This window comes from Macaca nemestrina, chromosome 2 (assembly GCF_043159975.1).
Source record: "Macaca nemestrina isolate mMacNem1 chromosome 2, mMacNem.hap1, whole genome shotgun sequence".
In the NCBI taxonomy this organism is placed as follows: Eukaryota; Metazoa; Chordata; class Mammalia; order Primates; family Cercopithecidae; genus Macaca; species Macaca nemestrina.
The window spans coordinates 184,670,272-184,792,167 of NC_092126.1; the positions used below are offsets into that span (position 1 = coordinate 184,670,272).

General features: G+C 37.4%; 1 long non-coding RNA gene and 2 other non-coding genes across 4 annotated transcripts; 1 reads left to right on the forward strand and 2 right to left on the reverse strand.

The window, feature by feature from the left end:
• Nucleotides 1-38,798: 38,798 nt before the first annotated feature.
• On the reverse strand, nt 38,799-38,863 carry LOC112425891 (U7 small nuclear RNA). The gene has a single exon (XR_003017076.1). It is a non-coding gene; the product is annotated as a U7 small nuclear RNA (small nuclear RNA).
• A 957-nt stretch (nt 38,864-39,820) lies between these two features.
• LOC105477464 (uncharacterized) lies at nt 39,821-115,099 on the forward strand. 2 transcript variants are annotated; one of them, XR_003017022.2, is made up of 7 exons: nt 39,821-39,956; nt 40,465-40,576; nt 104,197-104,281; nt 107,469-107,533; nt 110,574-110,695; nt 112,571-112,763; nt 114,611-115,089. It is a non-coding gene; the product is annotated as an uncharacterized lncRNA (long non-coding RNA). The 2 variants fall into 2 exon arrangements; XR_003017021.2 differs by having other exon boundaries at nt 107,469-110,695; nt 114,611-115,099.
• Nucleotides 115,100-119,764: 4,665 nt separating this feature from the next.
• On the reverse strand, nt 119,765-119,870 carry LOC112425883 (U6 spliceosomal RNA). The gene has a single exon (XR_003017070.1). It is a non-coding gene; the product is annotated as a U6 spliceosomal RNA (small nuclear RNA).
• Nucleotides 119,871-121,896: the final 2,026 nt, after the last annotated feature.

Sequence of the window (121,896 nt, forward strand, 5' to 3'; positions counted from 1 at the left end):
AAGGATCAAATAGAGGGCAAATCTTTTTCTTACCAACATTGCCCTGCTCTGCTTCTCATGTCCTCTCTACGATACCAAAATATGAGCTCAGCTGGCTAAATTATAAAGCATTTTACTGACTTAGAAGACATTATTACTATCTCCCATACATGCTTTCCTAGATGTAGAAGGGCATTTAGAATTAGGTTTGTCTGATCTTACACCTGTTAAAATGGCCATTATCAAAAAGACAAGGAAGAAAAAGGAACTCTGGCGCACTGCTGGTGGGATTTTAAATTAGCACAGCCATTATGAAAAACAACATAACGACTCCTCAACAAACTAAAAATAGAACTGCCATATTATCCAGCAATCCCATTTCTGGGTACATATTCCAATGAATTGAAATCAGTATGTTGAAGTGATATTTGCACTCACAAGTTTATTGCAGTATTATTCATAATAGCCAAAACAAGCAATCAGTTTAAGTGTCCATCAACTGATGAATGTGTAAAGAAAATGTGGTATACATACACAATGATATGCCATTCAGCCTTAAAAAAGGAGGAAATCCTGTCATTTGCTACAACATGGATGAACCTAGAGGACATTATGCTATGTGAAATAAGCTTGATACAGAAAGACAAATACACATGGTCTAATTTATATGTGGAATCTAGAGAGACCAAATTTATAAAACTAGAGAGTAAAATGGTGGGTATCAAAGGCTAGATATGGGGTGATGGAAGGGGAGGGGAATGATTAAGTGTTAGTCAAAGGGCACAAAATTGTAGTTATGAGAAATAATTTTTAGGACCTATTGCACAGCATGATGACCACAGTTAATAATAATGTATTGTGTATTTCAAAATGACTTTTAAAAAATAGTTTTTAAGTGTTCTCAGTACAAAAAAAGGATATGTGAATTAGCTTAATACAATCATTCCACAATGTACACATATATCCAAATATCACATTGTACCCCACAAATATATATGATTATTTATCAATTACAAATAAAAATAAAACAAAAGGAGGCAAAACAGAACGAGGATTATCACATAGCCACACAGATACCTTAAACAACTGTCGTTATCCTGATGATATAGGGTCATGTAAAGACCAGGTCAAACAAAATAACTTGATATGGCAAATCCAGAAGCACAGGTATGCATCTGAGGTAGATAGAGAGCCTGCCAACATTTTTTGAGTACACTAACTGCTCTTTAATTTTTCTGCGAGAGAGAGTGATGTGAGAGGTAGATTATCTGGTAACAAAGTGAGTAGAAAAACATAGATTATTCTGACTTGTAGCTTAGAGGCTTGTCTCTTCTCATTATATTTCACATTTGGTTGTAATCTTCCTGAGGTTAGAATTGTATATACTAAAACTTTAACACAGTGTCTTATATATAGTATATAAATTGCTGAATTCAATCTTCTGCACATTAACTTACGATATTAAAATAATGGACTAAGGATAGCATAATTTTATGAGGATTAAAAAGAGAATATCTGAGAAAGACACACTAACCTGAATAAAAACATTGTAAATACTAATTTTAAGTAAAATCTTATTTCTTGTTGGCCAATAATGTTGTAGGAGACAAACATAAGTACAGAAATATTCAGGAGAAAATATGTGGAAAATAATTTGGTATGATATGGCTTCAGATGTCCAGATGCCAGGGCTCAGGAAATAAGGATGCCTTCAAAATCTTTTAAACAATTAAGCCAATGCAATCATCTAGAGATCATTCAAAGTTAATAAGATGAGATCTATCCATTGATATTTCTGGTAGAATAGAATGTGAAAAGCATTTGAGAGAGAAAGAAAGGATAGTGAATAGTAATAACAATATTTAGTCCCAAACATGTTGATATAAGGAGTTTTCCCAAAATCCTATAGAAAACCTCTTGTGATACAGTAGAAATTATTTTTCAGTTCTTTTCACTGATTAAATCAGCAAGAGGCCAAATAACTTCCTAATTCACTCAGCTACCACATGGCACATACAGGACTCTACTCAATATCTTTAACTACAAATTCTCATCTCTTCTGTATACTTCCTATTTACTTTGGAAGGGCACCACAGAGGGCCTAACCAGACTGAAGACATGGTCAAATATTGATTTTGAATCTGTTGGATGAGCAATAGAAGTACTGAATAAAGTCAATAAAATAATCTCTGGTTATGTGATTACTTATCACTTTCCAGTCTCACTGTTTAATCCTCGGTTATAGAATTAATTATCCTGGAATCACAGAACTAATGTGTGGTAGCTGAAAACTGAGATGGAAATTTGCATGCAACGGGCAATTGAGCTGGATTTGAAACTTTGAGAAATACAGCCACCTGTTGGACATAGTCTGGTATCACACTCTGTTCACCGTTTGTTTTTTAATGTTCTTTGAATGCAAAAAACTTTTTTTAATAACCAAAACATAAAAAAAAATAAAAGCATAATTTGTCACTATTAGAAAACATAGATGATTAAAAACAGTTGAATGTCTTATTTTGTCTGTTTAAAGAATAAATCTACTAATAATGTGCTTTCCAAGATATAGTCTGAATAAGCTGAAAAGCTTTCATCATAAGAAGAACCAATTAATAAATAATTTTTTTAAAAAAAGTTATTTCCCCTCAAAATAGTAAAAGCAGGAATTTGTTATTTGTTCATTCCACTCCAGCACTGGCCTCTAGAGCAGCAGCTGGCAAATATTTTTGTAATGTTTTTCAGATAGTAAATAGTTCGGGCCTTGAAGGCCATAAGCTTCTTTCTCCTTTCCCTTTTATCCTTTTCTTTTGGAAAGTTAAGCATCTTTGTTTTACTTAATAAAAATTGCATATATTTAAGGTGTACAACATGGTGTTCTGATATACATATACTTAGTGAACTAATTAATACTGTCAAGCTAATTAACATATCCATCTCCACATATTTACCTTTTTGTGTTTGTAGTGAGAACACTGAAGATCTACTCTCTCAGTAAATTTCAAGTATACAGTACAGTATTATTAACCATAGTCCCAACGTTGTACATTGGATCTCTAGAATTTATTCATCCTACGTAACTGAAATATTGTACCTTTTAAGCAGTATCTTCCCATTTCCCCACCTCCCCAACAACACATAACCCCACCCCATTCCTTCCCCTGGTAACTACCATCTACTCTCTGCTTCTAAGAATTTGATTTTTTTTTTAGATTCCACATGTAAGTAAAATCATGTAGTATTTGTGTTTCTGTTCCTGTCTTATTTCACTTAGCATAATGTCCTCCAGGTTTCATCCATGCAGTCACAGATGGCAGGATTTCACTTTTTTTAAGGTTGAATAATATTCCATTTTATATATACACCACAATTGTTTTTATCCATTGATCCTTGACAGACACTTAGGTTGTTTTCACATCTTGGCTATGGTGGATATGAGTTTCTACTGCAAATATTCAACTCTGCTGATTTAGCACAAAAGAAACCATATGCAAAGGGAAACAAATGTGCATAGCTTCAAGGAGAACTACAAACCACTGCTCAGTGAAATAAAACAGGACACAAACAAATGGAAGAACATACCATGCTCATGGATAGGAAGGATCAATATCGTGAAAATGGCCACGCTGCCCAAGGTAATTTATAGATTCAATGCCATCCCCATCAAGCTACCAATGAGTTTCTTCACAGAATTGGAAAAAACTGCTTTAAAGTTCATATGGAACCAAAAAAGAGCCTGCATTGCCAAGACAATCATAAGTCAAAAGAACAAAGCTGGAGGCATCACGCTACCTGACTTCAAACTATACTACAAGGCTACAGTAACCAAAACAGCATGGTACTGGTACCAAAACAGAGATATAGGCCAATGGAACAGAACAGAGTCCTCAGAAATAATACCACACATCTACAGCCATCTGATCTTTGACAAATCTGAGAAAAACAAGAAATGGGGAAAGGATTCCCTATTTAATAAATGGTGCTGGGAAAATTGGCTAGCCATAAGTAGAAAGCTGAAACTGGATCCTTTCCTTACTCTTTATATGAAAATTAATTCAAGATGGATTAGAGACTTAAATGTTAGACCTAATACCATAAAAACCCTAGAAGAAAACCTAGGTAATACCTTTCAGGACATAGGCATGGGCAAGGACTTCATGTCTGAAACACCAAAAGCAATGGCAACAAAAGCCAAAATTGACAAATGGGATCTAATTAAACTAAAGAGCTTCTGCACAGCAAAAGAAACTACCATCAGAATGAACAGGCAACCTACAGAATGGGAGAAAATTTTTGCAATTTACTCATCTGACAAAGGGCTAATATCCAGAACCTACAAAGAACTCAAACAAATTTACAAGAAAAAAACAAACAACCCCATCAAAAAGTGGGCAAAGGATATGAACAGACATTTCTCAAACGAAGACATTCATACAGCCAACAGACACATGAAAAAATGCTCATCATCACTGGCCATCAGAGAAATGCAAATCAAAACCACAATGAGACACCGTCTCACACCAGTTAGAATGGCAATCATTAAAAAGTCAGGAAACAACAGGTACTGGAGAGGATGTAGAGAAATAGGAACACTTTTACACTGTTGGTGAGATTGTAAACTAGTTCAACCATTATGGAAAACAGTATGGCGATTCCTCAAGGATCTAGAACTAGAAGTACCATATGACCCAGCCATCCCATTACTGGGTATATACCCAAAGGATTACAAATCATGCTGCTATAAAGACACATGCACACGTATGTTCATTGTGGCACTTTTCACAATAGCAAAGACTTGGAATCAACCCAAATGTCCATCAGTGACAGACTGAATTAAGAAAATGTGGCACATATACACCATGGAATACTATGCAGCCATAAAAAAAGGATGAGTTTGTGTCCTTTGTAGGGACATGGATGCAGCTGGAAACCATCATTCTCAGCAAACTATCGCAAGAACAGAAAACCAAACTCCGCATGTTCTCACTCATAGGTGGGAGCTGAACAATGAGATCACTTGGACTCGGGAAGGGGAATATCACACACCGGGGCCTATCACGGGGAGGGGGGAGGGGGGAGGGATTGCATTGGGAGTTATACCTGATGTAAATGATGAGTTGATGGGTGCTGACGAGTTGATGGGTGCAGCACACCAACATGGCACAAGTATACATATGTAACAAACCTGCACATTATGCACATGTACCCTAGAACTTAAAGTATAATAATAAAACAAAAAACAAAAAAAATCTTTCCTGACAAAAACAGTTGATAGGCCAGATACAGCCCACAGACTGTAGTTTTCTTATACCCACTTGTGATGGTTAATATTGAGTGTCAACTTGATTGGATTGAAGGATGCAAAGTATTGATCCTGGGTGTGTCTGTGAGGGTGTTGCCAAAGGAGATTAACATTTGAGTCAGTGAACTGGGAGAGGCAGACTCACCCTCAGTCCGGCTGGGCACCATCTAATCAGCTGCCAGCACAGCTAGAATAAAGCAGGCAGAAAAGGGTGGAAAGAGCAGACTTGCTGAGTCTTCTTGTCTCCATCTTTGTCCCATGCTGGATGCTTCCTGCCCTCGAACATCGGACTCCAAGTTCTTCAGCTTTTGAACTCTTGGACCCTATACCAGTGCCAAGGGCTCTCAGGCCTTTGGCCACAGACTGAAGGCTGCACTATCAGCCTCCCTACTTTTGAGGTTTTCGTACTCAGGCTGACTTCCTTGCTCCTCAGCTTGCAGATGGCGCATTGTGGGACTTCACTTTGTGATCATGTGTCAATACTCCTTTATAAGCTCCCCTTCATATATACACCTATCCTATTAGTTCTGTCCCTCTAGAGAACTCTGACTAATACACTGCTCTAAAGGCCTTTGCATTGGCTATTCCCTCTGCCTGAATCACTCTTCCCTCAAGAATTCACACAGCTTACTCACTCACTTCCACAAATCCTTGTTTAAATTATCTCCTTTCCAATGAAGCCTACCCTAACTACTCCACTTAAAATTGCAATCTGCAGCCCTGCACCCCGTCGCAAGGCTGAGAAACAACCTCACAGGCCACTCCCAATGGAAATGCTTCCAGGCCAGCTGAGCAACTGTGCATCCACGCTCCTGGCCAGAGTAATAACCCCAGGACCCCAACCCCAGAGATCCAGACCCCAAGTCAGCTGACCCACCATGTGCACCTGTCCTGAGAAACCTGGTGAGTCCATCAGCAGCAGAGCCACATGCCTGCTGCCACAAGCCCTTGCAGCCCAGGCTACTGAGAAACTCCCATATATCATTAGTGTGAATTATAGCTAAAAAACTGATATACAGACTATACTATTGCATCTACCTAGAACCAGAGGCAATGCACCCCATTTAACTGACACCACCAAGTCCCATCCATATGAATAAGTGTTTCTCTACAAAACCTACTCCATAAAATTGGAAGAGGTGACTATTTCACCAGATGCATTGAAATCAAACTAGAAATACATAAACATGAAAAAGCCAGGAAACATGATGCCTCCAAAAGAACACAGTAATTCTCCAGTAACAGTCCCCAATGATAAAGAAACATACAAAATGCCAGAAAAGTAGTTCAAAATAATAATCTCAAGGAATATCAGTAAGATCCAAATGAATACAGATAGACAATTCGACAAAATAAAATTGCAACCCTCTACTTCTCTTGCTTTATTTTTTTTCATAACAGTTAACTCATTTTAATGTATTACATTATGTTCATTGGAGGCTATCTCTCCCAACCAGAATGTAAGCTCCATGGCCAACACTTACAGCAGTGCCTGGCATGTAATAGATACTCAAGAAATATTTGATGAACCAAAAGATAATTTGTTCACATTTGCTCCAAAAACAATTAACAACACTAATTTTGTTTAAGGATGTGACTCCTGGCCAGACGTGGTGGTTCATGCCCATAATCCCAGCACTTTGGGAGGCTGAGGTGAGCACATCACCTGAGGTCAGGAGTTCGAGACTGGCCTGGTTAACATGTTGAAACCCCATCTCTACTAAAAATACAAAATTAGTTGGGCATAGTGGCACATGCCTGTAACCCCAGCTGCTTGGGAGGCTGAGGCAAGAGAATCACTTGAACCCGGGAGGCTGAGGTTGCAGTAAGCCAGGATCACGCCACTGTACTCCAGCCAGGCTTGCATATAATTTTAAAAGTTTTATAAATCTCTTTGCTTTACTCATGAAAGTAATAGAAGTGTCATTTTTTAAATCAGTGATAATATCAATGAATATATGGCCCATTGTAGCCCCCAAAACTATGTATCATTTTATTTAAACCTTACAATATTCTTATTACACAGACAATATTATCACCACTTCATAGATGACAAAACTAATTCTAAAAAATGTCAATAACTTGCTCATAGTCACAAGGTAGTAACAGAATGGCCTAGGATCCATGTATCTTGATTTTAAAGCCAGTTTTCTTTTCCTGACAATGCAACTGTCAGCCAACTTTGCCTCATTCCAAGCCTCTTGAGGACTCCTTTCTCTATAGCTGAATTAGCTTCAGCAACGTCTCAATTCCTAGGACAAATCTGACTTCAGGTTAAAAGGATTTAATAAGCTTTGACCCAAATTTGTAGAAGTCAACATCATTCACTTTGCATTCAAGACACTTACTTATTTTCCTCAGTTTTGATAACTTGACTTCTTATTTGGCTCAACTACTAGATTCCCACTTCTAATTACTGGTTCTGAATACCTTATAAACTCCTGTACACTCAGTTCCTTGCCTTTGTCTGGAGACAGTACTGGCTCTTAATAGTCTCTCCAAAGATCTACATTCCCACCCACAGGCTGAGGCTCTGCTTTCTGATAACCAGTTTCCTAAGTGCTGACTGTTTCCTACACCAGATTTCCAAATATCACTCACTCTAACCTTATGCTCTGTTCATGAGCAGGACAATCTCAGTTCTTTGGAGAACCTTTCCCCCAACTATATTTACCAATTCCTTTCCTGTATTTCTTCTGTATACAGTCTGTAGCCTCTATCATCTTGATATCATGCTCTCTTTTTGTTCAAGTTTAGGTGCCTCCAAAGTACCTCTACCAAAACAGAATTTGGCATATGAGACATAAAAGCCATATTCTGCTTTCTGCTGAGGAGTATTAGCTAAAATGCGGCCAAAGGCTCTTCTGTGGTTAAGGGCTTTTCTGTGAGGTAAGACTCCCAAGTGGCAATAATGCTGAACATGCTTCCTGCCACACTGTCTCCTGACTTATTACTAAAGAAGACAAGTTCAACATAGATTGATAGCAATGACGATTGAGTGAAACAGTAAAGCTGAGCTGTAACATGGAGGAAGAAATAATGAGGCTTGATAAAAAACTGGAGAAGTCAGAAAAAAATTAACAGAAAATTAGAATGGTTCTATAAAATCTCCAGCCTATGTGATTAGAGGAATAGTGGTTCCCCTGCATAGAGAAAAGTAGTTGGAAAGTAGAATCAATGTTGGAGTAAAGATAAATTCACTTAACAGATGGAGATTATGTTAGAATATAAATATATACATATATCAAATTGAATGTAAAGATTAGTGTCTTCCACCACATAGCATTCTAGAATTTCAAAACTTGTTTTCGCATTTATTTAGTGTCACACAATGCAATCTGAGATGAATAAATTTCAACATATTTATCCTTTGACAAGTGAAATTGAGGCCCAACGAAGAAAATAACTAAAATTCCACAGACCTTGTGTATGAACCCAATACTTGGGACACCTTATGCTTTCTATTTGATCGTTTGGCCTTTCAGGCCAACTATAACAATTGATAACTTTATCTGAATATAATTCAGCCAAAGTCGTTTAGTCAATAAAATATAGAGGGAATTGGACCAAGTGGCTTGTTAAGAACAAAACTGATAGTTTATAATAAAATCCAAGGGTTATAAACTCAAAGTTTAAAAGCTCTGATATTTTCTTTTATGAACGAGAGAATAAAATAGATGGGATAAAATACAAAGTAAAAATATTCCAGGGGTAATTTGGCCAATCTGTCCTTCTCCAAACATCCACAAATTTCTATTAACTTTATTAAACTCCATGACCAAAAAGCCAGACTCTGTACTTTCCCATCACAAACAACCAAAAAATTCATTTTACATGATTATTTTATTTTGGATGTCAGTGATATGAATTATTATTTTTAAAATGGTCCAGTTAGTTACATTTTAAGCCAATATTTGCTTGTACTTTTGTTTAATTTCCAAAACAACGAAAGTATTTTGCCCTCTGGAATGTTTCTAATAAAGATAATGGTATTTTAGAAATAAATCAATGCTTGGTACTTACATAAAAGTTTTCACCTGAGAAGTGCAGCATGTCTTGGTGTTACATTTTTATTTCACTGACCTCTGCTTATTTTGGCTAATGGGAGACACTGTTCTCACTTTACCATAAGAGAAACCAAAGTCCAGGACCTGTGTAATGAAACAATGAATTAATGACAGTTTTTGGAAGAGAAATCAATACGTTTGATTTCCAAGGTTTAAACAGATTTGTGATGCCAGGATATAATCCCTGTTCAACAAGAAAGGTTGCCTTCCCACCCCAGGGGCCAAAGACACAGGAGAAGTTGGCATTCTTATGACATTTTCTTAAGAAGTGTTTCTTTTACATTATATGATCCCAAGTGTTTACAATTCCAAAGAAAATGATTTCAAGGTACTTCGGATAAGGAAGAAACTCCCATGGCTTGGAAAAGTTTTCACAAAAATTATTTTCTAACCAGAATTTAGTAGATGTTCACTGACAATAATTTTCTGTTTTCACCAGAGTTTAAGATTAGGAGAATGCTACCACAGATAGTAAAAGAAGAAAGGGTTAGTTTGGGGAGAAAGATAATAAACCTTGATTTGAACAAAGCCTCTCCTGATCAAGCCCTCTTTATTCCATTTGAAGTCTCTTCAAAAATCTTTTTTTCCTCTATCATCTTCCTTACCCTTTCTGAAAATAAGGAGTTCAAGGGTATTTGCTGAACTGAGCAAGGCAGGTGTCCATGCCAGAGAGTGGGGAGCAAAGTGGACCTGAGTGTGCAAAAAGGGCATCCATGCAGGGTGTCAACCCATTAGGAGCTATGAGATCCCAAGCAGGATCAAAAGAGCATCTGTGTAGCTGCAGGGAGCCAGGCTGACCTAGGGTCTCAGGTTCCAAGTTGGGATTAAAGGGGCTATTTGTGCAGAATATCAGAGCTTGAGAGAAGTGACAAGGGTGTCCATGTGGGGATTGACCCAGAACGAGGTGTCAGAGCCCAAGCAAGGTGAGAAGGTCATCTTGGCTGGAAGACAGACTAGCTCAGGTTATCATCAAACAGCATGAGGAGCGTTTCCAGGCTGGGGTCCCTCAGCATGGGGTGTAAAGCTTGGGCAGAGAGAGAAGGGTGTCTATGCAGAACAGGGGATATCAGAGCCCAGCATATAGGTGAGCCCAGCACAAGGGTGAGGAAGTCAGGCACATCTGGGTTGGGGCATCATTGGTGACAGTGCCAATGAGAGATTGCACACCTAGGAGATTTCACACACACACACACACACACACACACACACACACTTCGAAGAGGGAGCCAGGTTTCTCGTTGTCAAAAAAGGGAAGGACAAATGTGGAAAGAAAACTAGAATAAAGTCCTGTGTCATTGGATTAGAACTGAAGATGATAGATGGGTAAATAGATACATTAATAAAACATTTTACTTGGCATTTTATAAGCTTCCAGTAATTTGTGTTCCCAAATTCATGTAGACTTTTTTGATCACTGAATGTTTAGGTTGTGAGAACAATGTGCTTAGTAAAGAGAGTATGGTTTTTAGATTCAGGCTCAAATAATATCCTGGGTTCAAAATTTATCTCAACCATTGGGTGATTTTATATAATCATGGTGAAACCTGTGGGACAGAAAATAAACAAACTGCAAAATATCTTTAAGTTTTTCTAAGACAGTAGTTCTCAACCAAGGGTGATTTTGCCAGTACTGTGATCTCAGGGACATTTGACAGTGTCTAGAGATATTTTTGTTTGCTGCAACTGGGGGTTGCTAATGGTATCCAGTGGGTGAAGGTGAGGGATGCTGCTGAACATCTTGCAGTGCACAGGACAGCCCCTGCAACAAAGAATTATTGTTACAGGCTGAATTGCATCCCCTCAAACTTCATGTGTTGAAGCCAAAACTTTAGTGCCTCAGAATGTGACTGTATTTGGAAATAGAGCCTTTGGAAAATGGTTAAGTTAAAATGAGGTCATTTGGGGGAGAGGATCCTAATCCAATCTCATTGATGTCCTTATAAGAAGAGGAAATTTGCACACAGAGACACCCGAAATGTGCTTGCATAGAGGAAAGACATGTGAGGACACAATGAGAAGGTGACTACCTGCAAACCAAAAAGAGAGGCCTCAGAAGAAACCAAACCTGCGGACACCTTTAAACCTCTAGAACTCTTAGAAAATATATTCCTGTCATTTAAGCCACCCGGTCTGTGATATTTGGTAATGGCAGCCCTAGCAAACTAATACAATTATTCAGCCCAAAATGCCAAAGCACTGAGGTTGAGAAACTCTGGTTTAATATATACAGAAATAGTCCTGACAAGGACATTCATGTGGGGGTGATATAGTTTAAATATGTGTCCCAGCCCAAATCTCATGTGGAATTGTAATCCCCAGTGTTGGAGGTGGGGCCCGGTGGGAGGTGACTGGACCATGGGGGCCGTTTCTCCTGAAGGGTTTAACACCATCTACTGGTGCTGTCCTCACAATAGTGAGTGAGTTCTCCCAAAATCTGGTCGTTGACAAGTGGGTAGCACCTCCCCTGCTTGCTTTCTTGCTCCTGCTTTCACCATATGATGTGTCTGCTCTCCCTTCACCTTCTGCCATGACTGTAAGTTTTCTGAGGTCTCCCCAGAAGCCAAGCAGATCCAGTACCTTGCTTCCTGTACAGCCTATGGAACCATGATTCGATTAAACCTCTTTCTGTATCATTACCCCACATCAGGCATTTCTTTATAGCAATGAGAGAACAGACTAATACAGTGGGAAAGACAATCTGGCTAATATTCATCATTAAAATGGCAAACAGAAGGAAAGAGATAAAACAGTTTTGCCTCCACAAAAAATAGAAAAAGAAATAGTGAAAAAAAATCATTCCCCAGGACTTTATGTGAAAGATGGGCCAGTGCAGTTAACATTCTCTTTTTAGACTGTAAAATTATTAAAATGGCAATTAAAAATACATAATCAGTCTGATTTCATGGTAAGTACATTTTTACTTATTTGACTTTTTTACAATAAAACTAAATTTGGAACACTCAAGAATTTGATTCCTACATGCATTTTCTCAAAATATTTTCACCCAAAAGACTAAGGAAACCCAATCTTGGCTTAATTCCAAAGTTACTTTCCCTTGGTTTACAAAGAAGAATAAATTCCTTGATACCACATATTTATTAGAGCTTTCATAAAAGTTCAAATGCGTGATACAATCTAATTTCTTCTTTGACAGCACAAAAGTAAACCCTCGAAATATTATAAATAAGTACCCAAAAGCTAAAACTATAAAATGTCTAGAAAAACATATAGAAAAAGTCACTGTGACTTTCAGTTAGGCAAAAATTCTTACTCAGACACAAAAAGCACCACTTTTATAAGTGGTGCTTATAAGAAAGCAATGATTAGCTCAACTCTGAGAAATTTTTATATTTTTGTTTTTTGAAAGACTGTATTGAGAAAATTGAAAGATGAGACACTTGAGATTGGGAGAAAATATTCTTAATACATATGTCTGACAAAGGACTTGCAGCCAGAACATAAAAGCACCCTTATAATTCAATAAGGAAAAGCAAACAGCTTCACTAACATGTCCAAAATGTTTGAACACAACAAAGAAGATGTATTAATGATAAACACATAAAAAATTACCCACATCACTAGTTATCAACACAACGAAAATTAAAACTATAGCAAGACACCACTACATACCCATTCAAATAGTTAAAATTTAAAAGACTGATATTACTGGCTGGGTGCAGTGGCTTACGCCTGTAATCCCAGCATTTTGGGAGGCCGAGGCAGGTGGATCACTTGAGGTCAGGAGTTTGAGACCACCCTGGCCAACATGATGAAACTCCGTCTCTACAAAAAAAAACAAAAAAAAATTAGCCGGGCATGATGGTTCACCCCTGTAATCCCAGCTACTCGGGAGGCTGAAACAGGAGAATTGCTTGAACCCAGGAAGCAGAGGTTGCAGTGAGCCAAGATCGTGCCATTGCATTTCAGCCTGGGTGACAGAACAAGACTTCATCTCAAAAACAAACAAACAAAGACTGATATTACCAAGTCTCACTGAGTGTGAAGAAACTGAAATTCATACATTGCTGGTAGATGAATAAACTGATAATGCCATTTGGGAGAAGAGTATGGTACTTTCTCATGAAGTTAACATCTCATACGACCAGTACTTCTACTTTTCGGTATTTAGCCAAGAGAAATGAAAACACAGGCCCACAAAAACACTTGTATATATGTATTTCTGGCCACTTCACTTAAGATAGCAAAATCTTGACACAACCCAAAACTTTGTCAACAGAAAACGACATAAACACACATAGTTTATTCATACAATTAAATATGAATTCAGCCATAAGAAGGAATTATCTACTGATTAGTGCAATAACATGAATAAATCTCTGGGACATTATGCTGAGCCAAGAAGGCCAGATACAAGAGTATATACCATATGATTCTGTTATTATAAAACTTTAGAACTCATTAAACCAACTCATGTGATAGAAATCAGATCAGTATCTGCCTGAGGTCAGGTTGGAAGGAATGACTAGAAAGGAACATGAGCTTTCTGGGGTGATGGAAATGTACTCTATCTTGATTTGGGAGGTAATTGCAAGCTTGTTTTCGTTTATCAAAACTGAGTTAACTGTATACCTAAAATGGGTGAATCTTATGGTATATAAATTATACTTCAATAAATTTTATTTTAAAAATATAGAGAAGTAACTATATTTATATGTGACCACTGAAAAGACCTGCAAACAGCAACACCCCAAATCAATGAGCACACCTAGTACCCAAACTTCAGTGTTTAAATATAATTCTCCTGTAAAGGAACCAGGAATTCTTAGGAAAATGGCTGGTTTCAAGGTTGAGGAAAACACAAAATGAACCTAGAATATCTTGTTGTGATAGAAACTCAAGAATTACTCAAAAAATAATGGACAGTGTCAAAAACGACAAAGAAGCCAACTCTAAGGGACTCCTGCTGGCCAACTCTGAGAGAATCTGAGTATCAAAATGTATAAGGATAGTAACAGGTTATTACCCATTAAATTAAACAGGGAACCTAAATAAGAAATAAATGAATGACTAAATTGAATGTGATGAAGAAAGAGATATTTATTTGGATTTTAAAAGTATCTTCCCTCAAAATACTTTTTAAGTACAAAGGAAAAGGATGTAATGCTAAAGTGAAGAAGCATGGCAGACACCATTTCAATCAAAGGATCAAAGTAAACATAATTAATAATGCAAAAAAATGAAACTGCCACCCAATAGGGCATATGAGGAGACTGCATCAGTTTTGTGACTTTCCTATTAAAGATACATAACCTGAATCTATTTCGAGAGATGTTACCATACGCATCATGCCAACTCTAACTTATAGAAATGCAGCAAAAATCTCAAGTGTTTCCTTCCAGGTCAGCAGATACCCTATACGCGATTCATAGCATTGATAACTCTTCTCATTGTTCCACTCACCCCTTCCTGCCTTAGAGATATCTCTGCTCCATCACCTTAATCTATTTGCTATTATTATGTTTTTAGATATACAGCACATTTTTCTAATTAGAGCACTTCTACTTCCTCAGCATTTGGATAAAAACAGATAGCAACATGAATATCTCTAGAAGATTTTATCTGGAGACAAATCTCATATCTTTTAAAATACCAGATCTCTGTCAAGGACAAAGCCTCCACGGAACAGTAGATTATAAACATCTGGCACCCAATGGCCAGTGATTCAGTTACTGGCTGACATTTCAACCCTGAACTCATCTAGCTAGTGGTATCTAAATTATAATTTCTGCTAAGCCTATAAATAAGGAGACAGGAGGCAGCACCTGGAGACTCCGAAAGCATAAGCTGGGGTCTTTTGTCATGCTTGGTATAGCACAGAAGCTTTGTAGAAAACTTAGTCACCTGGAGGTCAGTGAAAAATGACAGTGGCAGCTGCAATCACTCAAGTACAGAGAGGAAAAAATGTTTCTTTGCTGGACTGCATGGTCGGCTGGGCACTAGCCACTTGTGACGAGAGGAGAATTCAATTCATAACCTCACTGTGTTCCTTGGGCGGCACACGCATACTTCCTGACTTCTGTAAGGGTTACTGGTAGCTCAGCTTCTCAGCTCTTTGTCCTTATTTGAGCATAGAACACTAAATCCCACTTTTAACACCACTGGTAAGAGAACATTAAATCTCCAGTCTCTGGGGCACTCAACAAGCCCGATCTCAACCTGGGAAAGAATAGTTCTCACCTGATGGCGCAAAGGCTGTCATAGAAACAAATACACCATTTGATTTGTAAACTCCAAAATGCGCTTAAATTTTTAAACATTCCATCTCTGCTAATCTATTTAAGAAATGGAGTGATGGAAGTGAATACCTGAGACTGAGATGAGTCTTCTGCCCCAGAGCCAAGCTAACTCACTACTTTAGGAGCAAGGGCTCATGCTTTGTTGTAAATCTAAGAATTCCTTGCAACATTTTTCCATTGTTCATTCAATGAAATGTATACCACTTAATTATTATTCATGTGACAGAATATTTTTATCATAATCATATTTCAACTTAGGCTCATTTCAGAGCTAGAAAACTGGTTAAACAGAAACCCTAATACCTTCAGAATTATTGGGAAGAGAGCCCTGACTATGTAGTCACGCTGCTTCATTCTCTTGTCCCCTTCTGGCGAGACTTCAAAAATGTACCTTCCATTGATCCATTCTCCTCTCCTGATAAGTATGCATATTTAACAACTGAATTCATTATCATCAATGGCCCCTAATATACAAAGGACAGTAGAAATCTTTAAAAACAGGAAAATTGGTGAAATCACGGAAAAGGAAATATAACTGGCCAAAAACACATTAAAAGTGCTAAACCTAACTGATGATTAAGGAAATAAAAATTGAAGAAATTATATTATTAGAATGGCAAAAAAAATTATTCAGTGATAACATCCATTGGTAAAGATGTGAGAAACTAGATAGTTGATGTGAAGCTGATAAAATCTCCTTAGGGAGCAATTTGGCATTATCTTTTAAAATGTAAAACTCATATTCCCTTTGAGCTAGCTCTTCCATTTTCAGAAAGTTATGTTATAAACTCTCACATACACACACTAGTATATATACACATATGTATATATGTGTATAAATACACATGCTAATTGCCATTTTAATTTTTTAATTAAAAGCAACCTAAATGCTCACTCATAAGAAATATGTTAAATATAATATACAGGCAAATATACACACACACATTACAATGTATTGGCATATTTATACATTAAAAAGCTGTGACATCATGAAGACACCAAAGCAATTCTAAATGGAACTGTTTCTCAGGTACACCAAAACAATAAACATATTTTGGTAAAAATTAGAGATGTAAATATATGTCTTATACAACTACATAAGCTTACATAAGCATACAATGTTTTTGGAAAGATCCGCAAGAAACTCTTTACAGTGGTTGGTTCTGGCAAAGAACACAAAGGGTCCAAAATGGAAGGACAGCTTATTTCTGTCATCATGTACCATTTTAAACTATTTGAATTTTGTTCATGTGAACAACTTTGTTCAACAAAAGAAATGTGTTACATATAATATTTATATATATTTATTTGACCTACAAAAATAGATGTTATATGTAACATGTTTCTAGTTTGGGAATAACCTCATTAAAGTTCTGTGAATATTCTTGTGCAATTTGCTTTGTGGACATATGCACTACTTTTGGCACATCCCAAATATAATATACTCAAAGCTATCTGTATTAACTTCTCCCCTTCATCTTACATCTTCAATTCATTTTCCTGTTCACCAGGATGACAAAAAATTTTTTTAAAAAATATTCAATCCCTAGGATTTTTTTGATTCTTCTCTGCTCTTCACTTTCTGTGCAAAATGACTCTTCAAAGATTATTTCTCTTATAGTTCATATTGGCATATGACAGACTACTCAAAAATGAGTAATGTAAAACAACCACCATTTTATTTTTCTTATAATTATGTGGGTTAGGAATTACAATTGGTTCAACTGGGTAGTTTTCCCTTAGGGCCTCCAATATATTTGCAATCAAACATCAGCTCATACCTCAGTTATCTGAAGGATTAATTAACCTTGACATCCAAGACAGCTCACTCACATTAGCTGACAGCTGGTGATGGTTGATATAGTTTGGATGTTTATCACTTCCAAAACTCATGTTAAAGTATAATCCTCCATGTTGGAGGTGGGGCCTAGTGGGAGGCAACTCCCTCATGGCTTGGTGCTGTCGTGGGGATAGTGAGTGCATTCATGTGAGATCTGGTTGTTTAAATGTGTGTGGCATCTTCCTCCTCTCTTTCTTGCTCCTGCTCTTGCCGTGTGACACACCTGCTCCCCCTTTTCCTTCTGCCATAATTGGAAGATTCCTGAGACCCTCACAAGAAGCAGATGCTAGCACCATGCTTGTATGGTCTGAAGAACTATGAGCCAATTGAACCTCTCTTATTTACCCAGCTGTAGGTATTCCTTTATAGCAATGCAATAAGGGTCTAATACAGAAAATTGATACCAAGGAGTGAGGTCTTTCTATAAGGATACCTAAAATTGTGAAAGCAGCTTTGGAACTGGGTAACAGGCAGAGCTTAGAGGGCTCAGAAGAAGACAGGAAGATGAGGAAATGTTTAGAACTTATTTCAGAGACTGGTTAAATGGTTGTGATCAAGATGCTGATAGTGATATGGACAACGAAGGCCAGATGGATGAGGTCTCAGAAGGAAATTAGGAGCTTATTGGGAACTGGAGTAAAAGTTATCCTTGTTTTGCCTTAGGAAAAAAACTTGACTGCGTTATGTTCATGTCCTAGGGATCCATGAAAGCTTGAACTTAAGAGTGATGATTTAGTATATATGATGGAATAAATTTCTAAGCAACAAATGTTTAAGGTATGACCTGTTTCTAACAACCTACACTTTGAAGAAATGACTTAAAGTTAGAACTTACGTTAAAAGGAAAACAGTGGAAACATGTGCAAAATTTGCAGCCTAGCCATATGGTAGAAAAGAAAAGCCCATTTTCAGGAAATGATTGTATTTTGCAATATGAGAAGGGCATGGTATTTGAAGGGTCAGGGGCAGAATGATATAATTTGGATGTTTGTACCCTCCCGATCTCATGTTGAAATGTAATTCCCAATGTTGGAAGTGGGGCCTGATTGGAAGTGTTTGGGTCATAGGGACAGATCCCTCATGAATGGCTTGGTGCCATTCTCATGACAGTGAGCGAATTATCATGATCTCTGGTGGTTTAAAAGTGTGTGGCACCTCCTAGACTCCTCTCTTGCTCCCACTCTCACTATGTGATATGCCTGCTCCCCTTAGCTTCACCATAATTGGAATCTTCCTGAGGCCTCCTGATGGAGGAGGCCTCTGAAGTAGATGCCAGTGCCATGCTTGTTAGCCTGCAGAACCATGAGCCAATGGGATATTCCTTTCCAGCAATTCAAGAAGAATCTAATATAGTAGCTCTACCATATTAGAGAACCTACATGTGTCCTCTTCAGAACGGTAGATTCAAGGTAGTAAGATTTCATAGATGGTGGCAGATTTCCTCCAGGGCAGGCAGGCATTCCAAAAATACCAGGGGGAACTATGCAGTCCTTCTAAACCTAGCCTAAATTGTTAGCCAATTGTTAAACATTGATCAAAACATCACTTAGTTCTTCCTGCTTTGCTTTCTATCTTTGTGAACATGTTGAAAAGCACTTTAGAAAACTATGAAGTGTTTCACAAAAGTTAGAAAACCAATAAAAAATGATTATAGAAAAAAATGGATCTTATGTCTATGACAAGACAGATTGCTGAAATATCAACTAATGTTTTGATCTCATTATATTTTTTACCTTGGATTTTCAAGCAAGGTCATTAGTCTTCTTGTTCTTTTATTCAGGGACATTTATAGGACCAAAGCAAAATTTCATAACAACTTCCCTCCTGTATCTCCTTTTCAAAAGACTAGACTTACTGAAGATTTTGCTAGAGGAAGGCAAGAAAAAAGTCAAGTGCCTTTTGAAGGGAGAGTAGGTGAACAGAGAAGAGAGGGATACTAATAGAAAAATCTTCCTTCTCATTCTCTTAGAGGTTTCCAAGGGGGATTACTGCCAGGACATTATAGCATATATCAGGAGTTCACAAACTACAGCCTGCAGGTTGACACCAAGTTTTGTAAATAAAGATTTTTTCGAAGATGACAGATTAGAGGCTTTTAGCATGCCTCAGACACTTGTAAATAGCAAGATAGTACATAAAGATCATCTCTGTGAGTTTTAATTCAAGTAGGAAAATTGGAATCCACCAAAATCCTGGGGATGAGAGCATGGGCAAACAGCCCCTGTGACAGCATCTGGCTAATCAAAAGATCCTAGTGTAGGGTGGGTTCTCTCCTCTCTACACCCAGGCAGATCACCAGACATTTGGAGCACCTGATCACCTGAATACGCAGCCCTGAGCCAGCCACTCCTTCCTATACAAAGACTGTGGTGAAGTGGGGTCCTCTTTGCTCCATGCTCAGGCAAATCTCCAGGTATTTGGAGCTCCACTCTCTCACATTAGGAGTTCAGGCTGACTTTCCTCCCCATGGAGAGAACTTGGGGCCAGGGAGGAGGTTTCCCAGTTCCTTGCCTAGGCACACCTCTGGGAACCTAGTGGTCACCCATGGGATTCTCCCTCAGCACTAGTGTTTGTGCCTGCCAATTCATATTGCCCCCATCTCCACCCCGTGGAGCTGAACAGGGAACTCAGACTACTGAGCATTCCACAGATCAACCCATTGTCTGATGCAACAGGGAGTTTCTCCCAGTAAAAAAGGATCAAGTATACACCCAGTTGCACTGGCCACATCTGGGTCTTATCCATAAGTGCCACTTACAGGTTGAACTGAACAGCCCAATATAAAACCTGCTGACAGAGGTGCATAGGGCTACAGAAATGAAGCCAAAAGACCTTATGCATATTCTCTACAGTCACATCCCCTAGAGAGGGGGAGAAAGGGAAAAGCAAATGAAAAAAAAAACAACAATAATATTATAAGGAAGGAAAGAAAAAGAAAAAATTCCACCCCCACAAAAAAATTACAAAAATTAGAAATTCCAACATCTTCAAATAATAAGAACCAGCATAAAAATTCTGGCACCATGAAAAATATTAAGGTAGTGACACCACCAAAGGATCTAACTAGCTCTCCAACAATGATTCCTAACCAAAATGAAAATTCAGAAATGACAGATAAAGAATTTAAAGTATGGATTTCAATGAAGCTTAACAAGATCCAAGACAAGGTTGGAAATCAATACAAAGAAACTTCTAAAGCAATCCAGGAAATGAAGTAAAAGATAAACATCTTTAAAGGAAATCAACCAGAGCTTCCAAAATTGAAACACTCACTAGAACAATTTCAAAATACAATTAGAAGTTTTATCAATAGACTGGACTAAGTGAAAAACAGAATTTCAGAGCATGAAGACTAGTCTTTAAGCTAACCACGTCAGACAAAAAAATAATAATAATTTAAAAAATGAACAAAGTCTTCAAGAAATATGGAATTATGTAAAACCACCAAAACTCCAAGTTATTGGCATTCCTGAGAGGGAAAGATAAAATGTAAACAACCAGGAAAACATATTTCAGGGAGTAATTCAAATAAATTTTCCTTATCTTGCTAGAGAGGTAGACACAGACACAAGAAATCCAGAGAACATGTAGGAGATACTATATAATACAAATATCATCAAGGCATATGGTTACCAGACTTTCCAAGGTCAATGCTAAAGAAAAAAATATTAACATCAGCTAGAGAAAAAGATCAGATCATGTACAAAGGGAAACTCATCAGGCTAACACAGGCCTTTCAGTAGAAGCCTTGCTAGCCAAGAGAGATTGAGGACCTATTTTCAGTATCATTAAAGAAAAGAAATTCCCATCAAGGATTTTATATCCCGGTTAACTAAGCTTCATGAGTGAAGGAGAAATCAAATATTTTTCAGACAGGCAAGTTAAAGGAATTTGCTAGCACTAGACCAGCCTTACAAGAGATCCTTAAAAGGGAGTTCTAAACATGCAAACAAAAGAAAAATACCTGCTACCACAAAAACACACTTAAGCACACAGCCCACAGGTCCTATAAGGCAACCACGCAGCAGCAACAACACAGTAGCAACCACACAGTAGAAGCTGCAAAGAAACCAGCCTACAATTTCATGATAGGATGAAAACCTCAGATATAGATATTAGCTTTCAGTGTCAAGGATCTAAATCCCCCCACTTAAATGGCATAGAGTAGTAAGTTGGATAAAGAAGCAAGACCCAACTGTGTACTACCTTCAAGAGACCCATCTCACAAGTGATGACACGCAAAGGCTCAAAGTAAAAGATCGGAGAAAGATTTATCATGCAAATAGAAAATGAAAAAGAGCATGGGTCACTATTCTTGTATCAGATAAAACAGACTTTAGGCCAAAAACAGGAAAAAAAAAAAATGGATAAAAAAGGGTAGTATATGATGACAAAGGATTCAATCCAACAAGAAGACTTAAGTATTCTAATTATATGTGCACCCAACATTGGAGCACCCAGATTCATAAAACAAGTACTTCTAGACCTACAAAAAGCCAAAGACGATGAAACAATAATTCAGGAGGATTTCAATACCCAAGTGACAGCATTAGACAGATCATCAAGGCAGAAAACAAAGAAATTCTGGGCTAAATTTGACACGTGACCAATTTAACCTAATAGATATCTACAGACTACTTCATCCACCAACCACAGAACATATATTCTTCTCATCTGCACACAGAACCTACTGAAAGATCAACCACATGCTCTGCCATTAAGCAAGTATCAATAAATTCAAAAAATTGAAATTATACCAATCATACTATTGAACCACAGTGGTATAAAAATAGAAATCAGTACCAAGAAAATATTTCCAAACCACACAAATACATGGAAAATAAACAACTTGCTCCTGAAAGAACATGTTTGGGTAAACAACAAAATCAAGGCAGAAATGTTAAAAGTTCTTTCAAATAAATGAAGACAGAGACACAACATACCAAAATCTCTGGGGTACGGCAAAAGCAGTGTTACAAGGAAAGTTGATAGTACTAAAGTTAGGAACCTCTCAAATTAATGTTATAACAAAAACACCTAGAAAAATTAGAAAATCTAAAACAAACTAACCCTAAAGCTAGCAGAAAAAAGATAACTAAAATTAGAGCAGAACTGAGCAAAATTGAGAACGAAGTATCCATGCATTTTAGCTCAACAAAACCAAATGTTGGCTCTTTAAAATGATGAACAAGATCTATAGACTGCTAGCTAGATTAATAAGGACAAAAAGAGAGGTGATTCAGATAAGCACAATCAGAAATGACAAAGGTAACATTACTACTGATCCCATAAAAATACAAAAGATCCTCAGAGACTATTATAAACACCTTTATGCATACAAACTAAAAAATCTAGAGGAAATGAGTAAATTCCTGGAAACACACAGCTTTCCAAGAATGAATCAGGAAGAAATCGAAACCCTGAACAGACCAGTATCATGCACAGAATTTACTCAGTAATAAAAAACCTAAAAACCAAAAAAAAACTTCTGGACTAGATGAATTCACCGTCAAATTCTACCAGTTATAAAAGGAAGAACTGGTACTAATTCTACTGAAACTATTTCAAAAAATTGAGGAGGAGAGACTCCTACCTAACTGATATGGTTTGGCTCTGTGCCCCCTCCCAAATCTCATCTTATAGCTCCCGTTTATAACTCCCGCATGTTGTGGGAGGTACCCAGTAGGAGATGATTGGATAATGGGGGTGGGCCTTTCCCATGCTGTTCTCATGATAGTGAATGGGTCTCACGTGATCTGATGGTTTTTTAAACAATGGGAGTTTGTCTGCGCAAGTTCTTCTCTTGTCTGTTGGTGTGTGAGACATATCTTTAACCTTCCGCTATGATTGTGAGGATTCCCTAGCCACATGGAACTATAAATTCAATAAGCCTCTTTCTTCTGTAAATTGCCCCGTCTTGAGTATGTCTTTATCAGCAGCATGAAAACAGACTAATACAGTAAATTGGTACCAGTAGAGTGGGGCATTGCTGAAAAGATACCCAAAAATGTGGCAGCGACTTTGGAACTGGGTAACAGGCAAAGTTTGGAACAGTTTGGAGGGCTCAGAAGAAGACAGAAAAATGTGGGAAAGTTTGGAACTTCCTAGAGACTTGTTGAATGGCTTTAACCAAAAGCCTGATAGTGATAAGAACAATAAGGTCCAGGCTGAAGTGGTCTCAAATGTAGATGAGAAACTTGTTAGGAACTGGAGCAAAGGTGGCTCTTGTTATGTTTTAGCAAAGAGACAGGTGGCATTTTGTCCCTTCCCTAGAGATTTGTGGAACTTTGAACTTGAGAGAGATGATTTAGGTTATCTGGCAGCAAAGCATTCAAGAGGTAACTTGGGTGGTGTTAAAGGCATTCAGTTTCCAAGCAACAAAGTATTAAAGAGGTGACTTGGGTGCTGTTAATTGCATTCAGTTTTATAAGGAAAGCAAAGCAGAAAAGTTTGGAAAATTTGCAGCCTGACAACGTGATGGAAAAGAAAATCCCATTTTCTGAGGAGAAATTCAAGCCAGCTGCAAAAATTTGCATAAATAACAAGGAACCAAATGTTAATCACCAACACAATGGGGAAAATGTCTCCAGAACATGTCAGAAGTCTTCACAGCAGCCTCTCTCATCACAGACCTGGAGGCCTAGGAGAAAAAAAAGTGGTTTCGTGGGCTGGGCCCAGGGTCCCTGTGCTGTGTACAGCCTAGGGACTTGGCGCCTCTCATCCCAGCTCCTCCAACCATGGCTGAAAGAGGCCGGCATAGAGCTCAGGCTGTGGCTTCAGAGGGTGCAAGGCCTCCAGCCTTGGCAGCTTTCACGTGATGTTGAATCCACAAGTGCACAGAAGTCAAGAATTGGGGTTTGGAAACCTCCACCTATATTTCAGAAGATGTATGAAGACACTTGGATGCCCAGGCAAAAGTCTGCCACAGGGGAGGGGCCCTCAAGGAAAACCTCTGCTAGGGTGGTACAGAAGGGGAATGTAGGGTAGGAGCCCCCACACAGAATCCCTACTGGGGTGCCACCTAGTGGAGCTGTGAGAATATGGTCACTGTGCTCCAGACCCCAGAATGGGTAGGTCCACTGACAGCTTGCAGTGTACACCCGGAAAAGCTGCACACACTCAATGTCAGCCCGTGAAGGCAGCCAGGAGGGAACCTATACCCTGTAGAGCCACAGGGGTGGAGCGGCCCAAGAATGGGAACCCACCTCTTGCATCAGCATGTCCTGGATGTGAGACATGGAGTCAAAAGAGATTATTTTTGGAGCTGTAAGATTGGACGGCCCTGAGGGATTTCGGACTTGAATGCAGCCTGTAGCCCTTTTGTTTCAGCCAATCTCTCCCATTTGGAATGGCTATACTTACCCAATGCCTATACCCCCATTGTATTTAGGACATAACTAACTTGCTTTTGATTTTACAGGCTCATGGGCAGTAGGGATGGGCAGTCTCAGATAAGACATTGGACCATGGATTTTTTAGTTGATGCTGAAATGAGTTGAGACTTTGGCGGACTGTTGGGAAGCGGTGACTCATTTTGAAATGTAAAGATAGGAGATTTGGGAGGGGCCGGAGTGGAGTGATATGATTTGGCTCTGTGTCCGCACCCAAATCTCATCTTGTAGCTCCCACAGTTCCACGTGTTGTGGGAGGTATCTGGTGGGAGATGACTGAGTCATGGGGGCAGGTCTTTCCCGTTCTGTTCTCATGATAGTGAATGGGTCTCATGAGATCTGATGGCTTTAAAAAATGGGAGTTTCTCTGCACAATCTCTTTTTTATTGCCTGCTGCCATCCACTAGATGTGACTTGCTTCTCCTTGCCTTCTGCCGTGATTGTGAAGCCTCCCCAGCCATGTGAAACTGTAAGTCCAATTAAACCTCTTTCTTTTGTATATTGCCCAGTCTCAGGTATGTCTTTATCAGCAGCATGAAAATGGACTAATACACGAACTGATCCTATGAGGCCAGCATCACCCTGATACCAAAACCTGACAGACACAACAGCAATATATATATATATACACACACACATACACACACACACACACATACACACTGATATCCCTGATGAACATGGACATGAAAATCCTCAACAAAACACTAGCAAACTGAATCCAGCAGCACATCAAAAAGCTAACTCACCACAATCAAGTAAGCTTCATTCCTGGGATACAAAGTTGATTCAACATATGTAAATCAATAAATGTGGTTCACAACATAAACAGATTTAAAAATGAAACCCATATGATCATCTCAAAAGACGCAGAAAATGGTTTTGATAAAATCCAATATTCTTTCATAATAAAAGCCCTCAACAAATTAGGGATCAAAGGAACATACCTCAAAACAATAAGAGTCATCTTTGACAAACCCACAGCCAACATCACCCTAAATGGGCAAAAACTGGAAGCAGCTGCCTTGAGAACTGAAACATGACACGGATGCCACTCTCACCACTCCTATTCAACATAATACTAAGAGTCCTAGCCAGAGCAGTCAGGCAAGAGGAAGAAGTAAAAGGCATCAAATAGGAAAAGAAGAAGTCAAACTATCTCTCTTTACTGATGACATGAACCTATACCTAGAAAACCCTGACAACTCTGCTAAAAGGTTCCTGGAACTGATAAATAACTTTGGTGAAATTTCAGGACACAAAATCTATGTACAACAATCAGCAGCATTTCTGTATACAAGCATCCCAGCTAAGAGCCAAATCAAGAATGCAATCACATTAACAATGGCCACCACACGCATACAAACAAGGAACACATCTAACCAAGGAGGTGAAAGGTTTCTACAAGGAGAACCACAAAGCACTGCTAGAAGAAATTATAGATGACACAAACAAAGGGAAAAACATTCCATGATTATGGATGAGAAGAATCAATATCATTAAAATGGCCATACTGCCCAAAGCAATCTGCAGATTCAATGCTATTACTATCAAATGACCAATTTAATTTTTTACAGAATTAGAAAAAACTATTCAAAAATTCATATGGAAATGAAAAAGAGTTTGAATAATCAGAGCAATCCCAAGCAAAAAGAACAAAGTCAGAGGCATCACATTATCCAACTTCAAACTATATCATGAGCCTACAGTAGCCAAAGTAGCATAGGACTGGTACAAAAAGAGACACATAGACTAATGGAACATAATAAAAGGAATAAAGCAACAGACCCACAGCCATGTGATCTTTCAAAAAGTTGACAAAGATAAGCAATGAGGAAGGATTCCCCATTCATTATATTGTGCTGGGATAGCTGGCTAGCCATATGCAGACAAATAAAACTGGACCATCAGCCTATCATAATACTAGGAGAAAACCTAGGAAACACTATTCTAGACATCAGCCTTGAGAAGAAATGTATGACTAAGTCCTCAAAAGCAATCTCTACAAAAATAAAAATTGACAATTGGGAAGTAATTAAACTAAAGAGCTTCTGCACAGCAAAAGAGACAATCAACATAGTAAACAAACAGTCCAGAGAATGGGAGAAGATATTTGTAAGCTCTGTATCTAATGAAGGTCAATATCCAGAATCTATATGGAACTTAAACAATTCAACAAGAAAAAAAAGCAAATAACTATGTTAAAAAGTGGGCAAAACACATGCACAAAGACATTTCTCAAAGGAAGACATATAAGCAGCCAACAAACATATGAAAAAAAGATCAACATAGCTAAACATCAAGAGACATGCAAATCAAAACCACAATGAGATAGCCTCTCACAGTGGTCAGAATGGTTATGATTAAAAGGTCAAAAAACAACAGACGCTGGCAAGGTTGTAGAGAATAGGAAACACCTATATATTGTTGGTGGGAATATAAATTAGTTCAGCCACTGTGAGAGTACTTTAGAGATTTCTCAAAGAACCTAAAACAAAAGTACCATTTGACCCAACAATCCCATTACTGAGTATATATCCAAAAGAAAATAAATTGTTCTACCAAAAAGACATGGGCACTCATATGTTTACTTCAGCCCTACTTACATTAGTAAAGACATGGAATCAACACGGAATACTACGCAGCCATATAAAGGAATGAAAATGTGTTCTTTGTAGCAACATTGATGTAGCAGGGGGCCATTATCCTAAGAAAATTAATGCGGAAACAGAAAACCAAATACTACATGTTCACATTTATAAGTGGGAGCTAAACACTGGGTATTCATGGACATAACAATGGCAACAATAAACACTGGAAACTAATAGAGGTGGGAGGAAGGGGCCAAGGTTTGAAAAACTAACCATTTCATATCATGCTCACTACCTGGGTGACAGAACCAATCATACCCCAAACTTAAGCATCATGCAATATAGCCATGTAACAAACCTGTACATGTACCTTCTGAATCTAAAATAAAACTTGAAATTATTTTTAAAATTATAAATCAAAGCCAGATAAAAAATTTTTTAAAATATGTTTGGAACACAGTCAATTCTATTCATTAAGATATTGTGTATGGCTGCTTTTGAGCTACAGTAGTACAGTTTACTAGTTGTGGCATATTTACTATCCACAAAGTTTTGACCATACTCTATGTGAATGGCACCATCTAGAGCTGAGTACTACAAAACTTCCACAATCATGCAGCATCCCCAAAACTACAGATCCCTGGCAAAAATTATCATCCCTACTGTGTCAGGAAAGTGACTTCAAATGACATGTGAGGTTCAATGGGGGCCACGTTAGTGGGACTGTAACAGGATACATTTTAGAAGAGGATAAAATCACAACTGCAAAGATATATTTAACATGTCAAGAGTTTTATTTAACTAAATAATCGAGAGAATCAATAATATATAACAACCAGTTCAAATGAAGATTTGACTTAAAGAGATTTACAGTTTCTATCTCATCAAAGAACACCAGAGCTATACAGTTAAAGGGGTGTATTAGTCCATTTTCACACCGCTGATAAAGATATACGTGAGACTGGGTAATTTATATATAAAGAAAATGAGGTTTAACAGACTCACCATTCCACGTGGCTGGGGAGGCTTCACAATTTATGGCAGAAGGTGAAAGGCATGTCTTACATAGTGGCAAAAAAAAGAGAATCAGAATCAAGTGAAAGTGGAAACCCTTTATAAAATCATCAGATCTCATGAGACTTATTATTCACTACTACAAGAACAGTATGGGGGAAACTGCTGCCATGATTCAATTATGAGAATTATGGGAGCTACAATTCAAGATGAGATTTGGATGGGAACACAGTCAAACCATACCAACGGGCAAAAGCAGATTTTAATCAGGAACTATTGCAATATGGGAAAAGAGACCTCAATATAGAACTGTAATCAATTCTAAATACAACACGGACAACTTGTGGATTTATAGCCAAGGAGCAAGGTCAGGGTTAGTGGATCAAAATTACTAAAAGGAAGATTTAAGTGTAAGGGGGGACTTCTAGCTAAATGGATCCAATAGGATTCTTATTGAAAGCTTGCCAGGATGAATGGATGTCACCTGGGGGACTCGGGGGACTGATAAATTAAATCACATATCAAGGGTAGGGGTTCTGGTTAAACCAAATTAGCAAGACCATTGCTATGGTTGTGTAATGCATGTCTGATGAGAATAGACACTAAGGTCACAGCCTAGAGGGCTTATAGGCAACTGGCTAGGGTTTGGTCAAGGAGACAGTTTTTGTCCGTTTCTCCTCATGTTTAAGGAAGGAAGAAACATTGTTCTTGAGTAATAAAAGTCCATTACACATTAGTTTGCCTTTTATTCATTAAAGACCAGCTGGGAACTAATAGAGGTGGGAACTAATAGAGGCTGAACCATCTGTTGAGACTTGGTAGTAGAGGATATCTGCTGGATGGTGTAAGTAATCAGGTATTGAAGGAGCAGAGTTTTTAGGAAAACAAAGTAAGACAAAAATTAATGGTTGAAGCAAACTGAAAACCCAGTTTCTGAGTCCAGAGTATAGCCAGTTGACAAGAGTTTATGTTGGGTTCGAAACATTTTCAGATGGTGGAGTGAGGATGGCAGTGGAGAGCTGACAGATTTCCTGGTTTGCAGTTTGAATGTCTTTGGTGATGATACATGCATCAGTGCTGCAGTTTTGGTTATTTCTCAGAAGAGAGCATGGAAACATCTAGCTTCAAACACAGGGCTTCTTTAGATAGTCCCAAGAAGAACACGGGCAATCAAGTTTTAGTCCTCAGTAATGCCAAGTCAGGAGTGTGGGAGAAAAACTAGAAATGTTCATTTGGAGATATGTAGCCAGATTTCAGGGGAAACTAGAAAAATTGAGCAGGATCCAGTCTAGTTTACAGACAGATAATAAAGCAGAAAGTAAAATGGAGTTACCAGGAGGTGAAAAATAGCAGCTCTAAGACAATGAACACTCAGAAAGGTAGGCTATATAGCTTTCCATGAAAATACAAAATTTCTCGCTACAATCACCCTCATTTTGATTAAAGATAACTAAAGTAAGGTTATTCTTGTCTTCAGAATAAGTCTGGTCTCATTAGATCTGGCATGATTGTTCACCTAGGTGCAGCAAGACTATAATTGACCACAAAGACCTTAAAAGTTTGCTTTGCTAAAACTTTTCATAAGGAATCTCGGATTAGACTTCTAAAATCCTCTCAAGACTAGGAAACCAAGCCAAGACCTTGCCACCAGATTTTACCTTCAATACCTATCAATTTGGGTGAATCCCTCTCTCCTTGAAGTCTCCAAAATACTCTAAGTTTCCTAGCCCTGCCTGAATAAAAACTGCATTACTCACATGTAATGCTGCAAACACTATAAGTTAGCTCCCAGGCCATTTTTTTCTAGACGGGCTTTTTAAGCATTGATTCCATAAAGTCAACCTTAATTCCTTAAAACTGTCTGGTCATATCTGATTCTATGCCTATTATTCTTAAATATAACATTCCATTCAAAGTCTTGGTTAATATAACCAATGTTTCCAGTTATGTCCTAGTAGAATAAAAAAGGTAGATTCTTATTGAACTTATGTAAATATATTGCCATGAAAATAAGAATATTCAATAAGAGCTTTGGAATTCTGAAGGGATCAGGAAGGGGAAAAGATAAATGTTTCATTGCGGTTTGTAAAAGTATAATATACTAAATCATTGTAATTTATGGATAGTTTATGAGAAAAAAGAAAGGGGTTTCTTATATCCAAAAAATAGAGCATTAAAGAACCAACAATGTTCCAAAGAAAAACTATAATCTTCTTTCGCCAGTTCATTTATTCCCATGTTAGTAGTTCTTATTCTACTCAGTCTTGAGTTAATAGTTTCATGAACTCATCAGCTTTTTAACAAAACCCTTGGGACTCCCATATGATTCCAATGAAGATGGGTAATGAGTGAGACTAAATTTTCTGCTAAACAGGTGGCTGGGTCTCAGATTCAGAATATATTTGATTTAAAGAAACTAAAGTATGTTGATATGTTTTGTATCTCTGAGTATATGAAGGAAAGTTCGTATCTGTTGTATTCAAGTTTCTTGAGGACAGAGGCTTTGTCTTACTTCTATTTTCTTAAAGCTGGTGCTGGATAAGTGATTCAAAAATATCTGTTAAATGGAATTGAAAGAAAAAGTCGATGAACAGAATAAATATAAACTAAGAAACAAAGAAAATTGGATATTTTACATAGTTAAATAAAACTTCATTGGGGGGAAGACTTCTGACTATGGATCATCTCACATGTGAAGTATCCAAATTCTTATCTAACTTCACTGTAGCATGTATGAGAGAAATAACAAGAAGAATCTAATCTAGAAACTTAGGAGCTGCAGAGACAGCCTTACATCTGCCTGTTTTTCTAAGAACACTGACTGAGGAAAGAGGATCAAACAGAAAATTATTTTCTTCTGCAGGAGAAAAATTACACTGGAAGTTTACACTTTAGAGGACACCTTAAGGATTATCTGATTCAACTATTTTATTCTCTTTAAGCTAGTTTGCAACTCTGTAAATTGAAGATAAGTGGGAACACCACAAAATAATTTTTGCCTATTGACATGCAAATTCCATTCTGTTCAATAAAGGTCCAATTGATTTCCCTTCCCTTCCTGTGGAAAAACCAATTTGGCCTCCATTTGCACATTCATTTTAATATTTCCGATTTATAAATGTGTCTGCTCTTCAGATTCTCTTCTGAGCCAGCTATAACATCTCCCTGGTTCCCTCACTGGTAAATGAGTAGAATAAAATATTTACCATCTGTTCATTTTTGTTTCTATGACAGTCATGAGTTTCACCTTTTTTGAAAATTAGTTTTTAAGACTCCCCAAAATAGTATTAGTTTTATGAGAAAGTAAATATTCAATTCAAAAAACCCACATAGATAAAAACAAAATCAAAAAGAGGACATTAGAGCTGTCAAAATAAATTGGGAGCTAAGCTTGGAATAATTATTAGTGTGTTTTTAAGGGTACAGGTAATATTTATGTTCATAATACATCACCTAAGCCCATAGCAGTAGCAATAGCATTCAGGTCATACTCTAAAAGCCATCTATAAATACATTGTTTTAATTATTTACCCCATTGCCTTCATCAAAATGTAGAGATGAATCAAATCCCAAAGCCAATTTCCTTTTTCTCCCTGTATTTACATTTGTTCCTTTCTCTGTTTGCTAAATATCCATGCAAAAATCACACTAGTGTTAAAATGTGTATGTGTTATATGGCTCAGTTATCCTCTTTGAGTCTGTTACAAAATCTCCTCTAGGCTATTTCCAGGTAAGGGACTATGACAGTCAAGTTCCTCCAGAACTGTCTGAGTTAACCTTCCTCAGAAGACAGAATTTTGTGGAATAGCTTCAGGTTACAAAAATCACAAGATCTTATTATGTCAATTGAATTTGATGCGAGACACCTATCATTTCCAAACTCTATGGAATACAATCACACCATTAATTCTCTGGAGAGACAAAGAGGAGAGTTCAGGGATAAGCATTAAAAGAGGTTCCCTTCTAAATTATAATTAATTGGGCTCTGAGGAACGTAAACCACAAGCTGAGAGAGAGATGCTCATTTGATGAAATAAATGCAGTCTCTCCCAGACACCAGAGCATTGTTTGGGAAAGGATATTTTAGAATTGAATATGTGAAAAAATAAGAAGAGGTAACACATCATTTCCACTGCGGTTTGTTAGATTCTAAAAACTACACATTACGTGCAAGAGAACACCAAATGATTCCCCCAGAATACGGACTCAAATGACAATCCTGGTTGATTACTTCTTTTAAAGCTACATTAACTGGGGATAAAAAAAGTTACAGGCTTTCACCAGCAGAGGGAAATACTGTCCTAAGGAAAAACATGGAATCTCACGCCCATTTTTTCCATCTTAATTCTTCCGAGGTATAAGCAGGAAATGAATGCTTCTCCCTTGTTCTTCTCGTTTTATGGCATGTTGAACAGCAGAGAATTTGCTACTCGATGCCTAGAGCATAATTTTTTGAGGAAGGATGAAGGAGAATGCAGGAAGCTGTGAGATCAGAGAAGAGTCAACTGAGAGCTGTCAGGCTTTAGGAGACACATGAGGCTGAATTATAAAATAGTTCCATGTGCAAAGGAAATAAGAGCTTTCCTTATATATTCATAACTCACTCCTCCCTCAAACCTTCAAATCCAAAGCTTATTCTGGAATATTGGTGAGTCCTCATTGGCTCCTTTCTATGGGAGACTATTAGCCATCCTCAACCAACAGGAACCTCTAATGTGTAGGCATTCAGCATGTGTCCTTCAGGCACTATATATTTTTAAATGTCTAGCTGTTTTCCACTTAATATCACCATAACCTTACTACTTTATTTTCCAAGGTCCCCAATACTGCCAACAATTAAGCTGATTTCATGAAGGGAAGCTACATCCTGCAGTTGAATTACACAGCAAGTGTCACAGTCCTGAACGAATGGGAGGATCTACGTTCTTGTGATACAGCAGTCCTAAGCAGCCTCCTTCCAAACCAACTTTAAAGCCCCTCCTAGGGTCACAGCAAGCAGAGGTCACTACATATCACAAGAAAAGAAGGAAGAGCATCTTCAGCAGAACACTAGGGTGGCACCCTTGGGTTAGAGAGAGATGATGCAGTGCCACATTATACAGTTGTCTTCAGAGAAGAAAGAAAGAAAATGGGAGCAAGGAAGGCAGGCAGGCAAAATGGTACAGGTCACTGCATAAGACACTTTGGCAATTTCTTTAAAACCTAAACATACTCTTACCACAAGATCCAGTGATAATGCTCCTTGGTATATATCCGTAAGTTTAAAACTTTTGTCTATGCAAAAAATGCACATAAATATTTATAGCAGTTTTATTCCTAATTTCCCAAACTTGGAAACAACCAAGATGTCCTTCAATAGGTGAATAGATAAAGAAACTGTGGTACGCATGGAATACTATGCAGTCATAAAACAGAATGAAATCATGTCCTTTGTGGAAGCATAGATGGAGGTGGAAGCCATTATCCAAAGCAAATTAATGCAGGAACAGAAAACCAAATACCACATGTTCTGTCTTGTAAGTGGGAGCTAAACGTTGAGTACAGATGGACACAAAGAAGGGAACAATAGATTGAGGGATGAAATAATCTGTATATCAAACCCCCACAACATGCAATTTACCTATATAACAAACCTGCACATGTACCACTGAACCTAAAATAAAAGGTGGAAGTAAAAAAAAAAAATAAGCTATGGTACAACTAGATAATGATGAATTATTTAGCAATAAAAAGAAATGAGGCATGAAGACATGAAAATGCATGGAAGAACCTTAAACATATATTGCTAAGTAAAAGATGTCAATCTGAAAAGGCTATATTCTGTATCAATATAACCATATGACATTCTGGGAAAGGCAAAACTGAAGATAGTACAAAGATCAGTGGTTGTCAGGGGTTCAGGAGGTCAGAAGGAGGGAAAAAATTTTTAGGGCAGTTAAACTATTCTGTATGATACAGCAATGCCAGATACATTGCATTATACATTTGAAAAAACACACAATGTACAACTGGGTGTAAACTATAGACTTTATTTAATAGTAATGCATTAACATTGGCTTATCAATTCTAACAGATGTGCCACACTAATGAAAGATGTTAATAACAGAGGAAACCGAAGGGAGAGGGCAAGGGTCCTATTGAAACTATCTGTATTTTCTGCTCATTTTTCTGTTCATTTTTCTGTAAGCCTAACTACCAAAAAAAGTTAAGTCTATTATGAATGAAACAAACAAATGAAGAATAACAAGAAAGAGCTATTGGGTTGGAAACTCCTAGTAAAAAAGAAATGGTCTGACACCAGAATCTATTGAATATCTTCTCTATTTTATTGTATATATTTATCATAGAGATGTTCAGGTCCAATCAGGAGTCAGAAATCATATAGTGATTTAAATTGGGGAAGTTTAATATACAGAGTTATTAAACTATGGTCAAAGTGTAGCTATTAAACATTTTTAAGGTTAAATGTGCTCCCTAGGACTGAGGAGAGCACTAAAGAAAGGCCAGATTTGGAACGTGTAACTTCTCCCCAAGTCTGGGTTGAAAAAGTAAAATTGCAGTCCAGCGGACAGCAGAGGGTTCGCTCTTTGCCTGGACCCGACCTTCTGCAGTCACTGAGCAAGCAGGAAACGACCCTCTGGGGCTCAAGCTTTCTACAGCCAGTGGTCAGCATGCTGGCAGGCAGAGTCAACCTTCCAAGCACGGTGAGAGTATACGTGAGCTTCAGAAAGTGGTTAGAGACATAGGAGTAATAAGAACAAATACCCTGAGGACAAGAGGCCTGGAGTGCACAGTGTCTCCTAGTGTCTCTGTCAAGAAGGATGCAGGAAATTGATCACCAGGTCAGGCAGGAGCTGCAAGGTTGTGTATTGGGGTCATATATTCTGGGCTCTTGGCTGGGACACAGCACAACCCTGTCTTCATCATCACACCACTAACTGACCCTACAATCACTGGAAATAGCATAAGATCCCCTTTTGCCCACTATGTCCTTCTAGTGCCCTCTACTGAAGATGTTGAACATCATCCTCACTATGAAGGAGATGCTTACAAGAATTCCATCCTTTATCACAGACCAAGTATTGGAGAGTAAATTTGGAGCTAAGGGGCAATAAATTGATAACTGTCATATATGAATAAACTGTATGTAATTAAATACAGAATGTGAGTGCAATGATTCTCAAAAAAATTTTTTGTGTTCCTAAAGTTCTAAGATTAAGAACCTTTCCAGGTATTTGTTAAATAAATTCTTCTTAGACTGGATTGACCCTAACTGCCCATTAAAATTAAGATTCTGGAGGTCATGCCATTGCACTCTAGCCTAGGCAAGAAGAGTGAAACTCCATCTAAAAAAAAAAAAATTAAGATTCTAGAGTCTAGAGTGTGAAGTAAGCCTCATCACATAAATCTAAATGGGTGAGTTACGTTGTGCCTTCACAGTATCTAATGTTATAACAACACTGTGCTGAAGTTGTTGAAATCCAAGTCTATTGAGATCAGGGAAAGTTAAGTCCATGGTGATAGGTCTAGAAAATGTCTCAAACAGGAGAAGTTCAAAGATTTCAAAGATTCTTTTGGCATTTATTTCAGGTTTGTTATAAGAATTGAATACTTTCTAAACATGAAGGGATAAAATGATTCGGGACTAAAGGCATCAATAAAATAATTTACTAAGGGAAAGTCTTGTAAGGTGAGAATAGTACCATGAGTGGTTAAGCAAGGTTTTGGAACCAGACTGCTTGGATTAAAATCAGGGCTCTGCCACTTATTAGTGATACAAGGTACTTAACCTCTCTGTAAGTCAATTTCCTCATTTTTAGGATGGAGATGGTAATCATTAAGGTGGCTCTTAGAGACATTGTGAGGTTAGATGAGTAGATACATGTGAAGCATTCAGAACAGTGCCTGGCACAGAGTCCAGGCTATATAAGCATGGCTATTCTTATTATTAAACTTGTACAGGTACTGTATAAGTAGCAGGTAAAATTGAGGGAGGAATTTTAAAGAGTAAAATGAATACCATATAAAAAGATTGGAAAGAAGACCATGAAACATGAAAAAAAATTAGAAATCCCACATCTCTAGATGCTGTGAAGCATGAGACTCCTCCCATAAAAGGTAAGTGCAGATTTTTCAAGGGAGTCATGGCATCCCATACGTCCCACAAAATAAGAAAGGGCTCTAGTAGTTACGAAGAGTCTGTTATTCCCTCCGGAAGATAAGGGTAGACATGGTAGTAGGTGGTTACTGAAGGGCATATCTTTGCTGGGAAAAGTAGTCATCTGCAGTTCTTACCAAATAACCCACCCCTTTCTCAACCTCAGTGATTGTATTATTTATACTCACTTCTGCTTAATACATGGATAACTTATATTCAGATGTTTTCCATCTAGAATTTAGATAATTTATGGTAAATGCACTCATTTCTGAATACTTTCATTCAGTTTAACAAACCAGTTGTTTCGACTGGAAATTTCTTGGTGTATTCCCGACCATAATAAAATACTTTCCTACTTTGAACTTCTATTGAATGATAGCACAATTGCAAATGCCGCTTGCAAAAAATAATTGGAGTTGGTCATGCTTTCTTTCTTAGGCAGCCTAATTTTCTAGGCTGCAAATGGATGAAATACAGGTTCTGGCCTTAATTTTCTCACTCATGCATGCTTGAAATGATTTCATTGTCTCATGCTCCACTAGGACAATTCTGCCAACTATTTTATTTCTTAATCTGTAAGAATATTACAGTATAGTATTTATGTCTAGTGTATGCCTGTGCATCTATTTTTGTTCACTTGTGTTTTGCAGTTTTCCGTTAAAATCCCATCCTCTTAAACTTTTAAAAATTCTGTCCACTTATTTTATATCCTAAGAAGATTACATAATTAATAAAATAATAAATATTATACATGTTAAATTAATCTGATTTCTTTCCGCATTGTGAGAAAAATCAACTTGGTTTCATTAAGACTGCTTGCCTCAGGAATCATTCCACTGAGTCATTGCAGGATAATACATATATATATGGCTCCTGATAAATACATCATAGATTCCAGTAAGAAACCTGAATCCAAGCCCCTACTATACATGGATGCAACTGCCCTTTTTTCACCAAAATGGCAAGTTGCAATAAATGGCACCCATTATTATTCCACAGACTCAAATTTTGGCCAAAGACGGAGCTGGGATGGATGCTCAGACAGAAAGCGCAGTGTGTTAGTTCATTCTCACACTGCTATAAAGAAATACCTGAGACCGGGCAATTTATTAAGAAAAGAGGTTTAATTGGCTCATGGGTCTGCAGGCAGTACATGAAGCATAGTGGCTTCTGCTTCTGGGGAGGCCTCAAGAAGCTTCCAATCATAGCAAAAGGCAAAGGGACAGCAAGGCATCTATCAAGGTGGGAGCAGTGGCGGCATCAGGAGGAAGGAACAACACACTTTTAAACAATCAGGTCTCTGAGAATTCTATCACAAGAACAACACCAAGGAGATGGTGCTAAACCATTTATGAAGGATCTGACCCCATGATTCAATCACCTCCCACCAGGCTCCATCTCCAATGTTGGGGATTACATTTCAACATGAGATTAGGGCAGGGACATAGATTCAAACCGTGTCGCACAGTTTCACTCCCTGGTCACATTCTGTATTAAGAGGGCATTTGTAAAGAAAATATGTTAGCATGATGGTTAACACCATGATGAGAGGCATAAGAAGAAGGCAAGTGAAGGCAGAACTCTAAATAAGTAGAAGAGGAAGTCAAATTGTTGGGTTCGCTTTTTTGAGGTGGTGGGCATTGTTTGGTTATGTTTATTGTTGTCATTAGAAGCTTGCTGCCCATCCATCCGCCAATAAATGAAGGCTGTGATTTCCCTCCCATCCCCTCAGCCAAGGCTCCTAGGGAACCACATTATAACACTGCCTCCAAACTGTCTTGCCTAAAGTCTCACAACAACTATGTGTCAAAACAGGATTGGAACCCAATTGCCCTTGGCTTCAATATTCACAGATTGACCTTCAGGTCTTTTACATAAACCCCCAATGTGTGGCTAGCCTGGAAAACACAATGTAAACCCCACTACAATCCCTTATCTGAAATTCCAGATCCAAAATGCTCTGAAAACTGCAAGGTTTTTCTAAGTTTATGGTAAACACAGTTGGTGATAAATCTGACCTGAACTGACAGGAAGATATTTACAGTCTTTATGTACTCCATTTAGTGTGAATATCCAAACATTTTCCTAGAAAAGTGTTAATGTGTTTGAATACTGTCCTCAGACCTTGCTGTGGGTATACATATATTTTATTTATTTGTTTTCTTTTTCCTTTCTTTTTATTCACTTTTTTGTGGGGGGTGGGGAGGCAGATTCCTGGTGAAAACTGGAAAACATGCTAGACAAATTCTAAAAGATTGGTAACACTGTGGGTATATATTGAGATAGTATGTAAACAACAGGGCAGTCACACAGGGCCCCACACTTAACAAAGACCCTGCACTTGGCTAAAAGCTCTGCTGTGGCATCATGAAATCCTTAATAATTTTGTAACAAGACGCCTTGCTTTCCCCACCCCCACCACAGAGCCCTGTAAATTATGTAGCTAGTCCTGAGTATAAGCACAGTAGTACTTTTCTAAAATCAGAAGAGTTATGAGCTCTGAAACACATCTGACCTAGGGCTTTGGCTAAGGGACCTATGTTACTACACTACCAGTATTACTTCTGTTTTTACTAACACCATGGGTTGAGTGCCTCCTGCAGGCAAATGATTTCCTAAGGACTTTACACATGTTAGCTATAACCCTGTGAGGTACATATTATGTTATTCTTTTTTTTTTTTAATTTAGTAAAGTGAGGTTCTAAAAGTTACCCTAAAGTTTTAAGATCACCCAGCTAGTAAATGGCAGAGTTGGAATTCAAACTAAGGTCTGCCTTACCCTAGAACTTGTTTAATATTCTAGGAGATAGGTGCTTTGGAAGTATTAGGACAAACCATGAGATTGCCAATATCCAATCATTTTACACAGAAACAAATGGCTATTTCATGTGGCTCAACTTAACACGAATGACTACTTATAAAATACAAGCTCCCTCTATTTCATTTATGGGTGTTTTTTCAGTTTGAAACGATGACCAAACTAATCGTTTTGCTAAAATGTAAATAAAAGGTTGTAGTGAAGTCAGAAGAAAAATTTATGTAGTTCAATTTAAAACAAGTTGCATGTCTCATCCTGTCTCGCTAGAGATGACATCACTGCTCCTAAATAGGGAGGATGGATCACATGGGATAACTTGTTTTTATTGTGATCAGCTGCAGGCGATCAGCAAGATGACCTCATCTGCAGCTGAGGGGATTTGACCTTTGCCCCTTTAGGTATGTGAAGCAGAAAAAAAATCCTTCACAGACTGAGGAATGCAAAGCAGACAAGCATCTTCAGCCAGCAGAGTTTATCAAGCATGTGTTCAGTGCAAATGCTCAGACTTGGACATGATGCAAAAGCAATTAAGAGAAAGAACAGTGAGTAGCCTGGGAGTTGGGTGGGTCCTTTGGTGTTTCTCAGTAACACTAGAAAAATATATTTTTCATTTTCGAATAATAAAAGATTAGAAATGGGCCTTTGAAATAAAAAATGCTTCTTGTACTAAGTTACTAGAAGCAGATGATAGAACTTAAGTTCTTATCATAATCAGTTTCCTGTGAGAATATCTTAGATGTAATCAAGTAAGATCTGACAACTGATCAATTTAACTGGTTAGTTTTAAAAACAAACTCTAAATAAAACATGTTCTTCGGCTATATTTTTAAATTGATGCAGTGAAAGTGACAGTTCAACAATAAAAGTCCGGCTTATACACTCACACACGTCTAGGAATGTGTGGAAAATTAACGAGATAAGTTGCTTATTGTGTATTCTTTCCTCATCCTGTTTATATCTACTTAACTCTCAGACTGAAAAGCTTACAGTGTTACAGATTCCCTTCTGTTCAAAAACTCCTTATTAACCAGAAATTGCTTCATATTTTAGGGCTTTGACATGTATTATTTGATGTAGCACTCATGGGCACCATGATGAGGAGCTCTTAAATCAGCTTAACAAGGGTGAACTAGGAAGATCAAAAGAGTGTTCCTGTTTCCTGGTGAGTAATTGTTAATCAATATCTTCCACATCAAACACCCTGCAAGAAGCAGAGTTTTTGTATTTTACTAGCAACTAATTGGAGAGATGGAAGCCCTCCAAAAGAGTTCTTGAATGCTGAAATATGAAACGTAAAAAAGATTTCATCCAGGTTAAAAAGGCAGTTTATTATTGTGATTTTCAGCTGCACAGTTACCCAACTTAACAAGCCAAGTCTTTTCACATTTCCTGAGTGATTTTTATCTTACTTACTGCTTCCCACTTCCCAAGTGGGAAGAAATCTCATTCCCTCAAACTGAGAATCTGAGAAGACCAATTGCTTTTAAAAATGTAAGAAAAATGGCTGATGATTCAGGCAGTTAGTAGTATAATTATTTCTTATTTTTTATTCTTTTTGTGATACTAGAAGTAGTCATTTTCATGTTTATCCAATATCTTTCTCTTTGAGGTCCAAAGTGAGGTGTCAAATTTCACAAAAACTACATTTCAGCAATATTTTTGGTGGATAGATTTTCAAAGAGTTTTGCTTGGTTATCACTCAGTGCACTCAGAAAAAATAGTCATTTACAAAAGTAAACATCAAGAGATAGTGAAAAACTTTACGAAAGAAAAAGTATTATATCCTAAGTGTCTACTACTAGGTGAATGGATAAATACATTGGGGTTTATCCACACAACAGAATTCTACTGAGTATAAAAATAACTCAACTATTGATACACTCAGCCACAGGAATACATCTTGAAATAATTATACTGAGTGAAAAAAATTCCCTAAGACATTTTGTATGACTCTTCCAGTTTATAAAATTCTTTTAAAATGCAAACTAATCTATAGTGACAGAAGGCAAATGAGTGGTTGCTTGAGAACAAGGAGAGGAGGCAGGGAGGGACAAGTGGAAGGTATTACAAAGGGGCAAGTGAAGGTTTCGCAGGTGATGAATATGTTCTCTATCTTCATTGTAGGTAATGAATATGTTTGCTATCTTCATTGCGGTGAAGTTTTTTAGTGTATACATATATCCAAACGTATTCAATTGTACACTTTGTGTAATTTATTGTATGTCAGTTATATCGCAATACAGTTTTCAAATCTTTAAATAAAATTAGGCATGAAAAAAAGGTATTGTAATTTGCCTTAAGTCACAGGAGGAACAAGGACTTGTAATTAGCTGTCTGAAACTAAAGCCAGCAAGGAGGAAGAAAAGATCATTCTTCCAAACAATATGTTTGCCAGTTAGAGAGGACTCCTTGACTAAGGAGGTTGCCTACTGATTATGTGAAAGTCAAGAATGTTCCAAGAGGGAAGGCTTTTAGAGGAGTGTTACTAGTTTGGATGATTTAATGTGAGGACCAGTTTTACATTTTGACCAATTTTCTTTGCAGAGCATCTAAAAACATGATGACCTTGATTAATCAGAGAAAAATAAATATGATTTCATATTTATTTTGATACTGGCTTTCCTCAACCAGCTTGTGGGTACTTAGTAAGTCTTCAAGGATTATAAAATAAATAGGTACTTAGAATATCTTGAAAAATTCTGGAGAATTCTTCACATTCTTCCCAGCTACTTGAAAAACAAAATACACCAGGATGATGATTCCTTAGACCAGGGTTTTTCATCTGCAGCATTATTGACATTTGGAGTTGGATACTTCTTTGTTGTGAGTGACACCCTATCCATTATAGGATGTTTAGCAGCACTCTTGTCCTCTAACCACTAAATGCCCAGAACACAGTCCTCTTAGTTCTGACAACCAAAAATGTCTCCAGACATTGCCAGAATGTCCCTTGGAGTACAAAACTACCCCAATTGAAAACTACTGCATCAGAATCACTGTCATGTTAGAGAAAAATTCAGAAATTTTAAATAAGCAAAAAACTAATTTAGAGAAGAAGGGTTGATATCATTACTAATAAAAGAGCTCTTACAAGCCAGTGAAAAACTATACTGCTAGAGAGAGAAGCATAAAACAAATAATAACTTCTAATATTTCAAATTAGCTTACCACTGGTAAAGAGCTTTAAAATTTACATTACTTCTAAGCTGGGTCCTCTTTGCTGCTTGGGTTTGGCAAATATTCTCTAATTTTATTGCCTACCTTATATAGCATTTCAGCCTGTAGTTTCAGCTGATCATTTCTCAGCCGATATACATCTGGTAGCATTGGATCTTTCCTTAGCTTTCAAACAACAGTAGCCATTGTCTTTAAACAATGGTTATGGCCCATTATGAAGTGGCTGGTTGTAATAAATGTATCTTAAACGTTAGTACAGAAAAAGTGTATCACACTTGAAATCATCTTGTTTCCATTAATCAAATAAACTCAGGTTTCTGTTAATTAAATGAGATGCCATTCTGATTTAAACTAGACAGCAAAAAACCCAGAATTAAAAGAAAAGCTCAATGATATAATCAAGCTATTTGAATGAATGGTTGTAATAATTATTCTCATTTTGTGATTATAACATTATATTTAAATATAAAGATTTATTGTGTACATGTATACAATGTACATCACATTAAAACATTTGGGAGAGAATATAAGGGTGTAAATAATGAATAAATTAATTGATTCATGATCTTTTTTCTTAAAATGACTATAGGTAGAAGTTCTGATCCCAAGAAAAAGACACAATGCAAATGTTTGGAGAAGGCCTCTAAATCTGGATTCTTCAAAGTAATATTTGTATTCAAGGGCATTGATAAAAGATACATTGTATATGTGATAATTTCAGACCCTTCCACAATGCAGAGAAAGGGTTTATTTGCATGCTAATGTATGCCAAGGGATAAGTAATTCCTCCCCTTCTTCTCCTGCTAAATACTGGTCACAAAGCTTAGATTCAATGTCAAATAAATCTGAAAGCTGGTACTCGAAGTCACTGCTGGGGAAGAGAAAAGCTTTATGCCTGTAGCTGGGCCTATGGACAAAGCCAAGGATTCAGTAAAGTACTGAGGCTTACATTCCAGCTGTGTAATCATCTCCCTCTGTGACCTCGGACAAATGATTATGCTTCCACATTCTTATTTCTTCATCTGTAAAAAATGACAAGAAAAGTTTGGAAGGGGAGATCTCAGTGTTCATACTCAAACTATAGATCAAATTGTTATAATTAAAACCACAACATAACCCAGTTCTACAAACCTATAGCAGATGCCGTAATATTATATCATGTGTCAGTAAAAATCTGCTTATATTCCATCTGATACAGATACAAAGGTGATGTATTCCTTAACAGGCGAAATAAATCCCTGTAGAGCACACTACTGGCATTGTTCCTTCCTTGCATTCAGCTCGTTAAAAACAGAATGATCATGTGGGAACCTTGAAAAACATGACAGAATATACTAAGTGAAGCACTTCTTTAAGAGAACATAATTTTAATTTTAATCAAAATCCCAATTTTATTTTTAATATTAGCCTTCATCAAGAATGTGAAAAAACAAAACCAAAAAAATTTACTTTTTTTATTCCGTTAGTTTAATAAGAGCAAACTGTTTCTAGTCTTAGTTCTATGAACAACAAGGTATATGACTTGGACAGATATGGCTAATTTATAGAAAAGAATATTGTATGTAATCATTATGCATTTATATTTAAGAGCCTTTACAGTAACATTGAAGGTAACTATAACATCAAGTAAGAAATTATTTAGAAGAGTTTTTACATTTTTAATCACTTAGAAAAGTGTTCAGAGAATACTAAGTGAACAGACAAAAAAGAAGTAAAACACATACCTATAGTACAATATCAACTACCAAAAAACGCCAGGGGTAGTAGAAAAATCTACCAAAATGTTAGCAATAGTGGTCTTATTTAATGTGGTGAAATTGTAAATGGTATTTTTCTCTTCTTTCAACTTTTATCTTCATTATAATCTCTAACACCTATATATTATTTTATAATCAGAAAATAATAAACTATTCATGAAAGAAAATATAACTCCCAGGCAATGAGGACTTCAGCTTCCATCTGTTAATTTCTGCAAACAGTAGTACCCATTATTACTGAGAATGCTCAGATGCTCTTACACACCAATGACGTTTCAGAATCAAAGGATTAGTTATATCCCATGCCATACAAAAAACAAAAAAATTGATTCCCAGGTATTACTTACTTCCTCTGCTTATTACTGCAGCCAGAGATCAGGGTTCCCTCACTGAGGGAAGAGATGACAATGTGAAGGAGTAACGCAGCTGGGGAATACCTTATTGATGAAGCCACAAAATAGCTTTCTAAATGACCAGAAGTCATGCCTAGCAAATGTATCAGCAAATCTCTGTGGCTTCATTATCCAAACTTCTTCCTCTAGGAAACCACCTACTTCTCCCACAGAGGAGTCATGAGCAGTTAGTGTCAGCTCAGGAGCAGCCGCAACTGCCCACATACTTCCAAGAGCTTCTAGTGTCTTTCTAAAATATACACACAGCTCTCTCTGAGTATAAGTGTGACTCATTTCTTCATTTATTCAAGTATGTGTCAAGCCCTGGAGACAAAAATATCTCCTCATTTAAAACAGGTAATTCAAGCATCTTGAGGTTATAATTTGAAGTTTGCCTCAAGGTATTACAGAAAAAGTTTGCATTTTAGAGTAAGGTAGACTTGCGCTTGAACCCCAACAGGAAAATAATATTTACGGTTGGAATTGGATAATTTACTTGGCCTTTCTGAACTTTTATTAATATGCTATAATGGGGCTTGCCATATTGATATTATTTTAAATATCTGGTACATAATTGTGATTCTCAATAAATAATTTTACTTCGTTAGTAACATATATTTATTAACAATTAAACATAAGAGAGGCATATTCTGGGAAAAATCATTACTACTTAAGAAGCATACAGAAAAATAGAATAATCAATACTTATAATCAGAGCAGTATGTCCCTGAGGAACTTTGATGGAGAATAGCCCATTAGTCCCTCAATAATTTGAAATAAACTGAAATCCTTCTCGACATTTTAAATATTTTATCTATTTCTGACAGAAGCACTAATTTTGACATAGAATCTCTTCAAGTAAGTTACTAACTGTAAAGTACCCTATTAAAACCATCTCTTTCTGATCTACCCAAACTAAGGAAAATAGAGAGAGGAACATACTGTTAAATGTTGGCTAAAGCCAAAGTCAAATGCTTCAGAAAAAAGGTAACCAGCTCCTCTACTTGGACCAGAATCATCAAGAAAACAAATTAGAAAAGTCACTTTGTATCCTCATTCATTATTTTCTAGGTAGTGGGAAACAACAAAAGTGTTCCTGAATGAAAATAGAAGGGAAAAGTTCTGAACAAGAGTGCCCAGGGGCAATCAAATGTTATTTTGTTTTGCTGAGAGGGAGGATATGTAGAGGAATCATGTGGGAACGGGGCTGAGGGAAAAGTAGGATGGCATTTGGAGAGGTTGTAGATTCCAACCTGAAGTATTGGTATTTATGTCCTCATTTCATTTAAAATCCATAACATCTGCATGAACTAAGCATTTTTGAGATGAGGAAACCAATTCCCATTAAGAGATTTGGCCAAGGTCACACAGCAAGAAAGGGGAAGACAGGATTGAAACCCAATTTCCTGATTCCTAGGTCAAAGTTGACTGCATGCTTCCTAATAGACTCCTTAACAATGACTTAAATTCAAAATCTGGAAGACTGGAATAAGGACATCTGCTAATATTGGTTACGTTGTTTTATAACCGTATCCCATAGCATGTAAAATGACAAATTTGTTTTGGTAGCATCCTTAGAATTCATGTAAACAATAGGTGTCAAGAAAGTATCATAATGAAATAGAGACAGAAATCACATATGGGTACTAATTATTAAAAAATCACTTAGGAGGTAAGCAAATCATCAAGATTTTCCTTTCTAAAGAAATGATCTAATAGAGGAAAAACATGTTTGTCTTTCCTCGGATGGCTTCCCACAATTTCAAAAGGATTGTTTTGCTTTTGACATATTTTCTCCCATGACATTCTTTGATCTTCAGATTAACTAAAATGTGTGAAGTATCTGTTTGCTGAGAGCAAAAGAGAACTACAACTGTCCATAGCCCTTCACCTGCTCTCTTCAAGCTATAAGAGGATTCAGAGGAAGGAAATATCTGCCAAGACCTGAAAATGCCATCTCTATGTTCTTGCCTATGCTGTTCCAGAAGAGGCAGGTCCTTATTCCTCCTGACCTCTACAACCTTCCTTTCCCCATAAATAGAATTACTGGATCCCCATTTGCAAACTCCATCCCTTATCCCCCATCTCTAAGACCAATTCTGACATTTGGCAGAAAAGATGTAAATCACGTTGATTCTCTATTCTAGCATTCATCATCCTGTGACTCTTGCTCCTAGACAGGTCTTAAACTTGTATCCCAGTCTCTAATTGTGAGCAATTAAAGGACAGCAACTATATCTTATTTTATTTTATGCCCCAGAACCTAATATATTGGTGGCATACACATAGTCAATAAATGTTTGCTGACTGACTGACTGGTGAAATGGAGCTTCTGCCCTGTTGGTGAAACCCAGTCGCCACCTGTTTGGTAACTGGACCCCTGTTCTACTCTCTGTGTTTAAGTTCTTGCTTTGGTTACCTTCTTAGTAGTCTAGCCCATCTGGGATGTAGGACCATGTCTTACACCTGGAAATGTACTTCACAGGATATGGTTCCTTTCCCTGAGCTCCTACTGATAAATTTTTGATAATGATAGAATTTACCTTGCTTCTTGAATCTCCACACATCATTTCTCCCCAGCTTCACCACAGCCCTGACATACTGACTTGCTGTAACACTGCATCACTCTGGGTAGGTTGGGTTTGTTTAGGCTATCACATTGGTGAGTATAATATATACTACTGGATGTCTTCTGCTAATCTATTTTTCTGGTGGTACATGGATCACTTGTTTTTATAAAAAGTAATTCACATCTTACCACAGACTTACTTCATTAATCTATAAAATCTGTTACTATCCAAATTATATCACGGTTCCATGACATAATCTGTCAATTGCCAAAAAAAGAGAGATGAGATAGGTAAAATAAATAAATTTATTGACCCACACAAAATAATTGTCACTTTGAAACTCCTCATTGTCCTTAACAAAATAGGATGTGTATATTTGTATGTGTTTGTGTGTCTATGTGTGTGTATATTTAATTTTTGTTTGAGTAAGTTAAATAACTGTCTCTGACCTCGGTTTTCCTTCTATTGAAACAATAGGTCTGTAAACACATTACTGCAGATTGAAAGTTTTCATCTTAAGCTCCTGCTTCATCTTATTTCTTTTTTTTTTTTAACCTCCTTTTTTTTTAATTTATTTTTTATTATTATTATACTTTAAGTTCTAGGGTACATGTGCATAACATGCAGGTTTGTTACATATGTATACTTGTGCCATGTTGCTGTGCTGCACCCATCAACTCGTCAGCACCCATCAACTCGTCATTTACATCAGGTATAACTCCCAATGCAATCCCTCCCCCATCCCCCCTCCCCATGATAGGCCCTGGTGTGTGATGTTCCCCTTCCCGAGTCCAAGTGATCTCATTGTTCAGTTCCCACCTATGAGTGAGAACATGCGGTGTTTGGTTTTCTGTTCTTGTGATAGTTTGCTAAGAATGATGGCTTCCAGCTGCATCCATGTCCCTACAAAGGACACAAACTCATCCTTTTTTATGGCTGCATAGTATTCCATGGTGTATATGTGCCACATTTTCTTAATCCAGTCTGTCACTGATGGACATTTGGGTTGATTCCAAGTCTTTGCTATTGTGAATAGTGCCACAATAAACATACGTGTGCATAAAATGCTCATCATCACTGGCCACCAGAGAAATGCAAATCAAAACCACAATGAGATACCATCTCACACCAGTTAGAATGGTGATCATTAAAAAGTCAGGAAACAACAGGTGCTGGAGAGGATGTGGAGAAATAGGAACACTTTTACACTGTTGGTGGGATTGTAAACTAGTTCAACCATTATGGAAAACAGTATGGCGATTCCTCAAGGATCTAGAACTAGATGTACCATATGACCCAGCCATCCCATTACTGGGTATATACCCAAAGGATTATAAATCATGCTTCTATAAAGACACATGCTTCATCTTATTTCTAAAAGAGTTGAACAACCTAACAAGCTGAAGCAAATCACACTCTGGAGAGCTACATTATTTTAATTCACTAATGATTCCATTTTAAGGCATCTGGAGACCCAAGAGTCTTGTCCATGACAATTAAAACCTCACATCCAAGACAACACCCCAACCAAAAAAAAAACCAACCCTCTGCCAGCTTTATGGTCTGAAAAAAACCACAAACACTTAGAAAAGACCCCTCAAATTTGGAAAAATCAAAGGAGTTTGTTGTCTTCACAAAATAATTGATGGCACTGTTATCAGTTTTTCAAAATTATTTCTGAGCCACTAAGCAATGAGTTGTTTAAGAGCATTTTCACTTTCTAAGAGGAAGGATGAGTCATGGTTTCAAAGACAACTTGGTGCCAAGTTGAGGCAGGGTGGTGATCCTATTTTATCTACCTCAATGCACTTAAACCTTAAACCGATTGTTTAAACAATATGCTTAATTTTTCACAAAGATTCACATTAGCAGAGGGATCATGAGGTCATGTTTGTCCATCTAACACCACATCCTGCCTCCAGTAATGGCTAGAGAATTCCTCAGAGGAAAGAGTGATGTTTATTTCATAATATTTCTCGTTAGCAATGAGATGAAACACTCAAGTGAAAGTATTTTCTTTTAATATTTCTTCACTACATGAGAAAATACAAGATACTAAATTTAATGTTTAAGGACAAAAAGATATTAGGTCGATTTTCTTCAGTCCAACTCCAAGATCTAATTAGGTCACTAAATGTTAGAACTGAGTACTTTTAATAATGACTGATTTAAAGTTCACATAAAGTAAACTTTTAAGTTCATACGCAATTATGGTAGAATACGGTAATTATATTCAAATTGATCTCCATAGCTGATTTCTATAGAAAGTCACAGGAAGAATCAGGGAGAAGGGATGTAAGACCCCGGAAGCATGCCAACATATAAAACCCCAAGTCAAACCATGCACTTGACTCTCAATTCACCCACTTGGCCCTCTTCCTTCACTTCCTTTCATTCCTGCTCTAAAGCTTTTAAATAAATGTTCACTCCTGCTCTGAGAAAATCATAAGAGGAGAAAGGTGAGTCCTATGAACTGAATATCTGTGTCCCCCGACCAAAACTCATGTTGAACCCCTATCCCCCAGTGTGATAATATTAGGAGGTGAGGCCTTTGGAAGGTAATTAGGTTTAGATGAGGTCTTGAAGGTGAGGCCCACATGATGAGATTATTGTCCTTATAGGAAGAGAGAGGGACCACAGCTCATTCTATCTCTGCCATGTGAGGACACAGAAAGAAGGCAACCATCTGCATGCTAGGAAGTGGTCCTCACCAGAACCCAATCACTTGGGTACCCTGATCTCAGACATCCAGCCTCCAGAACTATGAGAAAGTGTTCTTGTTTAAGACACTAGTCTATGGTATTTTGTTATGGCAGCCCAGGATGACTAAAACAGTGGGTATAGTTCAGTAATCAGTTGTCTACTTATAATTCCCATAAGCCTTCCTTCTGGAGTAGATCAGACCTTTTTCTCAGAGGTGGGGAAGGGAAAAAGCCCATTTTGTTTTTTGTCTGTGAGTGCGAAGTGTCCATCCCTGGACTGAGTTTAGGAAATATTCTGAAACACTTAGTTGTGGCTGCCTATGACCCACAACGCACAGGAACTAAACAACCACAATGTATAATGCTTTGCCTCTGCACAGATTTTTCAACAGTGTTGTATTATTATATATTTTTAAATACCTCATATTGGTCATTCAGAGCAGCAGAATTTTTTTTTAAGTTCTGGAGTACATGTGCAGGATGTGCAGGTTTGCTACATAGATAAATATGTGCCATGGTGGTTTGCTGCACCTATGAACCCATCACTTAGGTATTAAGCCCAACATGCATTAGCTATTTTTCCTAATGCACTCCTTCCCCTGATTCCACCCTCCCAACAGGCCCCAGTGTGTGTTGTTCCCCTCCCTGTGTCCACGTGTTCTCGTTGTTCAGCTCCCACTTATAAGTGAGATTAAATGGTGTTTGGTTTTCTGCTCCTGCATTAGTTTGCTAAGGATAATGGATTCCAGCTCCATCCATGTCCCTGCAAAGAACATGATCTCATTCCCTTTTATGGCTGCATAGTATTCCGTGGTGTATATGTACCACATTTTCTTTATCCAGTCTATCATTGATGGGCATTTGAGTTGATTCCACATCTTTGCTATTGTGAATAGTCCTGCAGTGAACATAAGTGTGCATGTATCTTTGTAATCGAATGATTTCTATTCCTTTAGGTATATACCCAGCAATTGGATTGCTGGGTCAAATGGTATTTCTGGTTCTAGATCTTTGAGGAATCACCACACCATCTTCCACAATGATTGAACTAATTTACACTCCCACCAACCATGTAAAAGTGTTCCTATTTCTCCACAGCCTCACCAGCATCTGTGGTTTCTTGACTTTTTAATAATCACCATTCTGACTGGTGTGAGATGGTATCTCATTGTGGTTTTAATTTGCATTTCTCTAATGATAGTGATGTTGAACTTTTTTTCATATGTTTGTCAGGAACATGAATGTCTTCTTTTGAGAAGTGCCTGTTTCATGTCCTTTGCCCACTTTTTAATGGGGTTGGGTTTTTTTCTTGTAAATTTGTTTAAGTTCCTTATAGATTCTGGATATTAGACCTTTGTCAGATGGACAGAATGCAAAAATCTTCTCCCACTCTGTAGGTTGCCTGTTCCCTCTGATGATAGTTTCTTCTGCTGTGCAGAGAAGTTCTTTAGTTTATTTAGAACCCATTTGTCAATTTTTGCTTTGGTTGCAATTGCTTTTGGCAATGTCATCATGATATCTTTGCCCGTGCCTATGTCCTTAATGGTATTGCCTAGACTTTCTTCTAGGGTTTTTATAGTTTTGGGTTTTACATGTAAGTCTTTAATCCATCTTGAGTTAATATTTGTATAAGGTGTAAGGAAGGGGTCCAGTTTCAATTTTCTGCAAATGGCTAGCCAGTTCTCCCAGAACCATTTATTAAATAGAAAATCCTTTCCTCATTGCTTGTTTTTAGCAGAATTTTAAAATTATATTTAATGTGATTGATTCTTTCCCTTTGCCTTTGAAAACTGAGCTAACATGTACACTGGCTTCCTGTTTGTAATTATGAGATCAGAGGCAACTCACTAACAAATAGTTGGTAGTCCAGTCCCTCTCCAAAGAAAACGGTTTAAAGTGCTGAACAAACATGACACCAATATCTCTCAACTTCTGTGGGAACAGGAAATGACTGGGTGCCTAAAGGTTAGTTCTCTAAGGACAGATGCAAAAAGGTGGGTCAGGGACTTGATTTTTTTCTGTATCACACACCCTTTTATTTATTTTTCCAAAAGAAAAGACCTGTTACAAACGGTAGAACAAATTAGGATAAGAGATTATTAAGGCTGAACTTAAAAAAATGGATTTTTGAGAAAATAAAAGCACTAGTTTAATGACAGCACAATAGTCATATGTATTGAGAAGGGGAATATAAATCGAAAAAAGAAAAATATCATGCATAAGATATAACAAAAAAGGATGAGATTTATCCGTAGTAATAGTTAAATTAGTATACTTTGCTACATGCCGTTTAAGTACTGCCATTTGAAATCCTCAGAATAACCTCCAGAGGTAGATGCTATGGTTTAAGTGTGTTTCCTCCAAAATTCAGGTGTTGCCAAAGTGACAGTATTAGAAGGTGGAGCCTAAACCTTAAACAGGTGCTTTAAGATTAGGCCACGAGGGCTCCTTCCTTGTGAATGGGATTAGGTTCCCTTATAAAACGGTCTGACTTGGAGAGTTCATCCTTCTATTAGCCTTCTGCCTTTCTTCATGTGAAGACACAGCAAGAAGGCTCTCATCAAATGCCAGCACCTTGATCTTGGACTTCCCAGCTTCTAAAACTGAGAAATACATTTCTGTTCTTATCAATTAACCAGTTCTTGACCAGATCTTGGGCAAGTTACATAACCTCTCTGTGCCTCATCTTTCTCCATGGTAAAATAAAGATGTCAGTAATTTCTATACCAAGGGATTATTTTGAGGATTAAGTGAGCTACTTTTCCTAAAGTGTTTAAAATGGTGACTAGTCCATAATAAGTATTAAAATGTTTTAGTTAATTAAATTGTAAAAATTCACATAGGTTAAGGCAAAAAAGTTTAAAACTTCAGTATTAATTGACTACTTACTGCTTTATAGTCAATATTGACATTACATGTAGCCCATATTTGCTCTCTGCTAATTATTTTGTAAAAAAATCAATCTCATCCTTAAAAAAAAAAAAAAAAACTGTTCTGTGAAAGAAATTAAATATGGCCCTTAGCACTCAGTCTTTTTCTTCGCCTCAACAGTACTTCCTTCTTTTCTGTCTCTATTTTCAGCCTGGTTCTGCCCGTGTGGTGGTTCCCAGTACCTGCAGGCCTCCTTCATCATCCTATAGCTAAAAATCGCAGTGAAAAAGATACTTATTACCTTCATGTAGAACTAAGTTTCAGAACGAATTCTCATTGGCCTAAATTAGGTCACATGATAATCCCTGAACCAATCACTGTGACCAGTGGATAGGATGTGTTGATTGGTCAGGCTCACACAGCCAAGGAGGAAGGAGAGTTTGCCCCAGCAATACCACATAAACTGTGAAAGATTATATCTTAAGGAAAATGAAGGTGCTGTTATGAGAAGACAGAGTAACCAAGTCTAGAGAAACAAGACAATAAATCTTTGCTATAGTGCCCAATAATATTTTTGTGTCACAAAAAAAAAAAATTTAACTGGGAAATAGAAAACTTCAGCTTCATACTTTGAAAAGTTATGACAAACTCTCATTCCAAGGTTACAAAACGCTAATAATTTTGTTTCTATGGAATTTTCCTTCTGCTAAACTATGCATTATAGTTTTCTTTCCTGTTAAGAAAAGATTCTTTTCATAAACAGAACAAATTTAATGTGTATTTTTTAAATTTTTGTTTTGTTAACCATTTGCAGATCTTATTGGAAATTCCATTAACTTTGTTCCTTTTAGTTCTCTCATAAAGAAAAGTGAAATAACACATACTGAAGGAAACAGAGAATGACGGACTTGCTGAAAGTGCAGTGAAACCAGCCTCTGTGTGTGTGTGTGTGTGTGTGTGTGTGTGTGTGTGTGCGTGTGTGTGTGTAATTTTTCCATGATGACTCCTGGGAAAGAACCTCTGGGATTTATATTCCCTTCTAATCCTTCCCTCCCCCAGAGTGAGATCATAGCTCATTCGGTCCTTTTGTATTTTCTTTACATTGCATTTCAAAACACATTTAATAATGCATCCCGAAAAACTAAAATTAGGGTAACTAGATGAAGAAAATTTAATGTCAAAATTCATATTGGAGAACCGCTGCTTTTTATCTTCTTAAAGTCAGAAAGAACAATGATCAAAAACCAGTTTTAGTTTAATTTCTTAAAATCTTAGTACATATACTTAATCAGAAGCCCAAGATAAAAGTGGTGTCTGGAAACTCCCGATATTCTATTCTGTGGTTAATTTTGTCATGCTATGTTATCTAGGAATTTTTCTGTGCTCGTATAAAGTGCCACTCATCACATTTTAAAGTGTTTATCTTTTGTGGTTGCTTACTTCATCCTTTTCCTAATTTGCTGAAATGATTTTTCTAAAGAATTACTTTAGATAAAATTTGGCATTTGCCTTACTCAAAAAAATGTAGGCCATTGTATAAGCCATGGTGAATTCTTCACAGCACAAAACTGACATTACATATTAGCTCTGTGTAACGTTACCTCAGGGACCATGAAGTGTACTAAATATTAATTTGCCCATATTTCCCTGACTACCTACTGAGCATGAATTCCCCCATGTGCACACTCGTTGGGCTGTCCTTCTGCTGACTCCCTCTACGTCTTATTCTCAAGTGAGATGTAAGAATTTTTTAGCTCAGAGGTGCCAGTGCCAGTCCCCTGACTCTGACATGTGTGTGTTGTAACCCCTGCCATACATCGTTCCACAGACAGGGTATAACAAACTGATATTTCTATGAATAGAGGGGAAAAAAACCTCATATACAAAGTCCCCAAACCTCATTCAATTATGTGGGTGATTCAACCAAGCCCAACCTCCAAGTTCACATCTTGCAAAAAAAGGCCCATTATCTTTCTTTATGTTAGAGGACATTATGACTAAACATCATGCTTATCAATGATTATGCTCCTCTGATATGTCAAGAACCTCTGTCTCATAACCATTAGGAAATGTCTCATCTAGTAAATCACCCTAACTTTCTGGGGAGATGAAAGGATCAAAGTAGGAATAATAGTTTGTATGATTCATCGGCATACAATTTAGAGAAGGTGTATTGTTAGGATAATCATTTTTAGTGTTTTGGAAATCTTGCCTCACTTCTTCAAATTTCTTATTCTGAAATTGAAGTCCTTAGATCACTGGTAAGTTCTTCAACAGTGCCTTAAAAATAATGGTGACATTTTCAAAAATTCTATTGCCATGTTCTCAAAGCACTTTTATTTGCAATAGAGGGCTAAAATAAGAAACGTCATTCTAATGTATTCTTTTTTAAAATGAAGCATCAATGGAGATTTGATTTTTTTTTTTTTTTTTTTTTTTTTTTTTTTTTTTTTGAGATGGAGTCTCACTCTGTCACCCAGGCTGGAGGGCAGTGGTGTGATCTCAGCTCACTGCAACCTCTGCCTCCCAGGTTCAAACTATTCTTCTGCCTCAGCCTCCCCCATAGCTGGGACTACAGAGGCCCACCACCACGCCCGGCTAATTTTTGTATTTTTAGTAGAGACAGGGTTTCACCATATTGGCCAGGCTGGTCTAGAACTCCTGACCTCATGATCCGCCTGCCTCAGCCTCCCAAAGTGCTGGGATTACAGGCGTAAGCCACCATGCCTGGCCGAGATTTGACTTTATCACCATACAATTAATAACTTGGATGCTACTATGAAAACAAGCAATGTCTTTGAGTGTGCTAATAAATCTCAGTAATGTTTTACGCAAAGGCAACTAAAAAAGTGGGAGTGTATGAATGCTGTAGGAAGTGAAGGAGAAAGAAATAGAGGAAAATGAAGGGAAGGGAAAGGAGGAAATGGCAGTAAGAAGATGTAGGTGTAGCCTACATAAAATATCCTTGACAGGTTAAATAAGCAACTGTTCACAAAGGGAGTAAGTGCCTGACCCATCTACACAGAAAATGTGACAGAGTTCTCAGACCTCTGGATAAATGTGAGGAGCATTTTTCAGTTTAGACTAAAGGCAGGGGTTTCTCTAGTCCAAATCTAAGTATTATAAAATCTTCCCATTGCCATAATTCAAAACAAAAAACAGTCATACCTACTTGCCTTCCTTCCTGAATAACTCAATTCAAAAACCATTATGTGGGGTCTTAGTGAGCTACTAGTCCATATGGGGTACGAGGGAAGATAGACTACAGTGGCCTACTACTGAGTAAGAGCCCCAGTGAAGGCATAGCAGTAGCTGAGCATAGGACCAGGAGACTGATTAAGAATACAGGTTAAGGCCGGGTGAGGTGGCTAATACCTGTAATCCCAGCACTTTGAGAGGCTGAGATAGGTGGATCACAAGGTCAGGAGATCGAGACCATCCTGGCTAACATGGTGAAACCCTGTCTCTACCAAAAATACAAAAAATCAACCAGGCGTGGTGGCAGGCACCTGTAGTCCCAGCTACTTGGGAGGCTGAGGCAGGAGAATGATGTGAACCCAGGAGGCGGAGCTTGCAGTGAACTGAGATTGCACCACTGCACTCCAGCCTGGTTGGCAGAGCGAGACTCCATCTCAAAATAAATAAATAAATAAATAAATAAATAAATAAATAAATACAGGTTGAGCACCCCAAATCCAAAAGTAAGAAATCTAAAATGCTCCAGAATTCTAAAGTTTTCAGTGCCAACATGATGCTCAAAAGAAATGCTCATTAGAGGAGTTCAGATTTTGAATTTTCAGACTTCAGACGCTCACCTAGTAAGTATAATGCAAATATTTCACAATCCCAAAAAATCTGAAATCTGAAACACTTCTGGTCCCAGGCATTTTGAATAAGAGATATTCAACCTGTATATGAGCATAATGGGAACCAGCTTTGTCATTGTCATGAAAAAAGAAAAACCTGCAATGAACCTGTGGTGTTGGATTGGATTTCAAGGTATTGATATGAACTCATAGTTTTTATCAATTGATAGATAAGTGCATAGATAGAATGATATCAAAATAGAGATAAAGAAATAAATATAGATATTGTGGTAGCCTGTCTCTAAAATGGTCCCCAATTTTTCTTGCCTCAACGTATTCATACATCTGTGTAGACACCTCCCATATTAACCAGGGTTGACCTGTGTAAGCAATAGTATACTGTGAAAATGACAAAGTGAGACTTCGAGACCAGGTCATAAAAGACATCTGGCTTCTTCCTGGCTATCCCTCTGGGAGAAACCAGACACCATGTTATGAGACACTCAAGCAGCTCTATGGAGAGGTAATGACATGAGGAAATGAGGCCTCTAACCAATAACCAGCCCTAACTCTTCGGACATGTGAGTGAGCCACCTTGAAAGTGGATCCCCCAGCCTCAGTGAAGCCTTAGGCCACATCTTGACTGAAACTTTATGATAGTCATGGAGCCAGAACCATGCCCCCTAAATTCTGGATAAAACTATGAAGTAATTAATGTCCATTGTTTTAAGCACCACTAAGTTTTGAGGTAGTTCTTTATCTTCCAATAGATAGTTAATGTACTGGTGAATATATGCCTGTATCTAAAACACATGCCTATATATATTACCTAGCTCTATCCATTGACAGACTCTGGATACAATAACACTTCAAAACCAGTGAGCATACCGGTGCCAGATCTTGATTTCTAAAAACAATTCTTTACTAAAAGGAACCACTGCTCCTCAGAGAAATGGCTAACTTCAGGGTGACAGCAGGAAAAATGAAAGATGAGTCTGAATGTTTTATCTAATATATAAAAGAAATGGTGGCCGGGCGCGGTGGCTCAAGCCTGTAATCCCAGCACTTTGGGAGGCCGAGACGGGCGGATCACGAGGTCAGGAGATCGAGACCATCCTGGCTAACCCGGTGAAACCCCGTCTCTACTAAAAAATACAAAAAACTAGCCGGGCGAGGTGGCGGGCGCCTGTAGTCCCAGCTACTCGGGAGGCTGAGGCAGGAGAATGGCGTAAACCCGGGAGGCGGAGCTTGCAGTGAGCTGAGATCCGGCCACTGCACTCCAGCCTGGGCGACAGAGCGAGACTCCGTCTAAAAAATAAATAAATAAATAAATAAATAAATAAATAAATAAATAAATAAAAGAAATGGTCAAACAATTATGAAAGCCAGTTTGGAATGGCTCCCACTGGTGAATCTGGGACAATCCAAGCATCAGAATGAATAATAACCTACTGAATAAAACAGGAATTTATACCTCCACACTGATATGAATAAATAAGTGAAAAAATAAATTGGAAAGAATAAATTATTGCAGTAGAATGCCAACTAATAAATGCAGAAGAAATGGTTACATTATAAGATAACTAGCTGGCAACCATCATAGTAATAATTAATTCAGCCAAAAGTGTCAACAGATACTAAAATTATCAAATGTAAGTTTGATGAGAAATGAAATATTGCACAGGCTCAACTATTCACAAAATGCTTATTAAATATAAGGAAGAAAAGAGTGACTGTACAGTGGAGAAATCTGGCAGACACCACCTAAACAAATTATTAAAGTTAACATCATCAGTAATGGGACAAATTGAAAGCATGTGCCATCTAATTGGATGCAATAAGAAGAACACAAAATCATTACTGTGGTATTCCAGCCCTAGGAGAAGCACAACTTGAATCTAATAATAAGGAAACATTAGATAAATCAGATTTGGTGACTAATGTGATAAAAAGTCCAGGTCGTGAAAGTAAAAAGAGACTGAGGACTGTTCCTGATAAAGAAGACAATAGAAACACAACAGCTGACTGTAACACGTGATCTTGGACTAAATTCTTTTTAAGGAAATTATTGGGATAATTGGCAAAATGTTGAATGATATTTGTGATTTAGGTCATAATAATGAATCCTTCTTAATTTCCTGATTTGATAATGTTACTGTGGTTATACAGAAAACTACTTATTTGTATAAAATACTTACTAAGGTATTTGAAGTTGTGGGGCTTCCTATTAACAGCTTAGCTCAAATAGTTCAGAATCAAAAAGCTCTCAACTCTAGCTTTGCTAATTCTTTGTAGGTTTTTTATTATTTTAAAATAAAAGGAAAAAAGAAACACATGACAAATGTGAAAATTACAGCGCTCATTTGGCAGAGAACATAAAGGCGGAGAACACAAAGACACATAATGCTAAATAGAAAAAATACACAGAAAAGGCATGCATAGCAGACATCATATACCCATAAAGTGCCAACAACAACAGCAACAATAAAAGACAAAGTAGGAACATGGAGAGTAGATCCAAACAGAGACATCCACTGAATTACCATCCCAAGAGAAAACAGATGGTGTAGTTCAAAATAGAATAATTTCATGAGGGTTTATTTACAAGGAGACTATTTGCAAATATGTGGATTATGGGAACCATACATCTAAGGATTAGTAATGGCCTAATAGCTAAGCTATTAAGAGGGGCAGACATGGTACGGGAATCCACAGTCATGTGTGCTGTCTTACGGGAATCAATATTCTTTTGGAGAGACACAGCCAGCAGGAAGAGACCTTGCAGCAGGGGTGCCAGGGCCTCACTCCCCTTCCCTCCAATCTACTGCCAGGGCTCCCCACTGGCAAACTGGCCAAACTCAGTAGGAAAGAAAAGGGTGTGGGAACCTGTGATGTGGTCCATGTGAGTCAGCCTGTCTGGCAGAAAACAAGATATAGAAGAATTGAGAATGATTGAGGAGGCAAAAGAAGTGATCTGACCTATCCGCCTTGAATTATATGAAATTAAGAACAGCAATGCTTAGTTCTTTAAAAATAACCATACACAAGAACTCTATTTAACATGTTTGAGAAAATTTTGTAAAGACCGAAAATTCCTTGAAATTGCCAAAAAAAAAAAAAAAAAAAAGAAAAGCAAACCAAATCAAAACAACAAAAACCCATTTGGTACACTGGTGGGTCATCAACAGCAAGGATCACAAAACTCATTGGATGATTCAAAATGGTACAACAAAAGAGAAGAGAACCAGGAAAGCAATAAGAAGTAACTATTAGTCACAGTTCTTTCAAGCATACCTGTCTATAAGTTTTGCCAGTTCCCTAGTCAGAAGAATTGAAAGTAAATATCAACATTATTGGTAAACATGATTTCGCTTGTTATCTGTTTAAACAGATTCAATCCTTTCCATTTTATCTTTTTGTTGCTCTATAAAGTTCAAAAGCTGAAATCTCTCTGGATTGAGTAAATTCTATATTTAAATTTCAGTCAATATGTTTTTTACCCCAAATTGGCAGGTAAAAGTCTGTTCTTAAAAAATGTTGCCTTAATCAACCGTCTTCCTAGATGATTGTGCTTAAACTCCTGTACAGAGCAGACAAGTGTAGAGAACCAACGCAGTTTGAAATCAGATAAGTCTGTCTCACGGGTTTCCTCAAATTCAAAAGCACTTAATAAAAACAAGCAGAAATTATAGAAAAAAAAAGTATTCTATCTAACAGTACCTCTGGTGTTTATGGTGATATTAAAAGAGCCATTACAACCATCATATTTTATCTTCACTATATTTTTATTTTCATAACAACACTGTGAAAGATCCAGCATCTATTAGCCCCATTTTGCAGATGAATAAATTAACTAAATTTCCACAGCTAGTAAGTAGCAGAGATAGAATTTAAACCTAGATTTCCTGAATTCAAGCCTAGTGAATTTTCCATTATAATTCTATCTATAATTAAATCCAAATGTACAATCAAGCCACTTCATATTTCCTAAGAATAATATGCATTGTGCTGTTATCATAATGAAGAAATAATTTTCCTTCCAAAAAAAAGGAAGGAAGGATAATATTGAGGGAAGAAGGAGAGGAGATAGAAAATGAGAAAGAAAGAGAAGTAATGAATGGGTTTGTATTTGAAGGACATTCTGCTAAAATTCACTTGCAGACAGAAATGATGCTTTGAAAGTAAGGTTAAGAGGAGCCATGGGTGGCCCTGCTCATATTCTTCATTATAGCTCCAGGTTGTGCATAGCTACTGCCTTGAATTCTATCCAGGGAACTATTCGAAAATTTGTTTATATTGCTTGGAAACATCGTTGCTAATAAGAGATACCAAGGTACACAAGAGAAATAGTAAAGCAAGTAGAGGAGTCACTTAAAAATCCCTTCAACAGTCATTTGTTGAGTCCCTAGTATTAAAGAAACAAAGATGAAAACATGTAATATCAGTGACAGTGGAATTAAATCTATTTTGCTGATAAACAGCCATGTACATGCCAGAGACTTGAAACTGGAATTTATTTCACATTCTCACTACATGTCTGTGTGATTTGGCTGAGTTTCTGCTTCCTGTCATGCTCACTTATGTCCCCAGGCTAATGCAGCAACCTCTATGTGGAACACCACTGGTCATTGAGGCAGATGGAAAGATAGTACTCAACAAATTGCTTAGGGAGTCCACCTGGAAGAAATACATTTCATTCTGTTCACATTTCATTGCCCAAAGTAATGAATGACCTAAGCACACGACCAATCCATCTCCAGAAAATAGAGAAGTACAACATGCTGGGGAAAAGAGCTGGAAATGTTTGTTGAACATAACTAATTACTACCTGATACTTTTCTTCCAGGATATTCCTGGCTAATGCCTAGTCTTCCTCTTACATCTTTGTATTCCCACGGTAGGTTCCAGGGACAGAGACAGGACTTACCCACTATTTCATATGCTCCCTGTGTTTCCCAACCTCTCTTGCAATTAGGTTACAGCCCAGTGACTAGTTAAGGCAAATAGTCCATGAATAGAAAAGATATTTATTTATAACTCCAGGAGTTGGAAATTAACGTGTAACCTCATCCTTCCCTTCCTGTGCCAGGGAGACCTCAAATGCCAAGTGTTCCCAGTGGTGTAGCTCCATTAGCCTGGTTTCCTGAGTAACTGCGTGGATCATCATGTCCACCAACTCCTCTGAGCATGCAATGTGAACGAGATCAAAGCTTTGTTGTATAAGCACTCAGATTTCAGAATGTCTGTTGTGGCAGATAGCATTAATTATCCTAATAAGAAAACTAGTACCTGAATGTGAGGTGTTGGTATAAAAACAACATAAAACATAAGAATTTGCTTAGTGGGTAATGAGCAGCAAGGAAACTGATATCAGCAGCTGAAATGACAATGAGATGTGTTTTGCAGGGGTGAAATATTTGACAAAACCATCACATGCAGTGACTTGGAAGTCAGCTCATATGGGTATTGAGCCAGGAGTTTAGAGACAAGGGTAGAAAATAGAACTTTAGTACTGTGCATTGGTGGCTCTTAAATAAACTCAGAAAGAACTGACCGTGGGAAAGCAGACTGGAAGAGAATTTGTAGGGAAAGACCAGAAATTCAGGGACTTTCAAGTTGGAAAGTCAACTGCTTTTATACCTCAAAAGTAAGAAACAGGACTAAAAAGGCTTTGAGTGACAAATACCCAAGAAAAACTTTTAGTTCATTCAAGTGCTTCTAGGCAAATTCAGATTAAGGGTATAATCCCGTTTAAGCTCAGTAGCCCCAAGATAGCCTCAAGAAAGCAAGGCACGTGTATGAAGAAGCACAGAAAAAGCAGATCTGAAAATCCTATTTTCAAAGGAGCTTTAGAGCTTTTACTGGTACATAAAATTTATTTGCGATATACAGATCAGAAAGCCTACTCTTGATAGATTGCATTGCCAAAGATACGGAACGTTGACCAGAAAAGCATTTGATTGAAAATAAGACTTGAACCTCCAAGCTGTTTTCATGTGAATGGTCCAAGAAAGTTATTCAGCACCCAAGGAAGGCATATACTTCCAATATCCACTTCAGATTCACTGAAGGAGAAAGAGAAAAATGATATATCCTGTAAATATCTATAGAAAAAGAGATGCCTACTATAAACAGAATCACAGCCTAAAGAATTAAGGAAGCTGTCTCATTCCAGAGTCTACTGCCAATGTCTACTCAGTTGGATTTCAAAACTTCCACAGCCTAATGACCACTGGCTGTCTCCCTTCTCCCTCTCCCCCTCCCCAAATCAGAGTGGGTACTGCTGTTATCCTGTCCTTTTTGTTCATCATTGTCTATTGGGGAGTGGGGATACTGGGAGAAAACCTGTCTGGTTAAGTGTCTCAATAAGGGAAGCCACATCTGGACCTAATGGGCAGACTACATGAGGATGTATGCACACTCTGGGTCACAGATGAGGTAATATAAAGGAAGAGAAAAAGTCTCTTCATATTTTAGATGATTTGAACTCTTTTGCTATTAGAATTTAAAGCTTTCATTTTTAGATTTTTAATAATTTTGCTGGATTTTGAGAGGAAATTTAGAGATGGTAGAGAACCAACGTGAATTATTCCTAACTTTGCATCACCAATGACTAGTGAGGGAAATTTTTGCATAGCATAAAAGCTGATATTTCAGATCCCAGACTACTGCTAGATGCCTGCTCCCCTGCATTATTATACCCTTAGGTAAGGGGTAATTCTATTAGTTAAGATTCCTTTGGTTGCATATGACCACAACCCAACAAAAATTAACGGAAAGGAAAAGAGAAATGAGTTGACTCATATGGTTAGGAAGCACACTGAGATAGATCATAAAGTTGCAAGAGAAGCTGTCAGGGGCCTCAGGGATACCACAATGCTGTCATTCTCTGCTTCTCTTTGTATTTGGCTTCTTCATTTTCTACTCCATACAGTCTCACTCCATGCATGAAATGATGGCCACTGACAATTCACATCCACATTCTTACAGGTTGCATGCTAAGCATGAGAAAGTCATTCCTATCTACCTCCCACTGTAAAGTTTGGGGGAATAATTCTGATTGGCCCTGTTTAGTTGATATGTACACCTCTGTCAATAATAACTATTCTAGTGGATGTGGTACCGCGATTGGCTCTGCCTGATTCATGTGTTCAACTATGTGCCTGGAAAGGTAGAGGATAGGAATGCAGTGATCAATATGTATACCAGGACCATGTAAAGAAGAGAGGAATCTGCCAAAGGAAAGGAAATATTGCAGCTATGAAAAGGAAGATGGCAAAGTTGAGTGGGGAGAAACAAGAGCTACCAGATTCTTCTAAGATAACCTAGAAACAAATACAAATAGCAATGCCCACCATGGAAAGTACCAAAAAAAAATGCATACCTGGGAGCAGAGGCACATACTCTTCAATCTAGGGCAGCCTGACTTTAATCAGTTCTAATGATTATCCAGACTCTTTGTCAGGGTTTCCCCATTTCTCCATTTTGAACTACTCCCACTCTTCAGTAGAATACATGGATCCCCTGGGACAAGTAGTATGATTATAATGATATTCTACTGCCTCCTTCTCATTCTCTCCTAGGCTTGGGAGTGACCCCAGACTGAGTTCACATGCTCTCTTCAGCACTAAAAACCACAATATTTATATAAGCCCATATACATTTTTATTAAATGACTAAATGCTTTGTAATTACCAAATACTTTCTTTTTTTTTTTTTTTTTGTTTTTTGAGACGGAGTCTCACGCTGTTGCCCAGGCTGGAGTGCAGTGGCGCGATCTCGGCTCACTGCAAGCTCCGCCTCCCGGGTTCCCGCCATTCTCCTGCCTCAGCCTCCTGAGTAGCTGGGACTACAGGCGCCCGCCACCGCGCCCGGCTAATTTTTTGTATTTTTTTTTTTTTAGTAGAGACGGGGTTTCACTGTGGTCTCGATCTCCTGACCTTGTGATCCGCCCGCCTCGGCCTCCCAAAGTGCTGGGATTACAGGCTTGAGCCACCGCGCCCGGCCTACCAAATACTTTCTAATACCTTCACCAGATTAATATTTCTACCATGTCACTTTATGTCACCTCTTAATAGGAAAGCACATTCTGTTTTCTCTAAATCCTCCTAAATAAACTACTAAGTCCAGGCTTTGAAAGCATTCAATAATCTAATTCACAAATATCTTTGCAGTCTGATCTTTTACTATTCTTTTATTCATGCCTTCTTTTTCATCCAAAACAGACTATTCCCTGTCTCTAGGATACATATCATTTTTTCATCCCTCCCCATTTATTTAATAAGTCAACATATATTGGTTGCTTATTTATGTGCCAGATACTATGATAATTAGTGGGGATGCAAAGATGAAAACATGAACCCTTTCTTCAAAGAGTTTGCTCTAACTATAGAAGAAACATACATCATAGATAATTACAATCCTGTGAATTATATTGTAGGTGAGGTATTAAGAAATGGTTAGACCAAATGATTGCATAAACAGTGGAGCAGGTTTCCCCTTGAATGTGATATTTAAACTGAGGCTTGAAAGATAAGCATAAGTTTGCCAGGTAGAAGAACAGCAAAAGGATATGCAAACGTCCAACAATAGAAAGATAGGTAGTTTGTTCAGGAAAATACAAGTTTAGTAAAAGCTGCCTTAATTAACACCCACTAAAACAACACTCAAAGTTAAACAGGGCACTACAGGCATGTATTATTAATATATAAATATATTAGCTAACATGTAGGACATGCTAAATGCTTATAGCTAATAGATTATTCTCCTGCCTACCCATGGGATTATATAGACACTAGTTAAATTTTATGTTTGTTAAGAATCAGTGGTCTCTTCCAAAATCTGTTGTATTTGTTGTTATAATTACACAATTGAATTGTTATATAAACCAAGGTTTCTTAACCTTAGCACTATTGACATTTGGGCCAGATAATTCCTTGTTGTGAGGGGAGGCTATTTTGTGCTTTACAGAATATTTAACAGCATCCCTGACCTCTCCTGTTGGATTCAGGGAGCACCCTCCCCTGAGTTGTGACGATTGAAAATGTCTCCAGATGTTGCATTGTTAATGTTCTCTAGGGTACAAAATCACCACTGGTAGAATTGGGCCAAATTATGGAGGACCTTGTAAATGAACTTGATCAATACAATGAGAAGCTATTGAATGTGTTTTAGTAGTAGAATAACATTTGTGGCAATATATTTCCAAGGATAAATTAGAAGAGGCAAGACAATGAGACTTGTTAAGGAAGCAGTTGCCATAGAAGAGGTAAGAAGTAACTAGGGTATTGATGAATACAGTGGCAGTGATAGTCAAAAGCAAATCAAAGAGAGATTTTAGATGCAAACAAGTGTCATTCACTCTATTGAGATTTTCCCCCACTTTGTCTTCCTTTCTGTGTTCGCCTATTAAATCCAAACCAACCTCAAGGCACAACCAAAATCTCCTGTCCCCAGATCAAGTCACTGGAAATGGCATGTTTTCCTGTGAATCTTGTAGCTCATTATTTGAGCTTCTCTTAGGGCACTTCGTGATATTATTAATTTAATGCCTACATTATAAACTAGATTTTGAGTCTAGATTATAATTTGAGTCTAGATTATTTACAGGGCCATATTTTGCTCATATTTGCTTTTAAACTCAGTGCCTAATAATATGCTTTTTACATAGCAGATGATGAATATTAGTTATTGAGCGTATTGTAGAATTCTAAGCCAAATTGCTTCAATACATTTATGTGTCCCTTGAATTCTTGTAGCTCTAAGCATTGGGGGTGGAGGAGAGTCTGGGCTCAATTTAACCAGCACTGCATTCTTTATAGGTCTGTTTCCCACAGTTTCTATCTGCTCACATCACTGGAGGAAGTTTATATTCATTAGTCTTATAGCTTTTCTTATAAACTGCTCCTTGGAGAAATTCACAAAACAACATCCAAATGCCCCCCACAAAAAAAAACAAAAAAGTAACCGAGGCCTAGATGGTATCAAAGTAGTAAATGATGATATCAAACAATATTAACCACTATGTGAATTAATGTTAAGCAAAAACACCCATCTGGATTTTTCTCAAAGTCAGTGTTTTTTCTGCCCATATAAACCACCTACACCATCATTTGCTGTATTCTCTCAACTATATTTTTATTCATTTGCTCATAGCTATCCTATTAGTTTCTGCCAACCAGTGACAGGAAATACTAATTGTGAACAAAGCTTTAATTGCATACTTGAGATATATCTCTTGTGATAGAGGTTGGGACAAATATGTAAAATCAAACTGAACCTCTGTCACATTGTATACCTGAATTGTTTTTATCCATGAAAATGGCTAATTCTATTATGTGTTTCATAATTTATTGACAAAGCAGGAAGTGCAAAAAATGCCAAAGTCTCTGCTAATAAAGATCTTACAGGGGGAGACAAATGAAACAAATGTCACTCTTATCAGTGGCAGCAGGGGGAGATGGGTGGCAGGCTTTTCAGTTACATCTGGTTCCAGCTCCTTGTTCCATTTTAAATTATGGACCATCTTGAGGTTTTATGTATGCTGTCCGTATTCCACACCAGATAACTCAGACATAGTATCTGCGAGATTTTCACAAAATTAACCCCACACATTCAATGCCTTTGTGCATATTGCACAGTGTACCAATGGGTTAAGGTGACAGCAATGCTAAAAACAATTACAAATGAATACTAGATACACAGATTTAAGAGTCTCTTAGCCATTTCCATCAACTTAGCTCACATCTCCAACCTCTAGCATTCCCTTCAATCACCTGGGAGAAACTCTTATTAGAGTCAACCCTACCATGGGTAGGGAATCTATCTATTATTATTATTCATACTTAAGAAATAAGAGAAAGTGTGGCCAAGGAAGTTAAATGACTTGTCTGAGGTCACAATTGTGACAGACTAGCCTCAAACTCAGGAATTCTGACACCCTATACACCTCTCTCTACCACAACTTCATGTTCTCTAGTTTCATTACATGGTCCTAATGTCAGTTGATCCTCTGGTAAGATCTGCCACTTCTCAACAAAATCTCTTTTTCTTTTCTTGATTTTCTCTGAATGTTCCCAATACCACTGATTCTTCAAATGTCTGGTTTTTACATCTATTACACTAATAAACAGTTCTTCTACAGGCAGTAACTGTTCATCTTGTCAATGTAAATGATCAAATTGGAAATTTCAAAATAAAAATAAAACTTCTAACAAAATAAAATTAACTGGCAAGCTAATATGACTGTCTTCAAAACACCCCACAATTGATGTCATTGAGTATGTAAGATCTTCTGGCAAAACAGCGCTCAAGCCAAAGGCTATTAAAGGACCAGGTCTGTGTAGCACTATACAGTATCCCTTATCTGAGCCCCACTCTGTTTACCTGTGGAGAGAGAAGGCTCTGCATGGTACAAATTGTATCAGGAAAAAGCCTTCCCAGCATTTATGTGAACAACATGAAATGCTTCTTCATATTTTTGTAACATCCCTCTGATGGGAAGGACCCCAGATATCAACCCTAAGGAGGCTGTTGTATTCCCCAAAGTTACAATGATTATCTCTTCCAAGGGGTCTAAGCAAAAGCATTTTTGCTTTTCAAACTTTTAAGTCAAAAGTCTTTCAAAGACATAACACTAGGCAACTTTTGATAAGAAACCTACATACTTTGACTACAAATAGTATTTTGCAAACAATATAAGTAAAAGCAAGCTGGTCAACATTATAATCTAATCTTATTAACAAAAAATGAATATTTTCAGTATTTGACATCTTATTCATTATAAATTTTGGTGAGTTTGCCCTCTTACTCATTTTGGTCTGCTTTTTCAGAATTTGGCAAGAGTAGAGAAAACAAAAGCATGTTTTACTTTTAATTGACTTTCAAAAAGTATTTCTGCTTTGAACTGTCTTTAATGTGGAAAGTTAAAACATTAATATCAAAAGAGTCATATTGTATAAACACAGTAATTATTTGTTTAGTGTAGGGATGAGCCATGCATTCCACCTGACCAAAGACATCCAGTGTTACCCACTCTGGTGTACTGTGGGTCTTTCCCAAACTTTTTCTATGCATTTATTTTAATTTACTTGTACAAAATAATATAAGAGTACACATACTGTTTGTCAATTTTTCATAATTAGTTTAATATTATCTGATTGCTCCCATTAATACCTCCTAGTTTATCAAATTAGCCCTCTAATTGCTAGATTAATTTTTTTTCATGATTTTACAGATGAAGAAATTGGAGGCTTAGAGAAGTTAAGCTATTTACTGCTTGTTTGACTTCTGGCAGGTTAACTTCTATAATTTGTTTCCAAGTTATGCTACCTTTTTATATGACTTGTTTCTTGTTGCAATGATGGTATTCACTACACTGTTCCAATCTTGTATCTGTGTTCCATTTAGGTCCTTGTGTGGTGTCCAGCTAAATTTAAACTAATTCCTACTTTGAAACAACATTTTTTTCCAATCGATAAGGTCAACTAGGACATATAAAAATTGATCAATAAGAAACACGTTCTCATTGTCAGAATAGTTCAAAAATGGAACTGACAGAACCAACAGGGAGAAATTTTCCTTTATGGGAAATAATCACTAGATGGGAATATTGTAAGAAGAATTCAAACTTTAGAAAAATATTCACCTAAATGACTCTTGAACTCAAGAATGTTTAATGTTGATGAGGATAATGTCATGAGTGTGAGGAAGAGAAGAAGGAGGAAGGGAAGAAGGAAAGAGGTACAATAAATGATTTTATTTATTTGTGTTTGTCGCCCAGGCTGGAGTGCAGTGGTACGATCACAGCTCACTGCAGCCCCCACCTACTGGGCTAAAGCAATCCTCCTGGTTCAAGCAATCCTCTTACCTCAGCCTCCCAAGTAGCTGGGACTGCAGGTGCAAGCCACCATGTCTGGCTAATTATTTTTTTCAATTTTTTGTAGAGATGGGGTCTCCCTATGTTGCACAGATTCCTCTCAAACTTCTGGGCTCAAGCAATCCTCCCACCTTGGCCTCCCAAAGTGTTGGGATTACAGGTGTGAGCCACTGTACCCAGCCATAATTCTTTTCTGTTTGTTTGTTTGTTTGTTTGAGACGGAGTCTCGCTCTGTCACCAGTCTGGAGTGCAGTGGTGTGATCTCCGCTCACTCCAGGGTTCAGGCGATTCTCCTGTCTCAGCCTCATGAGTAGCTGGGACTACACGCATGCACCACCACGTCCAGCTAATTTTTGTATTTTCAGTAGAGACGGGGTTTCCCCATGTTGGCCAGGATGGTCTCAACCTCCTGACCTCGTTATCCACCCATCTCGGCCTCCCAAAGTGCTGGAATTACAGGCGTGAGCCACCACACCCAGCCCATAATCCTTATAAATAACTAACTATATTCTGTGTTGAATGCGATTCCCAAAAATAATGATGTTGAGCAGTGATACAGCAGCCTTGAACTGGAATCAAACTTTGCTTAGTTTGAATAAATTTTCTTAAAATATTTGTTTGCTTTAATAAATGAGGGATTTTATTGCTCCAATTTCTATAACATTGCATTATGCACATGCTTTGGAGCTAGTCACGTATAGTTGTAAATAATTACTGTATGACCTTGGGTAAGTCACTCTAACTTTTATAGTCTCAGTTTACTCACCTACAAAATGGGCATAGTAATAACTGTACCTACCTCATGATATCACTGTGATAATTAAATGAGCAGCATTTCACACAGTGCCTGGTACATGGCATGTGGAATATTACCACCATGTTTGTTACATAGAAAACACTTTATAAATGAGGTGTATTATTACAATTTGTTACATTAATTAAAAGCTATCTGCCATACCTTGATTTCCCCCATGAGGCCATTTCTTTCTGATATTCTCTAACAATGAAATTATGCTTCATATGGAACTATTTTACTGTAATATTTCTACTGCAGGATATATTATTTATTCAGTGTTCTGTAGATCCATTAAGCGATGCCTGTCTTCCAGAGTTAGCTTCTGATCATTGATCCATTTTCAGATGGTTTATTAACTTTTTTATTTTAAAAAATACAGAATCATATTTCCCTCTAAGAAATCACCACATGATATTAGATCAAAAACAGAATTTTCATAAACTCCAAACTTTTGCATTTCTAGATAGTCTTTCACAGTTCATTATATGACTTAAACTATGGGCAATGCAGTATGATTTCCAGAACATTTACATTTGTAATTTAAAAGATTTTAGAAAAAATAATCACTGGAGAAAGTGCCATTGATTCTGATTTATATAGAAGTGTTTCAACTTTCCTTTTTCTTTTTCTCAATAATTTAAGTTGATATGTTTGTATTTCAGGCACCCATTCTCTCATTTTAGTTATTAAAATAAGATGGATGCACACGAGTTCAAAAATTTACTCCTGGGCAAGTGTGTGCACTACTGATGCCAACTAATTCACTCAGTCTTGTTGGAAGTGGGGAATAACTGATTTTCCAGCTTAATATATTTTCCTCATAGAGGTTGGATTTATGCTGGAGGCAACTAGTAACTTCCCTCTACCAGTTTTAAAAAGCACAAAGACAAGAAGACCAAATATCTCCCGTGGGCCTCTCATTCACCAGCAGACACCCTCCCTTGCATATTCCTTGATTCTCCACTAATTTTTTGCCTAGGTCATTTTTTCTCATTCCTATAAATCCAAATGGTCTACAGACACTTCCTATGAGATCTCATCTTGACTAATCACTATATATGACTCACCCCCAGGAGTCCAACACAAGCCTGGGTATGTAGCTAAATTGTTCAATAAATAAGAATTTCTAACAAAGAAACTTTGTAGAGGCAAATGTTGCATTATAACTTGCAGCTCTCACTCTGGGCCAGCAAGGCACAAGTGTTTTCATTCATCCCATATAAAATCAGCCCTGAATGTTTGCAAGACTAGTGGGGCAAGCTCCACTTTTGTAGAAATTATTCACATACTTCTGTCATCTTGGACATGCATGTTACTCATCTGGCTTTCTTGGAGCCATTCCCGTAAATAGCTAATCCATCAAGAAAGGCACATCCAGATCAGGAGTTTTTTGTTTTGTTTTTTAAGAAAATTTCTTACACCAGCTTCACACCTTACTAACAAGTTGGTCAGTGAAATTAGCACAATTGAAATGTGTCATGCTGCTTTGCACACTGAGCAGACAATTCATAAATTTAATTTCATATTTTTATGTAAAACAAAGAATTCTATAAATTTATAACATATGAGGGTTTATGCTGAAAACTGATGTACATTTGAATGTACTCAAGAGTTCTAAAAGAGGATACAAATAATGACTTAATGGCATTAACGTTTTAGTTGGATACCTCAAAGAAACCACAAGAATTAGGCTTTAAACAAGGAATGACAAACTGACATTTACTGCAGTGTGCTCCAAAGCTGTTTAGTATGAGGACAGGGTATACTGGCATATAACATTCTTTTCACAGTTCATTATATGACTTAAACTATAAGAAGAACAAGATGGAATGTATGGCTATTTTGTAAGCAGAAAATTTATCCTCCAGAGAAAACAGACTGGTTAGGATGTATTGATATTGTTTTGATCTTTTTTACATAGAGGAAAAAAGTATGATTTGATTTTACATTATATTTCTGTGATTGACTCTAAAATGGTTTTTAAAATATCCCTTGTGCTCAAATTAGTGAGAAAAAACAGAGATGCAAATGAGTCAGGGGCTGCTCAACTTGCTGAAGTAAAGCCTGCTAACAATCCAATAGCTTTAACTCATAATCTCACATCTCTCAAAGTGTTAAAAGAATACTAAGATTATAATTTTATTAATTTATAAACATAAATACATATATCACAGACTAAAAATAATGTTGAATGTGTTTCCTTAGTCCTGATGTTAATGCCACTTCCTTGGTAGAGATTTGATTAAAAAGCTTAACCAAGTGTTGCTAAAGAAAATATTCTGATCCCTTATGGATCTCTTCATTTTATCATCTTAGTTTTTATGGTCATTCATTTACTCATGGTAAACTAAAAAAATCTAATAGCAGATTATCCCTCTCCTTCTCCTCACATGATCAATATTCAGCTTTGAAGGAAAAATTTTCTGAGGGGGAAGAAGATGGTGGATAGGTGACAGGGCTAATGTGTAGCTCCCACTTGGGAGGATGGAACAGCATGTGGAGACGCACATGTGAAATTTTGCTTCAAGAACCACCTCAGGAACATTCCAGGTATATTAGTCAGGGCTCTCTTAGAAGGACAGAACTAATAGGAGATAGATAGATAGATAGATAGATAGATAGATAGATAGATAGATAGATAGATAGATAGATAGATAGATGATAGATAGACAGACGACATAGTGTAAGTTACACATGTAAAGGGGAGTTTATTAAGTATTAATTTACACAATCACAAGGTCACACAATAGGCTGTCTGCAAGCTGAAGAGCAAGGAGAGTCGGTCTGAGTCCCAAAACTGAAGAACTTGGAGTCTGATATTCAAGGGTAGGAAGCATTCAGCACAGGAGAAAGATGTAGGCTGGGAGGCTAGATCTGTCTCTCCTTTTCACTTTTTTCTGCCTGCTTTATATTCACTGGAAGCTGATTAGATTGTGCCCACCAGATTAAGGGTGGAGCTGCCTTCCCTAGCCCACTGACTCAAATGTTAATCTCTTTTGGCAACACTCACACAGACACAGCCAGGATAAATACTTTGTATCCCTCAATCCAATCAAGTTGACATTCAGTAGTAACCATTATACCAGGAAAACTGAAAAAAATTCACAAATCCTTGGAAGAAGTGGCACACTACAGCAAATTCTGCAAAACAGACCAAAAAAATTATAAGATCCCAAAGTCTGAGAGTTGGGAAGCTGCCTCCAAACACACATCGTCATTGGGGAATCTGAAAATCCAGATCATGGGAGAAGGATTTAACCTTACCTAGAGCTGAAACAGATCTAGAGAGCTGCATGAAATATAAAAGTAGAAGCACAATGGGAGGAGCCTCCAGACACTCCCAGTCTCCAGCTCCAGCCCAGGGAAGCCATCCCTGATGGTATCTCACAGGGGCCCTCAGGGAAGGCAGCCAGCAGAATTAGGGAGGGGTCACAGGGTAAAAGAAGCTTCTAACTGAACTTTGCAATAATTTCAACTGGGCACAAACTTTCTTGAGCAGAATCTGAGGAGTGAATGAGAACTGCTACAGATATGAGCAGAAGAGCCACCACCAACATTGTGGGCAGATGGGGAGCGGTGAGGCCTGAAAGCCATGCTTGCTTTCTCAGCAGGGAAGCCCACAGCCTGGGGTATGCTGCCTGGATCTAAACTTGATGCTATTAGCACTGTGGGAGTGAAACAAGCCTTGCCAACTGCATGGGAGCTGGGTAAGGCCTTTCACTACCAGCTATCCCCAACTTCCCTGGAAAACTATATGGCACAGCAGAGGTAGCCATGATCCCTTCTGGAACATAACCCCATTGACCTGAGAAACACCCTCGCATCCACAACAGTGGCTGCAGCAAGCCCTGCCCAAGGAGACTCTGAACTCAGACCCACCTAACCCTGCCCCACCTGAGGGTATTTCTCTACTCACCCTAATAGCTGAACACAAAAGACATAAACTCTTGGAAGCTTATGGCCTCACTCATCACCTGAGAAACCAGACGATTCACCCTGGCCAACACAGGGCAAGCTTATATCCCCCTACTATTACTGCACTGGTGCTCTCTTGAAAGCACTAACTCCTGGCTGGAGGAAACCAACTCAAGCCACTACAACAACTCATTACAGAGTAACCTTGCTCCCAGAAAGGAGAAAAACAATAGGTAATATCACTGACTCCAGCATCCTGGCTAACCAGAGGTCCTGAGTCTGTCAATGTGACAAATTCACTGCTAGCATAACAAGAATTCAAGAAAGCCAGCACACTAAACGAATGTATAACCAAGGATTCTCACAGAGTCTGCTTCACTCCCCTGCTACCTCCACCAGAGCAGGTGCTAGTTTACACAGCTGGGAGACCTGAAGATGGATTACATCACAGGACTCTGCAGACATTCCCTAGCACCAGCTCAGATCCTGGTAGCCCCACTGGGTGGCTAGACCCAGAGGAGCATTAACAATCATTGCAGTCGGCTCTCAGGAAGCCCCATCTCTAGGGAAAGGAGGAGATACCACACTGAGGGATCACCCCATGGGACAAAAGAATCTGAACAGTAGGTCTTGAGTTCCAGACCTTTCCACTGAAATAGTCTACCCAAATGAGAAGGAACTAGAAAAGTAATTCTGGTAATAATGACAAAATAGGGTTCTGTAATACTCCCAAAAGATCACGCTAGCTCCTCAGCAATGAATTCAAACCAAGAACAAATATCTGAATTGCCAAGTAAAGAATTCAGAAGGTTGATTATTAGTCTACTCAAGGTGATACCAGAGAAAAGTGAAAAGCAACTTAAAGAAGTTTTTTAAATTATAGGTTATGGATGAAAAATTCTCCAGAAAAGTAGATATCTTTAAAAAAAACTCACAACTTCTGGAAATGAAAGACACACTTAGAAAAATACAAAATGCATTGGAAAGTTTCAACAATAGATGAGAACAAGTAGAAAGAAGTTCAGAGTTTGAAGACAAGGCTTTTATTATTATTATTATTACACTTTAAGTTCTGGGATATATGTGCAGAATGTGCAGGTTTGTTACATAGGTATACATGTGCCATGGTAGTTTGCTGCACCCATCAACCCGTCATCTACGTCAGGTATTTCTCCTAATGCTATCCCTTTCCCTACCCCCAACCCCTGACAGGTGCTGGTGTGTAATGGTCCCCTCCCTGTGTCCATGTGTTCTCATTGTTCAACTCCCACTTATGAGTGAGAACATGTGGTGTTTAGTTTTCTGTTCCTGTGTTAGTGTGCTGAGAATGATGGTTTCTAGCTTTATCCATGTCCCTGCAAAGGTCATGAACTCATTCTTTTTTATGGCTGCATAGTATTTCATGGTGTGTGTGTGCCACATTTTCTTTATCCAGTCTATCATTGATGGGCATTTGGGTTGGTTCCAGTTCTTTGCTATTATGAATAGTGCTGCAATAAACATACATGTGCATGTGTCTTTATAGGAGAATGATTCATAATCCTTTGGGTGTATACCCAGTAGGGGGATTGCTAGGTCAAATGGTATTTCTAGTTCTAGATCCTTGAGGAATTGCCACACTGTCTTTGACAATGGTTGACCTAATTTATACTCCCACCAACCGTGTAAAAGCATTCCTATTTCTCCACATCCTCCCCAGCATCTGTTGTTTCCTGACTTTTTAATGATTGTCATTCTAACTGGTGTGAGATGGTATCTCATTGTGGTTTTGATTTGCATTTCTCTAATGACCAGTGATGATAAGGTTTTTTTTCATATGTTTTTTGGCCGCATAAATGGAAGACAAGGGTTTTGAATTAATACAATCAGACAACGACAAGGAAAAAAAGAAAAAAAAAGAACAAAGCCTCCAAGAAATTTGGAATTATGTTAAATGGCCACAACTAAGAATAATTGATGTTCCTGAGAAAGAAGAGAAATCTAAAAGTTTGGAAAGCTTATTTGAGGGAATAATTGAGAAAAACTGCCCTGGCCTTTCTGGAGATCTAGATATCCAAATACAAGAAGCTCAAAGAACAACTGGAAAATTCATTGCAAAAATACCATCACCTAGGCACACAGTCATTGGGTTATCTAAAGTCAACATGAAGGAAAGAATCTTCAGAGCTGTGAGACAAAAGCATCAGGTAACCTACTAAGGAAAACCTATCAGGTTAACAGCGGGTTTCTCAGCACAAACCCTGCAAGCCAGAAGGAATTGAGGTCCTATCTTCAGCCTCCTGAAATTAAAAAAAAAAGTGTCAGCCAATAGTTTTGTATACAGCAAAACTAAACTTCATAAATGGAAGAGAGATAAAGTCTTTTTTCAGAAAAACAAATGCTGAGATAATTTGGCACTACCAAGTCAGCCTTATGGGAGATGCTAAAAGGAGCTCTAAATCTTAAAACAAAACCTTGAAATACACCAAAATAGAACCTCCTTAAAGCCTAAATCTTACAGGGTCTATAAAACGAAAAAAAAATATTAAGGCAATGACTAGCATGATTAATAGAACAGTACCTTACATGTTAATACTAATGCTGAATGTAAATGCCCTAAATGCTCCAGTTAAAAGATACCGAATGGCAGAATGGGTAAAAATTTACCAACCAAGTATCTGCTGTCTTCAAGAGACTCACCTAACACATCAGAACTCACATAAACTTAAGGTAAAGGGGTGAAAAAATATATTCCATGCAAATGGCAACCAAAAGCAAGCAGAAGTAGCTATTCTTATATCAGACAAAACAGACTTTAAAGTAACAGCAGTGGCTGTGCACAGTGGCTCACACCTGTAATCCCAGCACTTTGGGAGGCCGAGGCAGGTGGATCACCTGAGGTCAGGAGTTTGAGACCAGCCTGACCAACATAGTGGAACCCTGTCTCTACTAAAAATACAAAATTAGCCAGACATGCCTGTAATCCTAGCTACTTGGGAGGCTGATGGCAGGAGAATCACTTTAACCCAGGAGGCAGTGGTTGCAGTGAGCCAAGATTGCACCATTGCACTCCAGACTGGGCAACAAAAGCAAAACTCCATCTCAAAAAATTAAATAAATAAATAACAACATTAAAAAAAAAATGACAGAGGGACATTATATAAGGACTTGTCTAATAGGAAAATATCACAATCCTAAATATATACTCCCCTAACACTGGAACTTCTAAATTTATAAGACAATTACTACTAGACCTAAGAAAAGAGATAGACAGCAACACAATAACAGTAGGGAACTCCAGTACTCCACTGTACTTCACTGACAGTGCTAGACAGCTCATCAAGACAGAAAGTAAAAAAGAAACAATGGATTTAAACTATACCCTAGAACAAATGGACTTAACAGACATTTACAGAACATTCTACCCAACGACAGCAGAAAATACATTCTGTTCATCAACACATGGAGCAAATGAGTCACAATAAATATAAGAAAAGGCCGGGTGCAGTGGCTCACGCCTGTAATCCCAACACTCTGGAAGGGTGAAGCGGGTGGATCATGAGGTCAGGATATCAAGACCAGCCTGACCAAGGTGGTGAAACACCGTCTCTACTAAAAATACAAAAATTAGACTGGCACGATGACAGGCGCCTGTAATTCCAGCTAATCGGGAGGCTGAGGCAGGAGAATAGCTTGAACCCAGGCAGCAGAGGTTGCAGTGAGCCAAGACTGTGCCACTGCACTCCAGCCTGGGTGACACAGTGAGACTCCGTCTCAAAAAAAAAAAATTGAAATGTTATCAGGTACTCTTGCAGACCACAGGGGAATAGAACTAGAAATCAACTCCAAAAGGAACCCTCAAAACCATGCAAATACATGGAAATTAAATAGCATGCTCCTGAATGATCACTGGATCAACAATGAAATCAAGATGGAAATTTAACAATTCTTTTAACTGAACTATAATAGTTACACAACCTACGAAAACCTCTGGTATACAGCAAGGGCAGTAGTCAGAGGAAAGTTCACAGCATTAAATACCTACATCAAAAAGTCAAAAGAACACAATAGACAATCTAAGGTCACACCTCAAGGAACCAGAGGTACAAGAACAAACCAAACCGAAACCCAGCAGAAGAAAAGAAATAAAGATCAGAGCTGAAAAAACTGAAACAAACAAAAAAATACAAAAGATAAATGAAACAAAAAGCTGATTGTTTGACAAGATAAACAAAATTGATAGACCATTAGCAAGATTAACCAAGAAAAGATGAGAGAGGATCCAAAGAAGCTTAATTAGAAATGAAATTGGAGATACTACAACAGGAATCCAAAAGATAATTCAAGGCTACTATGAACACCTTCACACATACAAACTTAAAAACCTAGAGGAGTTGGATTAATTTCTGGAAATATACTACCCTCCTAGATTAAATCAGGAAAAATAGAAACTCTGAACAGACCAATAACAAGTAGTGAGATTGAAACAGAAATTAAAAAGTTGCCAAGAACAACAACAAAAAATGCCCAGGACCAGATGGATTCACAGCTGAACTCTATCAGACATTCAAAGAAGAATTGGTATGAATCTTACTGTAACTATTCTAAAAGATACAGAAAGAGGCAGTCCTCCCTAAATCATTCTATGAAGCCAGCATCACCCTAATACCAAAACTAGGAAGTGACATAACAAAAAAAGGAAAACTACAGAACAATACCCTGATGAACATAGATTCAAAAATCCTCAACAAAATACTAGTTAACTGAATCCAGAAGCATCCTCTGCTCAGAATGACTAACTGACAGACTATGAGACTGGAATCCCTTAGAAAGAGCTTTAAATAATCTAGCCCTTACTATAGGAAAACTGTGGTCCTTCCTGCAACCTTCTCACTTCATTCCCATACTAGCTCCTAACCTCTTGGTCAAATCTTGTCTTTTCTTGGATTCCTTTAGCTTTATCTCTACTTCTTAGCCTCCTTCTTGTCCTTATAACCTGAGAATGTATTTGACTTTTTGATTTTGAGTTCTGGAACTCTTATTTCTTCAGATACATTTGTTCTGACTCCATCTTATTTCAACCACCCTAGGGAAAAGCACTGACATTAGTTAGCTTAACTGACTCCCTGTTAGGAGGCAGAAGAATCCATCGTATTTCATATCTCCTGCTCCATACCAGGGTTTATACACCAGACTCTTTAAGCATTCTCCTAAATTGAAGTCGTTCTTTTCCAATCCATTCTCCATCACTTTGCTACTGCCATCCTAAAACACTTTAACATCTGCATTAATCTGTTCTCGCATTGCTATAAACAAACACCTGAGACCGGGTAATTTATAAAGAAAAGAGGTTTAATTGGTTCATAGTGCTGCAGGCTGTACAAGAACCATAGCAGCTTCTGCTTTTGGGGAGGCCTCAGGAAGCTTCCAATCATGTTGTAAGGCAAAGAGGGAGCGGGTGTCTTACATAGCAGGAGCAGAAGCAAGAGAGAGAGCAGAGAGGTGCTACACACTTTTAAATGGCCGAATTTAATGAGAACTCACTCAGTGTTGTTGTAAGAACAGTACCAAGAGGGACGGTGATAAACCATTCATGAGAAACCCACACCCATGATCCACTTACCTCCCACCAGGCCCTATCTCCAACACTGGGGATTACAATTTGGGGTGAGATTTGGTGGGGACACATGCTCAAACTATATCAACATCTCATTAAAGCTCCGCATAATTCCATACTGCTATAAAATGTAGTACAAACTCCTAAGCCTATGACCTAACTTTACCCACTCAGCTATTTTTTACAACTCCTTTGTTCTAGCCACAATTGTCTTTTCACTGTCTCTTAGAACATATCAACCTGATCCTACCTCCCACTTTGTATGCTGGCTTCACCATCCTCTTAAATTTTACCCAGCATTTTATTCCTAGCTCAAGCTCACCTCCTTCATGAAACTTCTAACGCCTGGTCCATGTTGTTCTACCTCTACTTAAATACACCTAGAAAAGTTTAGAGATTGCAAGGGTTTGCTGTGTGTATTATTCATTGTAGTAATTAACAAAATATAATTATGTGATTACATGTTTATCTAATGTATAATGGGAATTTTAGTTTCACTAACAGTATACTTCATGAAGATAAGAGCTATATCTTACAATTATTTAAACTGTTTATAATATTCACAAAGAAATACTTATTGAAAAAAAATCCCAATAATTCAAATTAATTTGAAGATTGTCGTTCTAGTCATCACAGGGGTTGAAGACAAAGAATCTACTAGGTTATCTCATAAAATGTTTTCTGTCTGTGTGTTTCTCAGATAGCCTGAGGTGGTTGTTTATGGAAGCTATAATTACAATTCTTGTTTCCAAACAGCCAGATGGATTAATATCTCAAGGCATCTGTTAAATTTCTCATTTTGCATGGGCTTTTAATTTCCATGAGTAATTTGTTTTGAGTCGCACAGATTGCTTTCTTTTTGAATATTTCTAAACTGAGCTCTAATTAAGAGGAAGAAGAGCAGCATGATTAAGATTTGCATTTAAATCCAGCTCTGTCCAATTATGAGCTGCTTAATTCTTAAGCAAGTAGCTTAACCTCATTCTGTCTTTATTACTTCATCTGTAAAATGGAAATATTAATAATAAGTGATATATACTATTAGGTAGTATTAAGCAGTACTTTTATAGAGTAAACATAAAACACATGTTAGATATTATAGTTCTTAATCATTTCTCTCTAGGCAAAGAATCAAACATAAAGAGACAACATATGAGCTTTAATATAATTCCTTTTCTGGAACAGGCATAGCTGTTAGCACTATGTTTCATAGTCTAATCTGATTCACAATTTTGGAGCAGACTAAAGATAATGAGCTTGATTCTTTTCTTAGTCACAGACAGGGAAGGAAGTGAATTTTCCTCACCCACATGGTTCCAAAGCACAGAGACAAATGGAGCCAAGCAAAGAGATAAGATGAGAGCAGAGAAGATGGTATTCTGGCATTCTTTTGGAGGTTCCCCTCTCAGTGTTGTGTTCAAACTTACAAATAAAATATTGAGTAGATCAAGCACCAATATTTCTCATTCTTGCCATCTGATTTGATTGTGCTTTTATCTAACTAAACTAGCATGTTGGCCAACTGAATTTAATGAATTTGGCATAACTGACTAGTTGCTTTTGCCCTGAGTTCATTCAGCCACATTGTAGAATAACCACAAACTTGTCAAGATAAAAACTAGTTATTTAAAGCCAAATTTTTAGCCAATGTTTAACAACCTCAGTGTTCTCTATAATTCAACTCAAAAAATAAGAATTCATATTTTAAATGTTTTTAAAAATGCATTCATTGTTAGGCGTGGTGGTTCATGCCTGTAATCCCAGCACTTTGGGAGACCAAAGTGGGTGGATCACTTGAGATCAGAAGTTCGAGACAAGCCTGGCCATCATGGTGAAACCCTATCTTTACTAAAAATACAAAAATTAGCCAGGCATGGTGGTGCATGCCTGTAGTCCCAGCTACTCAGGAGGCTGAGGCAGGAGAATCGCTTGAACCTGTAGTCCCAGCTACTTGGGAGGGTAAGGCAGGAGAATCACTTGAACCTGGCAGGCAAAGGTTGCAGTAAGCGGAGATTGCACCACTGTAATCCAGCCTAGGCAACACAGTGAGACTATGTCTCAAAAAACAATACATTCATTATTATTAATTATATTCAATTGAAAGAACACTAATTTGTCATGAAAATATATTATAATCATCTTGCTAGCATTTGTCCTATGTGTCTTAAGACCACAGTGGAAACAATATAGAATGAAGAAAAATAAAACTCTGAACAACAAATGCAGACATTGAGATACTGAGAATGTTAAATGTTGAGAAAATTATTTTTTAAAAAAAGCTTTTTCCAAACATATTCACATAGACCACCAGATGCGTCTACATTCCAGGTGGGCCACTTATCTCACCTGTGTCTTTATCATCATCCCTTCACTCTGTATTACTTACTTATAGCTCCTCATAAATCAGCAGGAATACATCACTAATAATCAGTTTTTCTTGATTTAAATCAAACATTTTAATGAAGTACTTGGAAGTACATCAGTACCTAATTCCTGCAGTGTAATATTTTCCTTCCCAAAATATCTCTGAATTATAAATTTGTTTAAAAACTCCCATCAAATAGGCCTAAGGGAATTGTAATACTCTGTAGACATTTGGAAATGCTAGGATTTAGTTCATTTTATTTACTATTGACTTTACAAAGCGCCAAGAGGCCTATTTCTATTACTGGCTCAGTCACTAGCTTAGTTGTATGACCTGGAGCAAGTCATCTGACCTCTCTGAATCTCTGACTTTTTTAAAACCTGTAAAACAAAATGGTTAAATCAAATAATTTTTAAACTCCCTCCTCATTTGTGTCCTTATCTTTTTCACAGGATATTTAAGATCTCCAACTCATATGGTATATTGCTTCTATAAATTGGGATTATATCTCATCTATCCTTTTGCTATTATCCTGGCTGTAGAGTTAGAGATGGGAAGATGAAAACATTCCACTCAGATGTGTTTTGTCTGGAAAAAGCTGTACTTCATAGAAATGACAACTTGATAATTAAGGACAAAGCACCAGAATGGATAAACACCAAGTTAAATATTAACAATATGCCATACCTGCTTGAAAGGGAACTGAACAGTTATGAAACCTCATGTATAAACTGATCCTGTAGCTGAAAATTTATTTTTAATCACATATATTAAAATTCAAAGTTCTTGTATTACAAAGACAGGTGAGGAGGTTGGTGGAATCAGGAATAGTAGTTAAAGCAATTCTCATGTTGCTGAAATGTAGCCAAGAAGAATATCTGTAACAGAGGTTTTCTCCAAGAACACTGTGATATAAAGTCAGTTGCATTATGAACTCTCAGGGATTTAGATGAGGGCATGTGGCTTCGCCCTCTAAAACTGAAAGGAGAGAGGTGTCTGGATACACCAAAGTAGAGACTGGGTCTTATGTGATGCTTCTACCATGGGAATAAGCAAAAGTTTAAATTTAAAGAAACTAGTCTGTTTGGTGAAAATTAGTCCAAGGGCCTAAAAGAAGATTAAGTGGTAACTTTAAAGAAAGGCAATGCACTCTCTTTCTTGCCATTTCTGTTTCCTTTCAAGTATTTTGCCTAGAACTTTCACTTGGCAGAGTTATCACAAAATGGCAGTGCTATACCTGAAATAACAAGCCGGCTGTACACCAGAACTTTTTATTCTGCCATTCTGTCTGTCCAAAGAGAACGTGACCAAACAAATCTGGACACATGGGACCCAGCAATCTTTGTTTTTAACAAATGCTCTTCATGTGTTTATGATGCACACTAAACTTTGAAAGCCACAATACTGAGATTTCATAGTTTCACTATGCATCTTCCTTACCCCCACCCGAAAAAGTAAAAGGCTTAAATTCACTGGAAATATTAGATCCAGTTTCTAATTTCAGTTGCTTCCATTTTATTGAAGGAATCAGCAAGATCTGACACACCTTGATTTTTGTATCATTATTAAAATCCTATAACTCTGAAATTCATTTCTATTAAAATCGACATTCAAGTATCAATTGAGTTGAATAGAATATGTCAATAAATACCTGCTGATCTGAGCAACCCTCTCTTTCAATCTCTGAATTAAAGAGAAATGTGATATTAACAAATTTAGTCTTTCATATTTAGAAGAACCCTAGCAATATGTCACCCCAGATATAAAAAGAAGGAAAATCTCTTCATGTGTTTTCTTCTTTGCTTAGCTAAAAACTGGAGTAACTCTCCAAAAATTATAACTTCCAAACAGATGACAAGAGAGCTATGTGTAACAAAAATAAAATTTTATTTTTCACCTATGGCATAAAGACTAAAAAGAATGATGTGAAAGTAAGAATAAATTTAGCTGCAAGTAGATTAAACAAGTTAGAAATGTATTTCTCTGTCAATATTCTAGAGGCAGAGAGTTCAAACTTCATAGTACAGGTTTGGGTGTCATGGACTTAGGCCTTTTCTCTCTTAGTGGAAACCATGGTCCAAAATGCCTGTTGGATCATCAGACACATTTACATTTTGAGTAGCAGGGACAAATATGGAAGAAAGAGGACATGTCATTCACTTAGAGAAAACATTCCAGAAACTGCACAGATTGCTTCTTTGTAGATCTCATTGCTAAAGCTTGGTTGTATTGCCACATCTAGCTACAGGAGAGGCAAAGAAGAAATCTTTATTGCAGGCAACCTTGTGTCCAGCTAAAGAAAGAAGAGAGGGAAAAACGACTACTGAAATTCTATCACAAATGATAATACCCAGTCCCGGCCACAGTGTGGGAAAATAGGCACTTTCTTTTTAAACATTGCTGTAGGAGTGTAAATTGCTATAGTGTTTCTACAGACACTTGACAACATGCATCAAACACTTCAAAACATGACCCCAACACTTTAAGGAAGTTATCCTTTAAAAAAAGAAAACAAATAGATATACTATTAGTCAAGGCTCTCCAGAGAAACAGAACCAATAGAAGATACTTATTAATTATTTAATAATTATTATAAATAATTGGCTCATGCAGTTATGGAAGCTGAGAAGTCTCAAGATCTTCAATCCAAAGACCTTAGAACCCAGGGAGTCCATGATGTAAATTCCAGTCAAGTCCAAGTGTACAGGCAGGAGAAGACCTATGATGTCCCAGCACAAAGACAGGGAGGAAGAGAGAATTAATTATTTTTTCTCTGCCTTTTGTTCTTTCAGGCCTTCAATGGACTGGATAAGGCCCACCCACATCGGGGAGGACCATCTCCTTTATTCAGTCCATGGAGTCAAATGTTAATCTCATCCACAGACAGCCTTACAGACAGACAGACTCAGAATAAGATTTAATCAAGTATCTGAGCACTCTTTGACCCAGTCAAGTTGACACATAAAATTAACCATCACAGATACATATTACTATGATATTTACCATAGTGGTTTTTAGCTGTGGTAAAATACATGAAAATGGTTAAGATAATAAATTTTATAAGTGTAGAGTAGTGTTAAGTACATTCACATTGTTGTGCAACCAATCTCCAGAACTTTTCTCATTTTGTAAAACTAAAACTCTATACTCATTAAACAAAAACTCTCTATTTCCCCTCCCTCTTGTTCCTGGCAACTGCTAGTCTATGTTCTGTCTCTATGAATTTGACTACTATAGATAGCTCATATGAGTAAAATCACACAATATTTTTTCTTTTTTCTGGATAGTTCACTTAGCATAATGTCTCCGGGTTTATCCATGTTGTAGCATGTATTATAATTTTCTTCCTTTTTAAGGCTGAGTAATATTCCCTTTTATGTATATAACACATTTTGTTTATCTATTTATCTGTCAATGGACACTTACTTGGGTTGCTTCCACTCTTTGGCTATTGTGAATAACGCTGCTATGACCATGGATGCATACCACAGTGATTTTAAGACCATAGGTTTTGCTCTTACTACTATTGGTGGGAATGTACACTGCTATAAAATGACAAAAGTTAAATATTAATTATTTTATTTCTATTAAATATATGTTATCTGTAATGATTAACCCAAGAGTAGCCATTTGTTTAGATGTGACCATGATCACTCAAATACATCTGTCCAATTATATCTGGATAGCATCTTATCAGGAATGTGTATAAGGATTTATGTGTTTTGCAGGGAATTGGGTAAAATCACCTTCTACTTATGAGATCCTATGAAACTCTTTCTCAGAGAAAGTTACAGCTTGAGCCTGAAGATCATATGAGCATAGAAGTCATGTAGTATTAGAGCTGAAAGTAATTTTAATAGTAAACCAGGACAATGACCTATTTTAAAAATGAAGATGCTGAATCTGAAGATAATTAATGAATTTCCCAAATTCAAGGTAATTTGCATTAGTTCTAGGACCTCTAAATTATATTTGAATGATTTATGGATATGAGAACTGGCTGTAGTAAAGAACCTCTAAATTACAAGAATGAACCTGAACTTCATCTACATTTCTACAGAAACTTATACTAGATCTTCCATATATTTATGTGATAATGTTATACTTGCAATGATTTTTTAAGATTTAAAAATTATTTTAAAATTTATATACAGAAAAATTGATCTTTTTAGATGGAGCTGTATAGGTTTTAACACATGTATAGATTTGTGACCACCATTAGGGCCACAGTCAGGACACAGAACAGTTCCATTACACCAAAAACTTCGGTACTTTCTCTTTCATAGTCAAACTATATGCCATTCCCTAGACTCTGGCAATCACTGTTGTTTTTATATCCATATAGTTTGCTTTTTCTAGAATGTGATATGAGTAAACTCATAAATGTGTTATATTTTATGACTGGCATTTTCACTCAGCATGGCTTTGAGATTCTTCATGTTGTTATAGCAGTAGTTCATTCCTTTTTATGTTGAGTAGCATTCCATTGTATTAATGTAGCTCAGTTAATCTATTCACCTGTTTAAAGGCATCTGGGTTATTTCCCAATTTGGAGTGATTGTGAACACAACTGAACACAACTGCTATAAACATTAAGGTACAGGTTTTTTGTGTAAATGTAAGCTTTTACTTTTATATGTGTTTGCATAAACGTAAGTTTTCATTTCTCTCATCCCTAGGAGTAAAATTCTAGGTCATATAGTAAACATATATTTAACTTTTAAAAAAACTGCAAAACTCTCTTTCAAAGTGGATGTGCCATTTACATTCTCATCAATATGTATGAAAGTTGTAATTGTTCTGCATCCTTGTCAGCACTTGAAATTGCCCATTGTTTTTTAAAAATAGTAGTCTTTCTAATACATGTGTAGCTGGATTGCACTGTGGATTTAATTTGGATTATCCTAATGGCTAGTGATACTGACATTTTTCTTGTGGTTATTTGTCACCTATACATCTTTGTTAAAATATCTGTTGACATATTTTGTTCATTTTTAAATTGGGTTGTTTTCTTATTGTTGAGTTTGGATGATTCTTTCTATATTCTGGATGTTAGATATGTAATTTGCAAATATTTTCTTCCAGATTATATCTTGTCTTTTCATTTTCTTAACAATGTCTTTCACAAAGCAGAAGTTTTTAATTGTTTGGAATCCAATTTATCAATATTTCCTTTTGGAATTAGTGCTCCTCTTTTTCTCTTTCCCTTCTCTTTCTCCTTCCTGTTCTTGTTCTTGTTCTTGTTCTTGTTCTTGTTCTTGTTCTTGTTCTTCTTGTTCCAGGGGTACATGTGCAGGTTTGTTGCATGGGTACATTGCATGTTACTGAAACTTGGTGGATAAATGATCTTGTCACCCAAGTAGTGAGCATAGTACACTACAGGTAGCCTTCAGGAAGCACTAAATATGGAAAGGAAAAACCATTACCAGCCACTACAAAAACACACTGAAATACATGAGCCAGTGACACTATGAAGCAACCACATAAACAAGTCTTTAAAATAACCACATAAACAAGTCTTTAAAACAACCAGCTAGCATCATGATGCTAAATATGGAAAGGAAAAACCATTACCAGCCACTACAAAAACACACTGAAATATATGAGCCAGTGACACTATGAAGCAACCACATAAACAAGTCTTTAAAATAACCACATAAACAAATCTTTAAAACAACCAGCTAGCATCATGATGACAGGATCAAATTCATTCATAATAATACTAAATGTAAATGTAAATGGGCTAAATGTCCCAATTAAAAGACACAAAATAGTAAGCTGGATAATGAGCCAAGACCCATTGGTATTCTGTCTTCAAGAGATCCATCTCACATGCAAAGCACACATATGCTCAATATAAAGGGATGGAGAAAAATTTACCAAGTAAATGGAAAACAGAGAAAAGCAGGGGTTGCAATACTGCCTTCTGACAAACAGACTTTAAACCAGCAGAGATTTAAAAAAATGACAAACCGAAGGCCAATATCACACTGAATGTGCAAAAGCTGGAAGCATTTCCTTGAAGACTGGCAAAAGACAACAATGCCCTCTCTTACTACTCTGACTCAACATAGTATTGGAATTTCTGGCCAGGGCAATCAAAGAAGAGAAAGAAATGAGGAACACTCAAATAGGAAAAGAGGAATTAAAATTATCTTTGTTTGCAGATGACATGATTCTATATCTAGAAAACCTTAGTATCTCAGTCCAAAAGCTTCTTGAGCTGATAAGCAGCTTCAGCAAAATCTCAGGATACAAAAATCATTGTGCAAAAATCACTAGCATTCCTATACACCAACAGCAAGTAAGCAGAGAGCTAAATTATGAATGAACTCCCATTCACAATTGCTACAAAAAATATAAGATACCTAACACAGCTAACAAGGGAAGTGAAGGAGCTCTTCAAGGAGAACTACAAACCACTGCTCAAAGGAATCAGAGATGATACAAACAAATGGAGAAACATTTTGTGCCCATGGAAAGGAAGGATCAATATCATGAAAATGACCATACTGACCAAAGCAATTTATAGATTCACAACTATTTCCATTAAACTACCATTGACATTCCTCACAGAATTAGAAAAAAAGCTATTTTAAAATATATATGGAACGCAAAAGAAGACCAAATAGCCAAGACAATCCTAAGCAAAAAGGTCAGCATCACACTACCCAACTTTGAACTATCCTACAAGGCTAGAGTAACCAAAACAGCATGGTACTAGTACAAGAACAGACACATAGACAAATGGAACAGAATAGATAACTCCGAAATTAGACCACACACTTCCAACTATCTGATCTTCAACAAACTTGACCAAAACAAGTAATAGGGAAAGGACTTCATATTTAATAAATGGTGCTGGTGAGTGCTGGCTAGCCATATGCAGAAAATTGAAAAAGGACTCCTTCTTCACCATATCCAAAAGTTAACTCAACATGGTTTAAAGACCTAACTGTAAAACCCAAACCTATGAAAACTATAAGAAAATCTAGGCAATACCATTCAGGACACAGGCATGGGCAAAGATTTCATGATGAAGATGCCAAAAGCAATTGCAACAAAAGCAAAAATTGACAAATGTGATCTAATTAAACTAAATAGCTTCTGCAAAGCAAAAGAAACTATTATCGAAGTGGACAGACAACCTACAGAATGGGAGAACGTTTTTGCAATCTACCCATTTGACAAAAGTCTAATATCCAGAGTCTACAAGGAACTTAAACAAATTTACAATTAAAAAAAAACTTCATTAAAAAATGGGCAAAAGACATGAAGAGACATTTCTCAGAAGAAGACATTCATGCACCCAACAAACGTATATAAAAATCTCAACATCATTGATCATTAGAGAAATGCAAATCAAAACCACAGTGAGATACTTTTTCACACCAGTCAGAATGGCTATTACAAAAAAGTCAAAAACAACAGATACCAGCAAGGTTGCAGAGAGCAAAAGGAATGCTTTACACTGTTGGTGGGAGTGTAAATTAGTTCAGCCCTTGTGGAAGACAGTATGACTATTCCTCGAAGACCTAAAGGCAGAAATATCATTTTATCCAGCGATCCCATTACTGGCTACATACCTAAAGGATTAGAAAGCACTGTATCATAAAGATACATGCACATGTATGTACACAGGAACACATGAGGGGAGGAACAACACACACTGGGGCTTGTTGGAGGGTGGGGATGGGAGGAGGGAGAGCATCAGGAAGAATACCTAAAGGATGTTGGGCTTAATATCTAGGTCGTGGGATGACCTGTGCAGCAAATCACCATGGCACATGTTTACCTGTGTAACAAACCTGAACATCCTGCACGTGTATCTCTGAACTTCGAAGTTGGAAAAAAAAAATAAAGCATGAAGATTGGAAATGAAGCAATAAAACTCATTCTATTTATAGATGACGTGGTTATCTATGTAGAAAATCTAAAGGAAACTATATGTGAAAACCTGCTCCTAGGATGAATGGGTGAGTTTAGCAAGGTTACAAGTCAGAAAAGCAACATATGAATACCAATTGTATTTCTAAATACTAGCAGTGAATGATCAGAAACCAACATTAGAAAGCAATACCATATTAACAGCTCTATGAAAATAAACTACTTAGGTATAAATCTAATAAGATGTATAGGATCTGTATGCTGAAAAGTATAAATGTTGATGAAATAACTTTTTAAAAAATCTAAATAAATGAAGAGACACACCATGTTTATAGATTAGAAGACTCAATATACCTAAGATATCTTTTCTCCTCAAATTGACCTATAGATGTAACATAATTCCAATTAAAATTCTGGCAGGATATTTGTAGATTTAGACAAGCTGATTTTAAAACTTACATGGAAAGGCAAAAGAACTGGAATGCTTCAAACAGTGACAAAGAAGAATAAAGTAGAAGACTCACACTACCCAATTTTAATCTCACTATAAAGTTACAGTAATCAGGAGACTGTTAGATTAACAAATAAATAAACACATAGATCAATGGAAAAGAATAGAGAGTCCAGGAATTTACTCACACAAATATGGCTTGACTTTTTACAAAGTTGTAAAGGCAGCCTCAATGGAGCAAGCAAAACCCTTTTAACAATTAGTGTTAAAACAATTGGACGACTATAGGCAAAGAATTGAACCTTGGCCTAAATCTCATACCTTATAAAAACAATTAACTCAAAATAGATCATATATATATGAATATAAAACAAAAACTATAAAACTTCTAGAATAAAACAGGAAAAACATCTTTATGGCTTTGACTTAGCCTAAGAATTCTTAGATATGACACCAAAAGCATGATTTCAGCCACCCAGCACATGGTCCTGTGTTCACTGCTAGTTTCCTATGATCTGAGAAACCCCAAGATGCTTTGCCAGCCCTGTATCATAAAGGTAAGTGGGAGATCCACAGGGAGGATGTCCAGATACCCCAGAGTCTGGGAAATGGTGCCTACATATTAGGAATTTAAGATCAGGGGACAAGATGGCCCACTAGACACAGCCAAGAAAACTCCCACTGAGACAGACCAGAATATTGAGTAGATTAGCATAATCTGAACAGATCTTCTGAGAGAATGCACTGAAAGCTGATAGATAACCCAGTTGCCAGAGTTAAAGGGGGTGGAAGCTAGGAACCCCACACCAGGTCCAGGAATGGCTGCAGTGGAACAAAGCCATAGAGCACATCATCCAAGGTTCTCCATATTCCTCTAGGTAGCTCTGACCTGAACAGTCAGCCAGACCTGGAGAGAGCAGGGCTATCTTTCTCATAGAACCACAGCTAGTCTGATCTGCTTGCTTCTGTCTGCCAGCATCTCCTATAGTCTCTGCCTGGCTGTGACAGCACACAGAGCCTACCTCTCGAATGAGCCTACCTCAGGTACCCTACTCGAATGCTTTTGCCAGCAGCCACTGCCATACTGCTTTCTCTAGAGGCCCCTGCCACTCTGTTGGAGCACCTTCTGCCTTCAGCTCTCCCGCCACCCCTGCGGGAGCACTTCACACGTGTGCCCCCCATCCCACACTGCACCTGATGGAGCACTGTTGCCAGTGGTTTGGGAGCAGCCTGGCCCCTCCAGCTCAGCCAGGGCTTGACCTCAAGGGATCAGAGGACAAAGCCATGGGCCTGGTTCCAGCCACTCAAGGTTAGGGCACACAAACCAGGAATGTGGAACTGAGTCCTGACCCTCAGAAAGCATACAAAAATGAGGCCATTCAACTATACCCAACTTGCACCACACAGTCAAACTCTCAAGGGCAATAAAGAACACAAAAATAAAAAGGCCCATTCAAAGGACAGCAACTTCAAAGGATAAAGGAACATTAGCCCTCAAAGATGAGAAAGAACCAGCACAGGAACTGTGGTAAGTCAAAAAGCCAGAGTGTTTTCTTACTGCCAAACAATCACACTAGCTTCTGCTCCACAGTGGTGATTTTTAACCTCCCCAGTGGTGGTTCTTAACCTGATTGAAGTGGGTGAAATGTCAGACATAGAATTCAGAATCTGGATAGCAAGGAAGCTCATCAAAATACAGGAGAAAGTTGAACAAGTAACAAGTTCAAGGAAAACAGTAAAATTCTCCATGATTTGAAAGGTAATATAACCATTTTAAGAAAAAAACCAAACTGAACTTCTGAAAGTGAAAAATTTGCTACAAGAATTTCAAAATACAATTAGAAGCATTAACAACAGACCAAGCTGAAGAAAGAATTTCAGCATGTGAAGACATTTTCTTTGAAACAACACAGGCAGATGAAAATAGAGAAAAAAAAAAAAAAGAATAAAAAAAAGAGAACAAAATATCTGAGGAACATAGGGTTATATAAAAAAATCAAATCTATGACTCATTGGCATTCCTGAAAGAGGAGAAAGAGCAAGCAATATGGAAAACATACTTGAGGATATGAAAATTTTTTAATGAAAAAAAATTTTTAATGAAAAATTTTTCATATTTTACTGGAGACATTGGCATGAAAATTTAAGAAATTCAGAACCCCTGTGAGATACTATACAAGACAGCCATCTCCAAGACATATAGTCATCAGATTCTCCAAGGTCACCATGAAAGAAAAAAATCTTGAAGGCAACTATGAAGAAGGGGCAGGTCACTTACAAAGGGAACCCCATCAGGTTAACAGTGGACCTTAGAAATTCCAACCAAGAATTTCATACCTGGCCAAACTAAGCTTCATAAGTAAAGGAGAAATGAAATCCTTTTCAGACAAGCAAATGTTAAGGGAATTCATTACCACTAGACCTGCCTGATAAGAAGTCCTAAAGGGAGTGCGAAACAGAAATTAAAGAACAACACCTGCCACCACAAAACACCCTTAAGTACATAGCCCATTGACACTACCAAGGAATTCGGCAATCAAGTCTACATAACAACCAGCTAACAGCATGATGACAGAATCAAATCCTCACGTATCAATATTGACCTTGACTGTAAAGTGGCTAAATATCTAATTTAAAAGGCATAGAGTGGCAAGTTGAGTAAAGAAGTAAGACCCAACTGTCTGCTGTATTCAAGAGGCTCATCTCACAAGTAATAACACCCATAGGCTCAAAGAAAAGGGATGGAGAAAGATCTATCAGGCAAACTGAAAACAAAATAGAGCAGGCCAAGCATTGCTATTCTTATATCAGATAAAACAGGTTTTAAACCAATAATGATCAAAAAGGACAAAGAAGAATATTGCAAAAATATAAAGGGTTCAATACAACAAGAAGATTTTACTAGCCTAAATATACAAATACCCAATATTAGAGCAATCAGATTTATAAAACAAGTTCTTAAAGATATACAAAAGGATTTAGACAAACACACAATAATAGTGGGGAATTTCAACACCCCACTGACAGTGTCAGATCATTGAGGCAGAAAACTAACAAAGATATTTGGAACTTAAACTCAACATTGACCAGTTGCACCTGGAAATTTACAGAACACTCCATCCAAAAAAAACAGAATATACATTATTCTCATCTGCACATGGCACATTACTTTAAGACTGACCATATGGTCAGCCATAAAGCAAGTGTCAACAAATTTTTAAAAAGCACTGAAATCATACCAACTACAGTCCTGGATCACAGCTGAAAAAAAAACAGAGATCAATACTAAGAAAATCTATTAAAACTATACAATTATTTGGAAGTTAAGCAACCTGCTTCTAAATGACTTTTGGGTAACAAACAAAATTAAGGAAGAAATCAAAACATTTTTGGAAACTAATGAAAATAGACACAATATATCAGACTATTTGAGACACAGCTGACACAAATAACACTGTTAAGAAGAAAGTTCATAGCTCTAAACATCTACATTAAGAAGTTACAAAGATCTCAGGAAAAGAAAACAAGAGCAAACCAACCCCAAAGTGAGCAGAATATATGAAATAACAAAAGTCAGAGCTGAACTCAATAAAACTGAAATGCAAAAATTTATATAAAAGATCAATACAACCAAAAGTTGGTTCTTCTAAACATTAAACACGATTGATAGACGGTTAGTTTGATTAATGAAGACAAAAAGAGAGAAGATCCCTTAGCAAAAACTCTACAAGCCAGAAGAGATTGGGGGCCAATATTCAACATTCTTAAAAGAATTTTCAACCAAGAATTTCATATCCCACCAAACTAAGCTTCATAAGTGAAGGAGAAATAAAATCCTTTACAGACAAGCAAATGCTGAGAGATTTCATCACCACCAGGCCTGCCCTACAAGAGCTCCTGAAGGAAGCACTAAACATGAAAAGGAACAACTGGTACCAGCCACTGCAAAAACATGCTGAATTGTAAAGACCACTGATTCTAGGAGGAAACTGCATCATCTAATGAGCAAAATAACCAGCTAACATAACAATGACAGTATCAAATTCACACATAACAATATTAACCTTAAATGTAAATGGGTTAAATGCTCCAATTAAAAGACAGACTGGCAAATTGGATAAAGAGTCAAGACCCATCAGTGTGCTGTATTCAGGAGAACCATCTCATGTGCGGAGACACATATAGGCTCAAAATAAAGGGATAGAGGAAGATCTACCAAGCAAATGGAAAACAAAAAAAGGCAGGGTTTGCAATCCTAGTCTCTGATAAAACAGACTTTAAACCAATAAAGATCAAAAGAGACAAAGAAGGCCATTACATAATGGTAAAGTGATCAATTCAACAAGAAGAGCTAACTATCCTAAATATATATGCACCCAATACAGGAGCACCCAGATTCATAAAGCAAGTCCTTAGAGACCTACAAAGAGACTTAGACTCCCACGCAATAACAGATCAACGAGACAGAAAGTTAACAAGGATATCCAGGAATTGAACTCAGCTCTGCACCAAGTGGACTTAATAGACATCTACAGAACTCTCCACCCCAAATCAACAGAATATACATTCTTCCCAGCACCACATCGCACTTATTCTAAAATTGACCACATAGTTGGAAGTAAAGCACTCCTCAGCAAATATAAAAGAACAGAAATTATAACAAACTGTCTCTCAGACCACAGTGCAATCAAACTAGAACTCAGGACTAAGAAACTCACTCAAAACCACTCAACTACATGGAAACCGAACAACCTGCTCCTGAATGACTACTGGGTACATAATGAAATGAAGGCAGAAATAAAGATGTTCTTTGAAACTAATGAGAACAAAGACACAACATACCAGAATCTCTGGGACACATTCAAAGCAATGTGTAGAGGGAAATTTATAGCACTAAATGCCCACAAGAGAAAGTAGGAAAGATCTAAAATTGACACCCTAACATCACAATTAAAAGAACTAGAGAAGCAAGAGCAAACACATTCTAAAGCTAGCAGAAGGCAAGAAATAACTAAGATCACAGCACAACTGATGGAGATAGAGACACAAAAAACCCTTCAAAAAATCAGTGAATCCAGGAGCTGGTTTTTTGAAAAGGTCAACAAAATTGATAGACCACTAGCAAGACTAATAAAGAAGAAAAGAGAGAAGAATCAAAGAGACACGATAAAAAAAATGATAAAGGGAATATCACCACCAATCCCACAGAAATACAAACTACCATCAGAGAATACTATAAACACCTCTATGCAAATAAACTCGAAAATCTAGAAGAAATGGATAAATCCCTGGACACATACACCCTCCCAAGACTAAACCAGGAAGAAGTTGAATCCCCGAATAGACCAATGACAGGCTCTGAAATTGAGGCAAAAACGAATAGCCTACCAACCAAAAAAAGTCCAGGACCAGACGAATTCACAGCTGAATTCTACCAGAGGTACAAGGAGGAGCATTCTTACACACTAATAACAGACAAACAGAGAGCCAAATCATGAGTAAACTCCCATTCACAATTGCTTCAAAGAGAATAAAATACCTAGGAATCCAACTTACAAGGGATGTGAAGGACTTTTTCAAGGAGAACTACAAATTACTGCTTAACGAAATAAAAGAGGACACAAACAAATGGAAGAACATTCCATGCTCATGGATAGGAAGAATCAATATCGTGAAAATGGCCATACTGCCCAAGGTAGTTTATAGATTCAATGCCATCCCCATCAAGCTACCAATGACTTTCTTCACAGAATTGGAAAAAACTACTTTAAAGTTCATATGGAACCAAAAAAGATCCTGCGTTGCCAAGACAATCGTAAGTCAAAAGAACAAAGCTGGATGCATCACGCTACCTGACTTCAAACTATACTACAAGGCTACAGTAACCAAAACAGCATGGTACTGGTACCAAAACAGATATACAGACCAATGGAACAGAACAGAGCCCTCAGAAATAATACCACACATCTAATACCACACATCTACAACCATCTGATCTTTGACAAACCTGAGAAAAACAAGAAAAGGGGAAAGGATTCCCTATTTAATAAATGATGCTGGGAAAACTGGCTAGCAATACATAGAAAGTTGAAACTGGATCCCTTCCTTACACCTTACAAAAAATTAATTCAAGATGGATTAAAGACTTAAATGTTAGACCTAAAACCATAAAAACCCTAGAAGAAAACCTAGGCAATACCATTTAGGACATAGGCATGGGCAAGGACTTCATGACTAAAACACCAAAAGCAATGGCAACAAAAGCCAAAGCTGACAAATAGGCTCTAATTAAACCAAAGAGCTTCTGCACAACAAAAGAAACTACCATCAGAGTGAACAGGCAACCTACAGAACGGGAGAAAATCTTTGCAATCTACTCATCTGACAAAGGGTTAATATCCAGAATCTACAAATAACTTAAACAAATTTACAAGAAAAAAACAAACAACCCCATCAAAAAGTGGGCAAAGGATATGAACAGAAGCTTCTCAAAAGAAGACATTTATGCAGCCAACAGATACATAAAAAAATGCTTATCATCACTGGCCATCAGAGAAATGCAAATCAAAACCACAATGAGATACCATCTCACACCAGTTAGAATGGTGATCATTAAAAAGTCAGGAAACAACAGGTGCTGGAGAGGATGTGGAGAAATAGGAACACTTTTACACTGTTGGTGGGATTGTATACTAGTTCAACCATTGTGGAAGACAGTGTGGCAATTCCTCAAGGATCTAGAACTAGAAATATCATTTGACCCTGCCATCCCATTACTAGGTATATACCCAAAGCATTATAAATCATGCTGCTATAAAGACACATGCACATGTATGTTTATTGCAGCACTATTCACAATAGCAAAGACTTGGAACCAACTCAAATGTCCATCAATGATAGACTGGATTAAGAAAATGTGGCACATATACACCATGGAATACTATGCAGCCATAAAAAAGGATGAGTTCATGTCCTTTGTAGGGACATGCATGAAGCTGGAAACCATCATTCTCAGCAAACTATCCCAAGGACGAAAAACCAAACACCGCATGTTCTCACTCATAGGTGGGAATTGAACAATGAGAACACTTGGACACAGGAAGGGAAATATCACACACTGGGGCCTGTTGTGGGGTGGCGGGAGGGGGCAAGGATAGCATTAGGAGATATACCTAATGTAAATGACGAGTTAATGGGTGCAGTACACCAACATGGCACATGTGTACATATGTAACAAACGTTGTGCACATGTACCCTAGAACTTAAAGTAGAATATAAATAAATAAATAAATAAATAATTAATTAATTAATTAAAAAGAAAGAAAAGAAAAAATTAGCCAGGCTCTTGCAAGGCAGGCCCAGTGGTGACAAAGTCCCTCAGCATTTGCTTATCTGAAAAAAAATCGTATTTCTCCTTTGCTTATGTAGTGTTGTTCAGCTAGATATTAAATTTTGGGTTGGAAATTCTTTTCTTTAAGAATGTTGAATATTGCTCCCCAGTCCTTTTGGCTTGTAGGGTTTCCACTGAGAGTTCTGCTTTTAGTATGAAGAGTTTCCCTTTGTAGGTGAACAGTCCTTTCTCTCTGTCCGTTCTTAACATTTTGTCTTTCATTTCAACCTTGGAGAGTCTGATGGTTGTATGTCTTGGGGTTAATCTTCTCATGGAGTATCTGACTGAGGTTCTCTGCATTTTCTGAATTTGAATGTTGCCCTGTCTTGCTAAATTGGGGAAATTCTCTTGGATGATATCCTGAAGTATGTTCTTCAACTTGTTTTCATTTTCCCTGTCTCTTTCAGGTACCCCAATCAGCCATAGGTTCAGTCTCTTATGTAATCTCATATTTCTCAGAGGTTTTGTTCATTCCTTTTAATTCTTTTTTCTCTATTCTTGTCTATCATATTTCAGAAAGATAACCTTCAATCTCTGAGATTCTTTTCTCTGCTTGGTCTATTCTGCTATTGATGCTTGTGATTGCATTATGAATTTCTCGTGTTGTGTTTTTCAGCTCTATCAGGTTGGTTATGTTTCTCTCTAAACTGGTTATTCTGGCTATCAGCTTCTGTAATGTTTTATCATGATTCTTAGCTTGTTTGCATTACATTACAACATGCTCCTTTAGCTTAGCAGTTTGTTATTACTTACCTTCTGAAGTCTACTTCTGTCAATTCAGCCATCTCAGCCTCAGTATAGTTCTGTGCCCTTCTTGGAGAGGTGTTGCAGTCATTTTGAGAAGAAGCATACTGCTTTTTTGAGTTTTCAGCATTTTTGTGTTGATTATTTCTCATCTTTGTAGGCTTATCTACCTTCAACCTTTGAGGTTGCTCACATTTGAATAAGGTTTTTGTGGTTTTTTTTTTTTAATGTTGTTTTTTGTTTGTTTGTTTTTCTTTTATAATAACAGTCAGGCCATTCTACCATAGGTCTGCTGAAGTTTGCTGGAGGTCTGGTCCAGATCCCAGTTGCCTTGTTTTTTTCCCATACCTGGACTTTTCACCAGTGAAGCCTGCAAAACAGCAAAGATAGCAGCCAGCTCCTTCCTGCGGAAGTTCCATCCCAGGGTGGGTTCTGACCTCTTGACAACCCACATGCATCAGGAGGTTGCTGGAGACCCCCCATTGGGAGGTCTTACCCAGTCAGGAGGAACAGAATCAGTGACTTACCCAAAGAAGCAATCTGACTGCTTTTTGGTAGAGCAGTCCCAATGCAAGAACCTGGATATTTCAGTTGAAGGTGCTGAATTCACTCTCCTCTTTCATCATTCCTCTCTGTGAATGCCACAGACCACAGCTGCTTCTAATTGGCTATCTTGGCTCAATTGGCCTAATTTCTTTTACTTGTCTTATTGCAATAACTAGAACTTTTAGTACATTGTTGAATACAAGAGTTGAGATTACATGTTCTTACTTTTTTTTCTGGAAAGCATTTCATCTTTCACAATTAAATATTAAATTAGGTTTGCCATTTTTATAGTCGCCTTTTATCAGGTTAAGTATATTCCCTTATAGTCTGAGTTTGCTGAGTTTTTATAAAACTCATAAATATTGAAAATTAATTTTTTAAAGTATAAAACTCATGAATGTGAATATTAAATTTTTCAAATGCTTTTGCTGTGTCAATTGTTATGATCATGTGGTTTTCCTTTTTAATCTCTAACATAATGAATTAAATTGATTTATTTTCAAACATTAAATCAACTTGGCACTCATGTAATTAACCTCACTCAGTAATTAACCTCACTCATGAAATTAACCTCACTATTTTACATATGGCTGAATTCAATTTACTAATATTTTATTGAGCATTGTGTATATGTTCATGTGGAATATTGCTCAATAGTTTACTTTCTTTCTTGTAATGTCTTTACCAGATTTTGGCATCAAATTAGTGCTGATCACATAAAATGAATTGGAAAGTGTTCTCTCTTCTATTTTCTGGAAGAGGTTTTATAGAATTAGTATTAGTTATCCTTTAAAAGCCTGGAAGAATTCACCAGTGCAGCTGTCTGTGCCTGGAGGTTTTTTTGGGGGGGAAGGAGAAGGTTAAATTATAAGTACAAATTCTGTAATAGTTATGGAGCTATTCAGATTATATATTTCATATTGAGTGAGTTGTGGTAGTTTGTGCTTTTTGAGGCATTTATTCATTTCAACAAACTGTCAAGTTTACGTGTAGAATTGTTTGTAATATTTACTTACTACTCTTATGATGTCTGAAAGGTCTATAATCACATGCCCTGTTTCATTCCTAATGTGAGTAATTTAAATTTTCTCTTTTTAAATGTTTTTAGTCGTTTAGAGGTATATTAATTTTGTTGACCTTTACAAATAACCAGTTCTTTGCTTCACTGATTTTCTCTATTGTTTTTCTGTTTTCTTTTTCTTCTTTTTTTTTTTTTTGAGACAGAGTCTTGCTCTGTCACCCATGCTGGAGTGCAGTGGCTGGATCTCAGCTCACTGCAAGCTCCTCCTCTCGGGTTCACGCCATTCTCCTGCCTCAGCCTCCCGAGTAGCTGGGACTACAGGCACCCGCCACCTCACCCGGCTAGTTTTTTGTATTTTTTAGTAGAGACGGGGTTTCACCATGTTAGCCAGGATAGTCTCAATCTCCTGACCTCGTGATCCGCCCGTCTCGGCTTCCCAAAGTGCTGGGATTACAGGCTTGAGCCACCGCGCCCGGCCTGTTTTTCTGTTTACAAGATTGTTGATTCTGTTTTATTACTTCCATCTTCTGCTTGTCTGGGGAGTATCTCGCTATTGTTTTTCCAGTTTCTTTAGATAGAAAGTTCAGTTATTAATTTGAGACTTTTTATTTTCTAAAGTAAGCATTTAGTACTATAAATTTCCCTCTCAGCACTGATTTCATGCATTCCATAGATTTAGATATATTATAATTTTATTTTCATGGAACTCATTGTATTTTTTAAGTTTCCTTTACGATGTAGCAGCATGGCAGACACTAGCTGCCAGGGCTGTTTGATTCACACTTATGACTTATATAAGAAATAAAATTATGTAAAACATCCTGGTAATTTTTCCTTGATATTAAGATTATGTTTACCTTAAAAAGTTTATTCTCTATAATTATTTTTACGTAAGTTGTGGAAATAAAAATGAAGAGTATAAAACTTAAATGATGTTAACCCATATGAAATTATACTGTTTTACTTATTTAATATACAAAAGCATTAGTCTTCTGTGGTTCAATCTAATAATTCTTAGAATTTGATACATATGGTTCTCCTTTAATTATTGCTTCTCAATATCTCATTTTAGGAATTAGGGTAACAAAGAAAGACAAAAATTTGTGGTGTATATCAGAGTCAGGGCTAGATGAGGCCTTGTGACTCTTCTAAGACTTCTAGATTTAAAAAAAAAAAAAATTGAATTATTGGCTTAGCACAGTAGCTCACACCTATAATCTCAGCACTTTGGGAGGCCAAAGTGGGAGAATTGCTAGAGCTCAGGAGTTCAAGACCAGCCCGGCCAACATAGGGAGATGCCCAAATCTACGAAAAATATAAAAATTATCCAGGTATGGTGGTACACACCTGTAGCCCCAGCTACATGGGAGGCTGAGGTAGGAGGGTAGCTTGATCTTAGGAGGTCGAGGCTGCAGTGAGCCATGATCATACCAGTCCACTTCAGCCTAGATGATAGAATGAGATCCTGACTCACATAAATAAATAAATAAATAAATAAATAAATAAATAAATAAATCTTTTTTCTCTCTCTCTCTTTTTTTTTTTTTTTTTTTTTTTTTTTGAGATGGAGTCTTGCCATGTTGCCCACATTTGTGCGATCTCTGCTCACTGTGACCTCTGCCTCCTGGGTTCAAGCAGTTCTGCCTCAGCCTCCAGAGTAACTGAGATTATAGATGCGCACCACCATTCCCAGCTAATTTTTGTATTTTTAATAGAGATGGGGTTTCCCCATGTTGGCCAGGCTGGTCTCAAACTCCTGACATTAGATGATCCGCCCACCTTGGCCTCCCAAAGTGCTGGCATTACCGGCATGAACCACCTTGGCCAGTCAATAAATTCTTAAGACCAGGTTAAAGGAGACAGATGCAGCCTCGACTAGCTAGTTCAAGTTTTCTAGAGTGTCCAAGAAGTTATTTAGACACAAATATCAGAATGAGCATGAAGACAATGCCAAAGATGAGGCCTCAGGCAAAGGCTACTTGTTGCATCTCTAGTTACAGGCCATACTCTAGTATGTTCTAAAGAGGGTAACTTACAGAATCAGCTACATGAAAATCTGTTTTTGTGGCTCACAGTTAAAACATTTTCCAATGTTTTTAACTGTGTTTGTAAAGCAGAGATAATAGTGCCTAACTTGTAGTATTGTTGCAGAGATCTAGCAATATCACACCTGGGAAGGCCTGGGGCAAATTAGGGAACCAGTATATGTTAATTTCTTTCTTCCTTAGTCTCTAAGGAAATTGCTGCTCTGGAAGACCCTAGAGTTAGAGGAGTGGTGCATATTAATGGTTCAGGCATGGACTTTCAATCACAGTGCTATGTTCAGACCTTGTATTAGTCCGTTCTCATGCTGCTATGAAGAAATACCTGAGACTGGGTAATTTATAAAGGAAAGAAGTTGAATTAACTCGCAGTGCCGCATGGCTGGGGAGGACTCAGGAAACTTACAATTATGGCAGAAGGCACCTCTTCACAAGGCAGCAGCAGAGAGAATGAGAGTGTAATGGAGGGGAAAGCCCCTTTTAAATCCATCAGATCTCATGAGAACTCACTCAGTATCATGAGAACAGCCTGGGGAAAACTGCCCCCATGATTCAATTGTCTCCAACTGATCCCACCCTTAAAACATGGAGATTATTACAATTCAAGGTGAGATTTGGGTAGGGACACGGAGCCAAATCATATCAGACCTCATTAGCCATGTGACCAATGGCAAATTATGTAACTACTTGATATTTCAGTTTTTCTTCTATGAAAGGATTTATCAGTACTGTGTATCTCCTAGGTTGTTGAGAAGATTAAATGAGTCAATATATGTAATGCGCTTAGAACACTGCTCTGCAAATAGCAAGCACTAGTGTACATGCTATTTTATTAGTGGCATCGCAAAACTGATTCGGATCAAAAATTTCATTTTGAAGGTAATCATGGAGTTGGGAGAGGAAGGAGAAGGTGGATGAGAAAGAGAAGGAGGAGGGAAAAGGAGAAAGAAGAGGAGGGGCAAGTAGGAAGAGAAGAAGAAGAAAAGGAGAAGAGAAAAGAAGGAGGAAGAGGAGAGAGGCATGAGGAGAAGAGGAGGAGGAAGGGGGAGAGAGGAGATGTAAAAGAGAAGAGAGAGAAGATAAAATAAATACATATTTAAAACAGCCCCTTTCTTTGTCTAAGAAGCTGGGAAGAATAATACTAACACTGTGGCAGACAGGACACTTGCTACATCAAATATTTCTAGTAATGAAATCTTAAAGCTTCTTTTTTGTTTGTTTTGTTTTTTGAGACAGGATCTTGCTCTGTCACCCAGACTGGAGTGCAGTGGTGCAATCTCAGCTCACTGCAGCCTCCACCTCCCAGACCTGGGTTATCCTCCCACCTCAGCTTCCTGAGTAGCTGGGACCACAGGCACATGCCACCACGCCCAGCTAATTTTTGTATTGTTTGCAGAGACAGGGTTTGGCCATGTTTCCCAGGCCGGTCTCAAACTCCTGGGCTCAAATCATCCTCTCACCGTGGCCTCCCAAAGTGCTAGGATTACAGGCATGAATCACACCTGGCCTCTGAGAATATTTTTATTGTTTGCTTTTGAAGAATAAAAGCAGGTAATAAGGAACGTCCAGAGAAATTAACCAATGAGAATACAGGTAAAATGGTGAGAAAAAAGAGAGAGGGAAGTTGCTATGCAGCAATGCCACGGCCATTGTGGATTTCATTTCAGGGAGGATAAACTATGAGTGACAGATAATCACTTCATTTACTTTAGGTCTCTGAAGATAAGATAATCCTTCATGCAAAAGTATCTTTGAGGAGCTTAGTGATTTTTCCCCTTAATGGATTAATGTCTGCATAGTACACATTGTAATAATTGGTTTTGCTTTGTCTCCTAAATGTATGACCTTATGACTTTCTTTTTAATAATTGTTGGCAGCTAGCTCTGCATGACAGCATTGAACACAAATACCACTGATGATGATGAATGGATTGAGGAATGCGGAATGCATTGTACCAAAAGGGTAAGACATTATGTCTATGTAATTGCTTCATCTCCGTTAGGATATACAAAGTTCAAAGAAATGTGAACACAGATGACTCACAAGACATGTTCTTTAGGGTGACCCAGAATGCATTTCTCTGATTACATTAACCTTTTCTCCCTTCTGCACTTATCACAGGTGCACTTGCTGTACAGGGCATCTTGACAGGGTGCTCAGCCACTTAACTTTCCCACTTTTATTTATTACAATATTTTCCCAAAGACAGCACTCAAAAACACTAAAGTGGCAGGAAAACATTCATTCAAAATTGAGTTTCCAACATTTTTTCAAAATACATATTAAGCAGTTTATATGTTTCATCATAAATATTATTCTTTCATATTTTGTTTGCAATATTGCCCATCAGTTTGTACTAATAAGAGTTTTGAAAAGCCTATGCTAATTTGGTATTTTCTAGTTAACAACTGTGTGAGAGACATTTTGCGGGGGGGGAGGGGGGCTAACCTGTCTTTGTAAAGCCAGATTCTTAAAACGGTCTTGTTGGAATGGTATTCTAATTGATATAATTTTCCAACAAAAAGAGTGTTCAACAAATAGTGATTCAAATACTTGAAACTTCTATTGCCTGAGAGCTCACTACTTAATGACGTAGCCCTGACTATTGTCTTTGAACATTTTGAAGACTTTGAATATTTAGATGATTCTCTCTGGTCTTAAGATATTAACTCTGTAATCTCACAATCTATGCCTCTTCCTTGTGATGATTCTTGGAATATCTGAAAGCTGGCATTACAAGCCCTCTTTGCCAAGCTTTTGTCTCCCCTCATGAGAAGTGGTCACTGGACTGAAGAAAATGTTGGCAAATGTCCTAGACATCTTGAGCCTGACAAAATTCGTCATGAACTCTGACACCAGACTTAAAGTATTCCAGCATAGTCCTATGGGTCAAAGTAATTAGAATATGAAAAAATATTCATTTTCTGTCTCCTGAACCATAGGGTTTTTTTTGTCAGAAGACTGCTTCCTTTTTAGAAGCAGCTTACTTATCTGCTGTTCAAATCCAGATTACGACCAACTAAAATGCCTTGTTCTTTTTTATATAGACCATTATATAGTCACAGCCTTCCCGCTGTCATTTTCTATCCCTTGTTTTAGCAAACTAAAGAATCCATTCTATTATATCATGCTAAAGGCCTTCAATACATAATGATTAAGAGCAAGTACTTTAGATCCAGTCTACTCAGGCTCAAAACTTAACTCTATCATTTCCTTGCTATGTGGCCTTGGGCAAGTGACTTGATGTCTCGATGCACCACTCCTCATCTGTGAAATAAGAATCAAATGAACTAATTTATGTAAATCACATAGAAGAGTGGATATAGTGAGCACTAGATAAGTGTTTCCGGCTATTATTTTGTGTTCCGCTATTTCCCCCAGCATTGTGTCTTCTGCAGACTAGAATACTATGCTCTCTATGCAGTAACCCAAGTGATTGATAAAAAGGCAAACAGTATAGTAGCAAGGACAGACTCACAGAATTCCTCTCAGGTTTCTCTTTGAGTTCCAAGAGTAGACATTTTCCTATCTTTCTGTCTGAAATGTTGGAAGAAGCACCTTCACATAGTCATAGCGGGGTCTATAGAGATAGCAGCACAGCAGATCTCGCCATGAGAGGGCTACAGATTATCCTCCTCATCCTCCCAAGTTGTTCATAACCTAAAGTGGTATAGAGAGCATTTGAAAGTACCTGTGGGTTCTGAGTGGGGTTTCAGGAGAGTCCTCTGGAGAGAAAGCAAGATGATATGCCTATTTAGGGCTGTGCAGTCTGGACAAAGAATGCATGTCAGTAAGAGCCAGGGTACATAGTGCACCACTAAAGTTTGGAGTTGGATTTATTTGTGTCTTTGCAGGTTGTAGAGGCAGGGGTGGAGCATGAGTTGGGTTGTTGTCCACACACTGTACCATTGCCAATGCAGCTGGAGCACTATAGTCACCAATGCAAACACCAAAACAGAACGATCACTTCTAGATCAAAAGGCTAGCCAGTGGCACCATAGATCAAGACCTAAAAGCAGACATCTCCCTCCCTAGTGATGTCTTGAGACAGCTGCATTACAGACCTTCTCAATTACATTTTTTGTATGCTTCAGCTTTTCTGAACTATTGTGATTCCATAAAATGTATACACTGCATAACTAAAAACCTCACACATACACACTCTAGCTTTCCCACCCCTCCTTCTTTTTATATTGTAGTGCTCTTTTATTCTCTTACCACTATGGAAGGGTTTGGGGCACTCCTACAACTACCTCAAAGAGAAAAGCTAGTTACTTAAGCACTATAGATGAGGTAAAGTACACAAATACATCATATTATCTAGTTATGCTAGATACTTTTTAAACCCTAATTAGGGCATTAAGTATTCGCTAAGATGTCTTTTTTTTAATGCAGTGTAAACCACTGGCTTCCAAACTTTTGGAGCTATTTGGATATGTTTGGTTGCAAGTGACATAAAACCTTATTCAAGCTTATTTAAATAAGAACATTTATTAGCTCGCAGGAGAGGACGCCCAGACATAGTTCAGGCTTCAGAACATTGTTGAACCAGTGGCTCAACAATGTCATGAAGATTCTAGTTATTTTCCTCTCTTTGCTTTTCCATCTATAGTGTCAGATTCCTCACCTCATATTGTAGGTTGGTTTCCAGGCTGGGCTACATGCTTCCTCAGACACACGCATTTGGAGGAAGGGCAGCTTTTCTCTCTCAAGGGTGAGGGGGAAAAGCTGGGTGATGGGTACGTCAGGTTTATTCTTCTATTCTTTCTGAATTTGAAGCAATTTTTGCAAAAGAGCATGGAGTTACCCTTAGATCAAGTATGCTCCCCCAAAACTGATATCAATTCTCAAAACTATATTGCTGACATACGATGGGCAAGCCATGAAATGAGTACTGGAAAGTTAACTACCAGAACCAGAAGAATCAGACACTCTTGTTGAATCTGAAAAAATCAATGGAATCTGCTCCCAGAAAATACAAATATGTACCAAATTTTGCACTCAACTTCAGGAGGTTCACAAAGCCTCCTAAAGCACACTTAGAGCTCCCCCCAGAGTCTATGAACTTCAAGGCTATAAACCCAACAAGGCTATAAACTGACCCACGGGGCACAATAATTCTAACAGTATGCCTTTCTTTTCACTCTAGGTCCAGACATTGCCACAAGTCTCACTTTGAGTCTCAGAGGAGCAAGGCCATCATGTAGAAGCCAGGTTGCTCTTTGATCTCAACCTGATCAATGAAATCAGCTGCTGATATCTCTTCAGCAGGCCCCAGCTTTATTCTTTCTGCTTCCTATATTGTGTACTCTTCTTTCAGCTCTCCACACACTCCACAGACCTCAACATATACAGACCCATCCAGTTTTCAGGTCACACTGACCCTTCCTTTCTCTTTGCCTTAGCTTACTTCTTAGTTTCTGCAGCTTGCATCAAAATATTCTAGATTCTAAAGTACAGATTTATTAAGTGTTTACTATGGAGTAGGGTTGCTAGTAGGTATTTTGCCTATATTAAATTGCTAAATGTTGACGACAACTTCATAGGGAAAGGAATATTTACATTGTTCTAAGATGAGGAAGTCATTCTACACAGACATTAGTTACCAAAAGATAGAATTGGGATTTGAACCCAGGCCCTCCTGACTCTAGATTATAATGCTCTTTCCACAGTTTCACCACATCCCTAGACTTTCTGTCTTTCCCTTAGTTACTTCTGTGCATTACAAAAAAGATACCAACTTTCCAAAGAAGTTTTTGTCAACTGCCTCTTAGCATTTTAAAAATTTCAGATCTCACATTTATATAAAGCCATGAAAATATCAACTTTTGATATAGAGCTCATCCTTCAATTCACACTTGCCCTATGGGAGGGGAGTATTTCATACTTTTTTTAAATTAATGCTCCTAAAAACGGGAGTTTTTTGTTTCATCTCATTTTTTTTTCTTTTCCTCTCTTGCTTCTGGGAAGATCTTAATTTGACCCAATAACTGAAAATATTTTGGTATATGATTTTTAAGCAAAAGACACAATAGTTTTCTTTCTTCTTTTTAGTTATCTAAACATTATCTGTTTTAGTGCCTCTTTGAAACACTCCTCTAGTTTTTCTAATCTTATTTATATAACTAGTCATCTTCTCCACATTCCAGTCAGGGGAGTAGAATCACAGACAGAAACAATCTTCTACAATGCTGTGATTGTGACAAGAGACAGAGCTCTTTTTTCAAGGCTGCTAGCTTAAAGTAAATTTAATCATACTGCAGTTCTGTGATGTTGATAACAAAATCAAATACCTTCTCCTTGCATCAAAAAATAGCTTGGTATTTATTACATGTATACAAATAACACCTAGAAAATTGGATATGGCACACATGTATGTAGGAATGAAACAGCAAACTAAAGCTTGAGTGTCTTCACAGTCCTGGGACTAGACCTTAATAGAATGACAAAGTTACAGAGAAAAGTGGGGCTTTGTAGATAGATAGAAAATGGCTAGGGTAATATCAAAATTAGTTAGTAACTGGTATAGCACAGGTCCTTATCAGATGCCAACCTCAGTCCCTGTGCAGAGGCCTAGAATCCTCCAACCATGCTATAGGTTGCCAGATTAGATGCTAGACAGTAAGGAGATCTGTAGAGGAAGAGCCACAGTGGTGAGGGCACACTTGGGGAAAACAGAACAATGACTATTTACTTACTGAATGAGAATATTCCAAAGCTCTAGAATCTGCCCTTTATGGTATAAATCTACTGCATATCAGTTGTAAGAAAAAGGGTCAGAGATTAGATGCCCCAAAGTCCCCAGAAAAGTCTCAGTTTATACTTGATATTCCAGTGTTATTAGCAAAAGCTCCTTTTTAGACAATCACGTTTGCTTTTTGTGCCTTTATATTAGGATGACCATATATCTCAAAGTGTCTCTGATTGGACAATATATTATATAGTCACCCTAATACAAGGACAAAAAGACAAAATATGATTCTCCCTGAATAAAAACACATAGACAGGGGAAGACCTTGACATCCAGAAGAATAAAAAAATGGCAACACAGGGAAACTTTCCCTACTAATTCTTAACAAAGACTGTGGGTATATGAATGCCAGTGTTCAGTGTAATCTAGGGAGTCAAGGACACAGTTGAAGACAGCCCAAGATAACAGAGCTGCCAAGGAACCCCACTGCCATGCTCCAGGAAAAGTAAGAGCCAGAGGAAAGACAGAAGACAAACACAGGGAAACTTGGCAAAGAGACTCTTCAGCCACAATAAGTAAAACAAAAGACAACCCAAAGAACGGACAGGACTGCCTTGTATGGCCATGGAAGTTGTGCACTACCCAGCAACAGAAATTTTATTTCCTCCATTAGACTATGACACGAATGCCATTCCCTAGAACTGAACAGTGCATTAGCATATGTTGCAGTCTCAAAACTAGCATTGTCTCAGCTCCCATGTGCCTGCACATTGACCTAATTTTTTATACAAATTTTCCATTAACTAAATTTCTTTTCTGAAACCCATCTATACAATAATTCAGATGATATATTCAGGATTGTTATTCAGAGTTATGTGCAAACAATTCCATGGTATTAATTACTTGGTAATTTTGAAGAAGAGTAATCACTTTATCCCACAGTCAAAGAAAAGAGTAAGTCATAGACGGCATTTTCAAAATAAGGCAGATAAAGCAGTGAACAAAGATTCATTAAGGATTCTTCCACACTGTGGAGCTATTCACAAAGTTCCTACACTTACCAGTTCACTCTATCTCTATCGCTTCCTTTGTATAATACTTTTTTGCTTGACCAGGAGTGCAATTAAGGACCATTACATGTTATATAGTGGGCAAAGATAATCAAAGAGATTGCAGTTATTATGATCTTTATATCATTAAAACAGAGATCTTTTAAGTCACTATGGGAAATAAAGATGTCTTAGTATATTCCAAACTCTTTCAAAGAAAGTAAGTACAAATAAAAAATTCACATTTACATTATACTCCCAAATTGCAATGTCTTCAAGTTTTACCTTCCTTGCTGGAACTAAATGGAGAAATAAAATGTTTCTCTGACAGAAAGGTCAGAGGTGGTTGAATTAAAATGCAAATGAGGAATCAAAGCAACCTCAATAATATTTTGACAGCTGTTGAAAGTTGAAAAAATTAATATAGTTTTCATGGTAGCTAGTGACTCCTAAGACAATACTTCGTATGTGTCTACCTTCATGCCTTTGTCCATGCCATTTGCTTCTTTTATAGTGTCCTAAACTTTCAACTTGCTAAAATCCTGTCCATTCTTCATGGCCTCCTCTGTGAAGATTTCCAGATCCTTCCAATAAAATGCAATTATCTCCATCCATTACATCTATACCTATTTCATGGTATGCACTGGACTCTACTTTGTATTATATATATTTTGGATGCTTATCTAATCATCTCTAATAAGTTTCTTCAGGGAAGAGTCATTACTTATTCATGTTTATTTTCTACTACAGTATTGAAGACAATATGTTAGACATTTTTAAAATTGCTTAACATTTATTTAATTAAATTAGGGAATAGGGAATAACAGTCATACCATAACTCCATACTCAGTATCCATGAAAGAGACTATTGTACCAACTCATAACAAAGTCTTTTCAATAAAAAGTTCTTTTAAAGTCTCCTACCATCTTCCACAAGATGTTCTGGACCCTTGTGGTTTTCTCTGTGGCTCTGAGGGGTCTGGGGTTGGATTTTGTGTCCCTGAAGATGATGGTGTGCTGCCAGAGGGTAGTTGTGTGCTTCCAGAGCAGAGACAGTAGATTCACAAAAAGGTGAAGATGTTAGCTTGCCATATCCAAAGCAATCATCGAGCCTACTGCCTAGAGTGAACAAGATTTGGGTGATACTGTCTCCTCTAGAAGCTATCAATTACTGGGTGCTGTTGGAAGGTTTGGTCCAATTTTCATGGGGCGGCAGGGGAGGGAGAGCTGTAATTCCAGAGTCATCTATGTGGCTCCAAAAGCAAGGAAAATTAATACATCTCTGATCTTCGGAATTTAGCAACTGTCATGAAGTAAAAACTATGCTGCAGCCCCTAAAGTTGCCAGTAGTGAAAGGTTATACTAAGATCCACCAGTGGTTGAGAAGAAATGCCATCAGGACCCAGTTCACTTTGTTGTAACATTCTAGTATTATTACTCAGAAAACTGCATGTTTTTATGTGGACAAACTGGCTTAGTAAAAATGAGCCTGCTGTTTCTTGACTAGCTTGGCACCAAGTCAGTACATGCTCTTGCCCCACCAAGAAGGTAGCTGTTAAAAGGCAAATGGCGTCTTCAGACTACAGGGATACAGGATGGAAGTATCCACTGATCAAGTCAGGCACACTGAGACTCATGGCAGGCTCAAGACCAAAATTAAGCAGTGTGAATAGTATGGCATGCAGGATGTTCCAGAATCTCAGTGAAATTTCAGAACAGCCTATTATTTTTTAAGTACACACTATGCCCTGGTCTTTGAAATTGTGAAAGCAGGATGGAAAAAGTTTAATATATAGACATTCATTTATTTGCTTCCCAGTCTCATTTTCAGCTCTGATTCTCAAATTCTAGCTCTTCTGCCCAATGTTCCCTCAACTTATAAAACTGTAGCCCTTGTCCTTATTGACAGATACCATTTTAATTCTTCTAATGTCACTTTAACATCATTTTTAGGGAAGGAAGAGGGAATAAACATTTGTGGTTAATCCCCCATAATTAGCTAGAAATTAATGTCTCAGATTCTTTGAAGCTTGGGAGTCTACATTAGGCAAATTTGAGGAATGCTGATACATTCTCTAAATACAAAATTCAACCCCAGCTAAACTCCGGGACCTGGGCTTGTATGTCTTTCAAAATATTCAAGACATTAATTTTTAAATGAAATATTAGAAAATACAAGAGATAAAATGAGTATTCACTAACATCGTTTTGAAAACAGCCATTTGTACCAAATGACAATTTTATGACCACAAAAATGCACTTGTATTAGGTATTTACCTTGTTACCTGTTGGTAGCAAGCTTTGGAAAGAACCTTGATTGATGCAAGCAAAATTTCCAAAACAACCCAGTTGAGACCTAGCCTAATCACTGAACCAGTGCCCATAGTTGTGAGTAATTATACTCGCCTCACTGAGATGCCATGAGACATCAATAATACATGTCGGGGAAATGTCCAGCAGAGGTTGATGCTCACTAATCATGAAGCCCCTTCTCCTTCTCTTCTGGCCAAGGTTGCTGAGCTTGGGAAGTGACCCAGTATTAGAGTATATGATTCTTCATTTGCTACAAGAGAATACCTCATCTAGGTCACCAACAGCCTTCTGAGGAATCCTGAGGAAACTGTGTGCAACTAATTCCTGCAACAAGAATCCCATACCCACTGTGACAGGCGATCTTTTTGCCCAAGACAGAGGAGCCCATTAAGTAAGCATCACGTTTGACCTGTTCCCGGGGTTTAGACACTATCTGCAGCCTGGCTTGCTGCCCGTTGCTCCTTCTGGCTGTGAATCAACATTGTGGCAGAGAGGGCACTGGGTCAGCTACATTCCATTAATGGATCAAAGTGTTTCATTTAGATTCCTACAGCAAAGGAGAAGGAATATGGATGATATGCAGCCTGGGATGGACAAAAGCTTTGTTGGTCAAAACAGACATATAGAATTTTTAAATGTAAATCTGACAAAGCCAAAGCCCCTGATGAATTTACACAATATGGTTGCCATAATTAAATCTTCCAACCAATTGGTTCTCAATATTTTTCCCCCCACTATTCAAGGAGGCCACAGGGGCTATCAGGGGCTATCAGGACTTATAAAATCCCCATCAGGTGATTCTGTTGGTACTTATCATCTCAGTAGAGCAGCTCATTTTACTCTACAGGCCAAAAACTTTACCATAATAATTTTAATGCAGCTTGTTTTTAATCAGTTTGGAAACCTGATTTTTAAAATTAACATTCATTGTTCAGGATGTAGAATTTTCAGCTGCTTTGCTTTTTTTCCAAAGACATTTTACATTATCAATATATCCATAGTGACATAGTGACAATTCATATTATATTCTCCAAAATACAGTTTCTTATTGTTTATTAACTACATCAAGTCCATAAAGGCAATTTTTAATAGAAGATATTTAGCAGCTACTCACTCTACCTTTCATTAATGTTATCTACCTCTGATATCATCTGGGTTGGAAAAATAAAGGTGGGGTTTATTTTACACAATAGAATGAAATTAGACCCACAATTATGAAAATATAATTATAAGACCAGGAAAAAATCTTGATAAAGAACAACTTACATTTTTTACATGCATAATATACATAATATATAAAAGTTGAGAAATAACTTTTAGAAGAGAAAATTTGATCACAGATGGGATTTGAGTGTAATATTTTAGCATATATTCAAACATGGCTTGTTCATTTCATTTTTTCTCCATTAGGCCACAGATGGTGATAAACGTTTCATTCTGGGCCATGTATAACTATAATTTGTCTAAATTGATGGCTGCCATAAGAATGCATGAATGATTGTTTGTTCACTTGGAGAGAATTTCAATTATATATAGTGTTGTAGTTATTATTAAAATAAAATCTGAGGGCTGATTCAGCATGGCTTTCTGGTGAGCATACTGTTTTGTAGGTGATTTAATTAATTGCATGCATATATGATTAACAGTATCTAGAATGAATATATTTATGGGTGAATATATTGATGTTGTGATAATGATGTACTTTCTTAATGTTAGTTATTAATATGAGAATAATAGTAAATGAAAAAAGACTAAAGTGAATCCTGAATTAACTTTTGTCTGGTAATTGATCTTAGGGGGGAAAAAATCTTAATATTTCAAATCAAACAGCTAAACAAATAGATTTTGTCATTAGATGGGGCTGTTAATAACTGAGTACCTTCCAAATAAGTCCCAAATAAGATGGAAATCCATGAATTTTGTTACTACATGCCTTTTTGTGACTCAGTAATTTATGATTTTTATGAAGGCCATGTTCTTACCCTCCACTTAGGTCAACTCAGTAGGATAAGCAATGAGCATCAAATATACTGATTATGTTCACAAAATGAATCTACATATCTTTGGAACCAAGCATTGATTTAGAGAGATTACCAATAAATAATGCCAGATATGTAGTTTAAAAAGCGTTCTTTTTAATTCAGAATTGTATAAGCACTAGACATGTACAGTTCTTTACAACTAAAAGAAAAAATAGCTAAGTCAGGGAAATTATATTCTCCTTTGTTTCTCTTCTAGGAATTATTTTGGTCTGCAATCAATCCTTCTGAAGAATCTCTCACATCTTCACTTTTGTGCAGTATGTTAAGTATGAATAAAATGATAGTGTATGTCAGTCAAATGTAATCCTTATATTAAAACCTGATTATTAATGCAGAAGCTCATGGGAAGTCAGGTTAATCTGAATAATATATTATTTATCTTAGTCCACAATCTATCATTTCACAAACCATGGTTAATAGAATGACAAAAATAAAAAGCTTTGTTTAAATGAAAATGCATAATATATTCTTCATCTGATTTATATCTTATTGTGTTAGTAGGCTAACATAGCTACTCTGTGAATGTGATACAAAGAAGATGATACATTTCTTTGTTTTAAAAATCTTAAGTATTCCTGCTAAACAGTGAGTTTCCAAAGGCTTGCTATTATTTAAAATATTGCTTCCTATTCTATTAACTTATTAAACAAATATTTTAAAGTTTAAAGGATTCAAAAAAGGTGGTTAAAAAATCCCAATTTCTATTTTTTAATATTTAAAACATTCCTTTTAAATATTTTTTTTCCAATTTTTATTTTAAGTTCAGGGGTACCTGTGCAGGATATGCAGGTTTGTTACATAGGTAAATGTGTGCCACGGTGGTTTGCTGCACAGATAGTCTCATCACCTAGGTGTTAAGTGCAGCATCCATTAGCTGTTCTTCCTGACCCTCTCCCTCCTCCCACCGCCCACCCTCCGACAGGCCCCCAGTATGTGTTGTTCCCCACTATGTGTCCATGTGTTCTCATCATTCAGTTCCCACTTATAAGTGAGAACATGTGGTATTTGATTTTCTGTTCCTGCGTTAGTTTGCTGAGGATAATGGCTTCCAGCTCCATCCACGTCCCTGCAAAGAACATGATCTCATTCCTTTTTATGGCTGCACAGTATTCCATGGTATATATGTAACCACATTTTCTTTATCTAGTCTATCATTGATGAACATTTAGGTTGATTACAAGTCTTTGCTATTACGAATAAAGCTGCAATGAACATATACACACATGTATCTTTATAACAGAATGATCTATTCCTTTGGGTATATATACGCAGTAATGAGATTGCTGGGTGAAGTGATATTTCTGCCTCTAGGTCTTTGAGGAATCACCACACTGTCTTCCACAACAGTTGAACTAATTTACACTCCCACCAACAGTGTAAAAGTATTCCTTTTTCTCCACAACCTCGCCAGTATCTGTTATTTCTTGACTTTTTAATGATAACCATTCTGACATGCATAAGATGGTATCTCATTATGGTTTTGATTTACATTTCTCTAATGATCAGTAATGTTGAGCTTTTTTACATATGTTTATTGGGCACATGCATGTCTTTTTCTTTTCTTTTCTTTTCTTTTTGAGACGGAGTCTTGCTGTGTTGCCCAGGCTGGAGTGCAGTGGCGTGATCTCGGCTCACTGCAAGCTCCGCCTCCTGGGTTCACGCCATTCTCCTGCCTCAGCCTCCTGAGTAGCTGGGACTACAGGTGCCCACCCCCACACCAGCTAATTTTTTGTATTGTTAGTAGAGACAGGGTTTCACTGTGTTAGCCGGGATGGTCTCTATCTCCTGACCTCGTGATCCGCCTGCCACAGCCTCCCAAAGTGCTGGGAGTGAGCCATCGCACCCAGTTGCATGTTTTCTTTTGAGAAGGGTCTGTTCATGTCTTTTGCCCACTTTTTAATGGGCTTGTTTGTTTTTTTCTTGTAAATTTATTTAAGTACTTTGTCAATGCTGGATGTTAGATCTTTGTCAGATAGGTAGTTTGCAAAAATTTTCTCCCATTCTATAGGTTGTCTGTTCACTCTGATGATAGTTTTTTTTGCTGTGCATAAGCTCTTTAGTTTAATTAGATCCCATTTGTCAATCTTTGCTTTTGTTGCAATTGCTTTTGGTGTTTTCTTTATGAAATCTTTGCCCATGCCTATGTCCTAAATGGTATTGTCTAGTTTTTCTTCTAGGGTTTTTATAAATTTGGGTTTTACAATTAAGTCTTGAATCCATCTTGAGTTGATTCTTGTATATGGTGTAAGAAAAGGGTCCAGTTCCAATTTTCTCCATATGGTTAGCCAGTTAGTTCTCCTAGCATCATTTGTTAAACAGGAAATCCTTTCCCTATTGCTTGTTTTTGTCAAGTTTGTTGAAGATCGGCTGGTAGTAGGTCTGCAGTCTTATTTCTGGGTTCTCTATTCTCTTCCATTGGTCTGTGTGTCTGTTCTTGTACCAGTACCATGCTGTTTTGTTACTGTAGTCTTGTAGCATATTTTGCAGCCAGGTAGCATGATGCCTCCAGCATTGTTCTTTTTGCTTAGGATTGTCTTGGCTATTTGGTCTCTTTTTGGGTTCCATATGACCTTTAAAACATTTTTTTTCTAATTCTGTGAAAAATGTCAATGATAGTTTAATCGGAATAGCATTGAATCTATAAATTTCTTTGGGCAGTGTGGCCATTTTCATACTGATTCTTCCTATCCATAAGCATGAAATGTTTTTCCATTTGTTTGCGTCATTTCTGATTTCTTTGAGCAGTGGTGTGTAATTCTCCTTGAAGAGGTCTTTTGCATCCATTGTTAGCTGCATTCCTAGGTATTTTATTCTTTTTGTGGCAATTTTCAATGGGAATTCATTCATGATTTGGCTCTCTGCTTGCCTGCTGGTGCCTAAGAATGTTTGATTTTTGCACATTGATTTTGTATCCTGAGACTTTGCTGAAGTTGTTTATTAGCTTAAGAAGCTTTTGGGCTGAGACAATGGGGTTTTCTCAATATAGGATCATGTAACCTGCAAACAGAGAGAGTGTGACTTCCTCTCTTCCAATCGAATACCCTTTATTTTTTTCTCTTGTCTGATTGCCTGGTCAGAACTTCCAACACTATGTTGAACAGGCGTGGTGAAAGAGGGCATCCTTGTCTTACACTAGTTTTCAAGGGTAATGCTTCCAACTTTTACCCATTCGATAAACTGTGGGTTTGTCATACAAGGCTCTTATTATTTTGAGACATGTTCCTTCAATACCTAGTTTATTGAGATTTTTTTAACATGAGAGGAGGTTGAATTTTATTGAAGCTATTTTATGCATCTCTTGAGATGATCATGTAGTTTATGTGATGAATCACATTTACTGATTTGCATATGTTGAACCAACCTTGAATCCCTGGGATGAAGCCTGTTATTTGTTCTCAGAAAATAAAAATTTGATTTATTATATTATTATTTGCTTATCCTAGTGTGAAAGATGTCACTTGCCTAGACGATTCCAAATCTCTAGCTTGCTATGGTTCAAACATCCTGTTATATAGGGATGGGAACCTAGTTTCTTGTCAAGAGAGTGGGGAGTGGTGTGAAGATTTAAGTTTCTCAAAACCTCTGGTTTTTGATGTCTCCAGCTTTGTTCTTTTTGCTTAGGATTGTCTTGGCTATTTGGTCTCTTTTTGGGTTCCATATTTGATCATGGTGGATAAGCTTTTTTATGTGCTTCTGTATTCAGTTTGCCAGTATTTTATTGAGGGTTTTTGCATTGATGTTTATCAAGGATATTGGCCTGAAGATTTCTCTTTTTGTTGTATCACTGCCAGGTTTTGGTATCAGGATAATGCTGATGTCATAGAATGAGTTAGGGAGGAGTCCCTCCTTTTCAATTCTTTGGAATAGTTTCAGTACAAATGGTACCAATTCTTCTTTGTGCCTCTGGTAGAATTTGGTTGTGAATCCATCTGGTTCTGGACTTTTTTTTGGTTAGTAAGCTATTTATTACTGCCTCAATTTCAGGACTTATTATTGGTCTATTCAGGGATTCAAATTCTTCCTGGTTCAGTTATCAGGTTGGGGGTATGTGTTCAGAAGTTCATCAGTTTCTTCTAGATTTTCTAGTTTATGCTCATAGAGGTGTTGATAGTATTCTCTGATGGTTGTTTGTATTTCTGTGGGGCCATTGATGATAGCCCTCTTATCACTTCTGATTGTGTTTCTTTGAATCTTCTCTCTTTTTTCATTAGTCTTGCAGCAGTCTATTTTAATTTTTTCACAAAACCAGCTCCTGGATTTGATTTTTTTATGTGTTTTTCATGTCTTTAGCTCCTTCAGTTCAGTTCTGATCTTGTTTATTTCTTGTCTTCTGCTAGCTTTGGGGTTTGTTTGCTCTTGGTTCTCTAGTTCCTTCAGTTGAAATGTTAGGTTGTTAACTTGACATCTTTCTAGCTTTTTGATGTGGGCATTTAGTGCTGTAAATTTTCCTCTTAACACTGCTTTCACTGTATCCCAGAGATTCTGGTTCATTTTTCTTCATTCTCATTAGTTTCAAAGAACTTCTTGTTTTCTGCCTTAATTTCATTATTTACTGAAGAATCATTCAGGAGCAGGTTGTTCAATTTCCATGTAGATGTGTGATTTTGAGTGAATTTCTTAATCTTGAGTTCCAATTTGATTGCATGGTGGTCTGAGAGACTGTTTATGATTTCAGTTCTTTTGCATTTGCTGAGGAGTGCTTTATTTCTGATTATGTGGTCAACTTTAGCGTAAGTTCCATGTGGCAATGAGAAGAATACATATTCTGTTGTTTTTAGGTAAAGAGTTCTGTAGATATCTCTCAGGTCCACTTGACCCAGAACTGAATTCAGGTCCAGAATATCTGTTAATTTTCTATCTGAATGATCTAATATTGTCAGTGGGGTGGTAAAGTCTCCCACTATTATTGTGTGGGAGTCTAAGTTTCTTTGAAGGTCTCTAAGAACTTGCTTTATGAATCTGGGTGCTCCTGTATTGGGTACATACTCACGATAGTTAGCTCTTCTTGCTGAATTGAACACTTTACCATTATGTAACATCTTTATCTTTTTTTTAATCTTTGTTGGTTTAAAGTCTATCTTCTCAGAATCTAGGATTGCAACTCCTGCTTTTTTCTGTTTTCCATTTGCTTGGTAAATTTTCCTCCATCCCTTTATTTTGAGCCTATATGTATCTTTGCATGTGAGATGGGTCTCTTGAAGACAACATACCGATGGGTCTTGGTTCTTTATCCAGCTTGCCATTCTGTCTTTTAATTGGGGCATTTAGCCCATTTACATTTATGGTTGGTGTTTTTATGTGTGGATTTGATCTTGTCATCATGATGCTAGCTGGTTATTCTGCAGACTTGAAAAATATGAAATGCTTACAAATTTGTGTGTCATCCTTGTGCAGGGGCCATGTGAATCATCTCTATGTTGTTCCAATTTTAGTATATGTGCCACCAAAGTGAGCACCCAATTTCAATTCTATTCTCTTCATTCTTAGAAAATAAAAAGTTGAATTATTATATTATCATTTGCTTATCCTAATGTGAAAGATGTCACTTGCCTGGATGATTCCAAATCCTCTAGCTTGCTATGGTTCAAACATCCTGCCTTATATAGGGATGGGAACCTAATTTCTTGTCAAGAGAGTAGGGAGTGGTGTGAAGACTTAAGTTTCTCAAAACCTCTAGTTACAGTAGTCTTCTGTTTCCTCTGAATCCTTGATCCATGCTTTCATTTCACCACCTGCTGATTCTTCCCTTGCTTATGTGGAAATAGGCATGTCCTCCACTCACAGTGCCGAAAGTCTCCCCCAGTCAAGGCTGTGACCTCAATGGAGTTCACAATTGTAGTAAACTCAATGGAGAGTTTGGGAGGAAGGCAAGGGGAATATTACAACATAGCATATATAGCAAACAGCTATTTATTAGATATCGCTATTTTTAAAGAATCTTTGCATTGAAATGACTGGGAAATTCTATTTCTTATTTCTCTGAAGCTCCAGCTTCCTGCCAAGTTGCTAACTAGCTTTATTTCGTCTGACCTGGCCCCATCTCCTCTCTGAGAAGGTTACCTTGCCTGTCTAAGGTTCTGTTTGCTTCTTTCACAGAATAAAACTGGGGCTATTCACATAGCCTCCATTCATAAAGACATTGCTGTGATGCAGTTGGGGGACCTGGGGATTATTTTCCAAATCAAACACACCCTTTAAGGTATATTGATGTTCAGCAAAGAAAATTATTTCCCAGAGACCAATTCTGCAGTTATCAGCTTTTGGTTCTTTTCCCTCCTCATTAGGTAGAAATGTGGGAACTGAAGATTTAGAATTTGGCGTGAGGTGAAAGGGAGATGTGAATAAAGAAAATTTGGAAATATTATCAAACTTCAGATTTAGAATAGGATCCAATCATTTTCTGTTACAGGCAAGGAAACTGAGGCCTAGAGAGATTAGGAGCCTTGCTGGAAGTTACAAAGCACTTTCAAGCAGAAATTCTATACAAGAGTCTTATCTAGGGCTGTTTCCATGATCTCACAAAATGTAATTTCTCAGAATCCAAAGAGTATTTCAACTCTGTACATTTAATTCTCAACCATGTTGCCAGCAAAAGTCCCACAGGAAAGGATACAGGCATACAGCAGGGGAGGCCTGCAGGACACCTAAATCATATTATCTCAGATATGCTATCATGGTCACTATCCACATTTTACTGCTATGTTAACCATCCATGTATATTAACTTCCTAATTTCTAGGCATGATAATAATGTTATGGAAGGCAGTTTTCACATGCTTTTACTAAAATTCTTTGAAATCTCCATCAGAGATAAAATACTAAACTGAAGCCTTCTTGTCATGACCCATGAGAAAATGAATTGGTTAATTTCCTAATGTTCCTAGGAAAACCAACAGTGTGGGAGAGACTGGGGCAAGAGATGGAGAGAGAGAAAGAGAGTAAGATGGTTGCAGTAGATGAAGATGCAAATGGCAAATGCTAAAAGTGAGTCATGTTGCTGATATATACAAATGTTAATCTTTTAAGAGAAGCATTTAACATTATCATCCACTGGCAGAAATTAAATACCTCCTATAATAAATTAGATTTCTGACACTTTTGCCTTAAATTTGCTATAACAAATATCTTTTACAAAGTTTACAAATGTTAAGAAAATATGAGTAATAAACTTAGGAGAGTTGACTGAAATAAGTAACTGAAAAAAGCATGCAAGATAAAGAGAAAAATATATCCAAACTACTTCTGTTCACAGAAAGAAAGAGTCTTCAGCGGAATTCAGACATTTAGCAGCAAAGTTGTCTGTAAACATTTTCCCAAACAGTCAACAGGACAAAGAAAATGCTCCTGTGAGAACAGTAACCAGATCTTAAGGCTCTGGTCTTTGATGTTTGAAGTATTTCCCCAGAACTGCCACAATCTTCTTTCTCTCCTACCCCACTGGAAGATCACAAAAGTACATTCTTATTCATTCCCTCTTTCTGTT